Source organism: Telopea speciosissima, chromosome 5, assembly GCF_018873765.1.
Source record: "Telopea speciosissima isolate NSW1024214 ecotype Mountain lineage chromosome 5, Tspe_v1, whole genome shotgun sequence".
Taxonomy (NCBI): Eukaryota; Viridiplantae; Streptophyta; class Magnoliopsida; order Proteales; family Proteaceae; genus Telopea; species Telopea speciosissima.
The window spans coordinates 8,537,762-8,681,940 of NC_057920.1; the positions used below are offsets into that span (position 1 = coordinate 8,537,762).

Sequence of the window (144,179 nt, forward strand, 5' to 3'; positions counted from 1 at the left end):
ACATGTGAGTGCCTGATTCCCCTTGCATGTTTTCAAAACCTGAACCGTTGAACCCATCCTACGTTGCCAAGTGGCAATTTAATATGGCCCCACTTGTTATATTCTCCAATGGGCAAACGCCAGCTCTTTTGCCGCGCGTTACTGTTTCTTTAGGTCTCTACTCGCGTCTTGCGAGTTGCGACTAGGGCTCTAAACTCACCAATAGGCTTCCTTCCGACTTCCAAGCCTCCGTGCCATCCTCTGAACAGTGAAGTTACAGCTTCAAACTCCCAAGCCAAAAACATTTCATGGACAGAAATCGATGAAGTTGAAGATTACCAATTATGGTAATGGAGTCCTTTTTCTGAACAAAATTCATACATCTTATGTCTCCTTGGAAGTTCAAGTTCCAGTGCAAACGCCAAGTTGAGATTTCAGAATGACGGTGAAGTCTCCCTCGTATCTTCCGGCTCGCCTCGCTCTCTTCGCCCTTCTCTCCGCCTCCACCTTTTATTGCTTCTGGAAGTCCCGACGTCTCCGCCGCCAAAGAGTTTCCTCCTCCCAGAGCCCCACCACCCTTCATCCTGACCCTTCCAGAGGCAAGATCTTTTTTGTCTCTCAGACTGGGACCTCTAAAGCCCTAGCCCGTCGTCTCTTCGATCTTCTCACTTCAAATAACATCCCATTCGACCTTGTCGATCCTAAAAATTACGAGCCTGAAGATCTCCCTAAAGAAACTGTTGTTCTGCTCATTGCTTCGACTTGGGAAGATGGGAAACCCCCTTCCCACGCCAGCTTCTTCTCCAATTGGCTCGCTGAGAGTGCTGAAGATTTCAGGGTCGGATCTTTACTCCTCTCAAGCTGTAGGTTTGCGGTTTTCGGTGTTGGGAGCCGATCGTACGGTGAGACTTTCAATGCTGTTGCAAAGGATTTCTCGAAGCAGATGAAGGCGCTTGGAGCTTCAGAGCTCTTGCCCGTGGGTGAAGGCGATGTTGACGAAAGAGACTTGGATGCCGTTTTTGATGTTTGGTATCGGAAGTTGGTTGGATTGTTGAAAGGGGATTCTAAGGAAAATGGAGGACTTAATGGCTCTAGATTTACCAATGAGAGTGAGTCTGAAAGCGCCGACGAAGTGGACGAGGACTTCAATGAAGAGAATGAACCAGATACTGTTATTGTTGATCTGGAGGATATTGCTGGTAAAGCTCCTTCTAGGAAATCATCTGCAGTGCCTGTGACTAATGGGGTGGTGAATGGTGAAAAAGACATGGTGACTCCTGTGCTTAGAGCGAACCTAGAGAAGCAGGTACTCTGATCGTAGTCTTCCCTTTCTTATCTTTCGACAACAGAGAAATTATGGAACTGCATGTGGTCTAATTTGGTGGTTCAATTAGAGCTTCGTCATTATAAGGCTTTTAAAATATTTCTCGTATTGATTTTTTTTTTGGGGATAAAATTTCTCACTTTGAATTGAATATTTTTTCTTCATTTGCTTTGTGGGTGCCATTGGATGGTAGGGATATTATATCAAGAAGACAGAAGGGGTTTATAATCAATCATATATGCAATACAGCCTCTAGCATATTTTTCAGTAAACTTGAAAGATCATTAGTGATGCTACGTAGATACAAAATATGCTCAGAGATAGAGCTTTTTTTACATATTCCTGGATTGTGTTCACTAGGTTATTAGTCCCACCTGAGAAGTGGAGTATTTATAACATAGACATACACAAGTGCATGCACAAAATGGTAGGGGCTAGTGCATCCTATATGCGATCGTCTAGAGATAGAAACTCTGCTAGATTTTGACAAAATAAATGAGACTGCACTCTAATTGCTAATGGGCTCCCATATCCATAATTCTATATATGCTTATGCTTCTTTCAGATTCTATTTTAACACTTTTATATCCCAATAGTACTACACAACTAGTTTGAGTTTCAATGTGATAATATCTTATTGAATCTGGATTAAGTTTCGATTTTTGGTTTGCTATTCTATAGAGAGTTCTTTATCCTTGTCATAAACTGACTAGGAAACTAAAATAATGAAAGAAACTGACTCAAAATATAACTCTAACTAAACTAATGAAGTAAATCTTGTTTCCGTACTTTCTATCCATAGTTTAGGCCCATTAAAGTGGCTCATTACAAAGAAAGCCCATGGGATCAAGGGCCCAACACCTACATAACCCAACCCAAGGCTTATTTCCAATAAAACAAGGCCTTCAGATGTTATCTGCATCACAACTGTTCATGCGAACAGTGTTTTGGTCCTTTTCTTCTTCATGCTTCGATCTACATCGACACCTCAGTAAAAACTTAATTTGCAAGCAATGATAAATTCTTTCTTAATTTCCTGGAACAAATTCTTATCAGCAACCTTCTATCTTCTTCTGCTTCTTAACCCATTTGGGATGGCTTTGCCTTAGTTGAGAAGAGCAATGTGGAGTCTCATTTAATCGTACCGTCCTTACTCTTTTGAGACCTTTCGTGAGTTTCAGGTTCTTATACTGCACTTTATTCAACTTCCAGATGTTATTGGATCGTGTTTATTCCTTTGCTACTCATTTTTTACTGCTCTTGCGTTTCATTTGAGTCTTTCAATTAAACTTAGAAAGTAAAAGTATTAAATTATTTCTCTACCTTGTCTGCCAACATCCATGCAGGGATATAAAATTATTGGTTCACATAGTGGTGTGAAACTTTGTAGATGGACCAAGTCACAGCTTCGTGGCCGTGGTGGTTGCTACAAACACTCATTTTATGGCATAGAGAGCCATAGGTACTTGTTATTATTTTTTGTTATGTGAATACTAGTTTGTGATTTTCTTTAGATTTTATATTGTTCTTCTTTCATCTTATAGATTTTTCATGATTTACATAATCTCCATTGAGCTTGTTTTGAGTTGTTACTATATATATGTATATAGACTTATGAATTCATTTTTTGAGTTCAGGGTCCAATTAGGAAATTAATTCAAGTGAGGCTGGATTACTTCTGGATCCAAATTTTGATTTTGTCTCCTTATTCTTTGTTCCATCAAATATTATAGTGATTTGCTTAAATGGTATTTAAGTAAAATAACTGGATCTTATTGTTTGGCTGTTTGCTTTTTTTTTTAAACTTTGTTGCATTTCCACTCACTGTAAATTATCCCCATCGACTTCATCCTTGTGCTCTCCTCTCCTTTACCTTTCTAATTTTTTAGATGCTCCTTTTATTCTGTTGTTTCCCTAATAACTATGCATTTCTAAATAAATCATAAATTGAGGTTGGCCATTGGTTTGGAGCTGCTCCATTTTGTTCATATTTGACTTCTTGAAGATTTTACATATCATAAATGTTATTACCTTTTTTGGTATATATACATTTATCTGGTGCTCTTCTGATGCAGTATCGCTTCTGTGGACCGGGCCGAATCCGATAAACTCAGACCAAGAACCGGATCCAGATTTGGTTGGGTCTAGTAAAATAAATTAGATATTTATTTTCTTTATTAGGATGATATTGTAATATTCTATTTTATTTTATTTTGTTTTATTTGGTAGAGTTCAATTCCATTTTAGTTTTAGAGTTTGAATAGTAATCTTTATTTCGTTTTTTTCTTTCTTATCTATATATTTGCCCAGCGATTGGAAAGACAGATTTGAGATTTGGAATGAGTGGAAATGTTGATTGGGTTACCTACTTGTTGCTGGTCTTGAGTACTGGTATCTCCTCCCCTTCCTTCCCTAGTCCCTACTTATCTGAATCTCCCCTAGGGTGTGATCCATCTTCTTCCTCCTTTACTTCTTCTGCTCTTCTTCAGTTCTTCCTTCATCTATTTCTTCATTCTCTCTGGCTGTCCTGTAATGTTACTCTGTTTCAGCAATCAGCGCTAATCGAGTTCAAGTGTTCAGCCATATAGGGAGTCATCGGATCTGGTTCATGTATTCCACCAAGACCAGTTGCAGAATAAACTAGCATCTTAATGTAGTCCTAGATTGTTAGAAGACCAACTAGAAGCCTGACAACCAGGATCTGGTCTGAACATTAATTCTGGTAGTTCAGAACTAGGGTTTTTGGTGAAATTAGGGTTAGGGTTTAATGGGATCTAGGGTTTGATGATAGGGTTATGCTAGGTTGATGTAGGGGAGTCTTCCAGTGAAGGTTATATTAAGTTTTAATGGTGGGAAGAGTGCTGGAATGAATTGGCAGCAAAGTTAGGTTTAGGGTTTTTTGAAAAGAGGAAGAAAATGGAATCTAGGGTTTAGGATGGCCAGATGAGGACCAGGTTTGGATCGAGTTTCCCAGTAGGTGAAGGGATGGTTCGATCCAAATATGAGACAGAATTGATGGGTGATTATGGCTGGTTGATGTTTAGGGTTTTGGGGAAACCAATGGAGATGGGGGTTGCTAGGGTTTTAGTGGGAGGAAAAGGCTGCAATTTGGATCGAGTCCTCCAATGGGGCAGGGGAGTATTCAATCCAAAATTGGGGTTTTGTGGATGGCTGGAATGGTCTGGACGGTGTTTAGACCTTGGGAAAATTGAAAACCAAAAAGGAGGAATCTTTGGGTTGGGCTATGAGAGGATTGAAGAATTGTTGGGGATGGGGATGCTTCAAACTCACTGTTGTTGCAGAATTCCCTTGGTAACAGCTTGTTTGATTGTAGTTCTTGAATTAAAATCAAAACTTGAATTGAACTTGAAAGTAGTTCTTCAAAAGAACAAAGAGAGTTTGAACGAACCACCCGAGCTTCACACCTCAAGGTGTCGATTGGATCAAACACCAATACCACCAGCCTTGATCAAACACAAGACAAAAATCTTCAATGGAGAAGAAGAGTAGCAAAAAGCGTTTTCATTGATATCAAAATTCGTGTTCAATACTTGCCTCCTTACAACCCTAATAAAAGACTAAAAATTAGACTTGTACACTAAAAAGGAAAGGCCTAACCCAATCCTTAACCTACCAGGTACCCTAAATTGACTAGGAAACTAAGATAGACTCAAAACAGTGTCTTAATCCAGCATAACTAAACACTTAAAAGGAAACTACTAAAGTCACTTAAATTGAACCACTGGTTCAAACCAGCTTTGGACCGGTTCAATTTAAAACATAAAAAACATGAAAATAAAACTAAGTATACAGCCAAAACATCTAATCCCGTATGCAGTCCTATTACCCATACTTTAGGTCCATATAAGTGACCTATTACATTGAAAACCCATGGGATCAAAGGCCCAACATGTATAGAACCCAACCCTAGACTTATTCCTAATAAAACAAGCCTATTTTGGTGAAGAATCTGCATCACACCTATACCTGTGATCTGTTTGTATCCTTGTTACTTGCATTCACTAGAGTTGTAGGTTGCGATCCGCTACCTGAAATTTCAGGTTGATCGGTAGTCTAACAAAGGAGATAACATCTGCCAACTGAGACCTGTCTCCTGCCTCGTTGCTTTGGCTGGAGGTTGAAGACAACCATCCTCCCCCACAATATCACCCCTTTTAAGTCGGTTTCCAAAACTGAAAAAAGGGTAAATTACAGATTACCCCCTGGTTTTCAATCGAAACTCAGATCACCCCCTGGTTTTTGAAAAAACTCAGATCACCCACTGGTTTAGACCCAAAATGACAAATTAGTCCCTATCGTTAGTTTTTATGCTATTAAGTAATGATGTCAATCAGTTAAATAAATTTAAATCTCTAAACTACCCTTGACCAGTATTGATTTACGATTTTACCCTTGTAACTAAAAACTCCAAAATCATCCTCTTCCTCACACCTGCAACTGAATTTCTTTTCATTCAATCTCCACTATAGCTTCTGAGTAATGACCGAAACCCTACCACTGTGCCTCTTGTTCCGAGGCAACCTCTTGGCCTCTTCTCCCTCCGGCGGCACCTTTTCCCTCCGGTGGCACTCTTTATTTCCGGTAAGTTCTGTTTTATTTTTTTTTTCTACCACTATGCCTCTTGTTCCGATGCAACCTCTTGGCCTCTTCTCCCTCTGGTGGCACCTTCTCCCTCCGGTGGCACTCTTTATTTCCGGTAAGTTATGTTTTAATTTTTTTTCCACCACTGTGCCTCTTGTTCCGACGCAACCTCTTGGCCTCTTCTCCCTCAGGCGGGACCTTCTCCCTCCGGTGGCACTCTGTATTTCCAGTAAGTTCTGTTTTATTTTTTTTTCTATCTTTCTCTTCTTCTTCTTTGGTTCTTCCTCCTCTTCTTATTCTCTGGTTCCCCCTTTATTCTTCTCCTGTTTTTTTCCCCTCTTTTTTTCTACTGCTTCTTCTTTGGTGGTCGGGTCCTCCTCCTCCTCCTCTTCCTCTTCTTCTACATTGATTATAAAAGCTCAATTTTCGGCACTTATTGTATATTCTCCAATGTCATTTTCAACTAATTACAGTGGTGTAGTTGGTACGAGGATTTAGGTCAAATTATGAAATTCTTCTATATTTTTACTGCTTGACATGTGAAACAGAATTTTTTTAGAGTTGTGAATTCCTTTCTGAGAATTTCCTGCTGTCTAGAAACAAACCTAGGCTGGCGGTACCCTGTTTTTGGTAGATTTTGGCAGTTTTTTGATGGGTTGATTACTTCCAATCTATCCATCGGATCACTCTACCCTTTTAGGGTAGTGAACCTTCTATTTTAAATGTCCCCTACCTTGGCTGGATGCTGATCAGAGTTATGGATGCAAAGTAATTGAATATTTCTTCTTGGCTGTGTTGTTTGATACCTGAAATTCTAGGCAGTTACTGATTTTGTGATTACTTCAGATCAAGTTCCTTTATCTCCCTGATTTTTAGGGCTTTTGAAAACCTTCTCAGATAAGTTCTTCGATCTCAATTTGGGCCAGATTTGAGCCCTGGTTTTTGCTGCATTACAAAATCTCTCTTCCACCTGGTGGTACTCTGTTTTGCTACTTCAGTTGCAACATTATACTTTTCCTTATTTCTTCAATTTCAGCATTGATTTAGGGCAGTAATGGCCCTTGGTTTAGCATCAGTTGTGACAGTCAGATTTGAATTCCAAGTTCAGCCTTGATCTTCTCTGTTAATCTCTGGTGCACTCCACAGCCAAAGTGTTTTCAAACTTTATTTGCTGTTATGAATTCCTTTCTGAGAATTTCCAGTGGAGTTGCAGGAAAGGGGTGGGGTATTTTAGGTTGAAGATGAAGGAAGAGTAGTACTGTAAATTTAATTCTAATGTTTTAGTATAAGGGTAAAATAGTTCTTTCACACCAATAACTAACAGCAGACTAACACCGTTACTGTAGAGGGGGACATTTGAGTTTTTTCAAATACCAGGGGGTGATCTGTAATTTACCCAAAAAAAAACTAACCTTCCCTACTTCATTGATTTTGTTTTGTCCCTTATGTAAACTCCAATCCAAGTTTACCCCTGGTTATTATATCCAACTCCTTTTTGTATCCTCCTTAAATACCAAACAATCCTTTTAAGTTCTGGTTATTTACAGTTCTGCCACTATTCTAAACTTCAATATAATTACGGAACTGCTATTATTTTTTGCATTTGAGTTTCTAGTACTTGGTTGGACCCATAGCAAACCCAACTTGGGTTTTTCAACCCCGGGATCGCATCACCTTGTTATTTTGTGCATAATGAGTAGATTTCTAACTTAAAAAAAGCAAAGTGTGGTGAATGCTAACACTTTCTAATGCAGTAGCACTTGACTGGTTGGACCAACCAAGGAACTAAAACTCGTCTCGATTACAGGTTTCGACCTGGCCAAATGTTGGGGTATTTTTTTTTCCAACTCGATGGCTGGTTTCGGTGGGTTTTAGACCTAGTTTGGTCATGAAAGTTGGTTTATAGCTTATTTTGGGCCATTTAAACCCAATGGCACTATCAGATTTTGAAAAATCAAAGTCCAAATAGGAGTTTCAGTTAGTGGGAAACCAGGACATACACTTATGCCAGAAACCAGGACAGACACTTATTTATGCCTAATATCATTTCAGTAAATGTATTTGTATTTCATTTACTTAAGATATTATTCATAAATAAGCAAATACCCCCTATTTGAATCCAATAAAAATAGTTTTAAAAATAAATTCCAAAAGGATAAAAAGTCAACCCTCAATTCAAGAACAAAAACTGGATTTTCGACGGTAGGTGCAATTTTCAACTTTCTAATGTTGGGGTTTTTCTCAAATCTAAAAATTCCATAAATCTTAATATGGTAAAACATTGCTAATTTGCTAAAAATCAAAAGTGCGGTAAAATATTCAATTGCTTAAATCTGATTTATATTGAAAGAGTTATGTACTGGTCAATCTTAATTTGGTGTACGCAAATGCCGTCAAAATCGCTCTGAATGAAAATATTTTTTTGGCATAAAAACAAATGAATATTTTACCTCACCTTTGGTTTTTAACAATGTTTTACCATATTAAGATTTATGAAATTTTTAGATTTGAGAAAAACCCCAGCATTAGAAAGTTGACAATTTCACCTACCGTCGAAAATCCAGTTTTTGTTCTTGAATTGGGTGGTTGACTTTTTATCCTTTTGGAATTTGATTTTTAAAACTATTTTTATTGGATTCCAATAGGGGGGGTATTTGCTTATTTATGAATAATATCTTAAGTAAATGAAATCAGTATCTGTCATGGTTTCTGGCATAAATTAGTGTCTGTATAAAAGGGTTTGCATAAATAGGTGTGTGTATACCAAATTTTCCCACCGAGATGACCAAAACCATGAGATCTCGCCAGATTCTGGAACTAATATGCTTGATTTTGGGTCGAGATCTCGACTCGACTGGAGATCTCGCCGAGATGGGGTAATAAATGGTATCGCTTAAGATCTCGTCTCGAGCTCACGAAAAAGCGAGATTTTCGTCGAGATCTCGCGAGAATTAGTTCCATGGGACCAACATGACCGAGTTTGGAAACCCAAACCCAGATGGAACTGGTTAACTCAGGTTTTTGGTCCACTAAGGTTTATTTATTTGTTTTGAGTTGCATACTTAGGATAGTTTCAGTTTCATATTCCAAATAAGAATCTTTGATATTGTTTATTTAAGGATTGTAACCCAACATTGGAACACAGTGAATGAAATAGAAAATTGAATTGGGTTGCCCGACGTGTGTGTTGAAGAGATTTCTCTCCCTCCCCCTGCAACTCTGAGATCCCTCTCAAGTTTCCCTTTCTTCCCTAACCGGCCCTCCATCACTTACATGTCATACCTTATTATGGCCATGTAAATAAATTCTACAGGGCACAGGCATATCTGACTTATTTGTTTATTTACTTCTGATTCATGACACAATTGTTTTGAAATACCAGAATGACATTGATTGTGACCAACCTTAGCAAGATAGTAAATGAATTTTCTTTACTTCATTTTATCAGCTTTGGTTTTCATAAACTGGGTCTTCAATTTCATGATATACTAATTCAATCGTGTTTTAGCGTCTTTGTTCATTATATTCTAAATGTGGAGCTGATTCCGTAAATTTGTCAACTGTACCAATAAACAGATGCATGGAGGCTACCCCCAGTTTGGCATGTGCCAATAAGTGTGTTTTCTGTTGGAGACACCACACAAATCCTGTTGGAAAGAGCTGGAAGTGGAAAATGGATCCTCCTTTAGAGATTGTAAATGCTGCCATAGAACAACACACAAAAATGATAAAGCAGATGAAAGGAGTTCCTGGTAGGTCTTTGATGTTTAATGCCTTTGCATATATGTGTCATTTGCCTAGCATGTATTGGTGTGTGTGTGTGTTTATGTTTTGAAAGCATTTTCTTTATTTAAGTTCTCAGAGTGTAGAGCAAGATCCGGAACATGGTCTTCAATTACCATTACTGGATAAATTCAAGGGGGTGTTGGGATGCATTTAATAGTCTAAATGTAATTATGATACAATGTATTATGATTAAGCATCAGTTTGACAACCAACCCTAAATTTTACTGTTAAATTTAATTCTAAAATGCGTGAAATGATAGTGCTACTCTGCTAAGTTGGTCATAATTAGTTTTTATTAAATGCAAAAATGCATTATGCAAACATGTGACTTTGGAGGGGGGAGAGGAGCACGTAGTAGAGAAAGACCGAGTGAAATAAGAAGGCGCTGCAGTGGGCCTGTTTTGTCCAAGTACAAGAGAAAATTGATAGGGACAGAGAAAGAGCAAACGGTGAAATCTCTGCCTTCATGATTTCTTTATTTATTTTTGGGTACTAAATGATTCCATGCTTCTCACCTATACACGAACTTGTTGTACACAAGCTAATAAAAATGTTAGAAACAACATTATTTAGAGGAAAAAAATGTAAGTAAAAAAAATCGACTGCCTAGGGACCTAGGCATCCCAAGGCACTCTAGGCGACGCCCAAAGTCCCAAGGTGCCTGCCTTGTTAAGTTAGAATAAGGCAAGCTACTGCCCAACCCTTGGAAATCAGCCCGGATGCCTAGGTGACACTTTGACAACTAAGCTCCTAATGTAGTTCTAGATTGGTAGGAGACCAAGTAGAAGCCAATAACCAGGATCTGCCATGAACTGGGTAATTCGGCTAGGTCAAAATAGGTGAAAATTATGAAATTAGGGTTAGGGTTTGGTGGTAGGGTTTTGTCAAGTTGATGTAGGGGAGTCTATTAGTGAAGGTCACATTAAGTTTTAATGGTGTTAGGGTTGTAAACTTGGATTGGCAGCAGGTAGGTAGTCTAGGGTTTTGGGTTTTTAAAAGTGGAAGGTGAGGGAATCTAGGGTTTAGGATGAGTGGATCGGAACCAGGTTTGGATCGAGTGTTCCTAAGGGGGAATGGGACACTCGGTCAGACTTCGGTGGGATTCTAATGGTTAGACTGGGCTGGGCAGAAATTAGGGTTTTGGGGAATTAATGGAGGTAGTGTGTGTTAGGATTTTAGTGGGAGGATGGGGCTGCAAAGTAGATCGAGTTCTCCTAGGGGGCAGGGGAGAATTTTATCCAAAGATGGAGAGTTTTGGCTGGCTGGTTTGGCCTGGACAGGATTTGGGTGTTGGGGAAAGTGAAAACAAAAGGGGGGGGGGAATGTTAGGGTTGGTGGTTTAGAGGATTAGGAGAAGAAAGGTTGGGGGATGGGGAGATTCAAACTCACTGTTGTTGCAGAGAATCCTTGGCAGCAGCTTGTTTGAAGATGAAAACTTTGAATAAAAATCAGATCTTGGTCTAGAACTTGATAGTAGAGTTTCAATAGGACCACCCGGGCTTCACACCGCAAGGTGTTGATTGGATCACACACCAATCCCACCAGCCTTGATCAGACACAAGACTATCTTCAATGGAGAAGACAAAGTTGCAGAGGAGCTTCAAGAGTTTTTAAAAATTTCAGAGGTAATCTTTCCTCTCCACGATTTTATTACTTATATGATCTGGCCATAGGTCTTACTCCTAACCAGCGTAGGAGAAGGTATGGTCCCTCCCCTAGCCGAGCCCTAATTACAATGCTCCTAATTCATGTGACTAACTTAAGTTGGTCGCATGACACTTAAATAAAAACAAATAAATAAAAGACTAATTAAGTTGGACCACTGGTTCAACCAGCTTTGGACCTGTCAAACTTATTTCATGAAAAATAAACTATGGAAACTACTAAGGATTTGTATGGTGACTTTCCAAAAAATTGGTTCTGGTGTTTTTTCTGATTCTGGGGGCAGAATTGAAACAGATTATGTATGTGCCGGTCCGTTTCTGTGATTTTTTGAAACGGACCGGGTGATATAATAGATTCTAGCTGGGTTTTGAGAAACTCCAAAACCACGTTTCTCACTTCTCAGAATTGGTTCTATGAAAAAACGGGGAAACAATGTTGACTTAAGTTAACGAGGGGCATTTTTGGCATTTTCCATCAAAACATAACATTCACTCAAACCTAAACCCTGTTCTTTGTAATCACACAAGAGACAGCTTCGACCGACCTCTGCAACTCTCAAGTTCTCGTGCAAGCACTCCCGTCATTCTTCCCCAAGCTGCAGCGGATGATAGAAGGCATACAAGAAGCAAATACCACTCTTCACATCGGTTTAAATTTGCCAAGGGTTCTCTATTTTTTTTTGTTCAGTCAGATGGGTTAGGGTTCAGACCGTTCCTTCTCTTCTTTCTTCCCCCACTCTTCTGTTTAGTTTTTTTTTTTTTTTTTTTTTTTTTTTTTTTTGGGTTTCGTTTTTGGTGTATTCAAGAGAGATTCAGGCCTGAGTTCGGTTACATTGTCTACTCCCTTCCTTGCGCTGAGAAGATCTTGCCTCTGAGTTCGGTTACAAGAGATTATGTTTTCTGACGTGAGACTGGGGACCCGGGCTAGAGGTCTTGTTTCTCTGAGGCTGCCTTGGGATTGTCTTGTTGGTCCTTTGCTTTTTGGTTTGTTTAGTGAGTAGTTTTTATATGGGCTCTTGCCTTTGATTTTGCTCGCCCTTGCCGTTTTGGCGGGTGTTGTATTTGGTTCGCGCTTGTTCCCTTCCCCCCCTCTCTCCTTTGGTAATGAAATTATTTATTCATCCAAAAACAAAAAAAAAAAAAAAAAAAAAAAAAAAGAAAAAAAGAAAAAAGAAAGAGAGAGAGAGATTCAGGCACCCTTTTGAGATTTCTTCGTATTTCATTTGCGAATGAATTATGAGTTGTCTTTAGAAAAGGGGTTCTTTCCGGAAGAAGCTATTCTTCAAATCCTTGCGAGATTGCCCATTAAATCCTTACTCTGATGCAAGTCTGTTTGTAAGTCTTGGCGCAGATTGCTCTCTAACAAGTATATTATTCAAATCTACAATGATGTATCATCTAAGAACCCCATGGTGTTGGTAGAGGTCATCAAATCCTTCTACACCAAATCTAGTTTTATCTGTGTGGATAGATTAATGGGTGTCTCCAAGCTCTCTTTGGATTTCTTAAAGGATAGAGTGAAAGTTAGAGCCTCTTGTAATGGGTTATTGTGTTGCACTCGCATCCAATAAGGGTGTGTATTATGCCTGCAATCCAATGACTCGAGAGTTCAAGCTGCTTCCCAGGACCAGAGGAAGGCCCATGACTCGGTTCCATCCTGATGATGAAGCTACCCTTGTTGGTTTGGGGTTCAATATATCCATCCTGAAATTCAATGTTGTCTTAGCTGGTTTTTTCCGCCCTTTTGGATGTAGGCCGCTTGATTCCTTCATTTGCCTTGTTTTTTATTCGGAGACCAACACATGGAAGAGATCTGTTTCCTCCGAATCTGATGAATTCACCCATATGAATAAGAATCAAGTTGTATTCGTCCAGCTGGTTGTATATCCTTGTGCTTGATTTGGGTAATGACGTTTGGAGGAAAATTCCGTTGCCAGCTGAAGTGATCAGTAAAGGTGAGACTGGAAGCAGAGTTCATTTGTTGGAGTTGGGCGGGTCCTTGTCTGTAATTCAGATTTCAGAAGCTTGGGTGAGTATATGGGTTTTGAAAACTAGGATTTATAGAGAAAACTATTTATGTTAAAATGGCAATCCATACATGTTTCTGTTTCTCTGTAATAGCGGAAACAATTTTTTACTAGGTTTACCATACAACGTTTGTTGGTACAGAATTATTCCAAAAATCTAGAAACAAAAAATCGATTCTGACTCGGAACCAATTTTTTGAAATTGAATGGTTGCCATACAGATCTTAAGTAACTAACTACTACGACAACAACTCAGCCTTATCCCAACGAAATGGGATCGGCTACATGGATCCTTTCAAAAGCAAAGTAGAGAAAACTGAGGTCCTCACAAATTGAAAGAAAAGTAAGAGGAATGATGAAATAAGATAAGAAAAGTGATAAATGGAAAATGAAAAGGAGAGTAAGAGGAAAGAGGCAAGCCTAGGAAATCAAAAAAATCTCAGCTACCTGGTGTCGACAATGTGGATCTTTGCCCCTCAATAGGCTCTATCTGAGGTCATACTTGGCACAAGACCCAAACTATGCATGTCATTCTTCACAACTTCACCTATGGTCATTTTAGGCCTGCCCCTAGCTCGTTTAGCTCCCTCAATCGGAATCAGATCACTCCTCCTTACTGGGGCGTCCCCAAACCTCCGTTGCACATGGTCAAACCACCTTAGACGATATTCTCGAAGCTTGTCACTGATCGGTGCAACTCCCATATCAGCTCTAATACATTTGTTCCTCACTTTATCCTTCCTAGTTTTGCCGCTCATCCATCTTAACATCCTCATCTCTGCAACTCAGCTTCACTATATGACACTTCTTAACTGCCGAACATTCTGCCCCATACATCATAGCAAGTCGGACCACAGTCCTATAAAACTTTCCTTTAAGATTTAAAGGAATGTGTCGGTCACACAGTACTCCGGTCGAACCTCTCCACTTCATCCATCCATTCCCCTTTAATCCTTTGTGAAACATCATCATCTATATCACCTTCTTTGTGTATTTATAGATTCCAGATATTTGAAATAGTCACTTGGTGGTAGCTCTATCTCCTCAATTTTCACTATGTCATGATCCATCATAGTGTGGCTAAAGTTACACATCATGTACTCCGTCTTTGATCTACTAATCTTAAAGCCTCTTGTTTCCAAGTTCGATCTCCACATTTCTAACTTAGCATTAATCCTTGCTTTTGTCTCATCCACCAAAACGATATCATCGGCGAAGAGCATACACCACGTTACCTCATCTTGGATGTTCTTGGTTTATTCATCCATGATAAGCGCAAACAGATATGGGCTTAGGGCTGATCCTTGATGTAACCCAACCGTAATTGGGAATTTCTTACCCTGGCCTCCCACAGATCTCACACTAGTCACCACATACACATACATATCTTTAATTACATCTATATATTTACTCGACACCCCTGTCTTCGCATGAACATGCTGGGTTAAATCTCTAGGGACTCTGTCATAGGATTTCTCCAGGTCAATAAAGACCATATGGAGGTCCTTCTTTCTAGCTCTAACTTATGTCGTGGATCTACCTGGCATAAAACCAAATTGATTCTTCGAGATATGAGTCTCTCTTCTCAGACAGGCTTCAATAACCTTATCCCAAAGGTTATTATAGTACTACTAGTACTACTAATACTACTTGGACAGCTTCTTGTTCATCTTCTTCTTGTGGATGTAGTGCTTCAGTTCTGCATCAGCTCCATATGGTTTTTATTGACTTAGAAAAAACTTATGATAGAGTCCCTAGAGAGTTATCATGCCAAGTATTAGAGAAGAAAAGTATTTCAAGAAAATATATGGACATAGTTAAAGAAATATATAATGGTGTAATGACTAGTGTAAGAACTCTTGGGGGTTGGGCGGTAGAGTAGTGAATTCCCAATTACCATTGGATTACATCAAAGATTGGATTTAAGGCTTAAGACCATATTTGGTGTGCTAATCATAGATGAGTTGACTAGAGACATTCAAGATCGGATCCCTTGTGTATGTTTTTTTTTCCCTGATGATGATATTGTTTTGGTGGATGAACCAAAGCAGGGATAAATGCCAAGTTGGAATTATGGAGATCAACCTTGGAATCAGAAGGATTTAAGATATGTAGAACAAAAATAGAGTATATGGAGGAAAAAAAATGATAGAGAGACATTGCAAAGTAAAGATTTTCGGTACCTAGTCATAAATAAAGAAGGAAAAATAGAGGATGATGTTGCACAAAGAATTAAAATAAGATGGATGAAGTTGAGGGGTGCGTCCGGAGTATTGTGTGTAGGGATGTAAATGAATAGCCGAAATCCGTTTCCGTATCCGTTTAGCACTATCCGAATTTGTCCGAAAGCTAAACGGATACGGATAGGCTATAGCTATCCGAAAAGCTATATTTACATGTAAACGGATAAAATATCTGATCCAAATCCGTGTCCGTATCCGTTTAGCACTATCTGAATCCGTCCGAAAGCTAATCGGATGCGGATGTGGATATAGCACAATCCGAGCCGAATCCGATCCGTTTACATCCCTAATTGTGTGATCGACGCATTCTTTTAAAACTCAAATGAAATTTTTATAGTACAGTTACATTACCAGCAATGATGTATGGAGCTGAATGTTGGGTAGTGAAGAAAGAATATGTAAATAAACTTAGTGTAGCTGAAATGAGGATGTTGAGATGGATGAGTGGTAACACTAGAAAGGAGAAAGTAAGGAATGAACAAATTAGATTACTTTAGGAATAGCTCTGATACATGATAAGTTGCGAGAAAATCGTTTGAGGTGACATGGAAATATGCAATGGAGGCCTTTGAATACTCCTGTACGGAGGGGTGATTTGATTCAGATGCCTCTAGAAGAAGTGAGCAAGGTTCTAAATCTCGGGTTTCGACCAGGCTGAAACCGAGATATGGTTGAAACCTACCAAAATCAGGTCAAAACCTGGAACTTTTTCCCAGCCAACTCGAGGCTGTGGTTTCGAGGCCCAGAAATGGTTTTTTAGGTCTGATTTTTTTGTGTACAACCAGTTTTTTTACATTCTAAACACAATGCATGAACTATTTTCACAAAAGAAAAAAAAAAAAACAAAAAACTCAAAAAGGTATTTGTGGTTATTGACCCAAGTTTACTAGTGTATGCTGAAGGATACAGTAAATCTGGTATTACAAATATTTAGTTCACATAAAGTTAAAGTACAAGAACACTGAATAATACATGACATCCAAATAAAACAAAGGTGCTCAACAGTCAACACTTGCTTAATTCCATGCGGAGTTTCTTGGTCGGTCCAATCCACGAGCAGCGTACCACTGAATATTTCGGAGCCGTTCCTCTGAATGTACCACATATTTATCCCATGATATGCTCTGGGCCCAATTGTTCTGATAGTCCATAACTGCCATCTGTAGAGTCGTAGATCGGGCCAAGGACGCTAACATATATTAAATTCAATAAATTCTACCATGTATTCAACAGTGTTGTACAAAAAATTTGATTTTTGGGACAAAAATACTATTATCTTTGAGAAGAGAGGTTCACACACTGGTAGAAGTCGGTTGATATAGGCTGTAGATGCACCAAACAAAGGAAATATGTGAAGAAATCCACACTTGGAGGCCAAACTCCCACTCCTGTGTCAAAACCTGCAACTTCTCCACCGTCTCGATCGAAACTTGCAAGATATCACAAGTTTCGAAAGAAACATGTGATATTTATACTCTGGTTTGGTTTGGTTCAACTGTTTTGGACCAGTTTTGACTGAAACCAGTCGAAACTGGTCGAAACCAACCGAAACCTGGAACTTTTCAAACTCCCACCAAGTTTCGTCTTGGTTTCTTGCGAAACCGAGATATCTCAGTTTTTTCGGTTGGTTTCGACCGAGTTCTTTTCCATGGAAGTGAGGAAAGACATGCAAGCTTAGGACTAGTAACACATATGGCTTTGAATAGAGCTGACTGGAGTAAAAGGATCCATGTAGCCGACCCCATTTAGTTTGGATAAGGTTGAGTTGAGTTGTAAATTTATGCAGTTCAATATCTATAGCACTTCTATTATGTAGTGGACTAATTGATGTTTAGTTTATTGATTGATTGATACAGATTTGTGCTCACTGCAGGAGTAAAGCTGGAGCGTCTGTCAGAAGGTCTCTCTCCCAGGCATTGTGCCTTGTCACTTGTTGGTGAACCAATAATGTATCCAGAGATTAACTCTCTTGTGGATGAGCTACACCGAAGGCGGATATCTACTTTTCTTGTTACAAATGCACAATTCCCCGAAAAAATTAGATTGCTGAAGCCTATTACCCAGGTTCGCAGAATTCTTATTTTCATCTTTGGGAAGCAGATGGACTTGCTATAGGAAAGTGAATTTAAGGATTCTTAGTTACCTTAAGAACATGACTTCAACTTGTTGCTTCCAATACATGCAGCTATATGTGAGCGTAGATGCAGCAACAAAGGATAGCTTGAAGGCAATTGATAGGCCACTCTTTGGGGACTTCTGGGAGCGTTTCATTGTAAGTGTATTTTCCTTACAGAAAAAAGCAAGCTGATACTTTTAGCCCCCATTTGCTTAACGTGAAATAAAGTAAAATAAAATTTTCATTGGTAAGTAAATGAGATAATTGAACAAGATAATACATAAAAAACATAGAGCAAGATAATTCAATGTAAATAGCCGAAAGTGCAGCACAATTTACATTGAAAATGAGTTTCCTTTGTTTTGTTGTATTTAAAATTTTTGTTGGCACTATAGGAAATATTTTACCTAAAATGAAAATTTACCATTTTCTGCAGAAAGACAATAATACAACTGAAAAAGATTTAAACTCCTACATTCTCTATGTTGTTATTTACAAAAAATAAAAATAAAAATTCTCTATGTTGTTTTTTCTCATGTCTCGTCCTGCTTCACATCAATTTTACTTCTAATCTAACATTCCACTGCGTTTACCAAAAAAAAAAAAAAAAAAAAAACATTCCACTGAAAATTTTCTTTTATATTTTCCTTTTCATTCACTTAATTTTACCGATGAAAAATGTTAGTTTTTCTTCAATTTACATCTAACCAAACCGAGCCCTAGTTCTTCAGTGCATATTCTTCCCAACAACTATATAAAAGGAACTGGATCAATATTAAAGTTAGACCTATGGAATGGGATTTTTCTGCTGTAATGTCTAGAGTTAGGTGTCACCTGTGTTTTGCATTTTATGCCTCCCAGCACCAGTGCTACTCCCCCCCCCCTCCCCCTCCCCCTCCCCCTTCCTTTTCTCTTTTTTTCACCATTTATGGGAATTTCTTATAATATCCAATTACAAGTGTACATTTGATGGTTAGCAGGATTGATCAGGTCAACTTTGGCATTAGGGAACTCCTAATTGGGGCCATTGGGTTTTTGGCCCCACATTTCATGTCTGACATTGTGAAGCACTTGAAGGCCACCAGACCATGGTGTCATGCAGTGGCCTGCCTTGTTGATACAATTGTTCATGGTGCTGGAGCACCTTACATCTCTCTGAAAGATTGTTGCCAGTTTGCTGTTAACCTGGATTCTCCAGTGGTTTACAACAACATACTCATCTGTGGTATTTGCAAATTGTTGCTAGGATTCACTGAAAGCTCTTCAAGAGAAAGACCAGAGAACGGTTTACCGTTTGACTTTGGTTAAAGGCTGGAATATCGAAGATATAGATGCTTACTCTGACTTATTCGGCATTGGGAAGCCAGATTTCATTGAAATTAAGGGTGTTACCTACTGTGGCTCGTAAGTTTTCTTGTTCACTTTTATCCTTAATTTTACACGTCATACTCTGCCGGATTGTGTTGGGTACCTTACAAATTATGTGACAGGTCTGCAACTTCTAAGTTGACAATGGAGAATGTTCCCTGGCATTCTGATGTTAAAGCCTTTTCGGAGGCATTAGCTCTGAAAAGTAACGGGGAGTATGAGGTTGCTTGTGAGCATGTTCACTCTTGCTGTGTCCTCTTAGCAAAGGTTGAGAAGTTTAAGATCAATGGGAAATGGTTCACTTGGATAGATTATGAAAAATTTCATGACCTGGTTTGTAGCTAACCTCATTACTGTTCTAAATGCTTGATCTCCAGATGCCAGCTTAATGAATGTTATCACCATTTGAAAATGCAGGTGGCTTCTGGAAAGCCATTTAGCAGCAAGGACTACATTGCCGCCACTCCATCCTGGACTGTCTATGGTGCAGAGGAAGGCGGTTTTGATCCGGATCAATCTCGTTATAAGAAAGAGCGACACCATAAAACGAACAGGTGACAGGTGACAATTTGGACGGAATTATTACTAACACTGGCTGCTATTTTGTTCCTTCATTATTCTAGGTTTTGTATAGTTGTATTGAACAATATGGGAAAGGTTCCGAAACTCTAACTTTACCTTGTTGAGAGGGCTCAAATCCTAGTCGATGGGAAACTTAATTTTTGTAGTCTATATTTTAATTAATAGTTATTTTTCACATTATTATAAATTTAATGCAGATATGCTGATCAGGTTGTTTTGGATCATGGGTGTACTTGGGTGAATATTTTATTTCTTGAATGTTCAAAATAACTTACTAATGTTTTCCTGTTGCAGGGAAAAGTTACATATTCTCATATTTTCTATTTTCACTCCTATTGTCTGCTTTCATTGTTCACAAATCCCCTTGAATGAATTAAGTCATTACCAAAAATGAAGGGAAGCAGGTGTTCAATCCGATTTTCAAACGTCTCTTGCCGGTCTTGTCATTTGTTCACTATTTAAGAAGCCCAGATTTTCCAATTATTTACAATTTCAAATGACTACCTCAGTTTCACTACTCTCAGTCTCAGCCATGGTTCTAAGATTTAAGAATCGTTATCGGAACCTGGCCGTTGCTACGTCACTGTTACAAAATTTTAGTGGGGTGTTTAAAATCCAGTTTGCTGTATAGTCTATCAAATTGACTGTTTTGCCCTTTTTCCATCTTCAAACTCATAGGAACGTTGATTTTTCCTCCCATCATGTGTCCTTCAGATCATTCTCAAAGCAACATTTGTGTGAGCTGTTTTGGTTGTGTTATCATCATCATATATCAGAAAAAGTCGAAACATATAATCTTTGCCATCAGATGATGACATTTTCTATGAATTGAGATTATACTACTAGTAGTCTTAAAATAGCATTTTAATGGAGGGTGAAGGGTTAAATAAAGTTGATAACCTACATGGCATGGAATTGGAGCAAGTGATCTGTATACAAAGTTTAAAAGCTTGGAATTCGGTATTGTTGGTCTCCATTTGATTCTGATAAAGTCAGTTGGACTCAACCAAAGAATCAGGGTAAATTGGGATCGGTGTCATTTGATTCGAAGTTGAACCGGCCGATTCCGACCTAGTTTTTAAAACCATGTTTAAAAAAAAACATGTTTAGGGGGTTTGTGAACCCTAAGGTGGTGCAGTAACTGTTCCAGCCTTGTGGAGAAACACTTTCTCCAAAAAATCCTAAAGCCTAAACTTCTACTGTAGTTTTTTTTATTTTTATTTTTTATGAAAGTATAATCACACAAACCACACATCAATCCCAAAAGACTTACCCGATTTTTAAGACCGTGGAATAGTGGATATACACAATTACTGTAATTTCCTTCTGTTCGCTGTTATAAATGAGCACAATATTTATCTGAGAAATAAAGAACAGAAAATGATTGGATCATTTGTTGATTTTAATCTTTTAAGTTAATATCCAAGTTGGGTTCCCTGTGATCATGAGTCATAATATTTTTCTCCTTTTGTCCCACAAAGCTTGTCTTGTTCGGAAAAATAAATAGGGAGAAAGAACAAAGAACAAAATTCTCTGCAGTACCTTAATTTTGTGGTGTCTTGCAGTTCAAGTCTAAGAGCTCAACATGTGGAAGCTGCAACATCCAACGGTGTGCCAAAGATTTTAATCCAAATCTTGGAATTTGAACGGTTTTAAACTTTTGAAAGAGAGAGAGAGAGAGAGAGAGAGAGCTTTGGGATCATTAATTTGTTTTAGAAAAGACGTGGGGTATGTTGTTTACATTAATTGCACCTAGTCTGTGTTTAATTACTTGAGCCATCCGGTGAAAGAAAAGAAAGCTGCACCAGGAGCTTTCTTCCATTTCCACTTCCATTACAACCCAGACCTCTCAGCTATTCTGTTCTTGAAATTATTGGAATATGAAGGTAAAAACAAGAAGAAAAAGGCAATGAAAAGAAGTATTTTGACCACTTCCTTTTCTCCTACAGTTTCAACTTCCAATCGTATTTGTCTTCCGGTTTGTTCAAAGCTCCTCTCATCAGTACTAAAGGAGAGAGAGATGAAAGTTACAATAAATTCAAGAGGATCAAACATAGAATCTTTCTTTTCTTCTTATCAGAAACAGAGAGAGTGGGGTATGAACACTGAACTGTGATGTGAAAGCAAACTGTATTTACCTGATGAGATGAGATGAGATGAGATGAAATGGAAAGAAAGGGAAAAGCATCAACTACTCTTACGAGGCTGGCTTTTTCTCCTCCCTCTTCTGTTCATAAGTGGCTCTTCCCTTGTCTTGCTTTCGTCAGATGGTCCAGGCCCTCCTTTCACATCACTTCTTTTCATTCTCTTCGAATCCTCCTCTTCTTCTTCCACCTCCCCTGTTTCTTCTTTTTCTTCTTCTGCTGCTCGATTTTTCTCCTCTTCACCCTCTTCTGTGACTTGGGTCGTCATCGTTTCAATGATCTTGCGAGGCCTTCCACGTTTTCTACGAGGCTGAGTTTGCTTCTCTGATGTCTCTTCAATAATAGAAGCAGATGATGCTTCTGCAACTACTTCCTTTATTTCCCTGGTTTTCTTCTTGGTGTTCTGCTTCTTGCCCATCAATGATATTGGATCCTTCTCAGTCAATCAATTAATCAAACACAAAAGGTTCAAACCCAATACTCCTTCCTATCCTAAACGATTATAATAGCTCCCCCATTAACTTCTTGGGAACCCAACAAAGTTATTCACTCTTTCCATCTCTACGATCCAAAACCACAACAAAGTTCAAGATTTGGGAATTTTCTTGCAAGCGAATTCAGAGATACCCATAGCCTCAAAAGTCAAAACACACTGTCAAATTGTTACCCATCCATTCCTTTGCTGCTACAGAGAGAGAGAAGAGAGAAAAGAGACAAAAGGAGCTTTGAAGGAGTGGGAATGGGCACTGAGAAGAGACCGTGAAGTTGCGGAAAGTGGGGTTGGTTAGTTTTGTACGCAAGAGAAGTGTACAGAGAAATTAAGACGATAACCCACCACTGGGCAGTGGGCACTGTGACTGACCACACCCACACGCCCACAACACCAATGCTATAAAACGGACTGACACTTCTGTAGCTTTCCTTACCTCGCTCAGCTCAGTAGCCGGATCACCTGCACATACGTAAACGTTTTATTCTGTGCTTTTTTTTGGTTTTCATACAAACATTAATAAATGCCTTGTATGTAGGACATATATAATCTCTTTATGTTTTTTTGGGTAGTGACGGATATCATCACCTTACTTGCTCCACAGGTGCACGTGATCTGATTCAGCTAGGGGTGTCAATCGGTTGGTCTTGCTCGATTTTGGTTCGGTTTGGTTTGATCAATTTCAATGTAAGAATGAGAGTGCACCAGTTTCTGTTTGAGTTTGGTTTGGTTTCAGTTTAACAAGTAAATATATTTAGAAGTATAAAAAGGAAAGTGTTGTTTGTACGAGAGCACAACTCTTGTATGTGCACGGAGGCCAATGGGAGAGCACACAAAGGCATCAAGTGGGGTGCCATTTACGCATTTCAGGGTGGGGCAGGGTGATGATGTCATCCCCCCACTATGTCTGGGTGTGGGCGGTACACACCTTAGGAGTATGTATGGCAATCATTCTGTTTTAAAAAATTGATTTTGAGTCAGAATAGATTTTTTCTATTTCTGGATTTTTTGGAGTAATTCTGTATCAACAAATATTGTATGGTAAAAAATTATTTTTGTTATTACAGAGAAACAGAAACATGTATGGATTCCTGATTTCCTCCTCCGTGTGGATGCTCCATGGGATTCATGGAAAGAAAAAAAATGCTAGAAGGATTTACCAGAAACTAAAGCAAAACCGTGGGAGAAACCCTAACACGATGTGGGTTGCCTATTAAGGTTTCAGAGAAATAGAAGAAGAGGTCGGTTCTGTTAGAGGTGTGGAATGAAGAATGAGATTTCAGAAATAAAAAAGAAAATAAATCGGATAAAGAAAGGACTGAGGGTTAGATTTCAGTGGATGGAGAAGAGGGACAGTGGGGTTTTGATTATGAGATTGGGGTGATCAAAGAGAAAATGGAAAAGGGGTTTCAGATGAATAATTATCACCTCCAATTCGCGGGCATCTCCCATTCCTCTGATTAGGGGAGTGGACCCTACCTTGGGCAGTGTTTTTAGGCAAGGGTAGGGTGGTCATTTCTGCCCCCATGTAAGAAATTGGAGGAATTGGAGGAGGCAGTGAATTGGAGGAGATAACGATTCGTTTCAGATGTTGGATTTGGGGTTATGGGAATAAAAGGGGAAGAGCAACACCGTTAATCTTGAATGGTCTAGTAACGAGAAATAGTCCAGATGGAAGTTGCTTCAGGAAAACAACTCTTTTCCCCTTAAATCTCTCGGCAAGGATGATCAGAACAGTTCCAAGAGTGATGCTTGCCCTGAGCATAGTAGGCTTAGGCTTACGCTTGTTAACAAGGGGCTTTTTAACATCATCAGCACGATAGAACTTCAGAGGCTTTTCTTCTGCTTTTGGTGCCATCGGCTTAGCATCGTGTTGGGGGAAGTCACCGCCGTTCTTAGCCTTGATAGCCCAGTGACCACGCTTGTGGTACATCTTCGATCGCGAGTGCTTGCCCACACCACGTATCAGATCTGGGTTTCTGGTAACCCTAGGCTTCCTCTCCTTCGGCGCCATTGATGAAGCTTCGAAGTCCCTCCTGAATGTGTAAGCTCCTCAAACCCTAAGTTGAGCGAAATGACCAACAATCGAGAGGAGAGCCTACGACAGTTGCCTACTCAAACGCGGACGAAGAAGAAAGAAATGAGAGAGAAGTCGAGTTGCAGGGAGGTCTTGTTATGTTTTGATGGTAAATTCCATCAATGCCCCTGATTCACTTAAATCCACTTGTTTCATCAAAAAATTGGTAGACTGGATTCTAAAATGTGAGAATTTTGGTGTTTCTCAAAAGCTTGCCAGAATCAATTATATCGCTCGGTCCATTTCAAAAAATCACAGAAACAGACCGGACAAACCATACATAATCTGTTTCAATTCTACCCCCAGAATCAGAAAAACACCAGAACCCATTTTTTGGAAGGTTACTACCATACATATCCTAGAGAACTTTTCTCCACAAAAAAAAAAGGGTGTTTTCTTTTTTTATGAATTTCAAGCTGGTATCGGTTTCTTATTGGATTATATCGGTTTCAGTGCGGTCCGGTGTCCCAGAACCCCAGTCTGAAACATGATCCAAAAAGTTCATATTGGTTTTAGTCAGTTCGATTTATTTCATTGGTTTGAACTAGGTTTTGACACCCCTAGGTTCAGTTAGGAATGTCAATCGGTTCGATTTGGTCCGATTTTATTGGGTTAAATTGGTTTTGATTTGTTATTAAGTAAAAAAAAACTTGGACCGAATTCTATAGTTGTAATAGTTTAGTTTTGATTAGGTATTAAGTTCATCAAAAAAAATTTATGCATAAACTACTATAATTCTATAAAATAGGCTACAATGAGGGAAAAGAAAAAACATCATAGGAGTGCTAATCAAATTTGAGAATGCTAAAATTTACAACACTAGTGAAAAATGGGATAATACAACATCATTTCCCATACAATTTTAGTCAAGTGCAAATTGCAGCACTTGTTTGATGTCTCTTCAACATTATCTTGTTTATATCCATCTCCATTAAGGAATAGAACACCTCTCTTCATTGTACTAAAAACCAAGCAAAACTCCTTTCAGATCAAAAGAGAATTGAAGTAGACCACAAATAATTGTCATCATATAAAATCCCAAGGCCGTATAAGCACCCCATGCCTCACTGTTAGAAACCTTCTGCACATTGATCCAACTCCATATGTGATTGTTGCTTTAAACTGAAACCATGGAACTAAATCAATTTCGACCAAGATAACTCGGTTTCGCAGCTGATCGAGATGAAATCTTAGGGGAATTTAAAAAATATCTAGTTTCGATTGATTTCGATCAGTTTCGACAATATTTCGGAAATCTTGATGGTTTCGACCAGTTTTGACAAAAAATATCAAGTTTCGATCAATTTTAACCAGTTCATCACATGTTGAGTTTTACTCGAAAAACATCAGGTTTCGATTAGTTTCGACCAAATTTTGGTTTCTGGCTGGTCGAAACCTAGGTCAGCACCGAGTTCTTTATCCTTGACTGAAATACCCATTAAGAGATTCTCAATATATAACAAAATAAAGAGAGAAAGAAAAAACCTATCAAAATAAATTTGAACTTGACTTACTAAGCGTGTAGAATGGAGAAAAACTACAAGAGAGAGATCCAAACGAGAAGAGGTAAGAAAAAGAATTGGATACAATGTGTAACAATTGGATTATGAAAAGAACAACACAGAATTGATAACAGTTTATCCTTAAGGAACTTGAGAGAGAGAGAGAGAGAGAGAGAAGGAGAAGGAGATGGAGGATAGAATATGGAGAGAAGTTACCGACTAGCTTAGTCAATGAGGTCTTCTTGTATTGGACATAGTAACGCTCATATCTTTCAAGTTAAATCGAACCTTTGCCTTTTAAGGAACCAATCAAACCAAAGATTGAAAAAGAGACAGATTTCTAGGCATAATGCTTACCCGTTTAACATTGAGAGAGTACAAAATTTAACATCTAGGCATACTCAGATGAATACAATAACAAAAGGTTAACTAAGATCAATTATTAGTGAAAATCTGCAGTCTATCATTTAGCTAAATAGCTCAGAAGCATAAATAATAACTCTCAGGGGTGGACTTATTGAAAAGGAAGCACTCAACATGAATTCAAACATCAAGAATCTGTTGCTTGTCATTATCACATGTTGATAAATCTCGCCCTTTGTCCATTTTTGTTAGAACTAAGTTTTTCTTCACCAATAGAGGACGATTCACCCACCATCCTAGAGTTCACAAACCCTTCCTAGATTTTTGGTATGTTCCAAAATACCCTCTCGATACCCATTCCCACCCTTTCTCCTCCCCTTGATGAATGAAATCCCATTCACCGTGGGTGGAGGGAAACTCAATCCTTCATGTTATTACCATGTAAGTATTTCATTTGAGTGTTTTGTAACAAGTGTGTTTCCCAAAATTCTACTCTTTCACCTTTCATGTTTATCCAAATCATTAACAAGTGGGTTGGTGAATTGGCATGCCTTGTGATTTCCACTATCTCTAGTAAATCCATTGATTTAATTTTTGGGAAATTTACACATACCACTCCTGAGGTTTGACGAAAGGATATTTTCACCCCCCAGTTTTGGAAAATTTTGCTTACCCCTGAGGTTTGCAAACGGTAACAAATAAGCCCATTCCGTCAGTTCATGCCTAACACTGTTAAAAATTAGACTTGAACTGACGGAATTGCCCTTACAAGTAAAAAAAAAAAAAAAAAAAACACACGTACAACTCATCTTCCCCAATCGATTTGGGGAAGATAAGTTGCAGGTATCCTTGTAGGGAACACCATGGAACCGATCTTGATTCACTCTCTTTCCTTTCCCTCTTCCATTTGCTTTAGGTTTTAACCCATTTGTATCTGTGTTTCTAGCTTTTGCTCTTAACTTTACGATCAGCTTTATTTCTGTTCAGAATCTAGGGTTTGTTAATTGTTACCGTCTTCAAAACTGCAGTTTAAGTTCAAAGAGTAATAACTAATGGGATTTTATGCTGCTTTGATTAAGTTTAAAAATTCCGGATTCGTGAGCTGGAGTTGTCATTCACGCAAGGTCGCTGGAACTACGAACGATGGTGATCCTGTATCGAGCGCAAATGCGAAACCTCCCGGAGTTGAGTTGTGGGCTGTCTTCGATGTCCCCAAGATCAGGTCGATTCAACCTGGAAAAATCTGACCCACACCTTCTCGGGTCTCTTTTGTGATTCGATTAACTTCTATGTCTGCACAATTTCCTCCCCATCTCCTTCTTCTCCGTCTGGGTTTCCTTTTCTTCTTCCTAATCTTCTTCTATTTTTTCTGCTTCACATTTCTTTGCACCCCAGCCGACAATGGATTCCAGAGAGCTTGAAAAAAAATGATGGCAGCCAATGGATTCTGATTCTGTGTTGGGTTTGGAAAAATGGGAATAAAAGAAAAGAAATAGGGATCCGGAGGGAAAATGGAAAAGGAAATCAAAGACATGATGGGATCAGAAATGATAAATTAGTTGAGGATGGGTGTGGTCATGGCTGGAATTCAGATTGGGGTTTTGTTTAGACAAGGATGTGGGTTAGATTAGAAGTGAAAAGTAATGGAGAGGAGAATCGGTGATGGTGGGATAAGGGTTTTTAAAATGAAAATGATAAAAAAAATAAAGAGAAAAGAATAGGGATGAAAGGAGAAATAGGGGTTAGTAGAGATGATGGCGGTTTTAGCAGAGATGGGTTTTGAGAGAGGGTCGGTGATGGGGTTTCGGAAATGGAAGATGTATTTGCTTTTGGGCTTGGAATCATCTACTGCTTATGCTTCTCCACATTGGAGCTTTCGGCCATTCTCGAGTACCCTTAGATATGGTGCTCTGCCACGGGAAGTTGTTTTTACTGAGAACCTAACTCCCTGGTTGAAGTTGCTTCCTTGTCGAGATAAAGCTGGGCTTGCTGTTCTAATGGACAGACCTTCTATCTATAGAGTGCAACTCATCTTCCCCAAAATTTTTAACAGTGTTAGTCATGAACTGACGGAATAGGCTTATTTGTTACTGTTTGCAAACCTCAGGGGGGGTACGCAGAATTTTCCAAAATTGGGGGGTGAAAATATCCTTTAGCCAAACCTCAGGGGTGGTATGTGTAAATTTCCCTTAATTTTTATGATATGCCCCTATGTGAATGTCAAGCAATGCCTTGTGTGGATTGTCCAATTATTATTTGTGATGGCTGTTTTGATCCAATCATCTATGGTGTTGGCATGGTTGGACTATTGTAGTCTTATTTAAATCATAATTTTACTTTATTTTTATGAGTTTTTGATTTTTCAAGAAACGTATTTGCATCAAAGACCAGAAGTATCTTGCAAGGTCTGCAATAGGTGATGGGCAAAAGATACGGGATCGAGAATAAAATTTTTGATGGACAATATAGAAATTTTTAAATGGTTAACGCAGGAAAACCAGACTGGTTGGCTTTACAAGTTGGTTCAAGTTTTATTAGCAATTTCTGTTTTAACTCAATTGATGGTTCTTGATACTTTCTCCTCCTCCACGGTGAATGGGATCTTTAATGTCATTGTATCAATTAAAATTGTGTTGAGTTTTGCAAAACCTCTTGAATGATCTTAAAAAAAAAAAAATGGATTTCTTACCCTACAAGAAGATGAAGATTAGAATCAAAAGTTTAATTCTAGAGTTTGAGTTTAGGTCACCTAGGGTACCTATACGGTATACCTACTTTCTTCGATAAATAAATAAACCTTCATGCACTTTTATTGACACTAGGTGGGATAGATGTCATTAAGGGTATCAATCGGTTTGAATATTTGGTTCGGTTCAAGATATACATTGTATAAATCAAAATTAAATCGAGAAAAAAACACATTTTCAAAATCAAAATTAAATCGATTGAGTTTGATTTCGTATTCAATTTAAATCCAATCATCCATCAGAATATTTCACCAATATATAATATAGAATTGAACCTCCAATTACTACTATGTATTTTTGGAAACCACATGGTACAGATTCCTTAAACCTTTAAGAATGACATTTGAGTTCATGATTGGGATGGATTAGTACAAGGAGCAAACTTGAGCCTACGCTTAATATGGTCCCACCATGAAGATTGTACACAATAAAAAATTATTTCTTTTTTTTTGTACAACAAAATCCTACTTGCTTACTTTTTTTAATGGGTAAAATCCTACTTGCTTAGTTGATCTTTTGAATCTTGCCATGTTGTTGAGTCTTGAGAGTGTTAAAACTCTTATTATATTTGGTAATTATATTTTAAGGTCGATTTAAATATAAAAACATGTATAAAATATAATCAATACTTCAATTTATAAGATTAAGGGTGTAAATTGATTTGATTATGGGTAATCGATCTGGTTCTTAATCGGTTTTTGTCTTAAGGGATTATGATCAAATCGGGCCATTTATCTAATCGGTTCCAAAATTGAGATCCGAAACTATTTATTAAATTGGTGGGACGATTTGATTCTAGTTCCTAATTGGTTTCATGGACTATTACTGCGTTCAAAATTCCGAATTTTACTTAAGCATACAGATAACCAAATTTCAATTCTCAATCAAACAAAAACAATTCCCAGGAAAGTGAAAGTAAACAAAAAGAGAGAGAGAGAGAGAGAGAGAGAATATCATTGGAGTGTGGATTTTGTGAAATGCTTCATCATGAAACTGTGAGATACATTGAATCCAATCTATATAAGCCTTCTCGCAGAAACCCCCCTCTACTCCTGAAGAGTTAGGTCTGGAGGATTCGAAATCGGAATTAGGAAACCAGAAGAACTGTGGTTGACTTGTGCAGAGACCTTGAAACTGAGAGCTTCTTATTTCCACTTTTCTCTCGATTACCCATCTTCTGAATGCACTAGCTGAGAGAGAAGAGAAGAAGATCATTCATTCTATTGGACTTGTTCAACAGTGGTGTGGAGTCACTGTGGTGGAACTGGTGAAAGAGTTGTTGAATTCACAGGGTGAGAGAAAGAGAGGGAGAAACGATGACGTTGGGGTTGATCAATGCTAATCCGATCGTACACGCCAAGAAGGAGAGAATCGCTCGTACCGAAGATCTCCATGGCGATGATGCCGTTGATCCCCTCGAAATCTATGATATCCTTATGCAATCAGCATTTTTTGTTAAAACCCTTTTTTCTTTTTTCCCCTTTCCTCTTCTTAGGTTTTTCTCTGATCTAAACCCGCAAACGATTTTACGAATCACTGTTCTGATCTGAATTCTCTGTTCTTTTAAGAATCTCTCTCTCTCTCTCTTTCTCTCCCCCTTACCCCCTAACTTTGTATTGTTCTTCTTTATCATTTGGCATCTCTTTTTCATCTTCTTGCTGCTGCTATTAGTTGATACAAAGGAATATTTTTGAATCGCATTTGAGTGTGATCTTTGACTCAAGGTGACAGATTTTGTGAGGGATATTAGAGACCCAGAACATCCTTATTCCCTTGAACAGCTGAGCGTTCTCTCTGAGGAATCCGTTACGGTCGATGAAAAGCTTGGACGTATTCTGTAAGCTTTTCTTATTCTGCTTTCATCTCTGGTTTCTTTTACCCAGGATTTAAGTGAATCAAATTGTATTTTAGTGATCTCATGCCAACATTTGAAGAAAATTTAGGCAATTCTGATAACTGCAGTGTTGCCTCTTATAATAACGAAACGAGGAGTTCAGCTCGAACTTTAATTTCACTCATTTTTTTCTGTAGTTCCGTTATCAGATTGTGATCTTTAATTCTTTAGCTCAAACACCCGGGAAGGGGGCGGGGTGTTGCTGGAAGGGGAGTGTGAATCTGTTAATACTTGAATTTTCAGTGTTTTTTGAACATCCTATTCTTTGATTATGAGGAGAAATAATATCTTCATCTGAAACAGAGGGCAAATGTACACTTCTGCATTGTTGGTCCTTATTTAGTAATAATTGGAGTAATAATTGGACTCAAGACTTACGCAAGGTTAGATTAGCCGCATCTACTTCTAATTTCTGTTTCTGAAATTTTGATTTGAAATGTTTGGCATTTGGATTTCAACAAAAAATTGTTACTTCTTAGAAGTTAATGATGTTATATGAGTACTTTGAGTATTGAAAATTTAATATGTTTGTCAGAAAGCACTAAACTCTCACTGCAGTATTGGTTCTTTAATTAGTGAGTGGACTTGGACCTTAAAGAACTACATTATGCATGTCTAATTCTTAGTTATATTTTCCTCTTTTTTTTGTTGCAAATTATCTTTTGATTAGTTTTAGATCTTAATGCTCTGGCTCTTGGATCGTAAAGAGTTTGGCTCTTAGTGATGTTGCATTTTGGTTTGCCCCCAAATTGGTTCCATGTTGGAATCTAGCCATGGATCAAATTTCATATAAATCTGACGTGCCCACGTGTCAATTGTAATGCTTTTGAAAATTGCATGAAAAATAGGGGAACTTAGTTAAATAGATGCTGTTGAAAAACCAAGATGACCCCATATATGGTGGGCCATACGTTTGAGATAGGCCATCAAACTTGACAAGTGGCATATCAAGTGTTCCTCCATTTATTCGACAGTCAGCTTGCCAATTATCAGTCCACATGACTGAAAAGTTGGGGTATGAGGGGAAGGATTCTGGGTATTGGTGCGACCGAGTCATTTTCCCTTAAAATACTGTCGTTAGAAAGCACTGTTCTGTTTAATGTCTTTACTGGATAATTAGACTGAGACTTTAAGTCAGGGTAACATTTTGTGCATCTTCTCTTGACAATGTTTTGGTTGTGCAGGAAATAGGGAAAAAGTTGTTAATTCTTGAAAATTGAACTAGGAAATTCCTTATTTATGTGAAATTTTTGTACTGTCACATAAAGCACTATACTCTTTGATCTCTCTCTCTCTCTTTCGGGGGGGGGGGGGTTTAAAAGGTATTCCGATGATTAATCAATAAAATTGTCTCCCTTCCCTCCTCTTCATTTTTCTCTTGATTTGATGCATGATGGGTAACAAAGTGGTTCTTTAGGTAGAAGATAATTGGGGAAGTAAGGGATACTTCTGAAGTAAAGTATCTTTTTTAATTTTTCAATCGAGTTTTTCCATGCCCTACCTGCAAGATCTATTACCCTATATTTCAACTGCATCCCATTTCTAACCATTTGATAAATTGCATCATCTTCCGTCATACTGGTTGTTAGATAGATAGAGCTTAGGACGGTCTTATGCTTGACTTTGAGCCATCTGATCTTTTTGGCTGTGGGCAGCCATAAGCTGATGTGTCATTTTAGCATTTCATGTTCCATCTTCCATTTATATGATGTTTGCTTCAATCGGTGGGTGGCTATTCAGTTCTTGGTTAACCTTATCTGGACTATGGCATTGTGGATTATTCCTGATTACATTGATAATTATCAGGCTTATGTTTCTGTGCTGAAATACTTAACATTTTTGTTGTTGATTTTCCCATGCCTTTGTAGGATAACTTTCACCCCCACTATACAGCACTGTAGTATGGCACCGGTCATTGGTTTATGTCTTCGTGTTAAACTGATGGGATGTTTCCCTCCGCATTACAAGGTGAACTTCTGTAAAACATTCTAACATAGATTTAAACATTCTCGATATTGTATCTGATTGTCAAGATGAGTTTCAGTGTATCTTTGTGGATATATACATCAAAAACTGCCATCTGTTCTGTAGCTTTGCTTCCACTTTAGAGAATTTTTAAGTTTTTCTTCTCTTTTCAAAAACGTGTATTTCTTTTTATGGTTCTTCCTCTTGATTTTCAAGATCTTCTCCTATTCTACAAAGACAGGTATAATTTATGTATGTGTTAAGTGTCAAAGAAAGGAGACATGTCCACTTATTAAATTGATGTGTCAATAACTCTCTTTACGCTGTCAATTTTGCCTGGCTGTGAATCTGCCTTCTTCTGGGATTTACATATTTCTGAGGCATGTACCCATTGAATCAGGAGCCAACTTGAGCTTGCGATGGAGCTGACCTGGACTGACCTGTATGGTCTTACTGCTTTGATTTGGGGACCCAGGGTTATATTTGGTTCGGTCGAATTATTGATCCTAGGTAGCTTAAAACCCAGAGGAAATGTCTCAATCATAACAATTGGATACTTGCTAAATAAAATTTTACTACATTGAGGTTATCTCCTTTACAATGGGGAAAGTGATATGTCTGGTTCCTTCAAGTTTCTCAGTTGCAGTATAGAAAATTGGGTTTAGGATGTGTTGTAGTACAGAAAATTGGATGAGAGAGAAGTGGGGTTGGGTTTTCCCATCATTATTGTTTCCATTGGGTGACTGTTGTCCGACCTGCTATGATGTATGGGGCGAAATGTTGGGAAGTTAAGAAGTGCCATATAGCGAAGCTATGTGTTGCTGAGATGAGGATGTTAAGATGGATTTGCAGCAAAACTAGGAAGGATAAAGTGAGGAACGAACGTATTGAGCTGATGTGGGAGTTGTCCAGATCAGCGACAAGCTTCGAGAATGTCGTCTGAGTTGGTTTGGCTATGTGCAACAGAGTTTTGGGGATGCCCGAGTAGGGAGGAGTGATCTGATTCCGATTGAAGGAGCTAAAAGAGCTAGGGGAGGCCTAAAATGACCATAGGTGAGGTTGTGATGAATGACATGCATAGTCTGGGTCTTGTGCCCAGTATGACCTCAGATAGAGCCTATTGGAGGGCAAGGATCCATGTTGTCGACACCATGTAGTTGGTATTTTACTGATTTCCTAGGCTATCCTTTTTCCTCTTACTTTCATTTTTCACTTCTTACTTTTCTTATCCCATTTCTTCATTCTTTTTACTTTCTTTTCCCTTGGTGAAGACTTCAATTTTCCCTACTTTGTTTTGAAAGGATCCATGTAGCCGATCCCATTTAGTTGGGATAAGGTCTTGTTGTTGTTGTTGTTGTTGCATTGTTTCCATTTCACAGTGGTCATTGCTGTTGCTGCTCTTACACCAAAGTTAAGGAGTTGGAAAAACAGGAGATCAGACATGGATTTAAGCAAGATTTGTGGGAGGGGGGGGGGATTAAATTTGGAGTTAGGGTTTGCAACATAGGATGAATTTCTAAATGTTTGTTACTAAATGCATCGGCACAATGGTAAGGATGCCCCATTGTGACCTAGTGGTCACGGGTTCAAGTTGGGAAACAGCCTCTCCGCGAAGCGGGGGGGGGGGTTTAAGGCTGCATACATTATGATCCTCCCCAGGCCCTGCAGTGGCGGGAGCCTCGTGCACTGGATACCCCCTTTTTTCACTGAATGCATTTATGCATATACAGGAATATAATACCCAAATGTTATACTTATTGATGGCAATGGTGGGTAGATAGTACTGGGCTCAGTCAAGTTTACCCCTTTACAGTTTGAATTGTGTAGCATTTTAAGACATTGAACTGAACAAGCTCTGCCATCTTTCTTAATAATCAGATTTGGGCATTTACTGTGTTGTGGGACAAGCTGATGTGTCCTTCGCCATATTAGTTTTTTTTTTGGGTGAATAATTCGCCATATTAGTTACTGTGAGAGAAATCAGATGTTTAAGTTTGGGCCTCTTGTATTTATTAATTTTTACTGGAATTCTTGCTGCCTTTATCTAAAATGTTACCCACAAATTAGTGCAACTTTTCAATCCAGTTGCAACCTACCTTCTTGTATTGCTGTTGGTTGTCTGGTTATGTGCTTTGTCCCTGTGGTTTTTCTTCATAAACTTAATTGTATAATTTTTCTGAACTTTCTGTTGGTTCCTCTTGTTTTTTATTTATGTGGTTAGTTAGTGTTATGGTATCTCTCATCTATCCCAAAACATTAAAAAGTTTTAAGAGATTCGAGCAGTAATTTTCCTCATTTTCTTTCTTTGGAATGTTGTAATAACAAGTTGGAGGAGATCGAGGTGGGAAGCACATAAAGTATTTTTGTATAGAAGCTTGGAAATTATTCACTGTATTGATTGTTTTCTTCTTCACCCTATGGAATCAATAATTTTGGAAGATGTGCAGTTTTCTGTTGCTACCTGAAAATCTGCTTACTATCCAGTAGCTTTCTTATCCTCGTAATCTTACATTTGAACAGGTTGATATTAAAGTCTCCCCTGGCTCTCATGCAAATGAAGAATCAGGTACATTGAAAAAAAGCCTGATGACGAATTCGTTTTGGATGTAAATCATGTAGCGACTCTTTTTTTTGTGCATATTTGTAGAATGGTATTAAATTTGAAAATTTTTGGGGAGTATAGCCCCAACCTTATCTTAGCCCGTACAATTTGCACTTGTCTATGGGGTTGTGAAATGCCATTGAGATTTCCAAGGAATCGCCTGAACCATTTTGGATTCTGCTACCCATTTTCTATTTCTAGTATCATAACAAACGGGCAAATTTTCCACAAGTCATTTAAGATTTCACCATTCTTGTGAAAGATTCATGGGTTTCAAACCACCTGGTTAAGTGTACAGAAGAGAGGGAGGTTAGCTTCTTTCCATCCTCATTGAGAGCATTCTTCTTCATATGCAACAACAGATTTCCAGATTCCTCTTTTCCTTTCTCCATCGTTGTTCACATCTGCCAGGCCCAAAGTAATGAAGTTGTGTTTTCACACTTTTGCAGTTAATAAGCAGCTGAATGATAAAGAAAGAGTTGCTGCTGCACTGGAGAATCCCAACCTTCGCCAACTTGTAGATGAATGCCTCTACTCAAATGAACTCTAGGGGAGCTTGTGAGTTTGTTGTAGAGCATTTTGTACAGTAAATATGCTGTTAATTGGTGTATGCTGCCATACATGACTTCTATTTTGTATCAATGTGTTGGATCCCATTCTGCTTTCATTTAGCAGTATGAAATCACTGTCCTCCTTTGCAGTCACTCCCTGTTGTGTCCTGAACATGTAGCTGACATTGGTACACTAGTTCAATTACAACTCTATTTTTGCAAATCATCTCATCTCTGCAGACTAATATTATTGTGAGCTAGAAGATACTGTTGTAGTCTTGGTGTTCACTTTTGATTATAATCTTGCAAAAGGGTCTCCTGATATCATATCACATTTCAATTATGTTTCTATACAATCCATCATTTTCTACCCTTTTTTAATCAGATCCACACACATTGTTTCATTTCCATAACTCAGTACCATTTCATTTGGGAAATTCTTTGATCCTATATGTTGGCAAAATTATATTTCCTTTTCGCTTTACATATCTGGTGTATCCTTTTAGTTTTTTGTGACCCTTTCTCTGTGTAACATTTTCTGTGTCACTTTTTTATTTTATTTTTTTAAATCTCGGACTTTCTTTTGTGATGTTTTGAACTCTAATTTGGTGTTTTAGGAAGATCTTCAGAAAAATAAAGAACCCTTATTGGTTAGGGTCATAGTCCACTAAATTTTTCCAACAATAAAAAGAAATAGAATTTATCATCCACATTGATTGAAATATTAAAAAGATGGGAGAAAGAATGCCACCTGGGCGCATGCGGTGCGCTCTCTGCACCTAGACACAGGGGCGGACAAAATGACCGCCGTGCCCACATAAAAAGACAGAATTTTCTGGGGTTGCGGTGGTCATTTTGCTCACCCCTGTGTCTAGGTGCAAGGGCAACATACCTCACGTGTCCAAGAACTATAGATGTGTCACTCAGAAAATACCAATATATATACATGGTCGAATTGGGTTAGGATGGGCTATGGACCAACCCTATGGACCCAGCCCTGGAAAGCTTAGCCTTGACCCAGCCCACAAGATTATGCTCAGACCTGACTGGGATGGGCTTGGGCTCATCGGGTCAAATTTGCACCACTAGCTGGAAGTTTCCTAAGCAAAAGCTATCACAATCCAACTCTTGATAGTGTCGTGATAGAGATGAGGCTCAAATGTTATGGACACACAAGATTTAAGGTTCTTTGTTCACAAGTAAAATTTCAGCTCAAACAAAGTTGGTGCACAATTTTGAGTTTTGCAAATTCAAGACCATGGGATAGTGATAGTGAACAATAGTGCTGGGATTATTGTAGGCGTATCTACACATACATGGGGATGCATACCAATGGATAAGAAGACATTTAATTGAAGGGGCACTGTTCTCTGTGCTGCAGCGCAGGCTGCACCCAGGCACATGGGGGTGGGCGCAATGACCAGTCTGCCCCCCGGAGTGGTAGGCCCATGTGCCTGGGCGTAGCCTGCGCTGTGCCACATAGAATATTCTCCCTTAATTGAATGAGACAATGAAATTTGACATGTGACCAATCTAGATCATGAACCATTCATCTATCCAATAGTAAAAGTTGTCACTTTACAATTCCATATGACACAATATTGAAGATGGTCTGCTTTGATAAGCTTAACAACATTGGATTTGTTTACACAACCTTTATAATAAGTTTATCATAATGGTCCACTATTCTGAGTCACATAGCAAGACGATGTGGTGGTCCCAACCAACGATTGGATAGATAGGTTTAGGTTTAAGCCATGAATTACACTGTGACCCCCTGAGGTTTGTCCTAAATATAGTCAGACCCTGTGTTTCTAAATTATACAGCTGGCACCTTTAAGTGGACGGTGTTAATAATAAAATGTAAAATACCAACTTTGCCCCTCTAACATTTATTACCAAAAACCCTATTCAAACCCTCTTTACCTTCTTTACCGTTGCCTTCTTTCCTCACAACCGAAGCTGCTCTTATCTTCTCCGAATTCGCAGGACCTGCAACTTCACCACACAGGTATGCCCTTCTCCACCTGCCATTATCTCTCTCTTCTCTCCCTCATCTCAAGTACTCCTCTCTTCTCCCTCTCTTCTCTTGTCTGTCGTAAGCTTCCGTTTTTGCATTTCACAGAATCAAAATATCAACAAAATCACCCATCACTCACTGAGGAAAAAATGATGAAATCTTTCACTTGTCAATGAGCCCACCGCTATGATGAGATTTCAAGAGAAACCCATATCAAAAGGAACCTCATTTAGCAATCCCACCTAGATAAAAACAAAATATTCAGCAAAAAAGGCAGGAAATCAAACATTCTCATAGACTTAAGAGATCAAAGCAAATGTTGAAATAGGAAAATGTCGTCAGATTTCCACATTACCCAAACTTCAAAAGATTAATTATTCGACAACTCAAATCACCAAGCTTCATATTTTATAGGGATTTCATTGGCTTAACCACCACGAACGTGGAATCTAGCAAATTTCAGCATGAGATTCAGTGAACAAACAGAGAACTGATGAAATCACCAAAGATTGGTAAGTTCCTACCTTGCATATAGGATGTTATACAAGGCATATACTGTGAGACTAATCAGGTATATAGAAATAGAAAAATACCTATTATCTCACAACAGTTGTAGAGAGAAACGAACCAGAAAGGAAGAAGCTCGAACAAACCAAGTTGAGTCGTATCTGAAAGATACTTTCCTTAAGGATTTAGATGCCCCCTCTTCTGCAATGGGGTTGACCTTGCACCCCACCTTCCAAGATAAATACAACTCCTAAACGTATAGGTTGCAGAACCTGATACGAGTACTGTGGATACCAAACGGCTATACTAGCTCTCTTATTATTTAAACAAAAATACAGTAAGTACTTGTCTCTGGAACGGACTGTTGCAGAGACAATACGGAAAAGTAAAAGGTAAAAGAAAGCTACTTTTTCGGATGGTGATTGGGTTGTCTATCTTTTAGACAAGGATCCTTTATCGTATAAAGAAGCGGTCACATCTTTAGATGCCGTGTTCTGGAAAGAGGCCATCAAAAGTGAACTAGATTCCATTCTAGCCAATCACACATGGATATTAGTTGACTTACCTAAAGGTTCCAAAGTATTGGACACTAAGTGGATATTTCGAAAGAAATTGAAACCAGATGGATCACTAGATAAGTTTAAAGCCCGTTTAGTAGTAAAAGGCTTTAGACAAAAGAAGAACATAGATTACTTTGACACATTTGCTCTGGTAGCAAGAATAATTACTATACGAGTAATGATGACTGTTGCGTTTATGTATAATTTGGTTATACACCAAATGAACGTGAAAACAGCGTTTCTAATTGGCGATTTGGCAGAAGAAATATACATCAAGCAACCGGAAGGTTATGTTGTGCTTGGACAAGAACACAAGGTGTGTAAGTTGGTTAGATCACTTTATGGACTAAAACAAGCTCCAAAACAGTGGCATGAAAAACTTGATTCGGTACTTATATCGAATGATTTTGTCATAAATGATGCTAATAGGTGCTAGTATAGCAAGTTCTATAAAGGCAAATGTGTGTTCATCGTACTTTATGTAGATGACATGTTGATAATGGGAATAAGTTTAGACATTGTAAAGCAAACTAAAGGTTTCTTAATGTCTAAGTTTGATACAAAGGACATGGGAGAGGCTGATGTAATTCTTAGAATTAAGATCATCAGAAAAGAGAAGGAGATTATATTATCCCAATCCCATTATGTCGAAAACATACTAAAGAAGTATGATTATTATGATTTATCAGCGGTTAAAACACCTTTGGACATTAATTGTTTTTAACAAAAGAATTTGGGGGAACTTGTCTCCCAAAAGAGATATTTACAAAATGTTGGTTCAGTTACATATCTAATGAACTGCATCAGACCAGATATCGCTTTAGCAGTTGAAAAATTGAGTCAATACACTCATAATCTAAGTATAGAGCATTGGCATGCCATGACAAGACTATTACGATATTTAAAGAGAACGATAGGCTATGGTCTTCACTATAGCGGAAAACCAGCCGTATTAGAGGGCTATTGTGATGCTAACTGGATTTCGGATACCAAAGAAACGTTAGCAACTAGTAGATATGTTTTCACACTAGGAGGTGGAGCAATTTCGTGAAAATCGGTAAAGCAATCCTATGGAACAGGATCCACCATGGAAGCTGAGTTTATAGCTTTGGAAAAGGCAGGAACTGAAGCAGAGTGGCTCAGAACTTTGATGGCAGATATTCCATTGTGGCCAATACCATTGCCTTTGATATCACTTCATTTTGATAATCAAGCGGCAATAGCTAAAGCTAAGAATAAAATGTACAATGGAAAGAGGCGCCACATCCGCCTAAGGCATAATTTTGTAAGGCAGTATATTAATGAAGGAACAATAGCTATTGACTTTGTGAAATCTGAAAGTAATTTAGCTGACGTTTTCACAAAACTGTTGCAAACAAAATTAATTCATGATTCATCTAAGGGAATGAGCTTAAGGCCTGTGACATAGGTCATGTGACGGACACCCAACCTATGTGAAGAGGTAAATTCCTAAATTAGGTTCAAAGGGTACAAACGAAATCACTAGATGACCTACCTAGTATTACTACATTTTAGCTCATTCTAGATAGATAGGAAAAGTAGTATCACCACAAAGAAAGGAGGATGAGTTTTATAGACTCTTAATCAAGTCGGATCTCATGTAATGTGGGGGTGTGTTAACTGTGGTGCACACTATGGACTGACCTAAATAGATGTAGGATGTGAGGCCGCCTGTCGATGAGAGTTTTATAGGCGAATTCTCTAAACATCTATGAGACTAAGATAGGGGACAATGCCAGTTAAAAAATGTCTATCTTTATAAAGGGATGTCACAAACGGTCGACTAGTGGGATGTGGCTGGTGAACTAGTCGGCTACACCGATGAGGAAAGGTTTAAGAAGTCTGACTTCACCCGTACTCCGTAGCGTAGCTCATCAGACCTAGTGTAGGTTCAAGTCCTGAAGATACCTGCAACGATGTGTCCTACTATGTCTAATATACTTATCACTCGTTATGTATCAATATTTTGGAACTTGTGGGGGAATTGTTGTATTATTATTTTATAAAAGTATTTTTTTTTGTCATTGTACTATTTCAAAAAAGTACTTTTAGAGTCATGTGGTACAAAGTTTTAAAATATGTGTCTTTTGATCATTCCTTCCTTTTTATTTCCCTCTAATATTTTGTTTGAATTTGTTGTGCTCTTTTGTATGCAAGAGACAATAATTGAGCTCAAGAATAATCCCATATTGGTTGTGGGAGAGTTACTTGAGGGGTATATATATAGGATTGTTTCCTTAAGGAGTGAGCCTTTTGGAGAGGTGATCACCCTACTCTCTAGTGTGTGGGGGGTCCTTGGGGTGCTTTTGAATTGCACACCGAGCCAAGCAGGGCCGGGCCGTGGCCGAGGCCGAGGTCGTGGTGTGGGTGTGGGTGTGGGCAAAACCTTATTTTTTAATAAGTAGAAGTTTTGCATTTTGGTTCACCCGTGGTTCATCTATACGGTTAAACCATACGTGTCTATTCGTACATGTATATGAATAGATACACCCCCTCCCTGTACGTGGAGGGTATACATATGGTCACACCTCCCTTGTAAAAGTTACACCCCTGTACATATATCATCTGTATTCATACAGGTGTATCCCTTCATGAAAGGGTACTCCAGCATTATATATACACCATGTCATGCCTGCATTTCATATACACAACAGAAACGTGTTGTCTCTGCAACAGTCCGTTTCAGAGACAAGTACTTACTGTATTTTCATTTAAATAATAAGAGGGCTAGTATAGCCGTTTGGTAACCACAGTACTCGTATCAGGTTCTGCAACCTATACGTTTAGGAGTTGTATTTATCTTGGAGGGTGAGGTGCAAGGTCAACCCCGTTGGAGAAGAGGGGGCATCTAAATCCTTAAGGAAAGTATCTTTCAGATACGACTCAACTCTGTTTGTTCGAGCTTCTTCCTTTCTGGTTCGTTTATCTCTGCAACTGTTGTGCGATAATAGGTATTTTTCTATTTCTGTATACCTGATTAGTCTTATAGCATATGCCTTGTATAACATTGGAAGAAATCCACGTTTCTGGATTTATGAAACTTGTCACTGAAGGCTTCTAGCAACCCATCAAATTGATTAACCTAGGTTTCTGCGCAAGCTATTCTAGTTTAACCTAAAAGCGTTAAAGCAGGTTTCTCTTGCAAAAGGTTCAAATCTGCAAGAGTCCAAAGAAGACATGATTTTCAGCCAAACAAAAAAAGAAGTAAACATCTAGTAGACCCCTGAGATTTGTTGACCTATCTTGTAGCCCCCAGGAACTAAAACCTTACTTACGGACCCATGTAACGAACGGAATACTCGTTCCGTTATAGTCAACGAGTCAATTGATGATGTCAGCAAGCCATAAAAAAGTAAAAGTCCAAATTACCCTTCTCATCCCTAATCCATCATCTTTCCTCTTTACTCTTCTTCCTCTTCTTCTTCCTCTGCCACGTTTGAAAGAGAAGAACAACACCATTTTCACCATTGCAGCCATCATCTTCTTCATTTCTTTGCCATACCTAAATTTCTCTGTTCGAAATCAGTCGTCACAGTCGCAACTAGTATTGGTTCTTCTTTGTGCTGAACTGGAAGTGCTCTCTGCAAATTCCGTAGGAGCAGAACGGTATAGAACAGAACAGTCAAACACCCCTTTAGGCTGAAGGGATAATTGTTTGGAGCCGAGTTTTTGTCTACGTGGAATCAATTTTAATGGTAAGGAATATTAGTATTTTATAAATTCGTCAAGTGGATTTAACGAGGATTGGGATCCGGTAGGGGAAGAGAAAGAGAGGAGGGAAGGATCTGATCTATGTTGGCAAGGGAAATGTTTAGTTAAATTAGTTTCTGAGTTTCTTATCTTTTTGTTATGATCTGGTTTTTTGGCTTGAAGATCTCAGCTTGTATGGGGGTTTTGAAATGGAGGTTTGTCTTGTTTACCGTGTTGGTTTGAGGTATAGTCGTGTAGATCTCTTGTTTTTAGTTCGTTTTTTTTGTTTTTGTCGTGCGGGGGACTGAAATCTGTGAAGATTTTTAGAAAATTTTTTTTGGGGGGGGTGGGTGAATAGTTTTCAGAAATTTGAAGTAGTTTGCATAAATTCGATGTAGTTATGGGAGATTTCTCAACTTTGACGCAAGAATGAGTTCGGTAGGTAGCTTGAATGTTAAATTCTCTTCAAAGGTTTTGGCATTTTCAGCTTTATTTCTTCGTTTTTGAAAGTATTTCACATCAATGGTGTTCTCTGAGATTCTTGTGGTTTTCTGACTGGTAAGGGTTGGGGTTTCCTATGTTTACTTCTCAAATGCGGGTTGACAGAAACCATTTTTTTCCCACCAAAGGTACCATTTTCTTTGTTTTCGAATAGTGACGGTGGAGAAATGTCTTGAGTTTGTTTCATTATTCATCTCTTCCTCATAATCCGTTAGTTACCATGGACCAAAGATTGAACTTTGCTCTGTTTAACAGAAGTTGTTAGCCTTTTCTCCCATCCTCTTCTGTCATCAGAATTTTGGTGATCGGAATTTCAGTGAACAGAGAGAGAAGTTGGAGCTTCAGATTTCACATGGGGATGAAGTTAACATAGAGGAGCTCCAGATTTCACATGGACAGATGCTATTAAATAGAGATTGAGCTTCATCGCATCGCCTGCAACTCCTCCAACGGTCTTCTTTGCAACGGTCGGGTGTACATGGATTGATTTCTAAGGTTAAAGATGATATAAGGATATAACTATAAATTCCACTTTGTAATTTTTCATTAAACATGTACAAGGATATTTTTGGGACATAAAATGCTGGCATCATCACTTAACTGTGGCCTATGACGGAACGAGTATTCCATCCATTATATGGGTCCGTAAGTAAGGTTTTAGTTCCTTTGGGGGGGGGGGGGGGCGCTACAAGATAGGTCAACAAACCTCAGGGGGTCTACTAGATATTTACTCAAAAAAAGAAAGAAAAAGAGAAGACATGATGATCTAGTCAATTATAGAAGCAAATCTACCCTCATTGTAAGGTTCTCAGAACCAAGAAAATGACAGACCCTAATTCCCTAAGAACAACAAGGATCTCCAATCATAGCAGATCGCCATCTTGAGAACCCTAAAATAAATATTCCTTATCATGCCTTCGAGTAGCAGAGAGGGAATTGAAGATGGCTTGAGGCAAATCGTCAAAACCCTAAACCTGCGACTGATTCGAGTAGCAGGGGAAGGGGGTGTAAAGTTACGGATGCCTTATGGGCAAACTGTAAGCTCACATCCCATTAGGGGTATATTTGTCATTTTAAAGCATCAATGGCCAACACATCAACAACTAACGGAAATGTTCTAACGGATTGGGGTGACTGTAACAACTAACCTAAACTCAGGGGGTCAAGGTGTATAATTTAGAAATATAGGGGGTCGCATTATATTTAGGCCAAACCTCAGGGGGTTGCAATGTAATTTACCCTATTCAAAATCAATCAAATACTTTCTTTTACATATTTAATCCAAACCTCCTCTTGGGCATGACTCTTCTCTCTTCAAATAGTAATAAATGGTTGGGTCCTCTTAGGCATCACTAAGCTTGGTAAAGTATAATGTTTCACTATTTGTCACTTGACAATACATGAGTGAATCCATTTGATAAGAGGACCGCACATATATTTCAATGGCCAAATTTTAATCCAAAGTAAGCAAAGAAAGTTGTTCAAACTCTCAGTCAAAGTTTTAGTAAACTTACCTAAATGCTGTCAAATGAAGATGAATATAAAATACAAAATGACTTCTTTTGTAGTTTTACTTTTAATTACTTCTTCTACTCATTTTGAAGTGAAATTGTATTAATGATATTCTTGTCTGATACTCTATGACATGGACAAACACTGTCCCGTTGAAAATAGTGAATTGTTATACAAGAAAACCTTACTATAATTGTTTGACGAAGAAAAGTGAAAAAAGTAAAAGGGGTGGGAAACATGTACTTGTTTCTCACAAACTACCACAAATGTGACTATTTGATTAGATAGGATGGAAAACTTTGGACAAACTCATTAAATACATTTATTCTTTTCTGGTGAGGTGGCACCCACTTTTTTTCCACTCTATTTATTTTCAAATAGAAATGCATTTATACTTTGGTACTATTCATAGAAAAGTTACTTGTGAGTCTCTCTCTCCTTTTCGTGTTTCCTTTCTTTCTTATGGAATCTTACCTTATGTCCATTTCTTATCTCTCCCATTAAATCTCACCCTACTACAAAATACATATTTCATTATTTCCTTTTTTTTTGTTTTCTTGTCAACCCAACTCACAATATATGGGACCTATCCTCATAAGTTTCTTATCCCATTTTATCCGTCAACTAAATGAAATCTAAAATATTTTTTTATTGACTATGCTCAAAAAATGACCACTGCACCTACATGGAAAGGCGGAAATCCTGCCACATGGGACCAGCTAATGTTGTCAATCCCCCCTCTCCCCCCAGAAAAAAATAGTTTAGCCCCTTTAAACGTTTGCAGATAAGAGAAAAAAAAAAGGGTAAAGAATAAATGCTAAAAAATCCTCGTACCACCCCTACTTTACCCCCCTAAGCTTCTGATAAATCCACGTACCACCCCTACTTTACCCCCCTAATGCCATTTAAGTCTACATCAGGTATTAATGCTAAAAAATTACCAAATTACCCTTTCTTCTATCTGTTCTAAATTTTGAAAAGACCTAATTGCCCTGATCTATTTGCTAAATTTTGAAAAGACCAAAATGCCCTCATCTTCCCCAAATCATCATGTTCCCCGTTGGTAAACGATTTCCACAACAATGGTCTTCCCTCCAATCTCTCCGGTGGCCGGAACCCTAGCTTGGACTACGGGTTCAAGGGTGCCGAGATCGCCATGGCTTCTTACTGCTCAGAGCTTCAATTCCTGTCCAACCCAGTAACCAACCATGTCCAGAGCGCAGAGCAGCAGATCAAAGATGAGTTCTCTCCTGTACCTGTAGCCAGATTCTCATGAAATTTCAGCCGAGGAATCCTACTCCAAATCCCCTTCACACCTTCTCCGAATCCATGATGGAAGAGAACCTGGAACAGGCCAAATCCATCATCACCAAGTGGGATCCTAACTCCTCCACCTTCGCCAAAGTCACTTATCTCTTCCACGGAGCCGATTCGAAGATCTAGAATATAGAGAAGAATGATACAATTAATGGGAATTAAAAATTCTAGATGTTAAGTTCGCGAGTGCTTCTCTAGCTGGTTTGTGCTTTGGAAGTTGGGGAAACAGGGTTAGATCCCCTTCTATATTTGCTTTGCTGTTCCCCACCAAGGAAATCAATAGAAAGATCCCGAATGTCAGAAGATGTAAAATAGCCTATGCAAAGTTTGCAAAAGCTTACAAAATTAAAATGTTCCCTTGTTCAATGTGTTGAATGCATGATTTATGCCACAATCTGTTGAAGCACTCCAGACGGTGAGACAGAGACACAGAGAGAGAGAGAGAGAGAGAGAGAGAGAGAGAGAGAGAGAGAGTGTGTGTGTGTAAGATGGGAGAGGGTAAATTGAAAAAAAGAAAAGAAGAAGAAAGGTTCTGTGAAGCTCATGTCCTACACATTCTTGGTTGCGTTATGCCAAGCCATAGATCTGAGGCACTTGGAGGAGAACTTGAGGCATACAGTGAAGAACACGGTGAGTCAAGCAGCGAAGAGGGTTTTAACCATGGGACTAAACGGAGACCTTCACCCTTCAAGGTTCTGTGAGAAGGATCTACTCAAGGTGGTAGATCGGGAATATGTGTTCGCTTACATCGACGATCCTTGCAGTGCCACTTACCCCTTAATGCAGAAGCTGAGACAGGTACTAGTGGAGCAAGCACTAAGCACGGCGAGAATGAGGAATTGAAGACGATTCTGCCAAAAGAAGTGGAAGCGGATAGAAGCACGGTGGAGAGCGGTGGTGGTGGTGGTGATAGTAGTATTAAGTATCTACATTGTAAAAGAAGATGAGGGTATTTTGGGTTTTTTCAAAATTTAGCAAATGGGTTGAGGCAATTAGGTCTTTTTCAAATTTAGAAAAGATAAAAAAAAAAAAGGTAATTTAATTATTTTATAGCATTTAACACTTGATGTGGACTTAAATGACATTAAGGGACAAAACGGAAATGGTACGTGGATTTATCGGAAACTTAAGCGGTACAAAGAATATTAGATGCATTAAAGGGTACGTGTACTTGACCCAAAAAAAGAAAAACAACAAATGAGGGTTGCTAACTCAGTTACCACGTGTCATGTGTCCAGTGACTCATAGCCGTTGGGATGTATGGAAGATGATGATCTCGTGCCGTAAGCTGTTTTTGTTGCAAACCTCGAAAAAGTCTTTTCAGATGCAGAAACCCAGCAGCGAAACCGGTGGGGTTGGGCGTCAGACAGTTTGAATAGAGAGAGAATGTGAGAGAGAGAGAGAGTGTAGTAGTAGAGAAGTACACAACTAACTACTTACACAACTTCAGCAAAATTATAGGGAATTTCTGTTAATTATAGCTCACTTTTTGACATAATAAACACTACCCAATTCGGCAATACCCTTCTTCCCCATTTCTCTCTCCTTCTCCTTCTTCCTTCTTTACTGTGTCGTTTATTTGTTAATTCGAAATGGGGAGAAGCAGGTTCTTTATTACTGTTCCTGTTTATGGAGAGATGGAATCATGGAAGAAAGAAAACTAATTCCTGGGTCTAGATACAGTATCTTGTCCTGTGCTTCTCCACTAAGGCAAATATCTTTCTCCTCAAAAGCTTTGGGGTCCCTTTCAAAGACATCCACCTCGTGAACGTGAACTCTCTGTCTGTGGATAAGACCCCTCACAAGTAGGTTAGCAACAGTCTTCACAGCTTTCTTCGCAGCGATAGAAAGAGGGAGAGGCCGCCCAGCCATGGACCCCCATCCACGGATGTAAGAATTTAGGCTATAAGTTTTGGCTTCATCCATCTGTTCTTCAAGTTCAAAAGGAGAGGTGGAGAGAAGAAGAGAAGTTGTGGGCTTTGATCGCCTTTACATTTTTCTCTCTTGAGAATCTCGGTTCATGAGTTTTGAGGACAGGAGCAATTTGGGTAATACCTCATTTTTGTCTGATTTTAATTTGCTTGGTCACCATTGCTCCGAAATCACAATCCCTTCTTCCTGCGTTTCAAACCCGTCAATGATGATATTGGTAGTAGGTATTTAAAAAATTAATTTATAGATGGTTATAAAAAGAGATGCTTTTAATTTTGTATGCTTCGACATGATTCCCAATCAAAAGAAGTGTGCGAGTGTGTGTGCTTTTTGTCTGCTTCTGTGACTCTGTGCTATCGTCCCGCTATTTGTTGGTATCTGCAGGGTTTTTTACTTTCATTTTGGCATTAAAATTGTATCAGAAAGAGATAAAAATAAGCTTTTTTCTTTTCTTCCATTCTGAGCTCGCTGGAGGTGCTGCTTGGTTTCTTCAATTCAAAACCAAAATTCATTGTATGTTTATAGGATTTTTCTCTCCCCCTTTCCCTCTCTGTCTCTTTATTTGGTCTTGTTTATGTTTATCTGCACTCTGTTTCATTTGTTTTCAGCATCATATGTAACTCAGAAATCCTTCTGTTAACTTTGCTTCCTTGTAGTTGATGGATTGCATAATGCATACCCTTTGATTTGGGATTCCTCTTTTATTTCTCTTTTCTTTTTTGGGGAGCACTTTTTCTTTTTGGGTATTGAATTTGTGTTTGACATTTTGCTTCTGGGTTTATTCTCTTTTGGGTTTTTTCCCTTCCATATCAAAATGCTATCTATAGATTTACTAGTATTTCTTACATGTTGTCTGTGATTGTACAGGTTTCATCCACCCTTCTAATTGTTTGTTAGATGGTTTTACCCAAGTAAGAATCCCTGTAGGTGTAGAAAGATTTCAGTGACGTCGAGGACTAAAACTTCAAGGCCATGGATTGTTCTTATGAGACAGTGAACGATGATGAACAGGCCGATCCTGGTCGCAAGATCATCAGACAGTCCCTTTACCAAACCTGCAGTAAGCTATCGACGCCTTGGTTTGATCTGAGGGTCTTCTACGTGAGGATTAGCAATTGTCAAGTTGATGATTCGACCCCTGAGTATCTGAAACTCAATCATATCACACTGAACCCAGACACCCTCCTTGAAGTTAACAATGTGAAAAGCAGCATCTATACAGAAAGTGTCTCCTCCCTAAGAAGGGATCGAGTCGATAAGAAATCTGAGGAAGTTACATTTGTGAGCACAGATAGTATAAGGATGACTGGGAGTGTGCAGTTTGATGTCTACGACACAGATGATCTCATACTCTCTGGGGTCTTGGAGATGTCTAATGGCAATGGCTTTACTGGGGGAGAATCAAAAAACCATTGCAAGCGATGGAGCATGAGTTGTCAATCTCATGTGGTTTCAGGCACAAGCTTCTTGAAAGGAAAACAACACATGGGTCTTGAATTACCCTCTCCAACCATTGAGGTTTATGTGGCTGGTTGCTTCTCAGGAACTCCAATCATCTTGACAAAAACTCTGCAACTATGTATTCGAAAGAAGCACACTAGGAAGGGGATGTTGGATTCAATCCCTGAGTATGAGACAACTGAAGGCAAGAAAGATGATCCATCTGAACTTGACTACCAGGTACTTGCTAAGTAACCCCAAATGTTTTGTCTTTAGATTCATTTTTTGGTTTCATTTTTCCTTTCTTGTATTGTGTTGTTAGGTACTACTCTTTTCCTGCCTGGTTGCTTGAGAAGTTAAATTGATGAAGTTGGGGATTGTAAAATTAAAATGAGATTTTCTCTTTTAAGAAAGGTGGTTGCCTGAAAATGAGATAGAGAGCGGGTTTTTCTTTCCTTCTTCTTCTAATGGTAGAAGGTGATAGAAACTGTCTTTTGGAAAATCACTTTTCAGGCACTAGATTCCTAGATGCCACCTTCCAATTGAAGATAATTACCTTGTGCCAATTTCCCAGCAATCAGAGGAGCTGCATTTTTCATTTTTGAATTGAGGGTAGTGGGTTCATGTATTGCTTCAGTGCCACATTAACACCTTTGTTAAATCCAACTTCTTGCTATGAATATCAGTAAGTGTCTCTTCTTTCTCTGCTTTTGGTTGGGGGATGTTTCTTGCTAGAAATTGAATTGGATAGACTTAGGATAGAATACATCCCAAATCTTTCTAGATAAGTAGTACCAGTAAAATTATCATAATCAGCTACTCATTCAACATACATTGAACTTTATGTTCTATATAAGGACAAATAAATGGATATATCCTCTTTGATAGAAGAAAAGAGCAAACTTATCTTTTGGATTGGTCAGAGATCAGAAGGGTATGGGCAGGGTACATATTTTAACTTATGGAACAATACAACCTTACCCTTCCCTCCTGTGGCACCTTGCTTCAATGATGATCCACTACACTCGGACAGAACTGTCTTATTGAACTATTTTGCTTTTCCCTTTTCTTTTTGGTTTAAATCCCTATCTTTCATTCATTTGCAATTAGCCTAGAGTATTTTGCTTTCATCTCATCCCTGCATAACATTAATCTCTGTGCAAGGAAAGTAGTATATACCCTACTAAACTTTTGGAAGAATTCAATGAAAGAGATAAGGATTCACCTTGTTTTTGCCGTGAGTTACCTCCACTTCCCTGAAGGACTTTAATGGAGAGATGTGGCTTTTTGAAAGATACCTCAAGTTACCCTTTTCAGCCTTTTAATCTTCTTCCAGTTGTTTTCAACTCGTTCTTTGGCATGGTACCACTAAACTCCAAGCTTGTTGAAAGAAAATTACAGAAAAGATCAAGTGAGCTGGCTTTTTGTTTTCATTTTTTAATTTTTTTTTTGTCTCCTTGCTGTTGTGGTGATTAAAACATATGGTTTAGTCCAGTCCTTTTCAGAGTGCTGTGTTCCCTGGTTCTGGTTCTCCAATTATTCTCATGCACACTGTGGCCAATACTTACTGCCTTTATCACATCGTTTACATCTCCTTGACACCACTCTTGCTGAATTTTGGCCATCTGATAGAACATAAATAAATAAATCCTGTACAAGCCGGGCAATACAGTATAATTAACCAAAATTTTGTGAACCTACATTGATGCTAAAAAATGATCAAATTATATTGTTGGTTAATATGTTCATTAAACTTGTCCCAATGAGTTTACAATTTAGTATTCTCTCACATATTAGTTTCTAGGCCCATTTCAAATTACTCAACCAGGACTTCATACTTACACAATTTAATTCAAACTCTTTTATCCATAGTTGAAGATGTACTTCGCGGTGTGTGATGGTTTCTATAGCCATTTCTCATATGATGGAAATTAATAATGCTAAACCTAAGAACCTCTATCTTGCAAGATGGGTTTATCCAAATCACTGATTTTGGTGTCCTACCTCTATAGCTCAAGGCCAGTAATATTTTATCTTGAACCTGCTAAATTTTCTGTTTGAGAATTGATATAAATTAGTTACAGAACCTGCTTTAACTTTCATCCTACTTGCCATTCCCTTTCCTTTGTTTGCAGATGGTAGAATATCATTACAAGCCAGAAAGCTTAGAAGATTATAACCATCCATACTCAAGGGCGGAATACATGGAAAGTGATGAAGGTGAACTCTCATGGTTCAATGCTGGTGTCAGGGTAGGTGTAGGGATCGGCCTCGGCATGTGTCTGGGACTTGGAATAGGAGTAGGTTTGCTGGTTCGCACATATCAAGCAACCACCAGAAACTTCAAAAGGCGGCTAGTGTAGTTTTAGGCTTACCCAATTGTTCATTCAATTTCATTCTACTCCCTCCCCCCCACCCCTCCCCCCTCACCCCCAACCCAAAAAAAAATAAATGAAAAAGGCTCCCAGGAAGCTAACTTAATTATGATTACTAAGTACTTGATTCAGTCCTTTGTTGCTCTGTATGTTTTTGTGAACTGATGTATTTACCAAACAAGACTATGACAATGAAGAAATTTTTTTGATGGAACCTCCCCCCAAAAAAGCTAATCTCCTGAGCATGCATGTTTTAGTCTTTGACTCCCTTGTATGTAGTGAGATTTGTTAAGCATAACCACCATGAACCCACCATAAGGAAGTCAAAAAGTGGAAGGATCAAGGTGTGAGGGAGGACTCAAGGATTGAAAAGCAGGTGCCTAGTTTCTTCTGCTGATCTCGCAATAATGATAAGGGAGGCTGTAACAAGTTTCTGCTGTGGTAAGAGGTCTCAAACTACATATCTAAAATGTTCAGTGCAATCCCCCCTACCTCCCAAAAAATGGGTCTAGAGGTTGATAGGTCTGTTATCTTAATGCACCAGAGCTAGTATTTATACTCATAAATAAGTTAAGCATATTATCATGGACATTTTATGTTCGACTAATGACTAGCCAAGGTCAGCCTTACCCATTCGGAGCAACATATGCATTCATCCAAACATGCTTCCAATATGCGCAATGGAACATTAGCTTAATAAGAACGTACCCAATGCATGAGGCTCCCGCCACTGCGTTGTCTGGAGAGGGTCATAATGTACACAGTCTTACCCCTACTTCACGGAGAGGCTGTTTCAAAGACTCAAACCCATGACCATTTGGTCACAATGGAGTAACCATACCGTTGCACCAAGGTTCACTTGAACATTAGCTTAATGCAAGTCACAATTCACTCTGAGGCTTACTTAACTCAGTCCACGATTGTATGGAAGGGGATCAACATCGACACCATCTTCACCCGAGCGGCGTGGCTCCATAGCACCTCCAACTTCAAGGGACTCTTTGCCCCTTCGCTTCCCGGTGTTGGGATTGGCCGCCCTTCCTTGAGTCTGCTTGCTTACCATCACGTCTTGTACCTTTGAGCTTGACATGATTGTCTTGATTCCACAAGCATATCTCCCTCATAACTGAAGCTCTAAAACTTCGTTTACACACTTTTAGTCTTTGCTAAGTCAACTGTGCCACCATTTAGCATTGTTGTAGCGCTAAGTCAGCCTTACTACTCTTGAGGGACTAAGGAAGAGATCTTGAGTGAATACATATACAAGTGTTCTCCAGAGCCTTTGCTCCTGGAAGTTTCTCCACAAATATCTAGACTTTCTGCACAATGGAAGTTGGCCCATGGCCTTTGTTGGCGGGCCTGTGACACTTATGACAATAAAGAAAGGGGCGCTGTTCTCTGTGCCGAAGCTCAGCCTGAACCCAACCACATGGGGTGAGACACAATGACCACCCTGCCCCCCTGCACAGGCTGCGCTGCAGCACAGAAAACATTCTCCCATAAAGAAATTAACTTCGTTATGCTCATGTAGCTACTATAATTTTTCATCTTTAAGAGCTAACAAATAAATGGACATATCCGTTCCCAACAATACAATTGTTTATGACCAGGAAATGGAACATTCTCTTCCAGCTTCTGTTAGTAAGATGGTTACATGATTCGTATATGATTCGTATAGCAATTAACTCGGGATCATCAGGAGTCCACCCAAGCCTTTAAAAAAGGTGGCTAGTACATATAGGATAATACTGTAGTTTCAGACATAACGTCATAACTGTATTCCAAGGTTGGGATGGGCTCCCTCAGCTGGCTGGCGGGGCAAGAGGCACGGGCTCTGGAGCCACGTCTGCTGCTCCCAAACACCCATTGTTGATTTTGGGAACTCCATTGCCTAATCCCCACTTGGTAGCAGTTTTTATATCATCTTGGGTCATCAGTCTTGAGAAATCCTCGTGGTCGTATTGCAAGTCGACTTTCCCCCCAAGTTCTGTTGGAAGATTATCCACATCAAAATATGATTTCATGAGTTCCATACTCTCATTGTTATTGGGGTAGACGAATTTCACCTTCTGGAATGTTTTTTGATCCAGAAAGTACTTTACAACCTGCATGGACAGAAGTTGAGCATAGTTAATTCATTGCATTAGAACAGCAAGCCGAAAATGATGACACAACTCATAAGCACATTAAGGAGTTGGTGATTTCACCTTCCTAGCTACGCCATGCGTTAAAAAAAAGCCTATGGAAAGCTATAGGGATGACAAAAATAGAATTCTTTTCCGTGTTGCACTAAAAAAAAGGGACCTACGATAAGGGAGTCTTCTCTTTTCCAAGTCCAACATACTACAGGATTATCTAGTCAGAGAGACTTGCATTGCAGTACAAAGAAATTAAGTAAACCAATCTACAGCTCGAGTCATTAGAATACAGGTCATATTCATTGTTGGCCTTGAGTGTTAATTATCGTGTGTGTGTGTGTGTATGTGTGTGTGTGAGAGAGAGAGAGAGAGAGAGAGAGAGAGAGAAGAAAACAAGTGATGCTTGGACCAATCGTGTCCTGCTTCTCAATAGAAGGTAAAAACAAGTTCATTTCAGGTTTATGAAATGAAGCCATTTCTTTTTAATACCTGACGAGAACGGAAAACGAGTTCCATTTTTATGAAGACCACATGCATGAAAAAAATTCATCCCATGTGACAACCTAGGGCATGATTACATGCGAAGTGAAGAAAAATAAAATTTTCAGAAGTACAGAGAAATAAAGTAGAAGGTCAATAAAGGTAAAAGAAACTCTTAATTGGGGTGTTTGGTTGGAATGATGTGAGGTGATAGGAAACATGTGAGACCCACAACATAGAGAAGATAGGAGGCTAAAGATATTTTTTCAAAGATGTTTTGGTTGAAAGCGAAGTAAAATTTAGTTACTATATTCAATATGTTATTGAGTTAGTTAGAAATACATATTCATTGAATTGATTAAAAATCTTCGGTCATTACCACAAAAAATAAAAAATCTTTGGTATTGTTATAATTTCAATTCTACTTCACTTCTAACCAAATGGATCATTAATCTAATCTTCAGTTTAAAAAGTAACATAAGGATATGTGTTTTTCAAGATTTCTGTTCACATTCACCAAAGAAACAAGAGGCACTCAGGGATGAATTGAGTTAAAAGTTCATACCTTCCAAAATGCTTCAAAAATTCTTGGGGGATTGTAGAGAAATGCCATGGCAAGCCGCTCAGGATAGTGATTCTGTAGAATATTGGTAGTCTCTCGGGCAGTTTTTATGGGCACACTGTTGTTCAATGACCAGCCAGTGAAGTCTATTAACCAACACGTCTGTTCTTGATCATCCGGAAGATTAAGGATAGCATTCTCGATCAAGTACACTAGATGCCTCATCTGGTTGTCATGTGATTGTGTGTTCTGCCCCAAAGCAAGAAAAGGGAAAGAACAGATCATACCGAAAGGGCTAATTTCCAGAATGAAACACAATTGCATTCATGCTTCATAAACAATAATCAAATTATGCCAGAGAGAGAGAGAGAGAGAGAGCAACCTGCATTCCCGGTCTCAATATAAGAACGGTCCTCCCAACCCGATCATGAAAATTTGCCCTGTATACTTTGCCAGTCTCACCCTCAATTGCTACTTCATGCTGACAATGAATTTCAAATTCAGGACAAGTGCAAATGTGCAATATTTCATTAATTGAATTCAAATGGGAAGTACAAACAAGTTCTGATACAGAATATATCCAGCAGAATATCGAATACTACCAGGAGAGAGGGGTATCAAATACTACAAGAGGTAGGATGCTTTTCTAACAGAAGGATGCACTTGAAAGACACCTGGCAAGGAGTGGGCCCTAAATTAATGAGTCCCATTCATGAGCTCTATAAGAAAAAACAACTAGGGTAGATGAACTTGGCCATCCTTACGGGAAATGAATCTACAGGATATGAGGATCTTAGGGAGAAAAAGGATGCTCAAAATTGATCTAGGCTCAAAGCCTATATGTCCAGGCCTAGTAGGTGTTCTTAGATTTTTTTTGTAGAAGGACACTTTAGGATCTAGATGGGAAAGATGGATAGCACCATGCATCTCATATGCTCACTTATCTGCAAGGCTTCTCCAAGCTAAGAATGTTTAGAGGCAAGGCAGACCCTGCCTGCAGACTGTGGTTGCCGAACATTCCAAGTAGGTTCATCACTAAAGCAAAACCTATCAAACTAGTCAGGGGTGGCTCTTGGCTGCATTTTCAGTTCACCGGCAACATTGTCTTGTCCTACGAAGCATAAGAATCAGAAATCTTGGAGGCCAAGTGCTTTGAGATAATACAAATCCTAGGCTTCCTAGCAATGAGTAAATAGAAAAGTAGCATTGCAGGCATAACACAGACACACCAACAGTAGAAACTATCTCTTTGTCAAATAAGGTTGAAGGTCAGCCACCAAATAATTCGAGACTGCATCTCAGGCCTATAGTGCTAGGTCAGCTGATTTTTGGGATCTTCTGATTGAAAGCTAAGGAAACATACCTTGTGCAAGGAAAAAGGGGAGAGGGAGGAGTGACATTGCATATCGTTACAAGGTAGGATAAACCTCATCAAAGTTTAAGACTAGCTAGTTTATTACATGCCACTCTTCAAAACTCCAGTGACTATCAGAATGAATCCAAAGAATCTTGGAGGCAAGGGATAGTAGAAAGGACAAGTTTATCCAATAGAATGTAGTTTGTCTACCATATGATGAAGGAGTTCAGGCCTGGATAGAGCAACAGAAAGAAACAACTCCTTCCTATCAAAGTGGATATGGAGATTCCCAACTGAGCCCAACAGGCAGTGATACTAAGTGATGAAAGCAATAAATAGCATGACAATTGGAGAAACTATTACCCAGCCAGAAGAATCACTCTTTGGTGTTTTAGTAGAATGAATCTGGTCAATATGTGAAGCATAATTTCAAACTTTTCCAGGACTGCCAAGATTGTCATCACAATTGTTCACTGGCCAGTTGAATAGGGATGTTCTAAAATTCCATTGGGAGACTAGCCCATTATTGTTCCTCTCCTTGTGCCCCCAAAGGTGCCTCTTTTTTCTCCAATTCTAAGGGACAGTTTGACTTTAATTTCAAAAGTTGCTCCATGCGGAATCTTGGGCCAACAGGGATAAGCAATGTTTCCAGGTATAGTTCTCTGTATTATCAATGCACTTAAGCCCCAGGTGGTAACTCTGATCAATTGAGATTGCCAACTCTTCTGGCATCTCGTGCAAGCTACACCCTGCAGCTTCAAGAGGCTGTGGTGATTAAGTAGTTTAATCAAGGTAGAAGCAAGCAGTATGGAAACTCTCTCATCAGATTGAACAGAACCATCTACCTTGAACATCTCATCTGAGTGCATCTGTAGCATCTGGTCTATAAACAATAGTGATTTGTCCCCTTTAGATCTACTCCTGATAACCACATCAAGGATCAAGGGATCAGAGCTTTCTGACTGATCCCTAACTGAAACGATATGATCAGCTAGGATTGGCTAATCATACCGTTTCAGTTAATGGCCACATCACCATGCATGCTCATTTATTGACCAACTATGCTTTTTCCACCATGGAGGTAGATGGGGAAGAACTACATAAGTGGCCGTATCTCCACACACAACCATTACAAGGGTAGAAATACTACGACCAATGCACCTAATGATTTCCTACACAATATGTAAAAGTGCATTGCGAACAACATGGAGACCTTAGCAAAATAGAGTGCTAACAATGCCCTAATGCTACGTAAACTATGAGTTCCAAAGAGAAGGAATGAAATTTTAGTTTAAAAATTAGAAGAAAAAAAACAGATCCATTCAAATAGAAAGCAGTATCTACCCCCAACCCCCCGGAAAAAAAAAAGCAAAAATATATAGTAAAAGCAGCAACTAGAACAACCAAAACAGCAGCAGTATAACTAGTGATCAAATGATTGCTGACTAAAGAAATAAGCTCAAAATAAAGTTCCAACTCAATTAAATGACTTCCCCAGTACAAATCTCGTCACAGAGTAACACCCTCTCCATAAATTGGTCAACACTTTCTCAATCCAGATTAAAATTCAAAAGACCAGTCTTATCAAATGGTACAAATTCACCCTGAACAAGCAAGTTTTGATCTTTCAAAAGCAGCTCCAAAGAAAAGTAAAGTAGATATATTATGTAATGGCTTAAAATTAAAAAAAATTAAAAATAAAAACTGGCCATTTTGTTCAACGCATGAACTCCCTCGAATTTATTGTAGACTTTTTGATGGGGAGGGGGATTGTTTGAAGCTTGAGATGCTCTGGCATCATTTCAAATAAATGTAGGCACCTCGACAAAGTACTGACAAACTTCAGAGAAAAAAATTGTACAGAGTGTCCTTGTTGGCATACGCATCTGAGCTACATGCTAACAAATAGACAGTTGCACCTAGATTTTATTGATACACATCCGTGGCTTCAAAATTTTAACTACGGTAGAGCTGTTCTTGTTTTCTGATTGTTAAATTGAGAGGCATGATTCTCTTTCCTTTTAAAGAACAGATTTTTTTTCAGATAATTGGGGTCGGTGGTCGGCAAGGATAAAGATACTTTACTGTAAGAAATGCACTTTACAACCCCCCCGGGCAAGCTACTTGCAACATATCCAATAAGAGTTCTTCCAATTCTACCTATAAATGCATTTATACGATGCTTGTAAAGCCTTCGCACCACATGAAACCATTGAAAATTGTAGAAGAAAATGAATCAAATCAATTACTAAGCTGTTGTAAAAACAAGACATTTCATGTTCATCTGTATGAAGTAAGGTTCTTAAAAAGGGCTGGGCCTCGGACTGCTTGGACCAAGTAGTCTGACATGATCCAACTTTTGTGAAACAATGCTAAAGAGTCATGTTATAGACTAGGAAGAGAAATTAAACAATTAAGAACATAGAAAAGGAAAGAAAACTATAGGATCAAAACAATTAGTTAAGCTTTGAATATTTCCAAAAAATATCAGGGCAAGGGCCAATCTTCTTTACCCAACGGATCTCCTCAGGCTTAAAGGATGACCTCCACTTGAGAGTTTCTTCCAACATTTTCTTTGACTTGTCAACATTCCAATTCCGAGCCTCCAAATATCTCTTTAGGCATGCATCAGTACAGAACTGTAAACAACGTCCTGATAGTGGCCCGATAGCAGTCCTTAGTTCATTGACCTGTCAGCAGAATCAGGATAAGGTGGCATTTATTTACAGGAGTCTTGATAGTTTATCTTAAGAAAAATGTGATACAGTTTTGTTTACATAAGAAATAAAATAAGGCTTTGAAAAGTGCAACTGAGTACACGTGGCTTCAGCCACCATGCGCCAAAAACTACAGAGGTGGGATATATGCAGTGTTCCATTATCATGTGGAGGATAGTTCGGCTATTCCCTAAGGCCTGCAAGCCAATTGATGGACAGTCTCATATTCATTTATAATGAATGAGCATCATAAAAAAATGCCCGGACCAATGATGTATTAACCTCTTTAAGTTTTTATCAACAAAAAGACAATTTAACCTTCTTCAATCATACCACAGAGTCATATAATAGCCAAACAATTAAAGAGTTCTGTGATCTTATCTTTTCTATCTGAATTTCTGATTACCTTCACATCCTGCTGCACAGAATCATTCTCCTCAGAATTATGAGAAGACATCCACCGAAACATGGTGACTACTTTCTCAATCTGCAATATTATCTGACCTGTGACAGTGGATCTTGTATAAGACCATTAAATATTCATGATCATGAGAGAATTACAAGCAATTTGTAAGAAAGAAACTGAGACACAATAGACAAACAAATACAGGCCTAAAAACACCTATTAATCCAAGTTGACAAGCTGAAGAATTTTCTACAGCCTGTATGCATTTATAAGTTTCAAGTTTCTTTTGTCAAATTAGAAAAAACCTAAATCCCTGCTCTGAAAGATCAGAAGAAAACTATCTGGTATGGTTTAAAGTACAAAGTTCTCTTGATGTGTCTTATCTCCTAACTAAACAAATACATTTCACACAGATTATATTTGTTATCACAAAAAAGTCCACCAGCAGGTTGCACTGAATGTGATTTGTGTTGAATCTGGAATTGTCTTCAGTAGCAAGTGCCCTCACCTCAAGAAACTAACTATGTCTACCTACTCAGCGAAGCTATCCCATTGCAAAAGTAATTGATAATGCTATAAGAACTGCGCGCAGAGATAAAGAGCTAATACCTGCCAAGTCTAGCCTTAGGCATACGCAATTTTTCATTTAAACTCCCTTATTGGCCCATGTAACAGGGAGTGGTCAAATAGATACATGGTGAAGTCAGTTGGAAATGTGAGATACTTATTTCCCCCAATACAACGGATGAAAAGCAAAGTTCATCAAAAGTGAATCAGAGAGAAGATTTCTTAACACACCAAGTCAAATATTCACTACAAAGGACCCCTCCACCTACAACAGGGCATGTTCAGTTTCTTTCAATTTATACCTGGCTGCCCCTTTCTGACCAAAACTTAGACATTTTATTTTAGGGCAAGAGATCTCTACTTGGTCACATGGTCTCTACACAAGCGTCTGGGCCAATGGGTGAGCATGCCTGAGTATCTACCAAGGGGGCAGAGGCGTCATCTCACGGTGCCCTGTGAGAGGGCGTAGGAAACACCACCAAGTAGCCCTTTATTTTATTTTGCATTTGCCACCAACAAACAAGGTGTATTTAAATCAATTTAGCACAATGGCATCAAAACCACATGGCCTAACCCAGTACTAAGGGAAACATTGGATTCTTGTGAACAAAGCTATCATTATTCCCATCCATTCATATCATTAAACAATTTGCAATTCATGATACCGCAACACACAGACTCCTAACTCTTATTTCACTGCTATAGAGTTACAGGAAAGCTCGCCGAGAACCTCTCAGCGGGAAATCAATAGAGAGTCCATTAGAGAAGAACAAGTAAACTAAGAGTCAATTGGACCAGAACAGGTAATCAAATAGAGTCAAACATGAGGTGGAAAAGAAGAATAAAAAAAATAAAAATAAAAAGCCAAATAAACAAATTAGGAAAACAAGATCGGAGAAGATCCGCATGAACGTTAAATCAACACTAGCTTGCAGATTAAGATCTGCAAATAAATAATAGATGAAGAGGAATGTAATGATAATTAAACTTTGAACTATAAAAGGATCTACAAAATTTCCACCGCAATTCACAGGAATTACAGAAAAAAAAAATAGTTAAGAGTTGAAAACTAGTTTCATTTTTCCCTACACACACAAACATACAAAGAGAGAGAGAGAGAGAGAGAGAGAGAGCCTCTGGAATTACCTGGGGAGCAGAAGAGAGTGTTAGAAAGATGGCGAGCCCTCAGGTCTTCTCCAATCGTTTAGGGCAGAAATGAAAGTCTTCTTCTTCTACAATGAAGACTTTGCTGACTTCACCGTTTTGTTCTATCCAGTTCCCATTTCTCCCACTCACAAGACTTCCATTTAGAATCTCTCTGATGAACCCACAACGACAGCGAGCGAGAACGAGAGAGCCATGCGGTCCCCGTGTCTGTGCTTGGAAGTTGGAACTTGCTTTTTTATTGGGACTTTTTTTTTGTTTTTTCTTTTTGGAATCAATTTTTCGTTGACAGATAGCGAATTACTCACGGTTGGCAAAATCATCCAAGAAGCCAATGGGATAGCACGCACAGGTTGTTGGACGAAATTTTGCTGCTACCACAGTCATTCCTGCTACCTACTGGCGACCAAGGAAATGGGATCTTAAAAGGTATTTTTCAAAATACAAAATACCTAAGAGGGTATTAATGAACCCAAAGGGGAAGTGAATTATTCGATTTCTTTGGCTGTCCGTATTCTCTCGCTTGCATAAGGGTGGATTCCAAAGGGCTATTAACAAACGCTAGGGTCCGAATGCTTTGGTTATATGGGAATTTAGGTAAATTGTCTGTATAGGGAGTGGTTGTATACTTGTAATCCTTTTTTTTCCCCGATAATTCTTCTCTATTGATAGTGAAACAGAACTTATCTAATCGTGGATTTGGCCAATCGTGCCAAACAATGTAAATCTTTGTGTGCGATTGTATGATTGTTGTTTGTGAGTCATTCGTTTTCTACATCATATTAGGTTCCCCACTTTCTCATGTGAGAGAGCACATGGGGACAATGCTGGGACACCATTCTTTTTCTCATAATTTATTAAAAAAAAACAAGGTAAAATTATACGATACAAGCTAATCTATCGATCCAAATCAACTGAGACCAATACAAATATCGATATGTAAAACCATGCTTAGATCGATTTTTTTATTTAATGAGAAAATAATAAATAAGAAAACAATGTGATGGTTTTTGCTCTCATGTATTATGGACTAGGGCATTAGTCTGTATCGAGCTAGTACTAGACAAAACTTAAAAATAAAAATAAAAAGAGTGGGTGGTAGCAGCGTTATGGGTATTTTTGTTAAACGCAACACTAGACTTAATCTGAGTTGTTTATTTTTTTTATCTTTTAATTGTAACTATTGAATAAAAAGAGCCATCAACCTGTTCACCGTGACAGCAGGTTTCTTCTTTTTCCTATTCTTCTTCGTTGCATCTTCTTCGTTGCAGGGAGTGCTTCAGGTTTCTCCAGCTTCTTCTTCTTCTCCGTTCACAGGTTTTTCTTGAATCTCTAGGATCTGGAACAACTGCCTTCTTGGTTCTCCTCTCTACAGCCATTACATAGGGAAGACGGAGGTAGGAGTAGACAATACACAGTGGCTTCTTCTTCTTCAGCTTTCTTAAAAAAATAAAAAAGAAGGATTTGACAAAAAAAAATCAAAACAGAGAGAATCAATTTACAGAAGAGTGCTTCAAGGAGATGGGTTTTGGGTTGCAAGGGGTGGTTCTTTATTTATTTATTTATTTTTTGTAAATTGATTCTCTCTGGGTTTGTAAAGAATAGGTTTACAGGGGAAGAGAGAGATTTACAGGGGATTGCTTCAAGGAGATGGGTTTTGGGTTGCAGGTGGTGGTTCCTTGGTTGTCTCTAAGGATGGAAAAAATTAGGACTTGAAATATCCCTAAGATCAACCATCTGGTAGGGACTCCACCACTGCCGCCCTTCGGGTGTCTGGTCGTGGGCATTAGACCCATTTGAAAGCTCCGGGTCTTCGCAATGCAGCTGATGCTGCTTCTGTTTCTTTTTTTTTTTTTCTGAATATCAGTCACTTACTATGCTTCTTCTCTGTTCTAATCTCCTCCTTCATTCCTTTTTTTATTTTTTTTTTCTGAATATCAGTCACTTACTATGCTTCTTCTCTGTTCTAATCTCCTCCTTCCTTCCTTTTTTTAATGTTTTAAGGCGAAGGAAAAGAAAAGCGTTGGAAAGTGGTCAGAAATACGAAAAGAGGGAATAAGTGTAGCAGCACGAATTTGCCATTTGCTAAAAAGAAAACTAGCAAAATCCGAAGCAGAGACGATAGTAGAGAGAGAGAGCCTGGACTACATATTTCCTTCAAATAATATTATCGATTGGATCTAACGTCTTCTCTGTTTGATGTTCTTAGATTTTAGGAGTTAAGCTTCTTGCAATGGCGGTCATTACTCGTGAATTTGGGTTCAGTGTTCCCTTTTTCTTTTTTATCCTGTAAATTGATTCTCTCTGATTTTGTAGAGAATAGGGGAAGAGAGAGATTTACAGGAGAGTGCTTCAAGGAGATGGGTTTTGGGTTCCAGGGGGTCGTTCCTTTTTTTTAAAATTGATTCTCTCTGGATTTGCAGAGATAGGTTTACAGGGGAAGAGAGACTTGAAGAAGACGATGTGGGAGAGCCGGTTGCAGGTTGAAAACTCAACAGTTAAGATCGACTGATTAAATCTCAATGATTGGGATTTAACCGTTGCGTTTAACGCTTATCCAACTTTATCGGTCGCACTGTGACTTTTTTCCCACAAAAAAAAAAACCATTTTCTAGGTGCTACTTCCGATATGTGTCGGTATTGTATTGGTATCAACAATTGCATATTGATAGGTATAGGAACATTGACTCTTTGATGGTTTGATTATCCCCTCCAGATCTCTGTCTGGCCCAATTCCTCAGCCCCCCTAACAAGGGGGCGCAATGACCACCCTACCCCTGCCTAAACACTTTGCTCAAATGGGGGCCACCCCCCAATTTTATTAGAGGGACTAGGGAACTGAGCCGGGTATAGGGAAATGGAAGAGATAATTTTCTTGGCTTGACGTGGATCACTTTCGTATTCCATACCTATTACAATAACGTTTAGATTTTTTGCGTTCTAAGGGACGAGACACCCCCTCCCCCTATTTTGCAATTCAAAAGTCGTGTTGATTTTATTCATGAAAACCCCGTTTGTTTTGGCATAAAATTTTACTTTGAAATATTTTATATGTAAAATTTTAGATGTTGCATAAAATTTTACTTTGAAATATTTCATATGTAAAATTTTAGATGTTAAAAAGTTTTCCAATGTTTGTAAATTTTACATGAAAATTTTTACACCAAAACAAATGGAGATGAAAGAAAATAAAACGACTGATAATTTGATAAAACACCCTCTCGATTGTTTGCATATCAAATTTTATTGTACGATTCAATAATAAGGGGATGCCTTCTCTGTTCGGGAGCATGATCCTGCACCAGCACAATACCAATGAAAGTGCACAAGCAAGTATTAACTGGGGCGGAATTTTCGTCTTTCATGGAGGGTGTGCAGTCATTTCGCCCCATACTGTGTCTAGGTGAAGGAGCCCTGCTCCTGGACAAAAACCTTTTTCCCAAAATTTAAACACCAAATAAATTGAACATAGCAATTTATATTCTGCTTGTGTAGCTTGCCTCGATTGAATAGGCGTTCAGCCACCCCCTTCTTATATATTAATTTGGGAAACAAATCTACTACGAAAAATATGAAGCAATGGGTATATATCCGGCCAAACCAAACCCTAGGTGCAATCAGATCATTATCGTCTCCGGTTTCTTATCCGGTACAGTTGTTCGATTCCTCTCATAGGGGGCCGGAAATGAAGACCTAACCCCCTATCCAAACACACTGCCCGAGTGAGGTTAAGTCATCATTTCCGCCTTCCTATGAGAGGAATTGGACAACCATACCAGGTAGGGAACCGAACAGGAAAAAAATTCAGGTGTAATCTATCAATCCATATGTAGAGGAAGGGCAAATAAGGCGTATTCTTTCTACCCAAAAAAAAATAAGGCTTTTTCTTAGTAATTGGGCTGTTGAATAAAAAAAATGGGAAAAAGATCCCTGCCAGGCATAAGATCGTGCTTAATTAGCGCTCCAACCCCCTTGAAATCAAAGATCTCATCAACATTGAGATCCTCAAACCCTTCTTTATTTCACCCGGAGTCAGGATCCTCTCCAATGACATTTAACCACACACCATGAATGGTGGTTAAATATCATTGGAGAGGATCTGAATTCATGTCACCTGTATCGATCAAGGCACTCCAACTGTGCCATTAAAGTACGTTGTGGATCTTGGAGGAACCCACATATGGGTAGGCAGCGACACCACCTACGTCGATCTCCTCCACCTACAACCCACTTCACTGCCGATCACCACCATGTGTCATGGCCAAAGGCCCTGGTTGCTCCCTCTGTTATTCTTCAGCTCCTCGCCCTGGCTGCCACAACCAAACTTGCACCTAACATTGCAATTCAGCTCTCCTCCAGCCGTGGTAGGAGCTTGCTCAGCAAAACAAGGGGTGATTGGGTCATTTCACAAGGATCCAAAATCGGTAAAATCCTCATAAAGGAATCGTCGATGTCGATAGATGAAAATGGGTTTGGAGGGATTACGTCTAGGGCTGCAAGTTTGGCCCTGTCAGCCCGAACCCGCCCTGAGCCCGAACAGGGCCTGGGCTAAGATTTCTGGCCCTGAGGGTGGGTTAGGGCCAGAAATTCCTGGCCCTGAGTCAGGGTCGGGTTGGGTCAGGGTTGAGACCTCAGGTCAGCCCGCCCCTGATTTTGACCCTGAAGAAATTTCTTTATTTATCAAAAAATAGAAGCTATCATTCATATGTCAAGTGCTTAGTGCACTTGGTAGTTTATGCTGTGTAAATTTCAATTGCTATCAAAATGTCTTGGGTTCAAGCCTCCTCTCTCACATCTTTCATAGTCTTATGCTTTTAATTTAAATATTGCAGGGTCAAGGCCAATCAAGGCGGGCTTGGGCTGGGCTTGGGCTGTCAGTGTCAAGGTTAGGGTCAAGATATTTAGGTCCTGAATCAGGGTCAGGGCGGGCCTGGGCCCAGCTAAGGGGACTCAGGATTGGGCTAGGATTTTAAAAAGCCCAGCCCAACCCGACCCTGTTGCAGCCCTAATTACGTCCACTGAGTGCACCCAGTGGCACTTTTCGGTAAGGGTGTCAAAATCAAACCGAAATTGAATCAAATCGTTTAAACTGAAACCGTGATATTTAGGTCCTGAATCAGGGTCAGGGCGGGCCTGGGCCTAGCTAAGGGGACTCAGGGTTGGGCTAGGATTTTAAAAAGCCCAGCCCAACCCGACCCTGTTGCAGCCCTAATTACGTCCACTGAGTGCACCCAGTGGCACTTTTCGGTAAGGGTGTCAAAATCAAACCGAAATTGAATCAAATCGTTTAAACTGAAACCGTGAAACTGTTAACAAATAGTTCGGTTATGCTTTCAAATTTGAGGTTGTTTAGTTAAACAATTTAAATTGAACCGCACCGTTTAATACTCTTAAATGTACATAAATGTGTCAAAATCAAACAAAAACCATTTATCGAACTAAGCCGAATCATTTAAAACCAAACCATGAAACCATTTAATAAATGGTCTAGTTATGGTTTCAAAATTGAGAGTTTAATAAAATGATTTAAATCAAATCGAACCGTTTAATCGAAACCAGACCATTCAACACCCTTACCTTTCGGGGTGTGTTTTAGTTCAAAGATCATTGGTGGCTCGAGGGCTGGGCCTGTGGTGCCAGTTGTTAGTCTTGTGTTGCAAAAGGAAGCAGTGGTTTGGAGGATTTTTGGGGCCAACTCGATGGTGCAGGTCGATGAAGATGTATTGTGTCTAGGATTTTTGGATGGAGGGTGGAACCCTAGAAAATCGATCTTCATTGGAAGTCACCAGTTAGAAGACAATCTTTTGGAGTTTGATCTTTCTAATTCCAAGGTAGGGTTCAAATCTTCTCTCCTTTGGGCCCAAACTAGTAGTAGTTTCTGGCATTCAAGATCGATCTAAGAATGCTAACCTCAGTTATTATGTGAGCATTATCAACCAATCCCTTTTTTTTTTTTTTTTTTTTTGGGCAAGAGATCGTTGTCTGGTTGCTTAGGGTCTGCATCAACACGGGCAATGGCATAGATGTAATTTTTTTATTTCATAGAGATAGGGTGGTATTTTTGCACATTCTTGTGTCTAGGCATAGGAACCACACGATAAGTAGCGTTCTTTTTTCCAATTTAAAGTGAGTTGGGCTCACGTTGTTCACGTACATGAACATACGAGAATGGCTCACAGCCATTCAGATGGAATCCACTCCATTTGGGTCCCAAAGAGTGGACTCCATTATATGAACTTTCTAATGGTGCAGTGGTGAGGATTCCTTGGTTCAACATGGCCCTTTCTCAGTTTAACATTTTGCAAGTGGCTGAGGCAGGCCCAGATCCAGATAGACCCATACCAACAAGATGATTTTTTTTTCCCTATTCCGCTTCAGGAGTTTTTCTCATCAGTTGAGCCCTCAGACCATCATCTTTGAGACTCCACTTTTCCTTAAAAATTATAAGGAAAGCAAAAACCCCAATTATGGTGGCTTTCTTCTCTTGGGTTGTGGCAGAAAAAGATTCAAAGTACTTGTCGTCAACCAAAAGGGTGGTTGTGTGCTTTGCTATAAGATATGGCTTATGTTTCAGGAGCTCTTTCATTTCTCTACCCACTTTGCTGGTAGAATGAATTACTACTCTCAACTTGGAAAGCTAGTTGTCTGAACAAGAGTAGGGAAAGAAAATATTGAATATTATTATCTAGCAAAACCGGTATGTATCGTTCGATATGGGCAATATGATACTGATACTTAGAACCATGATTAATCCTCCATTTTTTGTTGTTTAACTTCACTATATGTGGGGCCCACACTTTAACTTTCCTACTCGTTTTTGTACGGCAAACAAACTGGGCCTTAGGGAAAAGGTTTTCTAAGGCCACAGGGGCAAGGTACTCTAGTGTCACTGTTATTGTCTCTCTCTTCCTCGCATGAAATGACCTCGCTACCACCAATGAATGATACTATTTTGTCAAACCTCATTGGTGTACTCCCTTGTGCCGCTTACTTAGAGAACCCTCTCTCGAACGCTTATTATGATGCCCTCATTATTTTTTAGGGCGAGTGATTTACACACCATCTTTGTGTATAGGAATTTTCCACACCAAGTCAATGGGCACACCAGGGAGAGTGCTTCATGATTCTTATAAAAGAGGTCTCACATGGACAAAGAGGAGAGAGAATATTTGAGAATGTCAAGGACGAGGGAAAGTGTGAGAGTATGTGCTACGATATTATATACATCATTATTGCAAATTTTTGGATGCTAATATAAGTACTGGCATTTCTTAACTACGAACATCAAAAGGTAGAAAGGTTGATTGCGTAATCTATCATGAACCCATAGTGGCATACAATTTCCATGAATGTCTAATGACATAACATTTGTTGGAATCTAATGCCCGCAAAATGATACATTTCTTTCTTTCTCTCTTTATTTTTAATGTATCTGAATTTATACGAAAGGTTCAATGGTACACAAAACCTGTGAAGTTTGGATCCTCTCCTCATGTGGTGTCCTCCCCACCCTATCTTAATTCCACCATCCATGGGTTATTAGACCATGAGTCAATGATGCATTTAATGATCTAACTCGTGATCTGGATAACGTTTGGATGGTGGGAGATGGGTTAGGGAGGGCAACTATCCTTCCCCCATGTGGGGAGCTGATCCGGACTCAAAAGTTGTGTGCCATAGGTGGTTTTAGGTTGGATAACCCTCCAAAAGAGTCAATCCACAACTTAATGCATGAGAGTGGAGGACCATTTTGCACTATTATGGGTAGGTTTATTGTGAGCTTTGGAATTGTAAAAAGGATACATAAATTCATCATCATTTTTGTTTTATTATGTTTTTTCTTTTCTTTTTATTATGCTTTTGTTAGGTTCAAAATACGCGTTGCATTGACCCCCCCTCTGTGTCTGGACATGGACTGTCTTTACACTCCCCTACAAAGAACTTTTCTCCAAATTTAAAATATACAAAGTTGAATATTCAACAAGTCCCGATGCTAAGTCAGCCGTGATCACTTTGGGTCGGACCTACGATATGTAAGTCCAAGCTAAGCCTAGGTCAAACCCATCAAAGAAATATATTTTTTTTTTGTAGAACTCCTTATTTAATGATCCAACAACGTACCCTACGCCGAAGAGACATTGAGTTTTTTATTCATTTTTTTAAAAGCAAAATAGGGAATAGAAAACTCAAATGTCTTTTTTTTTTTCTTTTTGGTAGAAAAACACTCAATGTCCCTTGGGCTTAGCAACGTTGATTCAAAGAGATCTTTCACTTTGAGGCGGGGTCTATTGTAAAATTTTTTCAATCCTATTCTTTGTCCAGTATTGTGGTTTAGTTCCATTTGTACGGAGGCGTAAATGACGTTTTAACCTCCCTCGGATAGTGTGTTCGGACAAGAGGTTAAATTGTCATTTTTGATCCTTATGAGTGGAACTAGACCACTGTAGCAGACAAGGAACAAGAGACGATAATGATCCTTGTATCGTGCCCATTTTAGGAACCTTAGTATATATAGTATAATTTTAACTTTGTTGTGGCATTGAATACGTTAATAAACATGTTCTCATCATCACCTACTCATCTATTTTATTAAATCTCTAACAAAAAAAAATCAATTTTATTAAATCTTACTCCAATTTGATATAAAAGAAAGTCCAGTAGTTTCACGTCTCTCCAGTGATTGAAAGGCCAAATCAACTTGTTCACATGGCAACTTGTCTTTGGCATATAAGACAACTTAGCCACTCTCCACTCTTTGGATTTTGAAACTTGTAACCAAGATGCTTTGTGTTATTATGCTCCTTTCAATAAGATTATCTCTTAATTAAAAAAAAAAAAAAAAAAAACTATTGAAACATGTCAATAGGGTTCTTACAACCGGCATATATAAACTCTCTTTTCTCTCTTTTCTCTCTCTCTCTCTCTCTATAGAAAAGAGACCATCAAACGCTAGTACCCGCCCTATCTATCTGCGCACTTGCAGGTAGGCAACTCTATGTGATTCGCTATGTTTGTTTGCATCTATTGGCTGTCTCTATTGCCTATTGGTTAGCGACAATTTTTTCTAGTAGTATGAATCTCTACACGTCACTTGTTCATGATGAGGGGAAAATCTTTTCAAATAAGGCGATTTGACATTATGATTAGAAACCTAAAATAGTAACTATCATCATTAATACTCGTCTCTATTTTGAAGATCCAAACTACTTTTTATGATGAGGCAAATTCATATCTCGTGGATTACATGTTATAAGTACCCGTGGCCTAATGGATAAGGCGTCTGACTTCTAATCAGGCGATTGTGGGTTCGAGTCCCACCGGGTATGATTTTAATTGAATTATTTTTTTATGAACAAGTGCGTTTGGCACTTGGTAGCATGTGATGTGTGAACTACAATGCACCGCCAAATTAGGGCACGGATTTTTTCCCAGACAAGAGATCTTGTCCTGTCAACAAGAATAGGTTCCGCACTATGATACAAAATGGCTGCACCACCCTCATGAAAGATAGAAATCCCTTCCCTATTAATGCTATCTTGTGCGAACCTATCATCTCCAGGACAGAAAACTCTTCCCCAAATAAATACTACCATATTATAAACACTAGAAGGACGATTATATTCAGGCCAGCCTGGAGGTGTGGTCCTGGAGTAGCGCGAGTTCCACTTTTCAACTGTTTCTTTGCAACATCAGTGAACTTGTCTTCGACTCTCGACCGGACACAGTGGATTTGGCGCACGCAGATGCGATACTATGCCCTTCCGTCAAACCTCGGTGGGGATCACGTCGAACACATTAATGGAGAAACCCCCCAAGTCAATTGAGACAACTCTACACATAGGGCAATAAAAAGCCCTCAATTTTCTCGTTCTTCAATGAATGTCCAAAAAAGGCTCAGAAGAAAGAGGATATATGCCATATGGGGGGGAAGAGCGGAAGCTTTAGACTGCAAATAATGGATTCATTTATGGTGCTGGGCAGATGCAACAGTTCTATACTCCTATCAGAAACTATCTCTGATGACTGCAATAAAATCGCAACTTATGAGAGGCTCTCCCAATCCACGAGATTGAACGATATTGAATTGAGCCCTGAAAACCCAAGGAAGACGAAGAAGAAGCAAGGGTGGGATTGTGTAAGTTGGATCTTCTCCAAGAATAGAAATGGTGGCCGGAACGAGAAGACCAAAGAAGATCCTACCACCACCGTCGATTCTTTGAAGTTGGGGGAGAAGAAGAAATGGCGTCCGTCATGGCTACCTGATCCAGATCGCAGATGGCCTGTACAAGGATGGTGATATATATCCAACTCAGACAAAGAGACAAGTAAGAATAGATACTAAAAGAAAAGAGCTAGAACCCCTTTCAGCTTTTGTGGGATTGCCAGTTTTTCCCAAATCCTAACAAAGGAAGGTGATATCAGAATTTCTGTATGTATGAATTTTCTAATAATATTCAGTATGTATATTTGTTTTTGTTCTGACACCAGAAGCAAATAATGGACATTAGTGCTCAGGTTCTTCAATTTCATGCTTGCTCCATAACAGAAACAGAGTAATAGTTAATAACAAGGTTTCAGTGTCCAAGAGCAAAGAGAAAAGCTCCCAAGGCCAATGGAATTGTTCTTCTACTTGCTCTGCTAGCTGAATCCATTGCCCGATTCCTCGTGCCTTCCTGCTTATTGTGCACTACCTACAAAACTGTAGTTCAAAAGCCTTCTGTGCCCTCTTTTTTAACTTTCTTGAAAGTATCCCATTACCAGATTCAATTGAACCTGATGTGCTTTCCGTCAAAAAAGAAAATTTTTGAATCTGATGTGCTCAATTAGCAGTTCACATAATCTGAACTACGGAAATGTAACAAATAGTGTCATTAGTCCTACCAACAGTCACATTGAAAGAACAGAGACGGTTGCTACAGAACCCTCAAATGATTAGAACTCTATACCCAAAGTATGCAATTATCAGTAGAGTTCAAGTATAGTAATTGTGAAACTCATAGCACATTTGAATCCGAGAGGTGACTCGGATTGGGTCTCATTGCATCTACATACACCTTAAATCCATGGAGGGTGACTGAAATTTGGGCCATTACATCTAATTCACCAACATTAATCCGTCAACAACACATGACCCAAAATTGTGCTATCAACCAATTAAGGCAATCAATACTCAGCAAGAAGGGAAACCTGTTTCAGATCATCTGTTAATCAGGAGGAAGAAAAAAAAAAGTGACAATAGAACTTCAACTAAAATTGTCCTATGTCCTATGAAAACAAACAAAAGCCTATATGCGCAATTTCTTATGAGGTAGTTTTCTACTAAAAATGCTAAGTTATGCACAATATTTCCAATTTAATTCTGTCCTGGATCATATTGTTGTTGTGAGTTATTGCTCGCAAGCAACATGGGCATCCCATCGCTTTCAATCAAGGATGTCACCCTGTGGTGGTTGAGTTGCCCTACGGAACCAGGTATTCAAGGCTGAGACCAAATGTGGGCAGTCCACAACATTTCGGGTGGAAAAACTGAGAAATTGTGGCAGTAACTCCAGTGCATCTGACATTGGAAGTGTGGAGATGATTGTCAATAATTCCTCTTCCAACTGCTGGTACAGTGATTTGTATCGTGACATGGGCAAGCCTTTGTCTTTGTAAAGAATAAGCACTGGTAACCAATCCTTCACAAGCTTCATCCTAACCTGCAATATGTTAAAAGTTTAGAAGCCATCCAATTGAAAAATAATGACTTGATAAAAAAGAACCACCATTTCTCCAGAGTAGAACAAGTCTTTGGCATCCAAATTAGATGTTTTGATATCCTAAATGAGTTGTTTTCCATTCATCATGCCACATTTCAGCAGGTTTGAGCACAAGATATCTAAATGCCAAGTGAAGGTCGCTTTCAAGATGCTTCTAACGTACCAAATTAATGGTAAATTCTACTCACCATGATGCTAGCTCCCCCCCCCCCCCCCCCAAGGCAAAGCAAAAAGATAATATATAATTAAGGGGAAAAGAAGGATGCCAGGTCACGCACAGGCATATACAACAAATCTATATCTACATCTACCTTATAAGTATCTTTAAGTTTGTTAGACTTTGATTTATTAGCCAGTCTATGCAAAACAGAGATAACATTCCTATCCCTTTCTTAATACAAACAATATCAACATCAAGCATTAAAGAAGAAACATCATGAAATAAATGAAAGAGCTCTCATGGCCAGCAGTGTAAGGCCAAAATTGACTTTGTTTATTCTACCTCCTTGGAGATTATAGTCTACCACTAATTGTGATTATTCTTTCCAAGTATTTTTGCCAAACTAGTATGAATGTCCTATGAATACACCAATCCAAAATCCAGAACAAGAAACAATTGCTAGAGAAAACTGAAAAAGCTACGATGAACTCAATGACTAATGTTTTCTTTCCCCAACTAAGAATTCAAGGCTAAAGCTTTCTCCCATAATAACTAGCATTGAACCCAATAATCATCTTGGTGAATCAGAATTTTGTATATGAAGGTAGAAATTCAATTGCTAGCTCCTGATGTAGCATTTCATAACCCACAGGTGTTAATGAGGCAAAAATAGTACAATTAGGAAAGCAAATAAAATAATCACACAGATAACACTATGATCCAATTACAATACCTGCCTAGGCACTAAAATCGAACCACCAACAATTGCATTAGTAAGTCTGCAAGTGCATCGGAGAATGGCAGTTGAGAGCTCCCACGAAATATTCTTGCATACATTATAGCATAATGCCCTTTGCAAAGAAGAGGCATGGTCACTCCACTCTTTTACAGCAGTATCAGCCACTCTCAACTCAATCATCAGCTCAACCAGCCACAGAAGATTCTTCCAATACATCATTGAGGTTTGGGAATTCAGCTGCTGAATTGCAGCTGGATTATTGTGAAAGACCCTAAAATTAAGACTCAGATACATCTTCAATGACTCCTTCACAATGTTAAAGGTTTCATCGAACGCCTGATCCAAGGCACACTTAACAGAATACCTTGACGAACAACCCCTCAAAAACTTCACCACAAATGCTTTCACAAACGCCATATTGGAGTGGTTAGGAATGGCAGCGACAATCAAACCATGAAGCATGTCCTCAGACGAAGCACTGACAGGCAAAACCCTAGCAAGAAGCTCTTGAGATTCCTCAGGTCAAAAAAGGGGGACAAAATCTATAACCCTCTTTTCTTCTTCTTCACTCCATGGAACAACCTCGAGGAAAAGAACACAAGCCTTCACACAATCCTCGAAAAGAAGCTCAAAAGCAATGGGAAGGATGGAAAGCGCATTGGATGCACTGTAGAATGTGGAGGAGAGATCAATGGTGTAAAAGAGCTGAAGGACAGTCACATAAGTGTTGAAAGATGCAATTGTTGATGAGACCTTTAAATTGAGATGGTAAACCCTCCTGGAATTCTCCAAATCCTTAACAGAGCTCGAATTCTTTTGCCATCTGTCGGATAGAAGAACTGCAAAGTATTTGGATCTCCGAAGAACATTGGAGTGGAGGTAAAGTAGGGCATCGCCCTGATTGATGGAATCAATGGAACCGTCTGAGAGGGAGGTGATGAGGGGTTCAGTGTATAGATGGAGGATGACATCCGCAGTAGAAGGATCGTTGAAAACAAAGGATGGGTGGGTTGGTTTCTGGGAGGATTCCATTAGGGTTCTGAAGGAATCAATATTGACGGAGGAGGAAACGCTATTGCTACTTCCCACTCTTTCTTTTCTTTGCACCTCTTAGTTTCATCTTGTTATAGAAGGAAAACCCAGAGAAAACAGAATTCTATATTGAGTAGATTACAATGTATGTTGGATCCTTATTAAAAATCCCTTAATAGAAAGGATATAGATCGGAAGATAAGAAAGAAACCGCGCGCAGGTGGTATGTTGCTGGCACAGTCCGAGAGAAATTGGAATACTGGATTCAATATAGTTACTAAAACACATATAAATCGGTTTATAAAACGAATGTTTATTTGATATTTAAAAATCTTATACAGTACCTTACCTGCAACTCTTCGTCTCCTCCATCGCCTTCGCCCTCAGGCAATTCTTAAGATCACCGATAGCTTGTCAATGATATCCTCCTCCTCTGCTTTTGCATTCTCGATGGAGGGTCACGAATGAGAGTCTGCAGGAATGGGGGAATGAACGCCTTACAGCATAAGAATGTGCCATTATTCTGAGATCGAAGAGTACAGTTCGAAGCAGGGTAGAAATTAGAATAATTATTGGCCTTATCCACACACACACACAAAAAAAAAAGGGGGAAAAGAAAAAGAAATCAACTGAAATTCCCAATTCCCAAATCTGAATCTCCTTTCTGCTTAAATTCCCGCAGATCGATCGTAGTTCCATCTTCACCATTGTTACTACCACCAAAGTGAACTCCTCCACCATGCATGATGTCGTCGTCTTCTTCATACTTCGTCTGCAATCTGATCTCGGGTATGATGGTATGTGGAATTCCATTCTTCGTCCAGAAGAATCCTGTCTCCTTCTCCAATCTCCCTCCTCGCCATAGTCCTTGAACAGCAGTTCTTATGTCTGGTGATGTGTTGGGAACTGGCACTTGGTAGTGAGCAAGACAGCAGACAAGTGGCCAAGACAACTCAGTGACAAACTAAAGCAGCGCTGGTTCAGGGGCCACGAAGCCTGACAGCTATCTTTTGCAAATTTTATTTTTGAGAAAAAAATGTTGTAAAACCGTAGAAATCATAGAACATGGCGCATACCCAAACATAGAGGGGGGGATATGAAATGTGATATTGACACCCCACATGACACTGCACTCTCAATCTCTCATTGAACCGTGTTCTCCCACAAGAAACACTTTCCTTTTTTAATTACTATCCTTAATAAGCATACACATGCTACCCATACTCGAATCCTATTCCTCTTCAGCGCATCCTTGAGTTGGACAACAACCGCGGCAGCAATGTCAACATGTTTCAGGGTGCCATTTGAATGGTGAGGACAGATGAAGCACATCTAAGCATGGTGCACATGCGATGGAGAGAAGGATTTTTTTTATTTATTTTTGAAATCCTCATTTCCAGATCGAGGGAGTCATTCGATTACTCCTAAATCCATTTGTATGTTATCGACATCTAAATCCAGAAGCCATTGATTATGGAAATGGATGCCCAGAAAGAGGGACCCAGATCATCTCTAAAGCATCTGTGCATCCGACAACTGGGCTCATCGCGCATTCATCCCAACACGCTACGCAGCCATCACAAGTTTGTAATTTGATGAGCAAAATTCCGAAACATGAAAATTCTCACACATCCTTGTAGAGTTCAATTCCTCTCCATGTACGTGTAAGTACATGTACATGTGAGAGGTACACCTGTTTGATTTTTGTCATTTACAAGGAAAGGAGGGGTATTTATGAAAACAAACTAGACAAGTGGTTACCTCTCAGATGTACATTCACCTACACATACGTACAGATGATCCATTCTCATCCTTGTGGATCTTGTGATTCTTGCTAATCATTCCATAAGTCTTTTTTTTTCTCCCCTTAATATTAAGGGGCAATCAAGTATTTTCCATTTCTGCATGTATGAAAATATACCTCACAAACTCTTGTGTCTTATTACTAGGACAACAAACTACCTTTGTTCTAATGTACACATGTATTATCTGCTCTGTTTGTTTTTATTAGTGTACTTTGAGAGGATACTTCAACTAGTGTTTATATAATGTGATAATATATACTACCGATCAACTAATGTCAATTATTTAGGGTTAATGTCTTGTATTTTAGGGAACTTGTATATGTTTGTTTTCTCTATTAATTGATAGTGATGGGGTTATTAGGATTATCGAGAATTCTTTGTAAACATAAAGAGCCATGAGGAAGAGAGATTGTTACCCTTTTTTCATGCTATTGATATTGTTCTCTTCTTTGCGGATATGGGCATTTTATCGAATGACATTCTTATGTTGTGTGATTAATTGATTTTCATTTCTGTTTCCTTGTGTTTTCCGCTTCTTGTATAGATTTCAGTTTCTATAATAAGGTCATGCTTTGTTTGGTTGTGTCAACCGTCACTTACATCATGAAAAAGAATCTACTCCCTATATGTTGAAGTTGTTCAAATAATTGGAAATACGATATGGGTAAAAGTTGTGCATAACACCATCTCATGTGAAAAGGTTGCCCCGCATGTATAATACTCTCTCTTCTCCAATTGAAAAATACCCCTTTTCCTTCTGTGTCTAGTATTTTGATTGATGTATGCTGTTAATTTATCAAAAACTAACGATATATTCAACCTCCTCCCTAAATAAATAGACAATAAAACTGGCCAAAATTTTGATTTGAGGATTTATTTTTTTTCTCTAATAAAAAGAAGAAAGCCTCAACGATTGATCTCTATCATTTATGTATTCAATCATTAGATTCTTATAAATTAGAGTCATTGTAAATGGGGAATGGTTTTCTGAGCCATCGGCTTATCCCACGTTTCCTTGTAGAGTAAATAATTCATTTTTTTTAGGCTCCGTTTTTTTTGTATTTTACATCAAAACTAACTGTTCATCAACTCCGATTGTTTCTTTGTAAAATTTTACTACTGATAAATGTAAAATTTTATATATTGAAAAGTTTTTTAATGTCAGTTTCCGTAACAGAATTGGCATTCGAAAACTATTATTATACATGTATTCTTTTTTTTTGTTTAGTTCAAAACAAAAAAAAACAAAAAAACAATCAAAAATTTTGAAAATTAAACGGGAGACATAAATTAATCTTTGCTTTCATCATAAATTTTGCTCTATTATAATTTTCTATTTCTTTCCTTTACTCCATGTCTAAACAACTTGTAAATGAGCAGAGTTTTCAAGACTGTTATGCACATCATCTAAGTGGGCAAAAACATAAAAACAAGATGCAACTTGTCAATGAGCAGAGTTTTCATGACAGTTTACACATCATCTAAGTGGGCAAAAACATAAAAACAAAATTTTAGTATAAAAATAAACTATTATCCCACTCTGGGTTGCAATTTTCTTAATCTTTGCCTCTCCTCCAGGAGATGGTTGCCCTCCTTGACGAGTTTGGATCTAATACCCACATGGGGATGGGGTGAGAACAGATCTGAACCTTCCAAGGATGTGGGACCCACTTGTATGGTGTGAATTCCACTACCCATGGAAAGATCCGATCTCTCAGTGCCTACCCGTCCCCATGTGGGTAACTGATCCAGATTCAAACAACAGCACCTGCAACAACTTCGAAAAAAATTGCAGACATTTGAGCATTGTAATTACTTTAATTCCCGGATTAGTTTACACATCATCTAAGTGGGCAAAAACATAAAAACAAGATTTTAGTATAAAAATAAATTATTATTCTACTCTGGGTTGCAATTTTCTTAATCTTTGCCTCCAGAGATGGTTGCCCTCCTTGATGAGTTTGGATCTGCTACCCACATGGGAACGGATGGAAACAGATCTGAACCCTCCAAGGGTATGAGACTCACCTCCAGGGTGTGAGACCCACTATCCATGGAAGGATCCGATCTGTCGGTCCCTACCTGTCCCCATGTAGGTAACTGATCCAGATTCACGCAGCAGCACCTGCAACACCTTCGAGAAAAATCGCAGACATTTGAGCATTGTAATTACTTTAATTCCCGGATTTGAGTTGTTCCAAGGCTTTCTGATTTGCTTAATAAATTGTGGATTGTTGCAGTTGGGAGAGTAGGCAATCTCTTATTGTACATCGTCAATGACTGCTGAGCTTGGATAAGAAAGCCATATAAAAGGTGATGTGTGTATTAGTGTGTATTCCTGCCGTAGCTCCCATGAGAACCTCCTCCCCCATTCAAACAACCGACTATTTTTTCAGAGACAACACAACTTTCCCCACCCTCCATAAAAAATTTAAAAAAAAAAAAAAACATTAAAAGAATAAAACAGATGTCAACCGAATAGATGAAAATATTACCCAAAAAAATCTGTAAAGCTTGGATTGCTTCATGCACATAGAAATCCTACTCAAACCGAAATAAATCATGACATACATGTTTATTGGATCCTAGTGGATTCGAACCACCATCCTCTCTCACCAATACTAGTTAGGTTTGAGCGCTCTTGCCTGTTTTGAGCTTAAGGATCCACTAAAGTTGGCTTTCAGATGATCCACTAAAGTTAGCTTTCAAATAGTGAACACGCAGAGAGCAAGGATCAACACCAAAATTATTGAGCTCATGTTAGATTCAAAGTTAAAATACATAAGTGAACGAATACAATCATTTTCAATTAAACAAATAATTTGCTTGTAAAACATTAAATCTAGAACACGAGGGGGGAAATTTCACGACCAGAATCTTTGGGAAAATTAGTTGACAACACCCAATTGTTTCATTGAAGGGTGCCGAGTAGCGCAAACAAATTTCTACAAGATCACACAACTACCAAAAAGAATTCATGACAGAGGGTTATTCTCGCCCTCAACAAGTGTAGGCCATCTAAATTTCCAGGCACAAAACTTGATAGACAGAAATCCAACTTTCTAAATTCAAAAATTGTAAGGTCAAGTGAAGGAAAAGAGTCGAAGAAGACCCGTCGGGATTAGGAAATATTTATTTCCATTTTAGAGACATTATGAAATAATCAACAAATAGTTCCTACAAAGATTGAAGGAACAGGAGTAGTGGAGGTGGGCACATTAGGTGGAAGAGGTGTTGTATTTTATTTTCAAAAAGAAATTACTAACTTACAAAGCTCAAGCTATTTTAGAAGTATTCTATTTCACTGTTACAAGTCGTAAAAACCTAAACAAACAATTTCAGGAATAAAAATTAACCGTACATTTAAAGAAAACCATGCCAACTCAGGAAAACCTTAACTAATACATTTCGGACGGTATTATTGATTGAAATGCAATAATATAACAAAAGAACCTACGAGATTTACTATTCATAACTTCAATTAGGCCTAGATTAGGCCTAGAGTGTCACATTCTGGACCGACTTGAGTTGAGCATTTAAATAATAATATAACAAAACTACTACAAATAATCATAATCAATTCTTCCCAGTTCTATAATCTCCAACAAAACAAGGCCGTGAACAATTCAAATATATAGCGAGAGAAAAATAATAATAAAATTCAAGTTCAAAACAAGGAGACAAGCAATGGATGGATGCTAGATAATTACTTGAAAAAGAACAATGGAAGCTCATATCTTGATTAGTAATGCTTCCCCAAGAAATTCACCTATATTCACGGACCTAAAGAGTAAATTGTAAGTGCAGACACCACTCCCCATCAGCAACATCAGAATTCCGCTCCGCTGTTACCAACTCCGTCATGTTCAATCCAGTAGCGAAACATCACCCACAGTAGAAGACCTTGGTCTTGCGCCCCAAAAAGATCTCTCCATAAATAAACAGTAAACAAGCAATACATAAAAATCCTCTCATGGTCTGATTCCTTCCCGTCCAAGCTGAGTGTTGCAGGAGTCATATGGTACAACTTATGGACAATTCGCTACCGATAAATCTCTAGTATTAAGAAAGGATACACTGTTTCAAATTTTCCATTATATACAATAGCTCCCTTTACAAATCAGACCAAGAGAATTGCTGAATTTTTCCAAGATAAGAAGTATAAAGAAACGAAAAAAACGATGATGAAATTTTATACTCAAAATCACATATTATGCCCTTCTTATGGTAATTATTAAAGCAGGGATGCAATAATAATTGAATTCTAATATTTTTTTTAGTGCTAGGCCGTAAATAAAATATGCAATTGATAGGATGAATCCCATAGTTGAGGCAAGGAATCTGCGTATTTGGCAGAATTGGAATTTGAAATATTAAATAAAAGAGGAGCTATGATTTTTATGATAACATAAAGATGATCAAATAAATTGAACTGAAAGATGGGAATAATTTACCATATTTACCTCTAGAATAATCATAGATCGGCCCCTCTTTGACATCACAGGTTACGATCTGGTGCTTCCGTATCATCACCGAGTTACGAGTATATCGACCAAAGAGCTACGAAGTGACGGGGTGTAATGGGAGAAGGAAAAAATAGGAAAAGGAATAGAGAAGACGGCACACCAAAGGAGAGACCCCGGGCTAGAACCCCGTGCGATCTCCCCAACAAACAAAAGAGACTTTTTATTATTTTTTTTCTTGACCTGCCAAGCAAGCGCACCTGACATGGCAAAGGTCCGATGACAAAGAAGATTCGACACATACCCTTGGCTATGCCCCGATCTCTTCTACATCTTTCAGCAACCTCACACGACTCACCCCTCAATCATCTCTCTCTACCTATTTCCTGGACAAACTGTAACATCGCTGTGCCATGAATTACAAAATTTCACAACCTATCAACATATACCTTGCAAAACATCGTACCAGCGCCAATGCTCACGGTAGTCCAACGTCGAACGATTCAGTATAACAGCGAGAGTCTCACACGAGAAGGCACCATCAAATCTTCTACGGACTTCGAAATCCAGAAATCGCTCCAAAACCATGAAGTGATTAGCCATTGGATAGATCCTGCAAAAGAAAAATCACAAAGGAAAAAAAATCCAACCTCTAAATTAAATAAAGGGGAGAACCATCACCAAAAGAAAACCACCGCTCCCCCCACAGATCGACCTTGATCCGCATAACCTCCAATTCAGAAACTACTACCTAACTTCCGCAACCTACTAACCGATAGGTTCAGAAATCAGAGAAGATTGACAAAGGGGTAAAGAGATTTAAAAAGACCGACAAGAAAAGGAACCAAAACTTAAATCAACAGAACAAAAATTGAGAGATCTGAATGAATATCAAGAAATAAATCCAAGAACAACAACGAACAGAAGCAGATCTACAATCCACACAGAAAACCGTTGCAAGAGAACCGATGGCAGAGAGATGAATAAAAAGAAATGGGACTGAACCCTAATTTATAGACACCCAAGCACGGATGAACGGATACTGATGGAAGAAGCAGTTTAAGATCGACGGCTAAGAATACACAAACGTGGAGAAGACGTTGCCAAGTTTTCCTTGTTAAGAGATCGACGATAGTTATCTTCGTACATACCTATCTACTTTTACAAACCGATGGATTCTCGACACGTGTTAACAATAACGGCTACTGTCAGATATGTATTTAAGGCCTACTATTTTTGACGCGTAATAATGACACGAACGGCTGTCATGTGAATCACGCCATTGACGAAATCACATGCAAAGACGCCGTGTAATACCTAACTTCCATAACTTTGAATCGTATTCCCGAAGAAACCTCAGGCCTACGGCATCCCGGTAATCCTTAATCTAGAAACCTCTCATCCATTTTAACAAAGTTTATTGGCCCTGATTGCTAATACCTCCTCGCAAGTGGACCGCATAAACTAACAAATACAAAGCCAGCTCAAAAATTAAATTGCACACCCAACACATAATTCTTGTATCGGTGATATGTCATAAATGCCCCTCACCCAAAACGATATTGGCAAGGTATACAGCAATACGATACCGATACCACAAATAAACGGGTTCTCATTCTTCAACCCAACAATCTAAATGTTTTTACTTTCATCAACATTAAAAAAAAATGTTTTACATCTACAATCTACTACACTTTCATGTTAGGATCAAATCACTAAGAACACACTGCTTTCAACCATCAACTAAAATCCGAAGTAGCAACAATCCTAGTAGAGATACCATTAACGAAAGTTGGAATTGGTCACTAGTATGATCGCGTTTTTCATTAAATATTTAGTCTGAACAAAGAACACTTATTCTTAACTAGAAACGTTCTTTGGCATTTCAGGTCTGGAACGGCGTTTTGAGACCAAAAATGACCGTTTGATAAGAGTCTCAAAAACTCCGTTCAGAACGAAAACCATGTTTGAAATAATTTCTTCTTCCCTATTTGATATTAATAACAATGCCCATCATATCTCCCATCAATCCAATCTCCCTCATACCTTCCAATTCACAAAATAGTAATAAACACCACTCCCATTAGACCTCCCTTTGTGAAATTCACCATCATAGAAATCACCATTGATGTAGTACCCCACACCTTCTCTGATAATCTTCTCACCTTTCCTTTCTTTCTTGAAAGAAGACGAGCATCCATTGCGTAGATATAATGAGCATATATTTCAGTTTCTGACCTTCATTTCATTCAATCCAGCATAGTCTCTTATACCTTTAGTTAGAAAACAATCAACTTGTGCAATCAAAATGAACAAAACAAATAATTAATCAAAGAGAAGTTATGCAAGGTGAAATACGCACCTCTGCTTCGAGGCTCCTACAAGCAGATTCAAGAACTCGGAACTCGAAAGGTAATGCCTTGGGACCTCCCGTCAATTGCTTGTCCCCTGAAGCCATGGGACTACCACTCTCGTTCGTTTCAACTATCCCTATTTCAAGGCTCTGAGAGAACTGACGGAGCAAAGGAGAATCCTGATCAGGCTCAGGAGATTTGGGTCTCCAACCCCCATTAGCCTTTTTTGCAGAATCTCCGTCCCTTCCCTCACTTGCCTTCTCATTGAAATTGCAGAGGCGAGATTCAAGATCGCAAACGAAGGGAGCAACCCAAGGATCCTTGGAGTTCAACACCAAAACATCAAAAGCAGTGATGATCGTCGATGGATACGATAGCCCAGGATCAAGAATCCTCACATCACAAGCTGGAAGCCCAATTCGACGCATGAACGAGTGCTTCCCAACCTCTTCCACAGTATTTGCATAAAACAAATGGCTAAAATCTAAAAAACACACAATATAATAGGTCAAGGTCTCACTAACCCTAAATTTCCTTAAGACACGAACGAGAAAATAAGTCTCTAACCCAATCAGGCAAACAAGAAGGGGAATTTCATCAACTAGAGAGCAGACATCAATTGTGGGAGAAGACGATACATCAAACAGAAGAATTTAAAACTATAACAAATTTAGAGAAAATCAATATATCTAGATCTGATTCGAAGATGATACCAAACGCAGAAAGTTAGGGCACTAAAGTGAAAAGCTAAAAAGTAGAGACACAGAGGTCGAAGGCGAGCTTGATGATGGAGTCGAATTGCAGAGGGGTTCTATTGATCTGCTCCAAACTTGGTGAGGTAGTAGGGTGACGATTGGGGTTTAGAGAAATGTCATAGAAAACAAACAGAGAAAGAGAGAGAGAGAGCACTCAATCGATTTGCGGGTCTTCTCTTTCCCACGAGTCCACGACAGAGAAGCCCTTCTCAACGTTTTGCTCAAATCACAGGATCTGTAAAGAACATTCATTGATGGATAGATTCTTTTGATTCGTTCTAAAAGAACAATAAAACGACCAGACAAACCAAACATAATTTGATGTTTTTTGTTCTCAAAGAACGAAAAAACAGTTCGGAACGGCGTTCAAAAATTTACCAAACATAGCCTTAGTAAAGTTTGATCTTTAAAAATATTCTATGCATGTAGTTTCTCCCTCATAGAATTGATTTTTTATGATGGTCGAGGTCCTGACCCTATCCCTACACTATCAAGTGACACTCTTATTTTGTCCTTTTCTTGTATGATTATACAAGATTTTACAATACAGTCCTCTTCAACGATCTAAAGTCTATTCAAAATTTTACAAATTTCAAACCCTAAATGAAAGGTAATTTTCTTGCAAAATAAAGTCGATTCGAACTACCATCCCAAATCTACCGTGTACAATTCCCAAAATTTTTGTTCGCCTTTGTTTTCCATTTTCGCAAACCCAAAAAAAATATGTTATGGCACTTTGTCTTTGTTTCCAATTTCTCGAAGCAAATAAATTTGGTTTGATGAGTGCTCCAATCCCTCCTATAGTCCAACCAATTTTGGCAAACCTCTCGAACCTTCCCTCTCATAAAATGGCCTTTCGATCCTCTACATGTATCGTCTTATGGCGTAGTCCCTCTCACCCTCTCATATAGAAAACTGATACTGTGATACATGAACAACATTTCCAAGCACATTACAAAGCGCAACACATTCATTTGAAGCATATGCTATACTATCCCTTTTCTACTCCGTCCGTCCCTATGATCTCGTCCTCCGACACTGGGCTTCAACTCCCATGTCCCACTACCCTTGCTTCTCCAGCTCAGTAAAATAAACCCCAACACCACATTAACCCAACCATTAAGACATACATCAATTAGCGTTGTCACTTGCTGCCTAACATTATTTCAACACTTGAGATCCTCATCCTCTGAAGTTGCATATTCATCATCCCCATCTTCCATTTATCAAACACTTGCCCATCTCTTTTGCAAGAATCTCAATCATCCACCTAATTTCTATAGCCTCACAACCTCACAAACCTCTACACCCAACTCATTCGCCAGTCCAACCATGTTAACTATTCCCGTCAAGTTCTCCCAAAGTACATTACAAACAATGCCACATTTGTTCGTACCCATCACATGATCCGGGAAGAAAGACCTAAGCTTCATTCCATAACCCACCTTTTCCTTAAGCCCACCTCACCCATCAAACCGAACTCCTCCCCCACAAGATACACCCGAACCCACAGAGTATTCCAAGCCAAACAACTCCCTGAATGGCGCCAATCTGTCTCTTGTTGGTTTAATGCAATGCTGCACCATGGGATCTGGTCGCCTGTTCCATTATAAGAATTGTATCCCAAAGTTGACCCATCAGCCAATAGATGTACACAATGATTATTCTAAAAGAGGTTCTAAAATAGGGTCCACGAGACCCAACGTGAAGGTTTTGAACCAACGTCTCATCCCAATCATGTTTGTAGATTACATAGTTAGCTATATAGAATTAATCAACGCACTGTGCATGATTTCACTAATAATCTCAGTTTCTCTCCTCCAATGTGTTTTGTGACTCGAAAGACAAATCCCTTATCATTTACAAACCAGATCAACATGTGACAATTTATGTGGGGATATTCTTGTTACAAGTAACATAGGATCCTGTTCGTCCACTAATCATGGAGTTGAGGACTAAATTTTCATTTTAGGAAGGGTAAAGTACACGTAACCCCCCTAGAATGCACCCAATATTCCTCGTACCCCCGCATACCACCCCTCAATATTCCAGGTACCACCCCTTCTCTACACCCCAAATGCCACATAGGTCCAATCCGTTAAATACCACCGTTAGATGACAATTTTTTAACCGTTTTACCCTTTGCTTCAATTTCTTAAATCTTAATAGACTTAAATACCTTCACTTATTTGTTGCCCTAAACTAACTGAAAATGACCAATTTAACCTTTGCTTTATTTTCATAAATGAAAAGACCTAATTGCCCTCACTTATATATTAACTTAACCTAATATGAAAAGACTATTTTACCCCTAAATAATTTATTCCTAGAAACCCCAAAATGCCCTCATCTTTCCCAAATCATCATTTTTTACACCCACCACCACCATGCTTCGATTTTCCCAACCATAAACCTTTGTACACTTCGGTGATGGAGACGAAAATCTCCTCCACCTCCACCAAGGACTTTCTTCCTTCACCTCCGCCTTCAATGATCAAAACAAACAATGCCTTCGATGCCCTTCAATCCAAACCATAGTCCAAATCTGAAATTTTTGAAAACCGTCCAACTTCCTAAACCCTCTTACCCCTCTCTGGTACAACTCGAGAAGAAAACGCGAGAGAAGAACGATAACCTTCGACGTCGGGCAAACAATTCACGCCGAGCAAACAAATTGGCAGGATTTCTTCATCCATAGTTACCAGTAGGTACGGATTTCTCTCTCTCTCTCTCACAGTTTGTTGTCTATGAGAATTGATTTTATTGATTTTTCTCACCAATGTCCGCTTATTTCTTGATTTCTATATTCTATTTATGCTAATCAACTTCACTATTCGCTTTGAAAATGCAAAATCTACATACGTAGCAAGTTAAGCTTTCTTTCTTCCTAACGTTTTCATGTCCTCATTTTCCCTCATGACACTACTTCTTGCTGAGATGGTTAGGGTTTGAATTTCTACCTTAAACATCCCTACATTTGCAGACTTTCTTTACCTTTCTTATGTGGGTTAGAAAAGGGTTTTCTCCACAAAGAGAGCAGTCTCTAGGTGGAGGTGGAGGAGATTTTCTTCTCCATCACCAAAGTGTACAAAGCTTTACAATTGGGAAAATCAATGCGTGGTGGTGGTGGCAGTGGTGGTGTTGGGTATGTAAAATAAGATGATGATTTGGGAAAGATGTCATTTTAGGATTTTTAGAAACAAATTATTTAAGGATAAAATAGTCTTTTCGAGTTAGGTTAAGGTAATATATAAGTGAAGGCAAGTAGGTCTTTTCATTTATGAAAATCAAACAAAGATTACACTGGTCATTTTCAATTATTTTAAGGCAACAAATGAAGATATTTAAATCTTTTTAGATTTAAGAAATTAAAACAAAGGGTAAAACAGTCAAAAAATTATCATCGAACCGTGGTATTTAACGGAGGTATTTAACGGATTGGACCTATATGGCATTTGAGGTGTAAAGCAGGGGTGGTACCTGAAATATTGAGGGCTGATACACAGAATATTGAGCCGCTTGGGGGGGGGGGGGTACAAGGAATATTGGGTGCACTCTAAGGGGGTACATGTACTTTACCCTTTAAAGAATTGGGCCGTTGAGGCTTTTTTGGGTGTTCCGTATGTCCTACATAAGGCTGCTATTATACTCCCTAAGCAGCGTCAACAATCAAGGATAGCAAACTGAAAAGTTGTTCGGGACAAGGTGTTCCACTTTCAGATCCTACTACAGTACTAAATATCACTCGGTTGTTGGGCCAAACGTGTTTCTATACCAGACAATTTAAACATCCTATTTCAAGACCACTAGACTCTCTTCAAGCATCCCTCTAGCTATTTAAAACACATGGTCTCATCAAGTGAATCACCTATTTCAGTCACATTCCCATCAAAGTTTTACTCCAATGAAGGTTTAGGATCAGAATTTGGGTTCAATTACAATCCCTATCCAAGGATATGTCGAGAATAAATTGAACTCAGTTGGAATCAGTGAGATTACATAAACCATCAGAGAGAACCATGTCAACAGAAAAATAGAGATAAAAATGAAGACAGACCCATCGTTCTTGGGCCAACCTAACAGAATTTACACAAACCTACACTAAAACAAGCAGTCTAGCTGAACCCACAGAATCCTACACTGAATATGGCATTCGCATCCATCTTTCTTGCTAGTTAAAAGAATCGATCTGATGGCCTGAACAATGATTTCATCCAAATCTGCAATTATACTGATTGAAAACATGACTGCCAAAATTTGATGACATGCCTTCCTTAAGTCATCTTCTCGTCTTAAAGCCAGCAAAGGCCACAAAAACTAACCAAGCAATAATCTCAGTAACCCAGTGGAGTAACTATCCTCTAACAATTTAATTTGAGTGCTCTTACCATTTTGAGCTCAGGGATCCCATATACACCAAATTGTGGCCCAAAACCAGAGTCCACCCAAAGAACTACAACCTCACAGCGGGAAGGGCAAAAAAGATCAGTCTCAACTCCCAAAGTGATCAACACCCAGCCCCCTAAGGTTCACGTCTCTATGACCCTAACCTGGACATACACTGCAACAAATAATTATAAGAAAATCAAACACTCAACTCAAAAGGTAACCAAACACTCAAACTATAACAACCCATAACCCATTTCATATTCAAGTTTTCAGAACCTCAATTCTAAATTCTACGAGACAATTCTAAATCCAATCTTTCTAGTTACAACCAATTATTGACGAGACTTTGTTGCCCTCTACCAAATATAGAGATGCCTTCTTACCCCAAGCCTGCAGGATAAGCGTAAAAAATCATCAACGATTTAGTAGGTAAAGCGCCATTTAAGAGCATACCAGCTTACAAAATGTTCAATCACCACAACACACCAGCTCAGAAGAGACTGCTTCGCCATCAACAGATATTGATCTCACATTGAAATGAGGTTTAACAAGAAGAAGTCAACAACTAGCTCCACTAAACCAGAGCTGCAATTGCTACAAGTCTATGGCAAGAGGGCAAGAATAACAGCATACAGAAAAGTTTTCAACTAAAACGAATATCTAACCAACATAACATACCAGTATATGTCAAACGACTTAGTTAGGCAGATCAACTGAACTTCTAGATTTGACAGTACCTGCAATAAAATGAGAATAAGAGAGGGAAATATTTCCCACTGCATTCGCTACATCACCAATACAAGAGCCAAAGGACACTAGCATAGTCGAGCCCATTCAAAAGTAAAAATAGTTTGCAAAGCAAATGGATAAAAAATCAAACATAATTGCAAAACACATTAACCATTACTAATATGACAAAGTGACAAACTTGGTTTTTGCTAACAACTGAAACTAATACGTTTCATTAACCCCACCCCGACAAAAAAAAACCAATAGGTTTGGTAGAGCTATTGCATTAAAAGAAGAATAACAAATGCAATTGTCACCACTGCAGCCAAGAGACTCCACATACCAAAAAGAGAGCCACAGGAAAATAATTGCAAAAAAAAAAAAAACAAACCATATACATCACAATAAATTAGACTCACACCCTTATTGCAAATACCAAATTGATCTACCAAGGACAAATAAAAAAGAACTAAAGTAGGTTATAATACGAAACCTCTTGCAAACTTCATACAAGAAGCCTGATGGATTTATCAAGGTTACATAAATTACAAGTTTCAGCTAGTGGAATTCCAGCATACCACTAGTATTTTCTAAAGTCTGGTAAGAAAGTAAGGGAAGGGTAGTGTGATTGATTTTTAAATAATATTGTGATAATTACCTATTATAATTGTGTAATCAAACACGTTGGATTGCAAGGGAAATTAATGGGAAAGTAACTTTTCCAAACTTAAAAATTTTAAAATAATAAGTAACTCAGTCATAAAAATTCACCTCACTTTGCATCTGAATCCCTTGTATTCGATAAGTAAAATAAAAATTACATGTTAAAAGTAGTAGCTCATATATCCATGATGGATAACAATTACCGAAGCTTTTTTATAAGATTAAAATACTTTTACACTTCTTTATCCTTTAATTTCCCTGCAATCAAAGGGAGACTGTAAATAAAATAAGGTTGAAAACACTGCCAACTCTCTCTCTCTCACAAAATGACTCCCCTGCCCCTCTTGTGTGAGGCCCGGTCCCACACCCCTATTGGTGTGGCCCTTACCACACAGGTGTCCCATAAAATAATTACTCCATCCAACCCACTAGTATTAAATGTCCACAATACACTCTACCTTGTAATTGTGACCATCCAAAACTCAGAGAGGTTTTGAATGAAATATAAAAAGCTCCAGTAACCTTAATAATAATACTCGAGGGTAATTTAAAGCTCGGGTTATCTGATGTCATCCACCAACTTTATGGGAGTTTGAAGAACACTTAAGCAAGCTAAGGGGATTTAAAACACTTAACTATAAAAGGACGAATTATGCAATTTACATTTTACACAAGTAATATTACTCCAGACCATATTCAATAACATTTATGAGGATATAAGAATTGAATGAAACAGGTACGAAGATATTTCACACACTTCCTACAATATTAAATGGGAGTAATTAATCATATTTTTATCGGACCACATTATTAGCTGAGCAAAATTTTAAATTAATTATACAATCATGTAAGGTAATGATAAAACCAAAATTATATTTAATTTTTGGGAAGAGAACGATAGCTAGGAACATGTGGTGTGCTGCCCCGTGTCCAGACATGGGCACGAGTGAAAACAGCAAAAAACACAGGAATTTCCATCTTCCCATGGGGGAGCAAGGGTAACTTCGTACGCCTCGAGTCTAGGAAACCGGGCAGAGCACCGAATGCATTCTCTATCGATATTATTTCACTTCCCCTCCCTTGACATAATTTCACATCCCCTCCCGCCCTTTCTACCTCCCATTTGAACAAAATGCAGAAAATATTCGTCTGACAAACTGGTAAATCCTAGTTGACTTGCATCATAACAACCAATGTGCATACTGCAAAAGATCATTCTGATGACCATTTAGTTTCAAACCCATCTAAACTGAGCCTGACTATTCATGCTTGACTTCCATTTTTTTGTCATTGTTCCCTTTTCAGTCAATAAACAGGAAAGGGAAAAAAATCTGCAACACCCTGTCTACTTCAGCAGGATTCCCAAGTTAATCAAATAACAAAAACAACAAAAAAATGATATATTTGAAAAAAATCTTAGGTTATTGCAGAAGCAAATTTCTATGTTCCAGCTGGTTGTTATTGAATTTTCATGATTTCAAATAGCCTATCCAGTGATAGGATCTTAATCATAACACAGATTGCCAGAAAAACTATGTTATTTCCCAAGGGTTGCAATAAATTTTGAAATTAATTGTCCAAACTTTAGCTACTAATCAGAATAACAAAAACTACAAAAAAATTATATATTTGAAAAAAAACCTTAGGTTATTGCAGAAGCAAATTTCTATGTTCCAGCCAGTTGTTTATTGAATTTTGATGATTTCAAATAGCCTATCTAGTGATAGGATCTTAATCACAACACAGATTGTGTTGTTTCTCAAGGGTTGCAATAAATTTTGAAATTGATTGTCCAAACTTTAGCTACTAATCTGGGGTTCTAACTTCAAAAAATTACTAAGCATAAAAGTCCAATACAGGCAAACTAATCATGAATGAAAATTTCTGAATTAATATAAGCCAAAGAATTGAACAAATAACAATAAACTTCGAGAACAAAGAGCTGCACAAATTCGGCTGAATAACATGAGAACCAGTAGAACAATTCAACAATGGCCTAGCTTGGAGTAGCTCAAAATCTTGTAAATATGAGCAAAGACATCCTTAGCTTAGCTTGTATATATATGAACATAAATTCATAGCTTGAAAGAAGAATTAAGAGCTTCCCACTATTTCACCTGTTGACTTCCGCTTGAACTGGGACCAGTAGAAACAACTTCATCCCCAAAAAATGGCACCAGAACGCTAAATTCGTTAGGAATTCCAGCTGAACCAACGAACACAAATAGGCAATTGATGACTTTGACGGAGCAAAACCAGAGAGCCAGTTACAGCAATGGATGAGCTTTGTACAATTGCAAATTCTGACTGGAGAACTGCATACAAGATCATTCACATACACAAAGGACTCCACAGTCCAACCAAATTCTTACATCATTCAATAACTTCCTTACATAGGAACGGGAAGAAGCAAAACCAACAATTCATAAGGTATACATAGTAAATGGACGAGCAGGGAAATAATCACAATGTCATATGTAATAGCATAGCTACTCCTACCGAGGTGTTTCTTTAATTGAGATTATGTATGCTTATTTTCATATATTAAATGGAGAAAACTAGGGGTTGCAAGAGGGAATACAATTGCTAGAGATGCTTTACGTTCAGAATATACCATCTTTCAACCATTTTTTTTTAAGTGTTCGGGCATTTTTAATCATCCGAGAGGGAGTATTGCAATTTAGCAGGGCAGTCCGTGCAAAGATGAGGAAGAAACCATTTCGTGTTATGTCATTCATTTTTAGAGTTGCCTTGATTCCATGTTTAATTCTAATCTACGATGACAAGAGTAGGTGAATTTAATGACAAATATGATGCAGAATAGAAGACTAGTACGAGTGGGATTTATGATTCACGAATGTACCTTTGGGATTTCAACTGCATCAAGTAGATTCCTTCCTCGTCTCTGTTGGTAGATGGACTCCTGGGATTTCGAATTCATAAATAGGATGAAAGAGCCTTTCGAGTTTGCAGGTAACATCAGAAACCCAATGGAAGGTGCACCGAGAGGAAAGGTCAAAACACACACACACACACAAAAGAGGCGACGCAACAGTGGAGAAACCCCAGGCAAAAAACCCTGTGCGGTCTCCCCACAAAACCCAAAAAGATGAATTTTTATTAACTTTTGTGACCTGCCATGCAAGCGCACCTGACATGGCAAAGGTCTGATGACAAAGAAGATTCAACACATGCCCCTGCATCACTCAGGGCCTTGTACCGATCTCTTTTACATCCTTCACTACCTCTCACCAATCTCTCACCTTTCTCGTCTCTTCTTCTTCGAAGATCGGGCTCATTAATCTTCGACGAGTTACAACTACTCGCAATATAATAGACAATCAGTTGAAAGAGATTCGTCAATCACCGAGACCGTCTTTGTCCCCCAACATTCGCAGAGATGAAAACGAACCTTCGCCCGCCTCTGTAAGGAATAAATCTCTCGATGGCTGAGATTTTCTGGAAACCGCCGCCCTTGCAAAAGGAAAAAGGGGGGGGGGGGGGGGAACAAGATTACTCAGTAAAATGGAATTGGAGATTTATTACCTCATCAGGCTGTTGCCGATGACAATTCTTGAAGATGATGAGAACATCAGCAACATCAGAAGAGATGAAACATCTTCCAAGCTTCACCCAGCAGAGAGACAATCGTGAGGAGAACCAAAGCAGAAGAGCAGAAAAAAACCAAATAGACTCGCCGGAAAAAGAATACAAGGTGATGATATTCTCAATCGTACCAAGACCAGAGGAGAGAAAGACCCATAAATCATAGCCATGATGAGAAACAACCGGGAGGAATAAAGGAATCAGAAGAATACCAGCGGCGATAGAGAGCATAAGAAACGATCTACATGGCTCATGAGGAAAACATCGGAGACAGTGAAGAAATAGGAGCAGATCCAAAGAGAACTTCGGTACAATCGATAAAGAACGCAGAGAAGATACGAAGAGAGGGGAGGAACCCTAATTTATGGAAAACCTTGGAAGGAATTGACGGCTTCTAGAGAATAGACTGTTACAGATCGACGGTCCATATTTCAACTACTAGGGCGGTAGCTTGGAACCAAGGGTTCTGATAGACTCTTACATTGAGAATGACTCTAACCAAACAATAATTTCACCGTCATTACTTATTCAGATTTCAGAGGCAGTAGCTGCCCCCCTCACGCATCCTGTGGGGAAAATTATCGCCCCCAGCACTGGGGGCTGTCCTTCTGGGATACGCCAAACTATTACGTATTCAATTTTATTTCTTTTGGTAAACTATTACGTATTCAATAAAAATACATATTTTTATTGAATACATATATTTTGTTTTTTTTCATAAAAAAAATTAAAAATACATATTCGCTGTGGGCATAATTTTGTATCGTTTTGCATAACTATCGCTGCCGTAGGGGACGAGATTGCACCGTAGCTGAACGGAAACCATGTTTTTATGCAATTACTAAGGCGGTGCACCGCCATGCACCTTATTTTTAAGCATGCACCCAACATTTGTGAGGATAAAATAACACAACTACCCATGTTTTGACGGTTGGATTCTTAAGTGTGATGCATTACCCAATGCACCGCACTTGAGAGGATAAATTTCCACTTCAAGCCACTTGAGTACATGGTTTAAGTAATCAATATCCGTTCTGTTAATTCGTATCGATAGTCGGTAGAGACCGATATCAATTCTTAGTTGATCCCATATTGGAGGATTGATACAAACAAGGGTAAAAATGTACAAAAATCAAGTTTTTTTAAGAAAATACGACCGATCCAAACCAATACAAACTAATCCTGATGTTGCTAAGTTAAATTGTTTGTTTGGAGCCTAGAAGTTTGAAGAAACAAAAAAAAAATAAAGAGAACAGTTCTCCGTGGGGGAGTGTTCCGCCCACGTCCAGACACAAAGGGAGCGAAATGACTATCCTACCCCCCCATGAAAGGAAGAAATCCAGCCCCCAATGTGCCAACTTGTGTACTCTCATTGACCTCGCAAGCACTAGGGGTCACAATCCCCCTTATGTTTAGACATTGGAGCATTGAAAAAGACCGTTCAATCCCTAGTGAAATCGAAAATCCCATCCAAATCAATGCCTATGTGCACACTTTCTTTGGCCCTTGCACGGGTGCATGGGCTACACGACCGATTAGCATTTTCTTTCCCAAAATGCTAACATACATAAATTATAAGGAAGAGAGATAGACACATCACCAATGGGGATGCAGGACAGATGTTATACATGAGGGGCAAGTTATCATTTCGAAGAGGGGACGAGAGAGATAACTATAGCGGATGTTAGCTTGTGGTGTGCGGGTGGTGACCTTTTTATTAAACAAGACAAAAATAAAGTTTTTATTGTGCTAATTAATTTATGGGCAAGAGAATGCTACCTGGTTGCATGGCCCCTGCGCCAACTTGGGGTGAATGGGATCATGCATGCAAGTATCACGGATAGTGGGATTTACATTTTTCCATGGGGTTGGGCACTAGTGCCATGGGACTAGGTAGCATTCGTTTCTCCTTAATTTATATTAAAAAATTAGGAAAAATAATGTTGCTTAGTCATGTGGCCCTTGCACCAGCACGGAGCCATTGAGGGGACGTGCAGGGCGTCAATCAGAGGGTTTTCATTGTGTAGGGAATGGAGTGGTCATTTCAAGGGGTCTAGTATGGGCAGAGGCTACAAGCATCCAAGCAACATTCTTTTTCCTTGGAAAAAAAATGTAAAAGGGGAAGGTCTCTCTAAGTAAGCGGCATAAGGAGTGCACAAATGAAAAGTGATAAAACTCGTTTGCACATGGGGAATAAAGAAATAATTTGGTCTAAGGAAGACAGAGATATAGAGAGGCTGCTAGTGTACTCTCTACACTCATAAAACTTTTTCCTAAAATAAAATAATGTTGGGGAAGTAAAATATTTTTCTTATTTTATATTATGTCCAAATAAATTGTAACCTAAAGAGGTTAGTAGTTTAAATTGATCATAAGCAATTTTTTTTGGGGGGGGGGGGGTGTTAAAGATCATAAGCAACTGAATATAGTGAAACTATTGACATAAATTATAGGATACAATTTTCCTCCACCCATAGAGAATGGTTCACCCACCATCCTAGGGTTTTGGTATGTTCCAAAATACCCTCTCAATACCCATTCCTGCCCTCTCTCGCCCCAAACTCGGACCTGTATTATATGTCTATTTAGCTGCTTATGTCAATTATGGGTCGGGGTTCTCTATGGAGGAGCATAGCCCCTACGCGCCCAAGGGGCAATGAGAGCGCTTGGGTTGGCATCATGGGGGTAGGATTTCCGCCTTTCATGGGGGCGACGGGGTCATTTTGGTCCGCCCAATGTCTGGGCATGGGCAGTATACTACCCACAGAGAAATTTTCTTTGTCAATTATATGCTATCTATTTTTTTTGGGTAGAAAGAGGGCTATTCATTCATGCGCGCCCAACGCCAAGCAAAGGCAAACGGAATACATAAAGCAGATAAATAATATGATAAGCACAAGGTATGGATATACAATATCCAAAACCAAGGAATAGAAATCGACCCGGTCTCACATGTCATTGACTGGGTCATCCAGGCTAGGGGATGGGTCACAGCCACTTCCCTAGATAAAATGCAGTAGACACAGCTTAGTTTAAGCGCATGCACATGCGTGCCAAATGAGGGGGCCCCATAAGGACCGAAAAATCCAACACCATAATGCCCACAACTACCGATATGCTGCCATAGCCTACTTTCAAACAGACTTGCCAGGTCAACAAAGGTCTGCTCGATCGGCGAGTGGATCTTCGAGCGACGGCAATAAGGCCACCAAAAACCATGCAACAGCCTACTTTCGAGCATCGTTCGGCAATTGGGAGAGGGTTGGTGAAGATTGGCTAGCGACCGGAGCTTCATAGCCGATGATAACCGCGGTGCCACAAGCACCATAGTTGGTATCACCTGCAAACACATAAAAAAAGAAAAAGAAAAAAACCTTCCACAGAGACCCGAGACACTGAAACAGAGCCTTGGAGCACAAAACCTGCAATTTTTGCCGACGAATACAAACAATCCAAATCACCCACAGAGCAATCCCACCATTCATCAGTACCAACACGATGGAAACCATGGAGACCATGGCCCCAATAGATACTAGATCGAGGAGCGTATTCCTGGCTTGACCTCTGCCTCGTAGGATTGAACCATCCCCATCACCAACGCAACAGCATGAAGGGCAGCAGCACCTAACATCTGGTCGCCACCATGCATCACCACCGCAACACCGAGCATCTAATTTGGATTGGCATCACCATGTTGATACGAGAGGGGCCAAATTGGCAAATCGCTCGGATATGAAAATCTTATCAGATTTAGCAAAATAGAGGCTGAGTCGGTTTTGCTTGGTCTACAACCCATTGCCGTGGGAGTAGAAGCGGCTACAGGAGGGTGCTTGGAGGGAGCTCATTCGGAGAAGAGCAGGTGGGCATAGATGACATTTGCTTGTGGAAATAACCATGGACTCCATCCGGCGACCGGACTGGTGTGGATGAAGAGGAAACGGAAGGGGAAAGAAGCGTTGGCGAAGGGGAGAGGCGCCGGGAAAACCGCAGGTTCCCCATCATCGGCATCATCGTCGTCGTCGGCATCCTCTTCGTTGGCTATTTCGATGGTCATGGCGAAGAAGCTAATGAAGATGTGGGGGGAAAAGGGAAAATTAACACGCACTAAGGCGGACAAAAAAACATGCACGATGGCTGACAGATACCACGCACGATGGCGGACAGCGAACGAAAACTTGTAGCGGCGGAAAAAGGGAAAAACGAAAACAAACCCTAAGGGTTTTGACTACTAATTATATATATGTATGCTTTCTACACGGCCTTCTTCTTTGGAAGAGATTTTCATTGTTGCCTAAAAACATGTATGATTCACCATGAACGGAATTTTCTTCCTTTTTTAATGGCCTTCATTTGTTAAAAAAAATTGATTGTTCTAAATATCATATTTGGATTGGCCCTTATTAGATGAATTTATCCCTACTTTTTCTTTAAAAAACAGATTTTTTACCTTTTTACCCTTGGTTTGTACCGATCCACAAATATAGGATCGACCACGGATCAACGATTAATTGAACCATGACACCCAGTTTAGGATATGCCATTCTAAATTCTAGACCCTAGATTCCTAGAAGAAGAAAAAAAAACATTTTGTTTTGGATAAATTACACAGATCACTCTTGTACTTTGACCCATAACTCACAACACCCCTCCATTTTCAAAAATCACTTCCGTCCCCTTTTAGAGTAACGGTGTTAACTTAAAGGGTAAATTACCGATCACCCCTGGTTTTCAATCAAACTCAGATCACCCCCTGGTTTTTGAAAAAACTCAAATTACCCGCTCTATAGTAATGGTGTTAGTCTGCTATTAGTTATTATTGTGAAAGGACTATTTTACCCTTGTACTAAAACATTAGAATTAAATTTACAATACTACCCTTCAAAATCTATGTTTGAATGTCAAGGGTAGTTTAGGGATTTACATTTATTTAACTGGCTAACATCATCACTTAACAGCATAAAACTAACATTAAGGACTAATTTGTCATTTTGGGGTCTAGGCCAAGGGGTGATTTGAGTTTTTTCAAAAACCAAGGGGTGATCTGAATTTCGTTTGAAAACCAGGGGGTGATCGGTAATGTACCCTAACTAACATTCAAAAAAATGAAAAGACCTTTTTAACACCAATCCTTTCCTTGGATTTTGAAACCCTATTACTTTTGAATGAAAAGGCCTTTTTAACCCCAACCCTTTCCTTGGATTTTGAAACCCTATTAAAATATCAGATCTCATTGGATTTTCCCCTCATGGATTCTTTTGCATGATCTTCTTAAATTACACATCTCTCTTCTCTACTTAAGCTGTCGCAAGATCTCTTTAGGATTATATTTTAGGTTTCTTGTTTTTTTTTTTTTTTGGCACCAAAACCCCGCAAGGGGGGCACTACATTAAGCCCCAGGGGGCAACAAATGAGATACAATGCTGAGGAGATCATCCAGATAGGAATGACACCACATACCCAAGTGAGGGTAGAGCAAGGCCCATTTAGAGATAGCATGAGCAAATACATTTACATTTCTACTAGTAAAAGAAAAAGAGTAAGAATCTAGAGAGCGCAAAAGGTTACGGATATCTCCCAAGATGGTAGAAGCTTCGAGGGGTGGAAGCAAGGACTTGTCAAGGAGGCACCGAATCAGAAGCTGACAATCAGAATGAAAGGAAATCCGCCTGATGTCCTTTCCTAAGGCAGCCTTAAGCCCTAGCCGAAGAGCCAAAGCTTCACCAACAAAAGCCGAGCAAGGGAAACCATGATCAGTAGTCACCATATAGAGATGCCCACTCGAGTTGAGAACTACGACACCCAACCCCATGGCCCTCGACCTAACAGAAAACGAAGCATCAGAGAAGATGTGGAAGGATTTAGAGATCATGGAAGAAGAGATCTGAGTCTGCGAAGGGTGGCTAGGGGGAGCAGAGTCTGCCATCTAAGAAATCTCTGCAACAGATCTATGCACTAAGTCCAATCAGGCTCTAAAGGGCTGCACGGTTTGGCGAAAGGTCGTGGCATTTCGCCTTTTCCAAATTTCCCAGAGGATAATAGCATGGGTTACAAAATAGTCCTTTTGCTCCTTCTTGCTCAAACCAGGCTGCTTGCCCCAATGAATAATCCAATCGACCAAGCACCAATCTGGATGGGATAAAGGCCGCAAAGAAACACATGACGCAAACCAAGCTTGTTGGGCTTGAGGGCAAAGTAGTAGGGCCTGCTCAACAGTTTCACTATCATGACCACAACAAGGGCAGGAGTCAGAGAGCAAAATCTTTTTATGCTTAAAGTTTGAGAGAGTCCCGATGCCGTTTAAGCACGCTTTCCAAATAAAGTGCAGAACTTTGGGGGGAGCCTTTGAAGACTAGATTACCTTCCATACAACCTTTGAGATTGAGCAACTCTTGGAACCTGAAGTAGAAGTAACTGGGATAAGATGAGATCCCAACCGATAAGCTGACTTCACAGAAAAGATACCTTTAGTGTGGGCCCCCCAACAAAGAGAGTCCTAACCTCCCTCAGAGCTTAGAGGGATCCTAAGAATGGCCTCCACTTCCAAAGGGGAAAAAAGAGACCGCAGCTTTGAAACATCCCACATTGAGTCCCCTACAAGCAAGTCAGAGACCCAGTCGAGAGAACAAAGAGGCGGCTTATTGGAAATCACCTTATAGTTTGAAAGGGAGGGCATCCAAGGGTCACACCAAATGCAGATATCTCTACCGTTTCCAACAACCCACAAGAGACCCCTTTGAAGCAAGGATCGGCCCAACAAGATGCTCCTCCATGCCCAAGATGGTCGATGCCCCGCTTGTGCTTGAAGAAAACTGTCATGCGGAAAATAGATACTTCTTGTTAACCTGGTCCAGAGGGAAGAGTGGTTGGATAAGAGTTTCCACCCCAGTTTTGCCAAAAGAGCCAAATTTTGAGTGTGAAGGTCCTTTATCCCCAAGCCGACATCAAGCTTGGGTTTGCACAAACAATCCCAAGCAATCCAATGAATCTTCCTTTCATCTTTCTTTTGGCCCCAAAGGAATTTGCATGCTTCTTTATTGATCTCATCAAGAAGCTCTCCTGGAAGCTTAAAGTGAGACATCGCATATGAGGGGGTTGCTACAACCACTGATTTTAAAAGAACTTCCCTACAACCACTGATTTTAAAAGAACTTCCCTTCCTGCTTGAGAAAGCAACTTTCCTTTTAGGTTTCTTGTTCACTTCCTCATACTCATACATTTATTCACAAAAATCACTCTTTTTCTTTCATAGACAGATCAGAGCTTTAAAGAGGATGAAATTAGCTTAATAGGAGGAAGATGACGATTAGAGGAAGAAGGAAATGAAATGAAAAGGGGTTGGATTTCTAATCGTTTTTATCTCAAGGGTAAAAAGGCATCTTACATGCACCCAAGGTTAGTTTGGGCATTAAGTTTTTTTCTCCTTGGCCACGTCATGACTTAACAAACAGACACTTACGGACTGGGTCTAATTGTAATAGATCATAAACTATAGGGGAGGGAGGAGTAATAATTGAAAATAGAGGAGAGGAAAGGGCCAAGTACAGGGGAGGAAACAATAAATTTCTCAATAAAAAATAACCAAATTAGAGCTACTTTAGGAGTTGCTCTAATATAGAATACGTTGCGAGAAAGTTGTTGAAGATGGCATAGGCATGTACAACAGAAACTCCAATACGAAGGAGTAACTTGATTCAAGTTGAAGGAGTTAACAGAGTCGAGGATAAACCTAAAATGACTCTAGGAGAAGTGAAGAAAGACATGAATAACTTTAAGACTAGTAATAAATATGACCTTAAATAGAGACAATTGGATAACAAAAAAAAAAATTCATGTGACCGATCCCATTTAGTTGGAATGGATGAGTTGATTTCAAATGATTGTTTTTCATAGAGATTTTAGATAAATTTGCAATTTTTTTTAGTTGTCCCAAATGAAAGTTATTCCACTTGAATAATTATCACCTCCAATTCGCAAGCACCTCCAATTCCTCTAATAGGGGGAGTAGACCCCACCTTGAACAGTGTTTTCGGATACGGGGTAAGGTGATCATTTCTGCCCCCATATGAGGAATTGAAGGAATTGGAGAGAGCAGCGAATTGGAGGGGAGAACGATTCTAATTAGTGAAGCCGTCAAAGACTGAAAGTTGAAGCATTTAACTTTTTGCACAAAACATCCTTTCAATCTTTTTAACTTATAGCTTGGCTTAACTAAATATGATCCATATAGAATTTGCAATGATAGTATAGTAATTGGTCCAGGCTTTGGCTCAAATAAGTATTCAACTAAGTCCAATACGCCTAGCCCAACAGTTTAAGCCCAATGAAGGAAATCCATGGGCTATGGACCCTTGAGTGGGCTTGGGCTCGTGGAGTAAAAAACTTGCATCCTAGTAGGGGTGTCAAAAGTTGTCTTGCACTAATTGATCCGACCTCAATAGATCAATTGAAAACACAGACGTGTTCGATCGATTACTAAATGTGTCGGGCTAAAACACCGACCGATTAAGAATTGGACAGCTAGATACAAGATAATGGGTGGCCCAATGGTCGTCCAACCGAGATCTACCAAATATTGTGACTACCGATAATCGATCATTTATAACCTGTTTAAACATATTTAAACTGTTTAAGGCGAGTTTATAACCATACTTAATCAATTAGCCCATTTAAAACCCAATTTTAACCCGATTAGCTCAAGTACTTTGAGCTCGAGACCAAATGAAAACGTAGCGGCACAAATTGTGGGGGCCTATAAAATTACTGGGGACTGATTAGGCCCAACCAAAACCGATCGGACTGACCGGTTGACTCTCCTATAATCTACCGGGAATCGGTCCATAAATTAAAACCGGTTCACTGGGTTACAAGTCTCAAAAAAACCTCTACAGTATGGCATGCATCTGGCGGTGCAATGCAATGCGGCCTAAGAGCTTGACACATGGAAGAAGCTTCAGCCTAAGAGCTTGACACATGGAAGAAGCTTCATCCAATGAAGCGAACTCTTTCTGCTTGACACCCGTTGGATGTTGCATCTTCGACGTGTTACGCTCTCAAACCCACATTGCAGTACACCGTTAGATTAGGGTAATTCAAAGGAATTTCCCCCTTCAAATTATCAATTCAGATCCTCTACAGCGCGCTACCCGTAACAGCCTGAGTGGCGGAAACACATAGACGCACACAATGATCGCCTTACCACCGCTCGGGCAGGGATAAGGCGGTCAATGTGCACGCCCATGTGTCTGCACCGCTCAGGCCACTACGGGCAGTGTGCCGTAGAAGATCTGGATCCTCAAATCATACCCTTATGATACGTAACTTTATTTAAGTACTGGTTAAATTAAGCTCAAACTTTCTATACATAATCTTAGTGGAGGAAATTGAAGGTGCTTGTAGTGATCAACTATGTATTATGAACAAACTTTTCTGATAATTTTCTGTATCACAGAAACTAGTACAGAATAGTTTCTTCAATAAACCAAAAGTCTGAAAAACCAAAACTTAAAAGAGCATAAAACCTTCTGTTCATCATCTTCAACATTACTGTATCACAAAAAAAGAGATCGATCGATCATTGTAGGCATTGTCTTCCTTTTATGCAATATGGGTCTGATGCCTTCCTTTCTCTTTCTCTCTTACTTCACTTCCTTGTGTCTTATCATACCCTTTACCACAAAAACCAAAATCCAAGAACATCAAAATAACTCTTCAAAGCCACAGATTCATCTATAGATGCTAACCAAGCTTTCTAATAGACAAATAAACAAATACCTGATGGGTGATTTTCATGGCCAATCTCTTGCTCTTTGTTGGTCTTGGGCTTTAACTGCTGGTTTCCACTATAAATCCCTCCAAAGCCTTCTTCATCAGATCGAGTTGCATACCCTTCTCCAAATGAATCAGACATCACCTCCCTTAATCAAACAAAAACACCCATCATTAATAAACAAAATTACTGAAAATTTTGACCAAATAACCAGTAAAAAAAACAGAAGAAGAAGAACTGACTTGGTTTTCTCATGGTGTTCATGGGTCTTGTCCATGTTGTTCTGGTTTTCCGGTTGGGTCGATACAGAGTACTCTGCTCGTTGGAATCTGATGCCGAAGGTCTTTTGACCTGAAGAAGTTGATAATGGTAATGGAACTGAAGATGGGTGGTGCGTGCGAACTGCTCGAAGTGCAGGAAGCATGGTTTGAATTGTGATTTATAGATAGAACACTTATCTGAATATGGATGGATGGGCAGAAGATGCGGTGCTGAGAGTGCACTTAAAAATAAAGACAGGTGCAACAGAAGCTATTAAAAGTAGTTCCCCTTCGAATGACAAGTGGTAGTGCGGTGGTGCCATTTTATGACACGTATAGAGATTTCTAAGGAAGATCACGGACTTGGCTCCTCTCAATCCGGGCAGCTGTGCTGCATGTGCAGCGTCTGAGGTGAGGTAGTGCGCATTTATCGCCTTACCCCTGCCCAAGCACTTTGCCCAAGCAGGGGTAAGGCGGTCAATGCGCACTGCCTCACCTTTGGCACTGCACATGCTGCCCAGATTGACAGGATCTTTTCCAGTCAATGACGTGGGAGCTACTCCCTTTGTTTTGTCGTCCTTTTAGACGTTTGGGTGATAGTAAGTAGGGGTGTAAATGAATAGCCGAAATCCATTTTCATATTTGTGTTCTATTAGCATTATCTGAATCCGTTCGAAAACTAAATGGATGCGGATACTGATAGGCAATAGCTATTTGAAAAGCTATATTTACATGTAAACAGATAAAATATCTGATCCATATATGTTTTGCACTATCCGAATCCATTCGAATGCTAATTGGGCGCGGATGCAGATATAGCACTATTTGAGCCGAATCCGAACCGTTTACATCACTAGCAATAAGCCAGTAACTGAGCAAGAGACATGGAAATGATGGAAGACATAGTGCTCCCAGAAAAGCAAGGGGTCTCTCACTAGTCACAACGATTCTTGATGAGAGCAATTTCAAATTTTTTTTACTGGTTCATCAACTTCATCTACGTTAATTCTAGGGGTCAAAGTTGGGACCAAACCGGGTAAATCGGTCCGAACTAAATTGAATAGCTCGGTCCACAGCGAAGTCTTATTGGGTTGTTTCGGTTTGGGAGATTATGACCTCAAAATTGAACCGAAACTGAAACTAAACCGATCTACCCCAATAAGAAACCGAAACCCATTAAAAAGCATACTTTTTCCTATAGTTTTATATAAATGTGTATAGTAAACCAAACCCAAACTTGGTCGAAATCGAAACCGACCGATAACAAACCGATACAAGAAACCAAATCGAAACTGAACTCTCCTTATTGGTTTGGTTTCGGTTTCACCATTCCCACACCTAAACCGACTCAAACCGAACCGACCAATCGACACCCCTAGCTCATTCCTTTGTTGGTTTTGTGTGTTTAGTCCCACATCAGATGTGTGAGTGTAATGTGTGTTGTGTACTTCTGCCATTTTGTGATCCTAAAAGCCTTACAACCTTTTGGGATTTGCATACGGCATGTGTGATTGTCAAAAGGAAGAGGATTCTCTGAGCAAGCAGCAAGATACTCTACATCTTTTCACACAGATTTTTAATTATTATTTAAAAAAATAAATAATATAATAACTCATGTGATGAAGAGTAAAAAAAATAATAAAATAACTCATGTGACTAGGAGTCATGTACACCTCAGGCTCAGAGAGCCTTTTCCTGATAAATAAGGGTTTGCATTAGGGCTGCAAGAGGGTCGGGTTGGGTCGGGCTTTATAGTACCCTAGCCCAACCCTAAGTTCCCTTAGCTAGGCTCAGGCCTGACCCAACCCTGACTCAGGGCCTGAAAAATCCAACCCTGACCCGCCCTCAGGGTCGGGCCGGGCTGACCCTGATTGGCCCTGATCATGGGGAGGGCGAAGAAATGCATGGGCTGGAATGGATCGGGGAGAACATTATCAATTTTACATAAAATAATATTATAATAAAATGTATTATATCACTTATTGTCTTCATATATAATATATTATATAAAAAAATGTAGGTGATATTTAAAGTTTATAATGTATATATTATATCAACATATATTTTATAGTATAACTTAAATCAAGGTCGGGCCGGGCCAGGCCAAGCTTAGCCCGAAGCCTCAACCCTAACCCGACCCGACCCGACCCTGACTCAAGGCCAGAAATTTCCAGCCCTGACCCGCCTTCAAGGCCAAATATCTCAGCCTAGGCCCTGTTCGGGCTCAGGGCGGCTTCTGGCCGACAGGGCCAAACTTGCACCCCTAGTTTGCATGGCAAAGTTTTTGTTCCAAAATTTTGTTTTTGAGTCAAAAACAATTTTTTTGTGTTTCTGTGATTTTGGAGTAATTCTATATTAACAATGTTGTATGGTAAAATTGGAAAAAAAATGTTTTTGCCACTAAAAAAAAAAGAAGTATGGATTGCATATTAAGAGAAGAATTTCTTCTATTTTGTGGTGGTGGTGATTGCAACGAAGGTGGAGATGGAGGTGGTGGGGGTGGCGACGACGGTGGTGGAGTTGGTGGGGGCGGCGACGGTGGTGGTGATTCGTGAATATCGAGTCTGTATCAGGCACACTTTTGCTTTTAGTTTGTGTTTTTGTTTGTTCGGAACTTCCTTTTGGTGTTTCTCAAAACCGTGTCAAAATGGACCGGACCGGGCAATACATACAAGATCTGTTCCATTTCTATCCCCAGAAACAGAAAAATGCCATAAATGATTTTTTGGAAGGTTACCATACATATCCTAATAGATTAAGGGAAGGGGTTTACCATCAGAATGCATGCATCAAAGTGGGGCCAATGGGAGTGCGCATAAGCATCCAAGGAGAGGGGTGAGATAGTCATTTCAACACCCATATGAGGGGTCATAGGGGGCACTGTCAGACAATATTTTTGCCCTTCGGTTAATTACAATTTCTTCTTTATATTTGCATGGCCCTTGCGCATGCAAGGGGGCAATGGGAACATGTGTGGGAGAAATGAAGAATAATGGAGGGTAGCATTTCCACCTTTCATGGAGGGCGGGCCGGTCATTCCACCTCCTCTGGCCTGGGCGCAACTTGCATGCTCCCCTACAAAGTTCTTTTTCCCTTACTTTATACTTACTCACTTTCAGTATCCTAATTTATCTCTCTTTCTTTTTTAATAATTCAAAATCCTTGAATTACCCTTTTCCATCCATTTTTCTCCTATGCCCCCTCCAGGAGCCCACTTCTACCTTGTAGAGGGTGGAATCAGAGTTGGGGTTTGAGGTGGAGGGAAAATTATCCTCTCCAATTCTCTAAAGCTCAGCAGTACGGTAGTGCTAGGTGGAGATGCCGACACGTGACAGCTCGGCCATCCAACGATCCGAACTCATTGACTATGTTGAGCTCGGACTGTTGGATGGCCAACCTGCCAGGTGCCAGCATCTCCACCTAGCACTACCATACTGCCGAGCTTTAGGAATTGGAGAGGATAGGTATCAAGGGTAATTTAAGAATTTTGGATTATGAAGAGGGAGAATAAGAGAGAAGTTGTTTTTCCAAAATATAAAAAAGAAACTTGGGATAAAAGAGTTTTGAGTAAACATACGGCAAATATAAGAAAGTGATGAAATAGCGTACTCTCAATGTCATGGAAACCGAGACCAGTCTAGATGGGATTTTATTTTTTATTCTTGGTAAGATTGATGGGATTCTCTTTAGCTAAGAGTTTAAATATGCATTTTTGGTCATTTATTCTATTGGATTGTCAAGTATAGTGCTTTCTCTCAATAATGAAGTCCCTTATCTTAACAACAGTTGCTTAGGGCAGTTGGTGAGCTGTGATGTGTTTCATGCCCATGCTCACCAAGAGGTTTCGAGTTTGAACCTCTTGGCTGTTACCTTCCCCCGCTATCCACCCTTAGTAATAATAATAATATTATATAAGCTTCTTTTCCAAAAAAAATAAAGGTATCTTCTCTCTACTAGGGCCATCATAAATGATGTTATTTGATTATTTTTTTCTTCTCTGTTTTAGTGTTTCAGTTTATTTCTCTTTCCTCTAATGGAAAGGCGCATTTTCAAGGTTAAAGGACATCAAGATTGGGATTATTCTAATTTTGGTGGTCGACCCCCTCATTTTCTTATAAACTCTACTTTTCTTGGAAGGAGGTTCACCTTCTCTTATTTCTCTTTATTTTTTTAATATAAAAAGGGAAAAAGAATGCTACTTGGTCGGGTTACCCCTGTGCCCAAACACATGACATGCGATTTTAACACCCTACCCTAGTTGAAATAGAAAATCTCATCCTTGTATATGCATGCACTCTCATTAGCCCCTGTGTTGGTGAGGGAGCTATGCGACTAGACAACACTCTTGCCTTAAAAAAAAAAAAAAAAGCTCTCAATAATTTTGGTATATCTACTATCTTTGGCTTTAAATCAATTTGAAACCAGTTTTGCTTTTGCCAACTTGGAGGGTTCACTGGAATGCAAAGCCATTGGAAGTGGTGATTTGATTACGAAAATAGACAGTGAAGGGAAAATGAGAGCACCTAAAATTGCGAGAAGATTAGCTCATATATATTATAGGGGAAAGGGTTCTCTAAACCTACAGCATTTCTTATGTCTTCTCACAAAATATTTTTTCTTTGTTTTTCCAAGAGTTAAAAATAACAAAAAAAATCATATACCAGAACATTCGAAAGAAGTGTCTTGGGCTCAGAGACACTTTTCCAAGATTATAAGAAAGAGAACAATTTTCTCCACCATGTTAAAACGTTCATCACACCATCTTAGGGTTCACAAAACCCTTTAAAGTTTTAGTATGTTTCCCAAAAATACCCTCACGCATCCAAACCAGCTGTTGTGATAGATTCACATTCATCGTGGCTGAAGGAAAACTCGATCCTTGTAAACTAATTGTGATTACTTAATTTAAAAGTTATTATATATGGGCCGTGCTGGTTCAAGGGTCTTTTTCTATTCTCTTTCCGGTTCATGTCCTTTTCTTCTTCAAACTTCTAAGTCATCTTTGAATTGGTTACTTATTATCATCATTGCATTTGAAATATGTCCATTCTTATCATTGCACTTGAAAATATGTCCACTAGTATGACAGACCATTTCCTCACCTGTCAACTTAAGCCAAACTCCCTAGTCCTTAATTTAGAACGTCTGGTCTAAAAGAGAAAAGGGCAAAAGAAAAAGTGAAAAAAAAAGGGTTGGTTTTTATGTATATATTTACATAGGTATTTAACAAGGACCGTACGTATAAATGAACCAACTTAAAAAGAAGAGATGATTTGAAAAGATATTTATGTACATATGACATGTTAAATTATGATATCTTTTATTTCTATTTCTCGGTTAATTTTGAGAAATTATTTCTTAGAAAAAACTATAATTTTATAGTTGGTATGCTAGCCTGTGTGGCCTCTACACTAATGCTAGGGCCAACGGGAGCACGTGCACTTGCATTCAAGCATAGGGGTGAGGTGATCATTTCATCGCCCCATGTGAGAGGGTATAGGATTAGCAACACGAATATGTTTTCTAATAAAAAATTGTAAAATGACTCATTTGCCTTTATTTCAGACCGTGGTGAATAATTTTCTATTTTTGTTCTCTGATTTTATTAAATTCCCATTGCATCAGATTCCATGTGATGAGTTTGGATAGGACCATGAGTGTGATGCTGCTCTACTGACTTTGGAAAGGAATAACGACCTATTTCTAGAAAGGGAGAGGGTTCCCAAGCAAGTGGCATAGTAGAGCGCATCAATGAGTTTCGATAAAATGGTATCTTACATTGGAGGATAGTAAGGTCATTTCATGTGAAGAGGATAGAGCTAAACACAAAGATACTAGCACACCTTACCTTAACGGCTTAGAAAACCTATTCCTTTCTAGAAAATTGGGTTCCCAAAAATTATGTGGGCTATTGAATGAGGATATAGAGCTCCAAAATTGAATCCTGTCTTTCATGGTCTTAAGGTAAGGGAGTCAATTTGGGATCGGAATTATCTTGGAAGTGACAATTAAAATCCGAAACTGATCCATCCCGTTACTAAATGGGATGTTTTGGGAGTTGATTTTAAGATCGATTATTAAATGGGATGTGACGGTTATAAGACGCGTTCCTAGTGGGTTTAAAACCGAAAGACAAATATGGAATCGACTGAAACCAAAACTACTAGGACCTGTCTAAGATGCATATTTAATTGGGTAAATCTGTTTGTAACCAAGCTGGTTACAATAGATTTTGTAACCATTTTTTCATACCCTTGCTTATAGGAGAGTACAATATTTTGAGATGGGGATTGTTTTGTAATTGAACTATAAAGTTTGAGACCATTTCCAAAAAGTTAGATTCTATCTTAAAATGGAAAGAAGGTTAATTATGTAACTTCTCATTTGTAATTACTAAAGCCAATCCGAGTCTTTGCTCTTCCTTCTCTTTTTCTCCGGCTCTAGCACCGACACCACCGCCCCCTTCATTTCCCTACACCATCGCCACTGGTCCTCTCCTGCTCCATCCCCTTTGGTCTCAACTTCCTGAAAACCAGAAGAACGCCATGAAGAAGTTCTACATTTATCTCAACAAAACAAACCCAAATGATGTCATAGAAAGGATTCGCTTGCAGCAAAATCAATCGATCAACCATTCATCTCTATTTTCCCTATTTGAAACCCTCTAATTCTGATTTTCTACCTGATTTGTGTGAATTCATACTTCAGGGTCCCTTGATTTCACCAAAATTCTTTGACAAACATCTCTTATGAGTCAATCGGATACTGTGGAGGGATTAATGGGCGCAACAATTTGAATTTCAGTAAGAACTAAGAACTAGTTGTCTTGCCTTTTGCCTACTATTGGTGATTTTTGTGAATTGCAATACTTGGACTTGTCTTTTAAATCATTAACCGGAAAGATTGATTCTCAATTAAATGGGTTAATTGGATGAATCTAAACTACAATCGGTTCAATGACTCTGTTCCTAACAAACTTGGTAAAGCAATGGTTTTGAAATCCACACATCTAGTTCTCTTTGATCTCAGTATTAATAAAATAGCTCTCTAAGTTGGAGACCCTCATTCTCTAGTTAAATTATCTTAGTGGAGGAATTCTTGAGTCTTTCAAGGATTGAGACACTATCTCGGTTTTCTGGTTATCCGAACAGCAAGAGAGAGAGAGAGAGAGAGGGAGCAGACTCGTCGGACCTCTCCATTGCCAGTGTTTCAAACAAGAGAGAGATTGAAAGAGACGACGAAAGAAAGGGTTGGTTGGGATACATAATTCCTTTTTCACCCTTTAAATTAAGGAATCTTAGTTTTTTCAGTCATTTGACCTTATTATATATGAAATTACCACATTTACCCATATCTTAAAAGTGAAGCCAGTTATGTTGAGGGACTTATGAAGTCCGGTGACAGATTCTGTTTGTAATCTTCTTGGTTACAAACAGACACACCCTATTTACTTATAGGAAAAAAAGTGTTGCTTGGTCATGTGGCCACTGCGCCAATTGCTGGGCTAATGGCAGAGTGCGCATTGACCAGCATGGGCAAGATAAGTCTTTTTACGTGCCTATGTGAAAGGGTGAAGGGGCCGGGGGTGCAACCAAACAGCATTTTTTCTCCTTTAATTAATTATTTAAGGATAATAGAACGCTACCCGGTCGTGCGCAAGGCATGACGATGAATTGAATACGGGCCCATGCCCCTCCCTATGTACTTGGGCTGGCTAGTAGTACATAGCCTAAAACCTCTTGTGTACCTATTGGGCCAATTTTGCCAGTCATAATTTTAGCCGGTTTATTTTAGCCTAATCACACCTCTAAAGAAGAAGTTAACTGAAGTTTTAGGGGACTTTCAAACCAGACATAATCATCCACCTTTGAACAAAATTATGATCATATTTTCTGGGGTCCACTATAATTATAATTGCTAAGAAAACCTTAAAGACAGATGGTCTAGATGGTCCAGATTTCCCACACTAGTAATACTGATTTCTGACCACAAAAGAAAAGGGGAAAATTTGTTTAAAATAAAAAAAACTGTTGAGAAGTCAATAAAGGTTATAGAATTAAACCAAATTAAGTCCAAGACTGGTCCAACTCATTTTGGTTCAAAACCAAGCCTGATTTTTGGCCCAACTTACACCCTTGACCCACGTTATCCTTTTAATGGGCCAAAACTAGATGGTCTATGTTGTACAACATTTTCATCATATAATATTAAATAATGGTAGAGGGTTCTCCGAGTGAGGAGCACAGAGGAATGCACCAATAAGGTGTGACAAAATGGTATTATACATAGGAGTGTAGTGTGATTATTTCAAGTGAGGAGGAGAGAGATAGAGACACAGAGATGCCAATGTACCTTACCTAATTATCCCGAGCGACATAGTGAACCTTTTTCCCTTAGTTTATGACAAAAGTTTTGTTACGTTTAAATTATCTCCACCACTCATAACATGACACGTGGATACATAAAATTTAGAAACATAATCCAGTGAACCTCCAAGCCGACTTTCCCAAAATGAAAACCCTCCAATAGCCAAATACACAAAGTAAGAGATACACTCCAAATAGGAAATCAAGGAATCTTGCACTTCAAGCACCCATCTAAGGGAAGGAATCTCAATGCATCTACAGGAAATTGAAGCTTTCTCCAAATCATACTCTCCAAGAATAATCTCCACTCATAAAAGGAAGAATCCGGATCAGCTACCCACATGGGGACTAGTGGGGACAGATCTGACCCCTCCATGGGGTGTGGGTCCCACACCCTAGAGGCGGGTCCCACACCCCCATGGAGGGTTTAGATTTGTCCCACCCGTCCCCATGTGGGTAGCAGATCTGAACTCTAAAAGGAAACTACTAACTCAGGAAGATACGTATCAAAGAAAGACTCTCTCCCCTGACTTAGGTTACCCGACACCCGATATAAATAGAACCTCCCTCATAGAGCAAGGTATGATACAATTTCAACTAATCTACACTCTTGTGATATTGCTTTGCGTTATTCCCTTCAGTTGCAAGAAAGGTGATTTAGGCATCGAAGAGTCTTTGTCGAACATAATTCTAGTCCTCGTAGCACAACTTGTGTCTACGAAAAATCAGTTTTCTACTGCAACAAGTTCCATGCACGATCATGCCACTTCTCACAATTGGGTTTTTTTTTTGGGGGGGGAAAAGATCTCTGTCCGGGAGTGTGACCTACGCCAACACTCCCATGAATCTCTCTCTCTCCTCTTCATGTGAAAAGATACTTTTGCCCCCTTGTTTTAAGAAAGAGAGAGATAGACACATGGAATGTACTGGCATAGGCCACACTCTGGACAAAAAACTGCTTCCCTTTTTTTTTTTTACCAAAACCCCATATTTAACACAGCTTCTAGGGTCGTGCATCAAAATCCTCCTCATTTTTTTGGTGACATAGATGTCGTCAAGAGGACTTGATCGACTGACCAAATCCCTAAATTACTCTATAAAAAGGAAGAAGTGCCAACCACCACTCACCATGGGAAATCCTAGATTGGCAAAATCCTAGCCATAAGTTATCTAACAAATGTAAAGTGTACTCAATTTATCTATTTATTGGAGCCAAAGCTTCACTTTACAGTTTGATGTGACAAAACTTTAGAGAATGCCCACAAGGCTTTAATCTTTTGCATTTTATTAAATGAAAAATAATCAACTAATAAAGGTAAAAGAGAAAGTGTTGAAGCTATTTTCACATTTGATAACAAAATTGACTAAAAGGTTGGTTGCATTTATCCATTCACACATAGGGTTGGGTTTTTCACACCCTATGAAGTATGGAAAATTATCTTCTTCAGTTTGCTGATCGGCCCAATTCCCCAGTTCCTCTAATAGGGGGATGGTGGACCCCACCCAGGTAGAGTGTTTGGGCATGGGTAGAGAGGTCATTTCAGCCCCCCCCCTTTGTTAGAGGAACTGGGGAACTAGGCCGGGCAGCCAACTGGAGGTGATAAAGATCCTCTTCATGGAGCTCCATAGGTTTCCTTTAATATAACGATCACAATCCATCTTTCCTCCCAAGCCTTTAATTTGTTTTTCCATTTTAGAGCAAAAGGAGGGGGAAAGACTAGAAGTATATCTTATGTTGAGAGACTTCCATCAGTTCACTTGGATTTTTTTTCCTTCTTCAAAATCTAAGTAAATATAAGTAAATATAAGTGGAATAGTTAGCACAACACACAATTGCGTTCCCCGGCTAGTTGCTAGCTCTGCCACCCTATTCCTGCTCGGGTGGGATCCACTCCCCTCTATTAGAGGTATTTGGGGAAATGGAACAGACAGAAAATGGAGTAGATAATTTTTCAGGTAGAGACAACCACAACACACAACTGCATTCCCCGGCCAGTTGCTAGCTCCAGTCATTGCTATAATATTAACCTGACCGTAAAACATCAAATCACCTCTCAGTTCCTAGGCATGCACGTACATCTGAGAGGCAACCACATAAGCCATTATTGTCATTTATAAATTGAGGAGGGGTATTTATGGAAACAAAAAGAACATGTGATAGTTTATCCGATGTATGTGCAGAGTAGGGCTGCAATAGGGTCAGGTTGGGTCTGGCCTTTTAACACCCCAGCCCAACCCTGTCCCCTTAGCTGGGCCTAGGTCCAACCCGACCTTGACTTAGGGCCAGAAAAATCCAATCCTAACCCACCCTCAGGTTCAGACCGGACTAATCCTGATTGGCTCTAGCCACGGTGGGAAAGGGATCCAGATGCATGGGTTGGCCAAGTTGGGAAAGGGGTTGGCTAGGCTAGGAAGAAGAAAGAAGATATCAGAGGAAGAAAAAGAACAAAAAAAAAAAAAAAAAAGAAGATAGGGTCGGGCTCAGGTCGAGGCCTCAACTCTTGACCCAGTCCGACCCGGGCTTAATTCAGGGCTGAAAATTCTTGACCTTGCCCCGCCCTCAGGGCCAAGGTATCTGTACCCAAGTCCTGTTCGGGCTCAGGATGGGGCTCTGACCATCAGGGCTAAACTTGTACCCCTAGTGTAGAGTATCCATTCTCCATTTCTTTGGTACTCTGCGATGTTTTGAAGTTCATTGCCACCTTGTCTCCTCTATCAAAATCCTCCAACCACCGTTCACCAACAAGGGTATAGTTATAGACTATAAGGCCTCATTTGTTTAGAGGGAAATATGGGGTGAAATTGTTGGAAAGATGAAACCCACATGTTAGTGGGGTTTTATTGGGGTGGAAATATTGAGGTAAGGTTACTTTTTCCATGAATAGTATTGGTGGGACTTTGGTCGCACCAGTTTTTGAATAGGAGGGAGGGTGCAAAGGGAAATATGGGGTGAAATTGTTGAAAAGATGAAACCCACATGTTAGTGGGGTTTTATTGGGGTGGAAATATTGAGGTAAGGTTATTTTTTCCATGAATAGTATTGGTGGGACTTTGGTCGCACCAATTTTTGAATAGGAGGGAGGGTGCAACTCTCTCTCTCTCTCTCTCTCTCCAAATTCTTCTAATGAAGGTAAATATTGTCAATTCAAATGTTTACTAGAAATATGTAGATGACAATAACATCTTTTTATAATAATATATTGGCATGTCACTTTTGAATTATTTGTGACAACCCTTTTAAATCTTTACCTTAAACTTATTTTTAGAATAAAACAAGGGACAATTTAAAAAAGATGTCAAAGTCTATATACACTTTTCCATTAAAAAAAATAAGAAGTTCTATATACACCTGTAGAGGTGTCATTTAAACACTCCCATTAATTTAACAACTCAAATATTCAATACTCATACTCAATATGGTTCGCAACATCACGATGGATGCATGCGTCTCAAGTTCGAAATCCAATAGCAAAAAATAAAAATAAAAATGAAACTTTCAAAATATGAAGATTTCAATGTAGTTGTGGCACAGTTTGTTCCCTACACACCCAGTTGTGCACCTTGCGTGGCGACCATGCTCAGACATAGAACCCCCTTGGGCTCCTTGAAAAATCGCCCTTTATATGGGCAAGGCTGTCACTTCCACATGTCCCAAGGTGGTTCCCTGTTTGGGCGTGGCTGCCACGCTAAACGTAGGACCGGGTAGCATTCTATTTCCCTATTTTAAATTAAAACAAATAATGCAAAGTCTTAGTTTATAGGAAAATTTTCTTTTTCTGCTTTTTCACATGAAGACAAATAGAGCCTAACGACAAAAAATATACTCCCTAAGTAGATCTTTCCCTTTACAAACATATTTATAATTCATTTTAAGTAAGAAAATCATTAATTTAAGGTTTTCATATACATCCAATTGAAGTTTTTAATTATAAATTTCTTCTGTGTTATCTATTAATTTATGCCTTAAAATATTTTTGCTAATATTGAACTTCTTGATAATAGGGATTGACAAACAAATTTCAATAAAAAAACGATCACCACGATGAACTGCATATCCTAATAATTTATTTTACTCAAACACCAGTTAATTAATTTGATAATAAGAACATCATGATTGCTGAATAATGTTCGTACATGTATAACTATATAAATTAATTGACTTAAGATCATATGAGTACTTTGATTTTTGGATTAAGAATATATTAATTGCGTCTAGACACAAAAGCACGTGAAATTACTACCTAGTTTTTTTTAAAATAAAAAATCTCATCTGTGTTGATTTTTTTGTGGGAGTTCTCATTGACACTGGCGTTGATGCAAGGACAACACGATCAAGCAACGATCTCTTGCCCAAAGAAATATTAATTGAATATAAACCGACGAAGGTTGTACTACCAATGGATTGCTTATAGCAAATATGGTTTATTAATTATCTTTTCAATTTCTTGTCATGCAATGCGTTATTAGTTTTGTTTTGGAATAGGAGTCATAACATTGAAGCTCAAAAGCTAGGAAATTTAATATATGGAGATTTAAAATTAAAAAAAAAATCTTATTGAAAACAATGTTTGTGAGAAAGAAAATTGTAATTTTACTTTTTTATCCTTTGAAGATAACACACTTCTTCTTTCAATAAGATTAAAAATCTGTTATTTCACATTGTATTTAAGAAAAAATTTGAGATGATGGAAGCTCTTGGGAATGATATACTGGATATTTTCAAATTATTTTGAAATTTATTTTTTACCCATAAATTAAAAAGCTTTTTAGTATATGATAAGACAATAAAAAAAGTTGCAACTTTAATTATAACAAGATACCTTTAATTATACAGTTTGTTTTGCATCTATGAGTCTTGATTCTTCAGGAAACATGTTGACACCAAAGGCCAAAAGTTTATTGCAAGACAAAGGGTTCCGAAGAGTAAAGGTATGGGTAGTTAGCAAAAAGCTAGCCGAATGATTATCACGGGTACTCTCGCTGGGTGGCCATGGGACATATTTCATGTTTTGTTAAGAAAAATTACTCTAACTCAAATGTTGGATGTATCTTTTAAAATAAAAGATATAAATTGTATTTCTATAGCTACTAGGGCTGCCTGTTTTTTTTTTTGGATGAATACTAGGGCTGCTTGTTTTAGACAATGTAACTGTCATTTTATTTGATTAACTTTTGTCTTATTTTCGTTTATTGCCGCTAACACGGTTGGTTAGAGGCATTGCAAGTTGAGTACATGCCCCCCCCCCCTCAGGAGGTCAAAGGATTGACTCTCCTAGATTGCATATTGGGCCAAAAAGGCACCCCTCTCCCCCGCCCTTAATTGTAGATAATGGGCTTATCTTAGCCTTCCCCCTTAGCTTGTAATTGATCTTTGGGCCCTTCAGTAAGATAGACAAAAAAAAAAAAAAAAAACTTTTGTCTTATTTTCTATATAAGAAAACATAAAATATTTAATGAATCAAACAAATTAGCATATTTTTTATAAGGGAAAAGGCTAGGTATGCTAGCTGTATGCATACCCATCTCTCTCCCTTTTATAGTATCGATGAAAATGTAGGGGTATTTTTTGTTAGGGTTGATGTTCTTTGTGTCGCAATGCAGGCTACGCCCAAACACATGGGCTGGCCATTCAAGGGGTGGGGTGGTCATTTTGCCCACCCCCATGTGTCTGGGCACAGCCTGCATCCTAGCCCAGAGAATATTTGGCCTTTTTGTAAATGAAAAGAGGCAATTAAGTAGAAGTTACAACTTCTCAATACAGGTCAGACCATGGACTTAGTGCATGGTATTGGTCCATTGGACAGTATTGGACCAGACCAAATATCGGCCATCCCAAAAATCGATATGGTATTAGATCAGATTGCCTGAATAGAATAGAAATGCCCCTAGGTTTCTTAAAAAACAAATTTTTTGATATTTTTACCCCTGGTCTATATCGTTCCATCGATATAGTATCAGCCAGGGATCTGGATCGGTGGTTACTGGTTAGCAATACCGACACCGGGCAATCTGATATCGATACCTCAAAGTCTCAAACCATAACATAAGATGGTGGTAGTAGTATCATTTACCCCAAAATCTCAAAAAAAAAGATGATGGTAGTATCGGTCAAAGTGTGGGGTATTTTCGTCATTAAGACTGATTCCTTCAAGTCAGCCTCAGCTGTGGAGTGTGGACTTTTGCCCGGTTGTTGAGGAAATTTCCGTTTTTATAAGAAATAAAAAGGGAAAGGACCGAAGGACTGACCAACCGCCAACGGGAAGAAACAGAGAAAGTTTCCCGTTCAAAGGAACCACGTAAAAAGGCCCCACATGTGTGATGTGTCAGACGAAACTCCAATTATGTTTCTTCAAAGTGCGCAAGATGCGGACCCCACGCCACTATAGAAGGAAAGTAGGACCCACCATCTAACCGTTAACAAATCAGAGTGACGTCATCAAGCACTTCCTCTCCGCCCTAAAATTTTTTTTGAAAAAGTAATAGTAGCGTCACTCTCTTCCCCCTTCCAGACTCACTCCAGACTTCCGAACAAGTACAAATAGTAGTACCGAACATAATAAGCAGGAAATCAGAGAAGTTTTGAAAATGAAAGCCAAAGATGGAAATTAAAAGCTCTTCTTCAATCAAATCCTTCCTTCCTTTTCTTGAGAACATTGATGAAGAAAGCAGGTCTTCTTCTCTAATAAAGATATATGTAATAAGATATTACTGTCTCTAAATAATAAGTGAGATGGAATCCAAAGCTTGTAATTGGAATTAATACAACTCTCTTGTAGTTAGTCATTTTCACAATATTATTGTGTGTGTGTGTGGCTGTGCTTGTCATCATCAGAAATTTAGAATCATTATTCATTCATTCAGACTGGGGTCTGGGATTTGATTACTCTACTTGTGTTTAGGTATTGAACCCCGGATTGAGCTCCTCTCCTGCACGGGATGATGTCCAACGCATATCGTCCGGTTGGGGAGGCCTTGATCCATACGCCATTGCATCGGGAAGCATGCGATAGTGTGGATGGGAGCTCTCCAACCGCACGATGTGCACTGGAGAGGAGCCGGATCCATTGAATCCCCCTCCCCCTCCCAAAAAAAATACTCCATTGAGTTTTACTCATAGTTGGAAAACTAGGTTTTTGACTCTAGCGAATAATCAGAATCGTCGCTTCTTCTACTGTGTGTTATCCTTTGCAATTCTGACAGTTAAATAGACAATGGACAATCTACATAGATCACTTGTCAACTTTCAAACTCAAACTCAACCATATACTCCCCCCCTTCCCTCTAATATGGATGCATCCCAATGTATGCATTCTTATTGTGAATCCGATCGTTATTGTATGTATATTCTCCCATAGTCCTAAATTTTCAAAGCTTTATCTTGTTACGTAGCAAACCCCATTCAGATTGAAATTTGAAAGGTGGGTGGAACTTACGGATCAACTTATCCACAAAATTTAGGCCAAATCAGACATGCTAAGTGGCAAATTTTTGGGCCGACCAAATAAACTTAGCACTTTTCTTTTACATGATTGTTACCTATAATGTCTAAAAATATAATTAAAAGAAGAGAAAAGAATTGTCACAACGGCGAAATACTAATTCTCACTCACATGGGGGGTTTTTTATTTTTTATTTTTTTCTTGTTCTGACCATGTGGGTTCCATGTGGATGATACTATTCTCTAGACTTCCATTAGTGTGGCATGCAGATTCCTCCCCCACATTGGTATCGTGGGAAACCCTCTCCCTCGAAAGAATTAGAATCACTACCAATCTTATTTGCAAATAATTTTATCTCCTGCTTACTATAAACTACTATACACCATATGAAATCATTTTCCACACAAGTTTTCCTAATTTAAACCCCAAATTCTATCTCAAATAAATCAAGATGACAAAGCCAAAGCTCTTTTGCCATTTGATAATGCAAAAATAGATGACTAGCCTTTTGATCTTCAAGCTTTTTATCATGAATAGACTTTTGATCTTTAAGCTTTCCAGCATGATCAGCCTCTCAAAGGTTCAATAGCCCAAGATCCATTTAATTGTTCCCACTCTTGGTAATCTAAATCGGTTGTTTGGCATATGCAGTTTCCTTTATGTCTTAATCGATCATGTCTTGAGTCTCCTAACTCTCATTCTTCACTTAAACACTTGTACAATGATAATCCAATTCATAATTGGAAGTTTACATTACAGGCAAGGAGGGGGGGAGGGATAAGGAAGTGGCAAACTATACCATATGGGAGGAAACTTTATTCATACAAATAGATCAAATATTTCGAAACTAAGGAAATTATATTACGCAAAGAAAGCACTTTGACCGGAAGCATGGCCTACGCCAATGTGAAAAGACATCTCTACCCCTTGTTTTATGGAGGAGACATCAGTGTTCCCGCACAGAGAACCACTTCCCATATAATATGTAAGTACAATTCTTTGTAAGTAACTTCCCATTGGTTTATTGGCTTTTAGGCTCCGTTTGTTTTGGAATAAAATAATCAGAAAAAAAGATTTTAATGTAAAATGAAATTTTCATTGTTTATTTTTAAATTTATAAAATTTTCATGGAAAATATTTTACGAGAGATCACAAATATTCTAGATTTCGCCCTAGTAAATTTTAGGTGCAATTTCACTATATAAGCTTCCTTTCTAAGATTTTCAACATCTTGAGGGCCCCTTTGTTGCCTTAAATGGTACAAATATGGCCGATGTGTCTATGATTTTACCAGTCTCATGTGGTCATGTCCAGACATGGTTCTCAAAACCATACGGTAAGGATTGCATAATTCAAATTTGATTATAATGACATTTTATGAAACTATTTAAAATAGTTTTATAATGATATTTTACATCATATTTTATCTCCTACAAACCTAAGAATATTTTTCAATATGGAATTTTTCCAAAATTTTAGTCTTAATATAATATCCTAAAGGACTATTATTTTCTAAGTAAAAAAAATTTACAAATTTCCATCTAGACAAAGAAAGTGGATACATATTATATCTAAAATGGACAATGATTTAATAAGAATATTGGCAGATGGTATTAAGCATTGCATGGCTTAGATTAGGCTCATAGGAGCCTTTACTTGAAATAAATGGGAAAAGGAATTATAAGGAATTTATTTGAATCTGATATGATAATTGGAACACAATAGCGTTCCATAATTCAATTTTTATTGGTAAAGATCTATTTACCCATCAGGCACAAGATCGTTGCTTGGTCATGTAACCCTTGATCAATGTAGGAGCCAATGAAAACACGCACAAGAATATCAATATAGATGGAGGAGGGATGATAAATTCGTACACTCCTATCTAGGCATAGGAACCACGCGACCAAGCAGCATTCCTTTTCCCTTATTGAACATGAGGGAAAAATAATAAAGGCATTTTTGTGGATCATTGAAAAAGCTTCTACACTAGAATTTAACCTTAACCAAATGTTTATGACATACTTTTATACCTCCACACTTTATGACCTTGCTGCCCTCTAATATATGATACCATTTTGTCGCACTTCATTGGTATACTCCCTATGCCGCTTGCTTGGGGAACCCTCTCCCTATTGTTGGACAAGTGTGTGTCCATCAAACCCGGTTCGGTCCGGTTCAACCCGGTTCACCTTTGTATTGAACATTTATACATTTTAGTTTAATATTGTCACATGCGATATAAATTTTTTGAGCATTATGTGTCCGTAAGTTATACTTAAAATGGTAGTCACGACTAGGGTTTGGGCTGGGCACCCTTATCATATGGTCGTCGCATTGGGTATGCCTAGACATGTGATGTCAGGGTACGAATGCGAGTGCTACATGTTTGATGTGTGCATTGGCGAAGAATCTATTTTGTCGATTCCCTCATGTATTACTGCCAGATGTAGGAAGGGATAGACATGTGTCACCGACACCCTGTACCGGAGGGAACCCTGTCACTGCAAAGTGTGATCGCATTTTTTGGTTCATCAATGACTGAGACTCAAGTGAGTCAAAGTCGGTGTTCTGGGAATGCGTCAACACTTTGTGAGTGAAGGAGTTATCCAACACGGTCACCACTGCCCGATTGGGGAACACCAAGATAGAGACTATCGTGCATGGTCGATCGTAACTGGATCCGATCACGTTTTGAAAATGGTTTTGCAAAATTTATTTTACATAAAATGATACATTATTTATAGTTATTTCAAATAAAGTGTTTTATCGAGTTTTCGGGACCCGATCGGATGCACGACGCTCTTATATGGACATGTACTATGGATTGGGGTTTGGCAGTACATGTGTACATGCCCTAGATTCCATAATGATGGTGTTGAATAGTGGGGGGTTGTATATGATAAATTGTTATCATATAGGGAGTTATTTGGAATTTGCTAATTTAATTGGCTCTTTATTTAATTAATGGATTTGATGCTAATTGTAATTATCCATTAATAATTAAATAAAGAATCTAATTAATACTTTCCCTATTAGATTCTGCTTCTTCACTTGTGTAGCACTTTGAGTTTAAACAGAACTGCCAGACTGAGAGAGAGAGAGTCAGACTCTCACTAGGGCTCTATTAAATCTATATAGGATTTAATTAAACCCTATTATTATAAATAGGAGACCATAAAATGCAGAAGAGGGGAGCTCTCCATGTTTTTGGAGCAGACACTCTCTCTCCTACATTTTTTATTTCTCTCTCTCCCTCTTATGATCTCTCTTCTTCTTCTTGCTTCTTTCACCTGTGTTTGAGAGTTAGGGTTTGTGAAACCCTAGATCTGTGCTGAGGAGTTTGAGGACATCTGGGATTGGCGTGCAGAACCTTGGTAGCACTATTGGAGGTTCAAATCTGTTTGCTTGGATCGTTCATTGGAAGAAGAACCACTGTCTATTGGAGGAGCAACACTTGAGGCTTACCAGGTCAGCAGTTCTTTATTAATTCCTTCTGTTCATTGATTATTAATATTTATGGGATGCGAAAGAAACTCGAATCGATTAATTTTCGCTGCACATTCGAGTATGGGATGGATCCCTCTTGCCATGTGATGGACTAGAGACGAATTTCTCCGTCCCTATTGTGATAATTAATTTTATGGAATGTAATAGGGAAGGAGAAACGCTAATAGGGATGCACCAGGGTTCTCATGGACAACCATGGGAAACCCTAAAATTAAAATGGGGCACCCATGGGACACCATGGGCTAACCCAGGGCGTGCAAAACCCTAAAGATAAATATCTTGGTCTCCCTAGGGAACCATGGTTTGATCCCTGGACCGTTGTTTGGCCAACAGTGTGGTATCAGAGCCACCTTTCCCACCTATGAATATTAGATAATTAATGGTTAATATGATTATCATGAGTGGGATGCAAGTTGGCACATGGGTGGTTAGGATATGGTTGTTGTAACAACCTTCCCATGTGCACATGGGTAGTTACAAGGTTGTTAGTGTAACAACCTACCCATATGATGATGGATTTGGTTTGTTTTGTTTATTTCAATTATTGAAGCATGTATCCAATTAGGTTGTGATTACTAATTTTTATTTTAAAATTTTTTAATCATGTTCTATATGTGGGGGGGGGGGGGGGGAGCGCACGTTGCCAAGCCTCTGCGCACGTCCTTCCCCATGAACCTACCCTTATGCGCATCCCCTTGCGGGCTACTGCCTGCGGGCAGCAAGCTTGCGGGCTGCTGGCCTGCAGGCTGCTGTCCGTGGGCCCTGTGCCTATGGGCTGCGCAGGGAGTGGCTGCAGCCTGCGCAAGTGGGCTGCATGCACCACCCTTGTTTTCCCTCCTGTTTAACAATAAAAATTAAAAAAAAAAATAGATTTTTCAAAACAGAATTTTATTATTTTGTTTTGTTTTTGGAGGATGATGATGGGTGAAGAGATTCCCTCTTTACCCACTTACAATTAAAATGCGATTTTAATTTTATGGGCTTGGATACATGTTATCACATGCGATGTGGTGGTTCAATAATTGAAGGAATCCATGTTTTCATTTTTGGTTCACTTGCTTTAATGCCTATGCATGAAATTATATTATGATGTGATTATGGGAATGGCATTCTAATAAATGGATGGATTGTTTATGTATGTGATACATGGGGTTATGGGTGGATGTGATGCTTCTCTCTCTTTCTCTCTCTCCCCCTTTTTTTTTATAAACAAATGTACTCCACCCCATGGGCAGCCCAAATGGTGGGTTGGTTTCTCCATGCGGGGTTTCTTTATTATTATGGAAAGGAAAGTGTATAGAATTTTTTTAGGTTTCCATTGTAATTTTAGAGGAGTTAGGACTCCCAGGGCATGTAGATGGTGATCCAGATGTGGCGCTCAAAGCTTATGGAGATGCAAGTCACCTATTTTGAAGACGTGACCGGGCGGAGGAGATGATCGAGACGTGGCATCCATGGCATGATAAATGCACCCAAAGTTATTAGCTTTATTTTTATTGGGAGGGTTCTTTAATTGCTTCTGATAAAAATGTCGCCATCCCATAATCACTTTTAATTAATGTTGATTAATTATGTCGTTTAAATCTATCCATGTATGTGAGAGTTAATTAATCCCTCTTTATTCACAATGCATGTATGATATGGACTAGTTTTAATCGGTAGACAAGTCCATGGCCTCCTATTGAAGATAAATGTAGAAAGTGTGTGACATGACCCCGCATAAGTCGACAGGACATAGCCAGGACCTCTGTCACACATTTATCTATATTTACCTCTATCTAGATACGTTAGGGTATGGATAGTGAGAGGGCACTGCGACAGTGGGCCATCTTTCATTATTCCATGATTCTAACTAATGCAATAAGTAAGTACATGACTTGGGTGTATGTCAGCCGACAGGATCTGGACATGACACCCAGGTGGCCAAAAATATTGGAAGCCCATGAGGCGGACAGCTTAGTCCACACTACCATGGTGTGTATAATGACTCCCGACAGGGTAAGTTATGCATGCAAGGGTTATAGGTATCCAATTCATCTTTTGGGTTATGAGGGAAACCCAAATCATGAAAAACCATTGATGTGTGTGTGCTCAATTTATTATTTTCAATGGTCATTAATTAGCATGTGGTTATTTACTTGTGCATGTGTAGATTAATATACGATGGTTACCGTTAATTCCAACATGTTAACACTCATTAGCGAATACAAACTTAATGGTACAAACTATGTCGATTGGTACCGGAGCATTAAGTTGTTCCTGACTGCTGAAGGACTGTACACAGTTCTAGATGAACAAGTTCCTCCTCAACCCGATCCGAACGATTTTGAGGCAAATGAAGAGATGCAAGAGTTCCTCATGAGGGATTCCAATGCATCACTCTATATCCTAGGATCGTTGGAAAAGTCAGTTGTAGACTCAGTCAAGGGTATACGCACTCTTGGGGTAAAATGGATAAGCTTTTTGAATTGTTCAACATGCGGTTGAAACACGCACATCTCGATGCGGTGAGTCAAATCCATAACTCCAAGATGTCCTGGGGGACTCGGTGATGGATCATGTAATGAAAATGATCAATCTGTTTGAAAAATTGGAATCCATGGGGACTGATTTCAGCCTGCGATACAAGACTGATGTGATCTTAGCGTCACTCACTTCTGCCTACATACCTTTTAGGATGTCCTACAAGATGTCCGAGAAGGAGATGGAGCTCACCGAGCTTGCTAATGCACTGGTAGAGGCTGAAGCGTCCTTGAAAAAGGACAAGGCTGAGGTTAATGCAACTGAGGCAAAGCCTTCTTCAAATGGGAAGAAGAAGAAAAAGGGAAGTAAGGGTAAGACCCTGAAAGCCAAGGGTGGGAAGTCTGGCAATAAAGGCAAAGGTAAGTGCTTCTATTGCAAGAAGGAGGGTCACTGAAAAAGAAACTGTCGTGCTTACCTAACAACTTTGAAAGACAAGAAGCCGGATGAAACAGAGACTGCTAAAGAAGGTACATGTGATGTTCACGTTCTTTATGAGTCTAATTTGTCTTTTGAACCGACCAATTCTTGGTTGGTGGATAGTGGATCCATTGTTCACATTTGCAATGATTTGCAGGGGTTCAAGGAGACAAGGAACCTGGAAAGAAATGAAGTGCGTCTTCGGATGGGCACTGGAGCTGAGACCATGGCGTTGGCTGTGGGAACTTTTATTTTAAATTTTAGTTCTGCTAGTTTAGTTTTAAAGGATTGTTATTATGTACCCTCTTTCAAGAGGAAGATAATTTCAGTTCCAAAACTTATTTTGGATGGATATAGTTTTTCCTTTAATTCTAAATTGATTATTCGTTTTAATAATTCCTTTGTGGCATCCGGATATATGCAAAGTGGTTTGTATTTTCTAGATTGCCCTATTAGAACGAATGTTGTTTCAAATGTTAATTTGAAACGAAAAGCAGCTCCAGTGAACTCAATAGATCTGTGGCATCTAAGATTGAGTCACATTAATGTGGACCGAATCAGTAGATTGGTGAGGGATGGGCCCTTAGAGAGTCTGAGGGTGGAACCATTCCCCACCTGTGAGTCATGCCTTCAGGACAAAATGACCAAGAAATCCTTTAGCAATAAAGGTGCTAGAGCCACAGATCTGTTGGAGTTGATACACACTGACGTGTGTGGATCCATAAACATACAAGCAAGATATGGGTATGAGTACTTTATCACGTTCATCGATGATTACTCTAGATATGGTTACATATACTTGATGTGTAGGAAATCAGAAGCCTTTGATAAATTCAAAGAATTCCAAGCCGAGGTCGAAAGACAGCTCGACAAACGCGTCAAGTCCTTACGATCAGATCGTGGAGGGGAGTATATATCGGATGAGTTTAAAGAACATCTCATATCCCAAGGGATAGTTAGTCAGCTAACTAATCCAGGCACACCACAACAAAATGGTGTATCCGAACGACGTAATCGGACCCTATTGGATATGATCAGGAAGATGCTCACTTATAGTGTGAGCTGCCTCTTTCTTTCTGGGGGTACGCTTTAGAGACGGCGATATATATCTTGAATAGGGTTCCATCTAAGTTTGTAGCCAAGACACCCTTTGAGTTGTGGAAAGGGCGAAAGCCCAGTATTCAACACCTTAGGGTATGGGGTTGCATAGCACATATGCGAAAGCAACAGACAGACAAGTTAGAATCCAGGACTTCGAGATGCTATTTCTTAGGCTACCCCAAAGGCACGATAGGCTATTATTTCTATGACCCAGTTGACCAAAAGGTCATTGTAAGTAAACATGTCATATTTTTGGAGGAAGAAATGATGACCCAGAGGTCCGAACCAGTAGTCATAAAAGAGCTATCAGATGGCTCAGAAACGTCACTTCCAGAAGTGAGACCAACTGACATACCCGCTAAAATACCAACACCTGAGGAACCTCGACGCAGTGGGAGAACTATTAGACCACCCACCAGGCTAACTCTTTTAACCGAAGAGGAAACAGTGGAAGAGTTCCACATGGTATCGGTTGAATCGGATGATGATCCGATGACATACTCTGAGGCTCTAAAGGATGTTGATGCCACTAGGTGGCTGGAAGCAATGCGCTCTGAAATCGATTCGATGCATTCCAACAAGGTCTGGACTCTAGTTGATCCACCACTTGGCGTCAAGCCGATTGGATGTAAATGGATCTTCAAGAGGAAGAAGGGCGCAGATGGAAAGGTCGAGAGATTCAAAGCGAGATTGGTGGCAAAGGGTTATACCCAAAAAGAGGGTATAGACTATGAGGAAACCTTTTCACCAGTAGCGATGATGAAATCCATCAGGATTTTATTGGCTATCGCAGCACACTTTGATTATGAGATCTGGCAGATGGATGTGCAGACTGCATTTCTAAATGGGTTCCTTCAAGAGGACATGGAACAGCCAGAGGGGTTCTCTTCCTTGGAGGAAGAAAGAAAAGTGTGCAAATTACAGAGGTCCATTTATGGGCTGAAGCAGGCTTCCAGGAGCTGGAACACCAGGTTTGATCAATCAATCAAATCGTTTGGTTTTGATCAAAACTTGGATGAACCATGCGTTTACAAGAAGATCAGTGGGAGGGCAGTATGTTTTCTTGTTTTATACGTAGATGACATATTGTTGATTGGTAACGATGTAGGTTTTCTTTCATCGGTAAAACAATGATTATCCACAATGTTTTTGATGAAAGACCTTGGTGAAGCTAGCTATATCCTTGGGATCAAACTCGTAAGAGATCGCCAGAAAAGGATGCTAGGCTTGTCACAGGCTACCTATATAGACAAAGTCCTGGCCAGAATTAGTATGGAGAACTCCAAGAGGGGAAGTGTTCCCTTCAGACATGGAGTCAGTCTTTCCAGATCTCAATGTCCTCAGTCTCAAACAGACATTGAAGAGATGAAGAGGATTCCCTATGCCTCAGCAGTATGGAGTCTTATGTACGCCATGTTGTGTACGAGGCCGGATATTTGCTATGCAGTAGGCATGGTAAGTCGTTATCAATCTAACCCTGGACGCGAGCATTGGAGTGTTGTCAAGAATATCCTCAAGTACCTAAGAAGGACTAAGGAATATTTCTTGGTTTTTGGATCTGGTCAGTTGTCAGTATTGGGATACATAGATTCGGATTTTCAAATTGACAAGGATGATAGAAAATCCACGTCCGGGATGGTATATCTAATGGGTGGAGGTGCCATTGTGTGGCGGAGTACGAAACAAAAGTCTACACCGATTCTACTACCGAAGCAGAATACCTTGCGACTTGTGATGCAAAGAAAAGAAGGTGTTTGGTGAGGAAATTCCTATCAGATTTGGAGGTAGTCCCTGATCTTGTCAAGGGCCCTATTCCCCTGTTATGTGACAACAGAGGGGCCATTGCACAAGCTAAGGAGCCTAGGGCTCATCAGAGGAACAAGCACGTGCAACGGAAGTATCACCTCATCAGAGAGATTATCCAGCAGGGTGACGTGAGTATCTCCAAAGTGGACACGACTGAAAATGTGTCTGATGCCATGATAAAGGGTTTGTCACCAGGAGTGTTTGAGAAACACATTGAGGTCATGGGTTTAAAATGTATGAGGAATTGGCTTTGATGTACAAGTGGGAGATTGTTGGACAAGTGTGTGTCCATCAAACCCGATTCGGTCCGGTTCAACCCGGTTCACCTTTGTATTGAACATTTATATATTTTAGTTTAATATTGTCACATGCGATATAAACTTTTTGAGCATTATGTGTCCGTAAGTTATACTTAAAATGGTAGTCACGACTAGGGTTTGGGTTGGGCACCCTTATCATATGGTCGTCGCATTGGGTATGCCTAGACATGTGATGTCAGGGTACGAATGCGAGTGCTCACATGTTTCATGTGTCCATTGACGAATAATCTACTTTGTCGATTCCCTCATGTATTACTGCCAGATGTAGGAAGGGATAGACATGTGTCACCGACACCCTGTACCTGAGGGAACCCTGTCACTGCAAAGTGTGATCGCATTCTTTGGTTCATCAATGACTGAGACTCAAACGAGTCAAAGTCGGTGTTCTGGGAATGCGTGAACACTTTGTGAGTGAAGGAGTTATCCAACACGGCCACCACTGCCCGATTGGGGAACACCAAGATAGAGACTGTCTGTGCATGGTCGGATCAAAATCTGGATCCAGTACCGTTTTGGAAATGGTTTTGCAAAATTTATTTTACATAAAATGATACATTATTTGTAGTTATTTCAAATAAAGTGTTTTATCGTGTTTTGCGGGACCCGATCGGATGCACAGACGCTCTTATATGGACATGTACTATGGATTGGGGTTTGGCAGTACATGTGTACATGCCCTAGATTCCATAATGATGGTGTTGATTAGTGGGGGGTTGTATATGATAAATTGTTATCATATAGGGAGTTATTTGGAATTTGCTAATTTAATTGGCTCTTTATTTAATTAATGGATTTGGTGCTAATTGTAATTATCCATTAATAATTAAATAAAGAATCTAATTAATACTTTCCCTATTAGATTCTGCTTCTTCACCTCTGTAGCACTTTGAGTTTAAACAGAACTGCCAGACTGAGAGAGAGAGAGTTTGACTCTCACTAGGGCTCTATTAAATCTATCTAGGATTTAATTAAACCCTATTATTATAAATAGGGGACCATAAAACACAGAAGAGGGGAGCTCTCCACGTTTTTGGAGCAGACACTCTCTCTCCTACGTTTTTGGTTTCTCTCTCTCCCTCTTATGATCTCTCTTCTTTTTCTTGCTTCTCTCACCTGTGTTTGAGAGTTAGGGTTTGTGAAACCCTAGATCTGTGCTGAGGAGTTTGAGAGCATCTGGAATTGACGTGTAGAACCGTGGTAGCACCATTGGAGGTTCAAATATGTTTGCTTGGAGCATTCATTGGAGGAAGAACCACTGTCTATTGGAGGAGCAACACTTGAGGCTCACCAGGTTAGCAGTTCTTTATTAATTCCTTCTGTTCATTGATTATTAATATTTATGGGATGCGAAAAAAACTCGAATCGATTAATTTCCGCTGGGCATTCGAGTATGGGATGGATCCCTCTTGCCATGTGATGGACTAGAGACGAATTTCTCCGTCCCTATTGTGATAATTAATTTTATGGAATGCAATAGGGAAGGAGAAACCCTAATAGGAATGCACCAGGATTCTCATGGGCGACCATGAGAAACCCTAAAATTAAAATGGGGCACCCATGGGACACCATGGGCTAACCCAAGGCGTGCAAAACCCTAAAGATAAATATCTTGGTCTCCCTAGAGAACCATGGTTTGATCCCTGGACCGTTATTTGGCCAACACCTATCTGTAATTACAAACACACCATTAGGTGAATAACTCAAGCTACCACACCTTATGCAGAATACCACAATAATCAACCTCTCATAAAGAATGGTGGAAAGGAGTTTGTGGATGACTAGATATAGTAAGAGAGAGATCATCGTTTTGGCTGTACTGTTTCCATTTCAGTGTAAAAGGACAGCCATTAAAGCCAGTGAAGCAGGAAAAGAATCAAAAGATATAAAAAGCCCATGAAAATAAAGGTAACAAAAGAATCAGGCAAAGTGGCAAACAAGAAGAAGAAGAAGAAGAAGAAGATGGAAAAGCTGAAAGCGGCGTGCCAAATCCTTCTCAATTCAATCTATCAAACTCCTTGCAGTTCAACTCTGCATAATTCTGTACTGAAGCTATTTTCAGGAGAAAATGACGGCTTTCCCAATTCAGGTATGTTTTTTCACTTGCATTGGAAGTACATAGATAACACAGGAGATGCCAAATTGCAAATAATGTAAACCCTCTTAACATGACTCATTAAAAGAGATAGCAGAGATGATATTGGAGACCTGTAGAGAAGATCACTGAGCTCATTTCACAGGTTTAAGTACAGAGAGATTCAAAATTATGTACAGAGATGACTAAAGAAGACGTCCTCCTTCCCCAACTTTCTCTTTTTACAGTTTGTCTTACTGAAACATGTCAATCAAGAAGCTTCAAACACAAATTAATGGCGAATTATCTACGCCCAAGGCAAGAAACCCATGTGAGGATTTCTCAGAATAATAGCATCAGCAGCTCCTATAGCAAGACCAAATCCTTCTAACAATAACACCAATGGCAGATTTTGCTAAAAGCAGCAGTTTCCACACTAGAGGAAAAAAAAAAACCCAGGTGGAATCTGCAAAGAAGCTATCTATCTTTGGTTAATTAGAAATCATCAGCGCCATGAGGATACTGTGAGGAGGGGTATGTTGTTCCACGCAAGTGAAAGAAACGCAGGAGATGATTCAGCTAGGGAATACAGAGGACTGTAGTTGTAGTTCCAAAGAAGGATTTTAGCTTGGCTTACAGCGTAATGGCTGAGAGCTACTGATTCAAAACCAGAATTTTCCATCAAAATCTTCCACTGCTCTTTCTCCTCCATCCGTTCTCGTCTGATCGGCCCTTCGTCAGGCCCAACCACACTGGCGATTCGTCTCCCAAGCAGTAATCTCTCGATTTGAAGTCGCTCTGTTGAGTCTCTTCCCAAGCTGGGATCGAGCGATTCGAAAACCGCCGAGTAATACCTCAACGCGTTCTTAAACCTGCTGAGAAAATCGATACGATTCAGGCTCGCTTCGTACTCCCCCAGTGTCAGCACACTGGGATTAAGGGATTTCGCTAATCGCAGAGCCCTCTCAACGGCTCCTGGTGTCTCGTCCAACAAGTTATACAACTGAAGCATGAAATTCACAGCCAAAACCTCGTCGGATTCAACTCGGAAGCTTGATTCGTTCAGCTCTTTGATCGGTGTCAAGATGGGCTCAAACTCGAAATTCAGATCAAGAAGCTTTGCAAAATCTCGGAGACGATTTCCAGTTGCAAACAAAGACGCCGACGGAGAGTTCCCAAGTGCTGGTGCCGGAATTCCAGAAATTCGTATTCTCGAAGGTTTTCCGGCGGATCGCGTTGCAAGAGCTTGCAGGAGGGCTGCCCACTGAACTCCTTGGACAATTCCGAAATCTACGATGTGTATCCGATTCGCAGACTCGGTTGCTTCAAGAATCGCCTGGTTTGCAGTTAAATGGGCGAACTTCGAGTAAGGGCAGGCATCGTTTAAAGCTTTGTAACAGAGTGTGAAATCCTCGGGAGATGTTTCAAACGTAGGAAGGCTTTTACCAGTTTTCGAAGAAACTCGACTATAAAGAGCTTCTGAGAAGTAGTACACCAACCGTTTTGTTGGACTGCCATGTTCGAACGCTGGCTTTCGGAGTTCAACGAGCGATTTCACGGCGCTTTCTGGTTCAGAATCGGCGACACGGGCACAATCTAGTAGGGATTTCAGTAGGGGCGAGGTGGACTCAGTTTCTAGTGATTGAGCTGCGATACTGGTTGCGGATTTTTTACGGTGGCTTTGCGGGGGATGCTTGTCTGGTGGAGGAGAGTCGTCAATCGCCGCTAGTGCTGGTGGTTGTGTCAGTGGTGGCGGAGGTGGCGATAGGGTCCATGTAGGTAATTGAGCTTGAAGAGAAGAAGGGTTTTTCTGGGTGTCCGAGAAGATGAGCCGATTGAGATCGGAGGGAGGGGATGAAGAGAGGTTGAGTCGACTCGAACAGGAGAGGAAGGGATCGCCACCGTAGAGTGAGAACTCGGGGTTGCTGCGCCATGTTTCGCAGCCGGATGGAAGCTCTGAGCTTTCCGTCGACTCTCCGCCGCCCATTAAACTCTCCATCCATTCATCTGAGTCGAAATCGCCACCCGTGGTGCCACCCAAATCGGAGTATCTGTACCCAGTGGGATGATGCTCTTCCAACTGCGGAAACGATAGTACTGCATCCCCCGTATCAGTATTCCCAGCCACCGTAAATGGGTCGGAGAATCCGGCGTTGTTGAGACTGTAGCCGTAAGATGGAGAAGTAGTGATGGGTTGATGTGTGCCACTACCACTCCATGGGCTCAAGGAGAAAGTGTTGACGCCGAGGATTTGCTGCTGTTGTTGCTGTTGCTGCTGCTGTTGTTGTTGTTGCTGTTGTTTCTGCTTGATAACTTGTTGAGCGATCGCCATTAGATTTCCACTGTCGGCGCACATATATGCCATTCTCCGGCAGTTATCGCCGGAAAACACCAGACGCGATAGGGAATTAGGGGGAGAACATAATTAGACGGTGGATTCTCCACAGACGAATGAAAAATCGTATGTGCACAACAGATGATTCCCAGATTACAAAAGCAGGACGGATTTATACGCGAGAGAGAGAATTCGAAAAGAGAGAGAGTGAGCGATACAGTCAGATGAAATGACGTTTTGTGGGTTTAGGAAGAACCAGAAGAGAAAAACAGAGAGAGAGAGAGAGAGAGAGAGCGAGGGCCGAGGGATAATGATGGATCTGTTAGCTTTAAAAACAAAGAAAAAAAAAAAAAAAAAAACCCCAAAACCAACGGGATCGGTGCGAGTGAAACGCTTCTGGAAAAACCCTCAAAGCAACGGGAAGGGAGAGAAAAGGTAGATATTTCCTTCACATAGTTTGAGTTTTCTACCTTTACTCGGGGATATTTAGGGGAGAGACATGGTGAGGAGCGCAATGACGGTTTTACCCCCACTCGTGCAAGGCATTTGGGTAGTGGTAAAACGGTCATTGCACACCTTGTCGTGTCTAAACAGCACGGTCCTGCCGGGCAGCTCGACAATAGAGATCCAAATTGTTAATGAACTTAAAGAAACCTTTTTTTAATTGAATATAACCCATATTTATTTATATAATTTTAAAAACACTAACATATTAGTCTAACGCCTACAAACCAGAACCAATGCTATCAAGCCCATAAAAGAAAACAAAATACCAATCGGTCCCAATCACATTGTCCTAATTATCTTCAAACAATGCCACCTGATCGCCCAGCAATGTATACCGCCCTTGTACCCAGACACAAGGGTGCGTGAAATGAAAATAAAGTAGCAGCTCGTAGAGGGACCTGACTGTCTTGAAGATGAGGGAGTCGCTTCTGGGGAGTCTTTAGAAGAATACATGAGGTTCAACTCTTCTATTTTTTTATACAAATACCAATGTACCTTGCAAAGGAACCAAAGAGGACCAAAAAAGAATACTATTATGATTATAAATATTACCACTAGAGCCAACGTAACTAGGATTTCTCAGAGTGCAACCATCAATATTTAACTTAAGGGGAGTAATTTTCTATCTGAGAGTGTGGCCTACACCAGCACTCTCATGTGTCTATCTCTCTCCTCCTTAAAACAAGAGGACAGAGATGTCTTTTCATTTGGGAATGAGAGAGATAGACTCATGGGAGTGCTAGCATAGGCGTCACTCCCGAACAGAGTTCTTTTTCCCTTAACTTAATCAATCCCATCTTTGGCGTACACCACCTAATTTCCAAAATTCTCGAAGTTGCAAGAGGGAAAGTAACACCCAAACATCTGGATAGGAGAAGATTTTCAATTGATTTAATGGAACATGGTCCTTCTTAACCGCCTTCAAAACAGAGCGAAGCGGTCTTATTTTCCATTCATACCTTCAACGAAATGGAATAATTCACTTCCTCTTTGGGTTCATAAATACCCTCCTAGGTTTTAGTATTTTCTAAAATACCCTTTAAGATCCTATTTCCTTGGCTGCCAGCCTTGTAGCACGAACCTTCTTGCTACAAGTTTAACAACAAAATTTTGATAGTAAATTTCATTCATACCAGATATGTAAAGGAACAAGGACAAATCCTGCAAACCAAAGACTATTCAAAGTTAAGTGTAGAGTCTTTCCTTTTCCACCATGTAAGCATGTCCCGACTCCCGCGTGAGATTCAACACTTCACCAACACTCCTATTAACTGAAAACTGTTGTTGCTCCAATTTAGTCTTTCCTAGAGTTTGTCCGACAATAGCACCCAATCATATATTATCGACCCACAATTACAATAAGGCCTCAAAGATACACTAGCTGCAAACCACTTACATATGTGTTTGGTATGCATTATTGGAATGCATTCTAGGTCGATCTTGCATTCTTGGATCATTCTTGGATGATAAAAACAACTATTTTTATCATCCGAGAATGCAAAATCGATCTAAAATATATTCCAAGAATGCATACCAAACAGAGCCTTGGAAATAGTAAAGAGTCTCTTAGTTGAATGTGACAAGATGGGCATGGTAGATTACCTCAACTTGAAAGTCAACTTTACTGAAAACACCCATTTTGGATACAATCCCCAATAGAGTCTCAGTGCTAGGAAGGATTTCAAGAATCCTACTACTCACTTCCTGAAAGGAGAAAAGCACTCTCAATTTAACAATGTTCCACTGGCTAGGTGATGATATAAGGTCAGAAACCCAAATATCTAAGCTAGTGCCAATTTTCATAGAACAAAAACAAAAGCCCTCCAAAGCAGATTTGACCCATGGGTCCTCCCAGATACAGACTGAGCTACCATTTCCAATTACCCACCGTAGTCCTTGTTGAATAAGGTTTCTACCTTTTATAATGCTTCTCCAAGCCCATGCAGTTTGAGAGGTTTGGTACAACTGAAAGAAATCACCATATGGGTAATAAATACTCCTAGTCTGGTTTCTGTGGTAGCCATGGTTTTAGTGCATGGTATCGGAACGGGATCGGCAACATGTAAAACTGATACGATATCGATACAGTATTGGCCTGGATCGGCTGTATTAGACAAGAATACCCCTGAATTTCCTTAAAAAAAAAGTTTTCTCACCATTTTACTCCTTATTCGTACCATACTACCGAGATTATATTGGCACAATATCAGTATCGATGACTAACAAAACCAATATGTACGAGCGATACACTACCGATACTTAGAACCATGGTGGTAGCTGCTATCCAATCTTTACTAGAAGAATCTCATTTTGGATTTTGAGATTCTTCAACTCAAGCTCCCCCCACCCCCCTCCTTCTTACTTGGGCTTTTTTAAGACACTCCCAACTAATCCAGTGCACTTTCCTACCCTCCCTTTCTGAACCTTTTCGGGAGCTTGAAATGAGACATTGCATACTGTGAGGTTAATGCCGCACCAGCTTTAATAAGCACTTGTTAGGATCGAGGCAGCCCAAAAGGGAGGTGAATTGGGTACAAAAAAAAATCTTGTCAAATGAATGTTCGAATACCCAAAGCAACTAAATGACTCAAAGTTGGAATTGTTATCGTTTACGGTTCCTTGACCGGTGTGGTTTCCTAGTGTCTCTTACAAGAGGGGGGTGGGACCCAGCCGGGTTAGGGTGGTAAAATCGTACTTATCATGGAATTGATCAACAACATTGCCAAAACGAATGGCGGTGTATCTGTATTTGGCGGAGTAGGCGAACGTACTCGTGAAGGAAATGATCTTTACATGGAAATGAAAGACTCTGGCGTCCTGGAAGATTAACAGGGCGAACTGTTAGTTTTCAGATACGAGATATCCATCCTAGTTACTATGGACGTATTTGCCCAATTGACACGTCTGAAGGAATCAACGTTGGACTTATTGGATCCTTAGCGATTCATGCGAGGATTGGTCATTAGGACTCTCTAGAAAGCCCGTTTTATGAAATATCCAGCACCTGACAGAACACTCTGCCCGGGTGGGATCCACCCTCCTCTTGTAAGAGGCACTAGGGAACCGCACCGATCAGGGAACTGCATACGATAAAAATTCCTCAAGTTCTGTATTGTGAATGAGTGAGTGACAAATATAATTCTACGAGAGAGAAAAAGAGAGACACAAGGGATTTATAGTGGTTTCCATTGTAACTCAATCTCACTTACAATGTTTTTACGGGACTCAACACTAATCCAAGTGTTTAGACTCATACTTCAACCTAGTGGTTTTACTAGGTTCACCACTAACAATCCCACAATAATGGAGAGATTCCTAATTCACCAATTGGTACTTGGAAGCGGCCACCTAGTTGGTATCTGGTACAACTGGTCAGTTAATTGCCATTAGAAAAGTGAATTGGATAGGATTTTTTTATCCCCTTTGAAATGTTATTTAGGCTCTGTTTGTTTTGGCGTAAAATTTTACTTAGAATTTCACTTCAAAAAAATTGACATATAAAATTTTACATGTTGAAAAGTGTTCCAAATTTATTTTTTTTATGAAAAAAAGTATTGAAATTTTTTTCAAAATATAAAATTTTATATTTACAAAGTAAAATTTACCAAGAAAAAATTTCCAAGTAAATTTTTACACCGAAACAAACGGAGCGTTAAGGATAAGGCTTGGGTTTTTTAGGTAAGACACTTAATGCTATCAATTGCCCATCGTTAAGTTTCCTTAGTGCACACCTTGTGGGAATCATCATTGAGTGTTTCATTTGTATAATCGCCTGTTTAGAAGTTTTTAGTGTTAAGCTTCACTTATTGTATTTTGGCTATTTAGTTTTTGTAAACACTCTTCAAAGTGTGTTGAGGCTCTATTTTACATCATACCTCTTTCAAGTTGTAAGGACTGTAGCCAAGATGTATGTATAAATGTCTCAATTGGGATTTGGGCATTAATTGGGACATTTTCATTTACCATCTTATTGTAATACTTGTAGCTCCTTGGTAGTGGGTTCTACCTATAGTAGGGTCGGTGTTCTTGGGAATTAGTGCTTCCAAATTATATTATTGCGTATTATACCTAATGTAGGATTTGGGTTGTCACCCAATCTATCATTTGCACTGTGGATGTAGGCACATTATCGAACTACGTAAACCTTATTTCTTGAATGGTGTGTGTGTCTTCATAAGTTTTGCCCTGTTTAGTGGATGTATATGGATTTCTGTGAAGTGCTCTACAAGATGGTTTGAATGTATGTGAATATGTAGTAGACTTGGCCACATGATTGTGAGTGCATATGGTTGTGAGGTATGTGCTTTGTGAATGGATGAATGTTTGAGACGAGACATAGTGAATTGAGAAACTAGACAAGCGGAGTGTGGTTTTTGAAGACCATTGATTCATCTCTTCTCGGTGAGTCGGACCATTATCTATTCAATTTTTTCAATTCCATCAAATAGGGCGTATGAAAATGACTACCCTACCCCTTACCCAAACACACTACCCAGATAGAATCCACCTTCCTTTATAAGAGGAAATTGAGGAAATTGACACACTGGAAAATTGTGGTGATAATTTTCCCCTTGGGCCATTATGTTCAACAGGAGCAACTGCAACCAATCTTGTGCCTTCCATTGAATATTATTTATTTAAGTCATTACTGTTCAAATTCAAAAATTTATAAATATTATCTTTCCTGATTTAGAGGATTTTGATTAATAACTGAATAACTCTGTAGTAACACCGTACGCTCTCTCTTCCTGCGGCGCTTCTTTTGCTTTTTTTGGGTGGGCCCCACTTGCTGTGAGGTAATTGGGCAACGGTCTTCTCCATTCCATACAGACACGTCAGCATACGGTTCCCGCGATTTAGCCATCCTAATGACGTCATAAAAATCTTTTCTGTTTTTGGCAACTTAAAAACGAATTACGCCTCTTTCCCTTTTAGATATCAAACGGGAACAGAAGGGGGGTGGGCTAGTGGACCAAACGGTCGGTTCTACTTGTTCTCACTCTCTCTCTCTCTCTCTCTCTCTCTCTCTCCTTTTTAAAAAAAAATAATAATAATGATTTTTTTATTCTTCGGTCAAATAGGTCTGTTGGGATAAACAAAAAAACGGAAGAAAAAGGTTAAACGCGAAGAAAAAAAATCAAAAAAAAGGTCGAAAAAATGACCCCACTCCACTCCTTCCAAGTCACAGTCTATTGGTAAAGTGGAGGCATTAGCCATCTAAATTGGAGAATTGGGTGGTTCCGAGAATTAGACTCCATTCTTTTTGGGCGGTTGATGGGACCCACATCATCCATATGGGTGCCACGTGCAAATACTAACTGTTGGAATATGACCTTTGATGTGGGATGGTGGGGCCCACGTGGAGTACGCGGTTGGACCAACCCTAATGCAACCCCCAAAAAAAAAAAATTTTGAATTTTTTTTTAGTGGATATTTGGCCACTCAAACCATTGGAGTGGTACTACAAGTTTATATTGGATTATATTTACATTAAGTTCATATATCTTGTTAGAAAATTGATATCAAAAGAAGAGGACAAAGAGATAGTTTGAGTCGAACGAGAATCCTCTGTCCTTTCTTAAGATAGTATTTGCACCCTATTATTGTACTGGGTTGTAACAAATCTGTCTTTCAAGATAAAACAGGTTGGACTGATTACTAATTTGCAGAGACAGTAATCACTTAAAACTATCAGAGAATTGAGAATTTGTTAATGCCTGACTGACTAAAATCGTACCACAAAAATTGAATTATTTGGGTTGTACGTCTATTTTTCACCTCTATTTATAGTGGTGGATGTATCCCTTCAAGACACCTCATAGAATGAGTGTGTCCATTGATATGAGAGGATAGGATTAAAAGATTCTAATCCAAGCACTTATATGTAAGTGTCTCTTGAAAATACCCCATGGTGTAGGTGTCTTTTGGAGATATCCCATGGTGTAAATGTGTCTCTTGGTTCAATAGATTAGATTTAAAAGATTTCAATCCAAGTGCTATAAATGCACCTATATTAAATGGATATGTCTCTTTCAAGATACATGTCCCTTAGCTAAAAAATCAGGCCAACATTAAACCAAAGAATGATCCAAAACCGTCAAAAAATCAGACAAATATTAAACCAAAGAATGACCCAAAACCGTCCACACAATTATTGAAAAAATTCCAATATATCTCATCATCATTTATAAATTTTTTTTTCATACATATAAATTTTAAAATTTACTATTCCATCAATTTTTTGGACCCTTATCATGCACATGGCAAAGCTTGTTTCAGTTAATAAAATAAGAGAGATATAATTTGATAATGGGAGTGTCCGAATGACGCCTTTATTATTATTATTTTTTTATATATAAGATAGTTTTACTGAGGATAGGAGTGTGTACAAGCAAAGGCTTTAGATAGACAGAGTCTCTGAAGCCAAAGTGTGGAGACTGACCAATCAATTCTACAAACAATTGATAGTGCCTTCCTAGCCAGGACATCTGCAACAGAGTTCAAAGCCCGTTGAATAAAAGTAAATGAGATACTTTGAAGAAAAAAAATAACATAACAACTTCACATCTCGCAGAACTGCAACTGTATCTAGTGGTGGTAGATTGCTCGATCCTCTTAGAAACTCAATCACCTCTTTGTTGTCTGCTTCAATCTGGAGGTTATCATAACCAGCCACCAATGCATAGGATAGAGCACTCCTCATAGCAAAACGCCTCCCCTTGGATTGGAGAGCCAAAGTGATGTGGTAAGGAGCTCGCTAACGTCTGTTGTCCTTGCTGGTTCCTAAAAATGAAACCAAGCCCACCTTTGGTGGATCCACGCGGCAAAGCAGCATTGTAGTTGACTTTATAAAAATCAGATTGTGGTGGCCCCCATTTGGATGGTGGGGGTTGTCTACGGCTACACATACCCCGCTTCTACTCCTCTACACTCGACGGTATAGAAGAGAACGTACTCCTGATAGGCTTTTTCCACAACTAGTATAACCTCTTCAGGATTCCAATCTTTTGAGTTGAAGACCATATCATTACGTGCACGCTAAAGAAACCAACAAATGAATGATGCTCTAGAGAGGGATTAATTCGCAATCTGCTTGTTATTGTGAAAAAGATCATTCCAACTGTCTAACCACTCTGAGATTTTTGGTTCCTGTAAATTGGAGTGGAATAAGAAAGTTGGCTACCAAACCAAACCGCCTTCGCAAAGGGGCATCCTAGAATGATATGGGCAGCCGTTTCAATAACATTCTGGTCACATCTCCTACAGTTGGGTTCAACCTGTACTTTCCTAGAAGATAAACTCTCACCCGTAGTAAGACCCTTTGCACAACACCTCCAAAGAAAATATCTGATTTTAGGTAGTGTTTGGATGGCCCAAATCCTCTTCTATACTGAGTCAGACACCTGTGAAATGACCACCCACCCCTGTTTTTGTTGTCGTTTAGCAGGGCTGGACGCTCTAGCTCCCGTAGGAGCTTCATTAAATCCTGTGGTTAGCTATAGGAGTTATTGTAGGAGTGTAAGGAATTATTGTAGGAGTGATATTAGTGGGTACTTAAGTAGGTTACTTCGTATATGTTATTTATTTAAGAATGATAAGATAAAAGGCACTGCCTATATGTTATTTATTTAGGAATGATAAGAAAAAAGGCAGACTTGAATCCTTGTATCTTCTCTTATGAGAAAAGAGTTTCGACCTCATATTGGGTTCTTTTCCCACGCGGCTTGGTGTGCAGCGCACATCGTGCGGCTAGGGAGCCCCGATCCACAAGTCAGCACCGTGCGGTGCACATGTGCGTTGGAGAGGAGCTGGATCCTTTGGCTTCCTCCCAATTAAGCCAACTAATCTCTCTCTCTCTCTCTCTCTCTCTCTCTCTACACTTGAGGAAAAGGTTACAAACAACTCATCTCAGTCATGTTTAACTCTTCAATTCCTTATGGAAAATTATCGCCCCCAGTACTACTGGGGGTGCTGTGCGCATCGTGCGGCGCAGCACTGCCCATGTGTGCATGGTGGGGCCGGCACAATGGGCCCCACCATGCACACATGGGTGGTGCTGCGCCGCACGATGCGCACAGCACCCCCAGTAGTACTGGGGGCGATAAAGGTCCATTCTTTATCATGGATTGATTAGATTTATTTTGTGATTAAAGGTTTCTTGGTCTACACAGCTAGGAATCGTACTTGGTCTTAAAGACTCTTTGTATTCTCTAACTTCTTACTCATCAGTCACCATTGCCACCATTAAATAGTTTTACAAACAAGTCAAGAGTTTCCTGATATATAGAATGGGAAAGTAACTCTTCCCAGGTTCATTCTTGAATGGAGTTAGTATCCAATCAACTTCTCTTTCTTTAACCTCATCTCCTAAAGGACCCAAATTTCAGCCCTTTTTTTTTTTTTTTTTTGGTTTATATAAAGAATTAAACAGCAACCCTTTTATCAACCTGAAAGTTTAAGTAACATTAAAAGTTTTCTACTTTATTTTGATACTTTCAATTTTGTATTGGTGGGTTTGAAAGTCTAATTGTATGAAGGGAAGATAAACTAATGGGAGAATGTTCTCTAGGTCACAGCGCAAACAGCGCCCAGACACGTACATGGGACTGCCACTCAGAGGGATAGGGTGGTTATTGCGCCCACCCCCATGTGCCTGGGTGTAACTTGCGCTACGGCACAGAGAACAAAGCCCCTAAACTAATATATCTAAGCTCTTTTAGATTTACCCTATTATTAATAGCTGAATTATATTATTGAGGTGAAAGAATGCGAAACTTAAATCTATTAGGATTGACAATTCCTGTTGTCTAGATGGCGATAGTGAAATATGTTACATCTAATTTAATTGTTCTCTTAAGAACACGGAGAGATGTATATCAATGTATATTTAATGGAACTAATGATCAATTCAAACTTAATACCTCCCTCTGGTACTCACCACCCATTAAGGTGGTTACGTGATGGTTATCCAATTCTTACGCAATTACTATTTGCAGTTGACGTTGATGTAGCAATGTAGGTCACATCAACGCTTACAACATCCACATGATCAGGGGAGTCACCCTCAAGCCACATAATCATGTTTACTTTAAGATTAGTCCCCCCTTCCCCCCCCCCCTCTTCCCTTAATTATATTTCGAAATTTAGAAATCACAGAGCATGTAGATAAAATAGATAAAAATCATAAAAATATGACCCTTAGATCAAAATAAAAAGAGAAAACCTTGTTGCCAAAAGCTCTACCAGATTTATTTTTTTAAATTATAAATGCTAATGCAATTAGTGGGGTCTATTTTGCTCTCATTTTTAATACAATGATTATTTTGAAACATTAGACCGAAAGGTTTTAAATAATGAACAAATTGAATGAGCTAAACCTTGACCATTATCCAATGTTGTAATGATAATAATGCCAATTGTTATAAAGGTAAGGGAAAGGTTCCATTAAATTGGGGGCAAGGGATATCTCTGTCATTTTGGATGGACATTTATACCAATCTAACTTCATTTAATGATGATCGAGCGTGAAAACTTTTACCTAAAGATAATTAAACAAAAATTTAACAAGATAATAAGAATCTTACAAGTTCTTGATGGGGTAAGTGAAACTTGTGGTGTGATTTGAACTGTGAAAAGTAAGAATGGTTACTTTGGGGGTGAGGGGTTGATTTCCTATTAACGCATTGAGGTTCATAAATTTTACTTGGCAACTGGGTAAATGTTGGGGTTTCACGCAAAAGCAATCAATCTTACTTTGGATGTGAATAGCTCAATATGGATTCTTATAGGGACTTGAGCACCTTTTCCTTAATGACTAGCTTGTAAAGATAAATTCTACCTGAATCCTAATAAGTGGTATTTAAGACAAGACGTGACACTCCAGTATCCCGCCAAAGGTGAAGAAAATCCCTCGAGATGCCTCATAGGTTGCCCAATTTCAAATTTTGTGACCCTTTTCAACCTCATGAGCCATCTTTTATTGGACTTGCCCTTTTTGTTTTTTCAATTATCT

The 144,179-nt window shown here is 39.2% G+C and overlaps 6 protein-coding genes, 1 long non-coding RNA gene, 1 other non-coding gene and 3 pseudogenes across 12 annotated transcripts; 5 read left to right on the forward strand and 6 right to left on the reverse strand.

Moving 5' to 3' along the window:
• Window positions 1-343: 343 nt before the first annotated feature.
• Window positions 344-19,880, forward strand: LOC122661615 (S-adenosyl-L-methionine-dependent tRNA 4-demethylwyosine synthase). Its single transcript, XM_043857070.1, has 8 exons — window positions 344-1,285; window positions 2,650-2,765; window positions 9,482-9,657; window positions 17,499-17,689; window positions 17,811-17,897; window positions 18,988-19,145; window positions 19,232-19,442; window positions 19,527-19,880. The coding sequence occupies exons 1-8, from the start codon at window positions 419-421 to the stop codon at window positions 19,665-19,667; spliced, it is 1,947 nt and encodes a 648-aa protein (XP_043713005.1). The 5' UTR covers window positions 344-418; the 3' UTR covers window positions 19,668-19,880.
• A 4,048-nt stretch (window positions 19,881-23,928) lies between these two features.
• Window positions 23,929-24,419, reverse strand: LOC122661838 (60S ribosomal protein L6-like). Its single transcript, XM_043857348.1, has one exon. The coding sequence runs from the start codon at window positions 24,337-24,339 to the stop codon at window positions 23,929-23,931; it is 411 nt and encodes a 136-aa protein (XP_043713283.1). The 5' UTR covers window positions 24,340-24,419.
• Window positions 24,420-26,068: 1,649 nt separating this feature from the next.
• LOC122661294 (protein AE7-like 1) lies at window positions 26,069-36,142 on the forward strand. Of its 2 annotated transcripts, XM_043856649.1 has the most exons (6): window positions 26,069-26,087; window positions 30,314-30,442; window positions 30,746-30,851; window positions 32,777-32,876; window positions 35,394-35,439; window positions 35,925-36,142. In XM_043856649.1, the coding sequence occupies exons 2-6, from the start codon at window positions 30,331-30,333 to the stop codon at window positions 36,023-36,025; spliced, it is 465 nt and encodes a 154-aa protein (XP_043712584.1). In that variant the 5' UTR covers window positions 26,069-26,087; window positions 30,314-30,330; the 3' UTR covers window positions 36,026-36,142. The 2 variants fall into 2 exon arrangements, with proteins under 2 accessions (XP_043712584.1, XP_043712583.1); XM_043856648.1 differs by lacking the exon at window positions 26,069-26,087 and having other exon boundaries at window positions 30,256-30,442.
• Window positions 36,143-48,876: 12,734 nt separating this feature from the next.
• LOC122661292 lies at window positions 48,877-52,122 on the forward strand (annotated as a pseudogene).
• Window positions 52,123-53,517: 1,395 nt separating this feature from the next.
• On the reverse strand, window positions 53,518-61,411 carry LOC122661293 (phosphatidylinositol transfer protein 3-like). Of its 2 annotated transcripts, none has more exons than XM_043856647.1 (6): window positions 61,279-61,411; window positions 59,562-59,662; window positions 58,952-59,128; window positions 55,464-55,562; window positions 55,085-55,330; window positions 53,518-54,006 (listed from the first exon to the last, which is right to left on the reverse strand). In XM_043856647.1, the coding sequence occupies exons 2-6, from the start codon at window positions 59,622-59,624 to the stop codon at window positions 53,704-53,706; spliced, it is 888 nt and encodes a 295-aa protein (XP_043712582.1). In that variant the 5' UTR covers window positions 59,625-59,662; window positions 61,279-61,411; the 3' UTR covers window positions 53,518-53,703. The 2 variants fall into 2 exon arrangements, with proteins under 2 accessions (XP_043712582.1, XP_043712581.1); XM_043856646.1 differs by having other exon boundaries at window positions 59,562-59,659; window positions 61,275-61,411.
• A 3,460-nt stretch (window positions 61,412-64,871) lies between these two features.
• Window positions 64,872-67,192, forward strand: LOC122661841 (annotated as a pseudogene).
• A 3,353-nt stretch (window positions 67,193-70,545) lies between these two features.
• On the forward strand, window positions 70,546-70,618 carry TRNAR-UCU. The gene has a single exon. It is a non-coding gene; the product is annotated as a tRNA-Arg (tRNA).
• A 1,916-nt stretch (window positions 70,619-72,534) lies between these two features.
• Window positions 72,535-75,845, reverse strand: LOC122661842 (annotated as a pseudogene).
• Window positions 75,846-81,488: 5,643 nt separating this feature from the next.
• Window positions 81,489-102,925, reverse strand: LOC122662691. Of its 3 annotated transcripts, XR_006333077.1 has the most exons (3): window positions 102,915-102,925; window positions 93,710-93,713; window positions 81,489-81,560 (listed from the first exon to the last, which is right to left on the reverse strand). It is a non-coding gene; the product is annotated as an uncharacterized LOC122662691 (long non-coding RNA). The 3 variants fall into 3 exon arrangements; XR_006333076.1 differs by lacking the exons at window positions 93,710-93,713; window positions 102,915-102,925 and adding an exon at window positions 97,862-97,874; XR_006333075.1 differs by lacking the exons at window positions 93,710-93,713; window positions 102,915-102,925 and adding an exon at window positions 92,561-92,573.
• Window positions 102,926-103,241: 316 nt separating this feature from the next.
• On the reverse strand, window positions 103,242-103,978 carry LOC122662690. The gene is made up of 3 exons (XM_043858392.1): window positions 103,755-103,978; window positions 103,518-103,660; window positions 103,242-103,411 (listed from the first exon to the last, which is right to left on the reverse strand). Exons 1-3 carry the CDS (start codon window positions 103,934-103,936, stop codon window positions 103,341-103,343), a joined length of 396 nt encoding a protein of 131 aa, XP_043714327.1. The 5' UTR covers window positions 103,937-103,978; the 3' UTR covers window positions 103,242-103,340.
• A 27,793-nt stretch (window positions 103,979-131,771) lies between these two features.
• LOC122662680 (SCARECROW-LIKE protein 7) lies at window positions 131,772-133,859 on the reverse strand. Its single transcript, XM_043858381.1, has one exon. It carries the CDS (start codon window positions 133,688-133,690, stop codon window positions 131,831-131,833), a length of 1,860 nt encoding a protein of 619 aa, XP_043714316.1. The 5' UTR covers window positions 133,691-133,859; the 3' UTR covers window positions 131,772-131,830.
• Window positions 133,860-144,179: the final 10,320 nt, after the last annotated feature.

What these genes read in the sequence shown, in the direction of transcription:
- LOC122661294 (XM_043856649.1), top strand. Translation starts at nt 30,331, where the DNA reads ATGACGTTGGGGTTGATCAATGCTAATCCGATCGTACACGCCAAGAAG. An exon ending in GTTTCCCTCCGCATTACAAG is followed by an intron (nt 32,877 to 35,393) that starts GTGAACTTCTGT and finishes ACATTTGAACAG; the next exon opens with GTTGATATTAAAGTCTCCCC. An exon ending in TCATGCAAATGAAGAATCAG is followed by an intron (nt 35,440 to 35,924) that starts GTACATTGAAAA and finishes ACACTTTTGCAG; the next exon opens with TTAATAAGCAGCTGAATGAT.
- LOC122661838 (XM_043857348.1), bottom strand. Translation starts at nt 24,339, where the DNA reads ATGGCGCCGAAGGAGAGGAAGCCTAGGGTTACCAGAAACCCAGATCTG.
- LOC122661293 (XM_043856647.1), bottom strand. Translation starts at nt 59,624, where the DNA reads ATGTTTCGGTGGATGTCTTCTCATAATTCTGAGGAGAATGATTCTGTG. An exon ending in AGCCTGAGGAGATCCGTTGG is followed by an intron (nt 55,563 to 58,951) that starts GTAAAGAAGATT and finishes ATTCATTGTCAG; the next exon opens with CATGAAGTAGCAATTGAGGG. An exon ending in TTTTTGAAGCATTTTGGAAG is followed by an intron (nt 54,007 to 55,084) that starts GTATGAACTTTT and finishes CTGTCCATGCAG; the next exon opens with GTTGTAAAGTACTTTCTGGA.
- LOC122662690 (XM_043858392.1), bottom strand. Translation starts at nt 103,936, where the DNA reads ATGCTTCCTGCACTTCGAGCAGTTCGCACGCACCACCCATCTTCAGTT. An exon ending in GAACACCATGAGAAAACCAA is followed by an intron (nt 103,661 to 103,754) that starts GTCAGTTCTTCT and finishes TGTTTGATTAAG; the next exon opens with GGAGGTGATGTCTGATTCAT. An exon ending in CCATGAAAATCACCCATCAG is followed by an intron (nt 103,412 to 103,517) that starts GTATTTGTTTAT and finishes TTTGTGGTAAAG; the next exon opens with GGTATGATAAGACACAAGGA.
- LOC122661615 (XM_043857070.1), top strand. Translation starts at nt 419, where the DNA reads ATGACGGTGAAGTCTCCCTCGTATCTTCCGGCTCGCCTCGCTCTCTTC. An exon ending in GCAGATGAAAGGAGTTCCTG is followed by an intron (nt 9,658 to 17,498) that starts GTAGGTCTTTGA and finishes TGCTCACTGCAG; the next exon opens with GAGTAAAGCTGGAGCGTCTG. An exon ending in GGTGTTACCTACTGTGGCTC is followed by an intron (nt 19,146 to 19,231) that starts GTAAGTTTTCTT and finishes ATTATGTGACAG; the next exon opens with GTCTGCAACTTCTAAGTTGA.
- LOC122662680 (XM_043858381.1), bottom strand. Translation starts at nt 133,690, where the DNA reads ATGGCATATATGTGCGCCGACAGTGGAAATCTAATGGCGATCGCTCAA.